At 42.5% G+C, this 121,896-nt stretch overlaps 2 protein-coding genes across 2 annotated transcripts; one reads left to right on the top strand and one right to left on the bottom strand.

Moving 5' to 3' along the window:
• Positions 1–5,689: 5,689 nt before the first annotated feature.
• DUSP23 (dual specificity phosphatase 23) lies at positions 5,690–7,247 on the bottom strand. Its single transcript, XM_004589063.2, has 2 exons — positions 6,867–7,247; positions 5,690–6,164 (listed from the first exon to the last, which is right to left on the bottom strand). Exons 1-2 carry the CDS (start codon positions 7,131–7,133, stop codon positions 5,979–5,981), a joined length of 453 nt encoding a protein of 150 aa, XP_004589120.1. The 5' UTR covers positions 7,134–7,247; the 3' UTR covers positions 5,690–5,978.
• Positions 7,248–7,363: 116 nt separating this feature from the next.
• On the top strand, positions 7,364–63,249 carry LOC101517164 (C-reactive protein). The gene is given in 6 exon segments (XM_036494290.2): positions 7,364–7,489; positions 11,740–11,926; positions 62,633–62,660; positions 62,662–62,851; positions 62,853–62,959; positions 62,961–63,249. Coding segments are annotated over 6 exon segments (927 nt in total).
• Positions 63,250–121,896: the final 58,647 nt, after the last annotated feature.

Below are 121,896 nucleotides of genomic sequence, written 5' to 3'. Positions count from 1 at the left end.
CTGAGAGTACCCTCCAAGACCCTGACAGTCTGCTTGAAGAGAGTGTGTACCTGAGACCCTGGCTAGGGCAGATATTTTATATGCCCACAGTTCATGGTTCTTGTTTTAACGTACCTAGATTGTTTACAGTTTGACTACTGTTGGGGTTGGAGGTTGAGCAGCCAAGGTCACTTATGCAAATATTGTGTGCCTATGTAAGCAACTCCTAAAACTCAGGACACCAAAGCTCAGGGGACTTTCCTTGTTTGGCAATGGTTTGTATGTGTTGTCACACATGATTTCCAGGAGAATCAGGTACTGTCCACATGATTCCACTCGGAGAGGATACCTGGAAATGTGGGCCTGGCTTCTTCTGCCCGCTTTGTTCTCCTGCCTCGCTAATTTTAACATGTATCCTTTCCCTACAGCGTCCTATCAGTCAGCTGTCCTATGAGCGGGTCAGTCTTCTTGAGTTCTGGGAGTGCTTTTGGAGGATGGTTTTGGGGATCCTCAACATAGGTGAAATGAAGAGAACAAAGGACAGAGGGGAACAGCTGAGGTGAGGGAGACGTGGCATTTCAGGTCCTTACAGGTCATGGTCAGGAACGGTGCTGGGGGCCGGTGTTGTGGTGCAGTGTGTTGCTGTGATACCAGCATCCCATCCCCATGTGAACATAAGTTCATGTCCCAGGTACTCTGAATCCAATCCAACTCCCTACTAATACCCTTGGGAAAACAGAGGGGGATGACCCTTGTGCTGTGTCCCTGTACCCATGTGGGAGACTTGGAAGAAGCTCCAGGTCTTGGCTTTGGCCTGGGCCAGTCCAGGGTTGTTGTCATTTGGGCAATGAATCAGCAGATGGAAGATCTCTCTCTGTGTCTTCCTATCTCTCTGGGATTCTGCCTTTCAAATTAATAAATCTTTTTTTTTTTTTTTAAATAATGGTTCTGCCTGTGGGTTTGATGCCAATGTGCCACTTTGTTTAATTCTATTCCATAGCTCTAGCCTGCACCAAGCCTTGGCTACATCATTGAAGAATGCCTGCAGAAAACATGGAAATCAATGTTGGCTAAGGTTGGGAGACCGTAAAGGCCCATGAAACCTAATTGAGCAGTGTGTGGTGTCACCGTGGGATGGCTTCACTGTTGGTCATTTTCAACGGTGTCACCATGTCTCTGGGGCAGAGTCACGGACTCAGTGTCTGTTGGTAAGGAAGATACCATGTTGTGTTTATTCTCAACCTGTGGGGGAAAAAAGTCCCCAAACTGCCACACAGAATGCCACATATTAAAAATTCAGAAGTGATGTCACCAACTTGTTTCAGAGGCACACATTCATGATGACAGAACAAGTGAAGGGAAAAATATTATGGCTAGAGAGAGAGAGACATACACACACAGACACACAGAGATTGGAGCTGTGTAAGCAATTTATAGCCACAAAAGACTCAGTTCTCAAGGTTGCAAGTAAGTTGTCAACTCTTAGGAATGGATGAGGCCCAAACATTTCTCAAATTTCCGCTTACTTGGCGCTTCTCTTGATCAGGCCTTTAAATGCACGGTTCTTGGAGGCCCTCCCTGAGGCAATGCAAGCAGGGCTTGGGAGCTCATTTCTAAGTCAACGGGGGCCATGGCATTGGAGCTGGAGGCAGAAGCCTGTGATGGATGGCGGCTGAGTTGGTGGCCAGCCCACTCCCAGGTCAGAGCCGTGCTGATGGATGCGTGGGATGAATTGAGGGAAGTCGAGCCAGCTCGGAGCTCTGCTGGCCGCCTTGTGAGCTTGAATGCCTGGCAGCTGCCAACACAAAAGGCTCTTACCTATTTTCTAATTGCAACAAACTGTCTCCTCTCTGATCTCAGGAGGGAAGTTTATAGACAGCTCCAAGTTTGAACTCCATTCTATCACGTGTCCCTCTGGGTCTCAGTTTGCTCACCTGTGTACTGGCTCTTGTAATGGACTTGGTCCACAGGATGGTTTTTTTTCTTTGACGGTTGAATGAGATAATGTCTGGAAAGAACTTGGCACAGTGCCTGACATGCATGAAAACCTCAGCCTACAATGAAGTCAATGTGGTCTTAGGATGTTTAGTAATTCATCAGGTTACAAATGGCATTTTCTAGCGCTTGGTGCTAGTCACGTGTGTCTCAAGAATGTCACGCCGGGAGGCGACATTCATGTTCTCTGAGTCAGGCTTTAGTACCCTGGTGCATTGGTTTAATCATATTTATATACAATTTAAATATTTGTTCATTTAAAGGTGGAGTTACAGAGAAGAAGCAACAGACAGGTATCTTCTATTTGCTGGTTCACTCTCCAAATGGCTGCAACAGCCATTTGGGCTGGGCTCAACTTGAAGCCAGGAGCCAGGAGCTTCTTCTGGGTCTCCCATGTGGTTGCAGGGTCTCAAGGACTTGGAACCTCCTTCGCTGCCTTCCCAGGCCATTAGCAGAGAGCTGTATGGGTAGTGGAGTTCTTGAGACTCAAACCAGTGCCCATATTGGATGCTTTTGCTACTGGTGGAGGTTTAGCCTGCAATGCAACAGTGGCTTGTCCAGGTTTCATTATTTTTCCCTTCAAGTCTCAGTCCACATTTTAAAGCAGAGCACGTTAAGTCAGGTGCAACTGAAGTCAGGTGTGACTAGGTGCAGTGTTGGTCTCTCATCTTGCAAGAGATAAAGAGGGTAGTCCTTTGAGGATATGCAGATGAAGACAGCCCATGAGACCAAGCTCCGACTGTGGGCACCCAGAGTTCCATGTCACTGGGGTCAGAGGCAGTATTGGCAGGCAGGATGTCTGCTATGAACTGACTGCTGAGAACGACTTGGATCTATTCCAGCTCCTTCAGTACAAATGTGCGGATCTGGGTATGGTGCTCATTTCTCTCTGTCTCAGTCTCTCACGCATGAAGAGGGGAAAATGCTTGCCTTGCAAAGTTGTAAGGATAAAATGATATAATGTATGTGAAACACCTGCTACATGGGAAGCAGTTCCTAAATGGTACAAATTATGATCATGTAGGTAAGCAATGTACAGTCAGGACAAAGTTGAAACACATTAGTGGTAATTGCCATTGTTTCATGACAAAAGTACTCCTTTGAGATCAAATTAGTTTCTTTCTCAGAAAGAATGGCAAAGGTACAGAGCAACAGCAGGTTTGCTTTGAAGCTTGGCAACTGGAGCAGCTCATTCTGGGAAATGGTGTATGGTTTGGATCAGATCCCTGCTCATCAATGTCCTGCAGAGACTGATAGTGATGATGGTGTGTGTGTGTGTGAGGAGGGTAGGGGGACAGATGGGAGCGTGTGAATGAGCAGGCCTCTGCCAGAGCAAGATGAGGAGAGATCCCCGTGTGGACAGCATCCTCACACACTATGAACAGCTGCAAGACCAGGCTGTCCAGGCAGCGATCACACCAGCTCCAAGGGAGGTGTGGGCAGCCTCGGTGCCATAGCAAATGTGGGCTCCTAGCCTCACATGGCAGGAAGTAGCGTGCTGGAGCCCAAGACCTGCCAGGCAGTCATGGGATCTGGAAGCACAAGGACCCCAAGATCTCCTGCAGGGTCAGTGAAGTTGGGAGAACCAGGCCAGAGTGTGGCTGGCGCCCCCGCCCTGTGGACTCCCAGTTGTTTTTGCATCCCAACAGGTTTCTGCAAGACAAAACCAAGAGTGATTGGAACACAGCCCAGGTGATAGGCAGAGATGGTTTCCAGAAAGAAAAGTCTGCTTTCAGCACACAACTCTGCTTACACTGAGAGAATAAAGCAGGCATGGAACCTCAAAAACACAAGGATGCGAGGAGGTGCAATTCATTAAGGACAGAACCCTCCCGAATACACAGTCAGTGGTGGCTCCCTCACTGTCGCTTGGGAAAAGGCTGACGAGTTGGGGTTGACTGCCATACTTTGCTTGGAAAGGCAGTGGAACTAGACAGGGTGTGTTCTCCCAGGCTAAGAATGCACGTCCCCACCCATGCAGTTCCCATGCCTACTCGCATGGACACCAATGCACACCAATGCACACCAATGACTGAATTTATGGCTTTTTGGTCTGATGCAGGTGTTCTCAACTAGGGCATGCTCTGTCCCCCGCCCCCCCCCCCCCCCCGGGGACATCTGGCAATGTCTAGACAGACTTTTGGTTGTCACACCTGGGGGCTGGGGTGTGCTTCTGGTGGGGAAGAGGCCAGGCAAGCTGCTGGATTCCCTGCAATGCACAGTACAGTCCCCTATGAGGGCTTACTTAGGGTTGAATGTCAACGGTGCTGAGGGTGAGATGTGCTGGTCTGGTGCAGTGACTGTCTTCTTTCTAGAGCGAGGCAGCCTGCTCCTCTCACCCAGCGCTCAGTGTAGGGTCGAGGGGGGAAGGCCATGCTTAGTCCGTTATCCTTCACTGGTGGACACATCCACATGAGGGCGGACGGGGGAAGGCAGAACACTTGGGAGTGGGAGCCCAAAGGTACCCTAGGCTAATTTCTCCAGGTAGATGGAAGGATAAAGGCAGAGTTTCTCATTTCAAGTCAACTCTCACTTATTTAAAAAGTGATTTCCTTAAGCACATAATTATATGTTTATTTCCCCAAGGAACTCTTGAAGCGGAGGAGACCTGCTTAAATTATGGGGATGGAGGCTGCACACAGGGCTTTAACGGGGTTAGAAAAATTTTCTGTCTCCTTCAAAAGAACCTTGGGGACTGAGACAAGGGCAGGTGCCTCTCCTGCAGCATGGAGGACGTGGGGTGGTGAAGCACAGTGGTCAGCAAGCAGGAAAGTGAGCTGTGAGGCCCCTGGAAGGTCAAGGCAGAGCACAGCATCCAGCCTCCCATCTGTCTCTCTCTCCATTGTCAGACCTCAGAAGAAGGGGAAGAGACGCAGGGGTGTACCCTTGCTTCCCATCCCCTCACATGAACACACACACACACATTCTCCCTCGGAAGGTGCTCTAGCTTCCATCAATAGGGCCATGCTATTGGGGGTGCCGGGCAGGGTGGAGAAATTTTCAAACGGCAAGGGTCCAACCTGTCTTTGCCCTTGTTTGTATCTCCCTGTTGTGGGCCAGATGCCTGGAATGGCACCTTTCTTCTCTTTGGGGGATGTCTTCCCCAGCGTAGACTCTGTGGGGACTGAAGGAATGAAATGAAGGAGCTGCTCTGTCTTATGCGACACAGGGGAAGGGCATCTCACAGTCTCTTACTCTCTGACGAGGGAGACTGGCTGACTTAGCCTTAGGGGAAGGGTGAGTTGGCTGGGGTTGTGTCGCGGCAGGTAGGCGGTGGTGAGAACAGCCAGGAGAGGGTGGGCTTATTCTGGATGCCAAGAGACGGGGGTCTGTGGCAGGGGGACACGTCCCCCTTTCTCTGGAATGCAGGTCTATCACAGAAGGCATTCTGTGTGGTTGGGCATCCTCCCCAGGAGGCTGTGAGCTGGAGAGCAGGAACCGCCCCACACCCCACGGGGAAACCATGGCATCTAACCGAGCCTGGTCCACACAGGCAATCGGGCTGTCTGTTATGACCTCTACCTTATCCAGCCCTTATCTGCTCTCGCACAAGGTGATAGGAAATTAGGGAAACAGGACAGCCAATAGCCCGTCTGGCTGGTACAGGCCATCTTCTCATCTCTTAGAGGTCCAACGTGTAAGTTGATGGCACATCGGGACTCAGCAAGATGAAGCAGATATGACATCTGAGAAGCATGGCTAAGACTCAGAGTCGGGGAGCTCTTCCTTTAATTATCAACTCTCGGAAACACATCCTTTGGCCTGACCCTTTGGGGCCAGCACAGTGGGCTAGAGGCTGGCAGGAGGGGCCCGTCCCCAGAGAGACAGACTTGGTGTTCACCTGTGAGCCTGCCATCCAGGCCCTCTCTGTACAGAGAGGGGACAGGGTGACACAGGTGGGCTTAGATTAAGGGGTTGAGTCCTTTAGTCACTTGCCTTCAGTCCCGGCCACACACCCCACACGGGGGCAGGGTGCCAGGGGCCTGGAGAAGGTGCCGAGGCTGTTATTTGGTTCGCTGGTAGAACTGGAAGACAGCTTTCTCTTGCTCATAGGTCTCGATGGAGCCAGGTCGCAAGCGTCGGATTTCAGCGATGGCGTCTCCTGCAGCCAAGCCCTGTTCCTTCACCAGGTAGCAGGCCAGCATGGTACCGGTGCGGCCAAAACCCAGCGCACAGTGCACGCCCACCGCCTGCAAGGAGGGAGGTGGACAGGGGTGGTGCCAGCGACCACCCAATCTGGTGTTGTTCATTGGGACCGGGACCCTCCCCTTACAGCTGCTTCTCTGGGGTCAGAGGCCAGGTGGGGAGAGTGTCCCTGCTGGAAGCCATTAAGGGGGCTGGTTCCAGAGGGAGGCCCCTGGTCTCCTTCCCCATGTTCTACCTGCACAGGGACCACTTGTGTGCATGGTTCCTGTGTAAAATGTGGCCAATTAAAAATCTGTTTTACATTTCATGTTGACGTGATACCATTTCTGATGTACTGTGTTAATATGCTCCAAATACATTTCACTCACAATTTTTTTTAACTCTTTAAAAAATGTGAGGGCTAGAACATTTAGAAGTCCATTTGAGGGTGCTTCAAAAAGCTGCTAGAAAACGAAGTGAAAAAGTAAAACCTATTGCGGTGCAAAACATTTTGAAATCTATACCAACGAGGGGCTGTCAAAAAAAAAAACCAACAAAACCCACATGGAAACCTATATACTAGGGAAATAAGCTGCACGGATTTCAACATTTTTTGCACTAAGTGCCATTCTCTGAGCTTTGGAAGTGTCCTGGTGTGGCGCCGGACCTCCCTTGCCCCTGCTCCCGAGTCATCCAGGGCTTTGGGTCGGTCCAGGGGCAGCACTAGCCGCCTGGGCCTCTCTGTCCCGCCCGTCCAGCCCGCTGACCTCGCCCCGGGCGTTGGCCTCGTCCACGATCTGCACGAAGCGGTCGATCTGGTCGGGGGCGGGCGGGCAGAAGTCGGGGATGCGCAGCCGGTGCAGCGTGAGGCCCGGGCAGCTGTCGCCGTGCGGGGGCCCGCGCTCCGTCAGGGACACCAGGTGCCGCACGCCCACCTCCAGCAGGAACTGGTAGTGGGCGGGAAGCCGCGGCAGCGCCAGGCCAGCCAGCCGGCCCGGGAGCACCCAGGAGAAGTTGGGGGGCTGCACTCCCATGGCTGGGGGGTGGCCGCAGGTCACCGGCTCGCTGAGGGGACGCCCTCTCGCCACCCCTGCCCGGGCGCGCCCACACCCGCGGTAGCGTCCTCACGTGGTCTGATGGGCACCGCCCCCGGTTCCGCTCCACCGCGAGCGATTGGCCGAGCCGCCTGGGGGCGTGGCAAAGTGGCCCCGCGATCCCGCCCAGGCCCTCTCGGGACACTCATTGATTGGTTGGATCATCAGTAATGGGCGGGGTTGTTGCCACGCTGCGTAACCCAAAGGGCCAAGAAAGCAAACCAGGAACAAATGAATTGTTCGCTGCGGTCGCGGCAACCCGGGGTCAGACTCTGCTGCTCCCTGGCGGCGCGTTGGTGTTACTGCAACGCTGGCTAGCTGCCCCTGCCTCCCAAAGGCCTGACCTTAACTTTATTATCTTCAGGGAGGGTGGGCGAGGAGGAAACCTCCTTTCGGGTGACTGACAAGTTGTTATCAGTATGGCTTTTTGAATGCTCTCAGTAGGAATCGCTACTGCACAGGCCTGTCCTCCTTTTCCCATTGTTGGAACTGTTAAGAATTCTGGGCTGCCTTCTGGCACCCTGAGATCTTGCCAAGGTACTAATTATAGTAATGATCATATAACAACCAGCGAATTAATGTATATTGAGCATTTACTATGCGCCAGATACTCTTTTGAGTATGTTGCATGCATTCATTCAATCAATCATAGTGATAACGAGGTAGATCTAATTAACCCCATTTTATAGATGAGAAAATTCAGGCATTAAGGAATTTGAACTGGGGATGCAGAGTAACTAATTATGGACATAGTTAACCCTTATTGAATTTGCTGGTGTGTCGGGCCCGAGCCGAGTGCTTTCTGGGAGGTGTTTTTGTGTTCATTTTGTCTGTGAGTAATCTGACACTGTGAGACGTTGGTTAACTTGGCTAGGGACACAGTGATCCAAGCCCGGGGTACTTGACCATGAAGACAAACTTCCCTCCCCCTACCCCACCCACTCCCACAGCACACACTGGGCCGTTTAAACCTGTGATTTCAGCAAAGTGGAAAGGCATTTCTTTTCCCTTAAAGCCTGCTCCCACCTTGTGGACAATGCGCTGGCCACTTTCCTGACAACAGCCCTCCCGGGTGCCGCCAGATCTGCCCTCTTCTCCCATTCCACACGATCACAGCCCTGACTAAGCGCTTCCTGCTGGCATGCTCGTTTCCCACAGGACTCCCTAGCCATGTTTCTAGCCCCTCTCAGTTCATTTCACCCTTCCTCTCCAGCCTTCCAGCCACCAGTCACCCTACCCGCACTCTTCCCTTTCTAATTGAGCCCCAGGATTGTTGGTTCTACTGTGCCTGGAGACGAGACGCCTGCTGCTGCTCCATGTGGGTTGGCCATCTTTTAGCCCCTCTTTCATCCCATCTACTCATCAGGGAAAGCTTCTCACCCTTCTTCCCACCCTCCCTGGCATCCAGCAAAGCCTGTCTGTAGGTAAGATGCTCGTGGGATGCAATGGCTAGGCTGTGTGGACATACTGCTGGGAGCCATGTGACGAGGACAAGGCGGCCCTTCATTTGTGGTTCTCTTTGAAGACGTGTGTGGAGCAACATTTTGAGCTGCTGCTCATGTGTCTGTACTTTAAAAAAAATGTATTTATTTACTTTTATTGGAAAGGCAGATTTTACAGAGAGGAGAGAGAGAGAGAGGAGAGAGATCTTCTATTTGCTGGTTCACCCCTTAAATGACTGCAGTGACTGGAGCCGATCCGAAGCCAGGAGTCAGGAGCTTCTTCTGGGTCTCCCACATGGGTGCAGGGTCTCAAAGCTGTAGGCCATCTTCTGCTACTTTCCCAGGCCATAAGCAGGGAGCTGGACAGGAAGCAGAGCAGCTGGGACATGAACTGGTCCTCATACAGGATTAGCCTGTTGAGCCACCACACAAGCCCAAATGTGTCTGTGCTTTTAAGGGAAGAATGACCATGTCAGCATGATCCCAGCCAAAAACTGGTTACTGTTTTTGTTAAAAGGGATAAAGAAGACTTCTTCTTTGTAGAGCGTTGGTCCTATGCTGTGTGTGTATGATAGTGTACGGATGAGTGTGTTGGGGACAGATTTCCTGGAGAACAATCTGTTGACACTGATGAAGGGATGACTCATAGCTGAAGTCATTCCCCTGACTTCAAGGAATTTGCATCATACTTGAGGGGATTTAGACGCGGTTGTAATTATTCTCAGAACATGTAATGAAGTATTAAGTTGCTCATCAAAGCGATCGGCATTATCTGACAATCAGAATATATACATTAGAGAGATAATTGTGCTGTAAAAAACAGTCAGTGGGGGGAGATAAACTTGAGCTGGAATCACAGGGAGAGAGTTAACAGACGGCGGGGACGGGGGTGGGGTTCCTGTTCTGTTCTCTGGGCACTGAAAAATTGAACCAAGTTTTTGGGCATCCTGCTCCCACCTGCCCTATCCGTTATTTTACGTATATATGGTTGTGTGTATGTATACATTTGATGTTAGTTCTTTGATAGGCTTGATGCAGTGAGAGGTAAATTCAGTTCAAAGAACTCCTTCCACCGGGAGTGACCCTGGTAGATGAAGGATTGCTTGGGTTTGGGTTTCCATAGATCTTGGACCTTAGACTACAGTTAGAATTCTCAGCAGTCTCAATGTTTTGAGTTTGCTGTGTCTGAACCTAATCTGACACCTGGAACCCAAGGATCTGTAAACCGAATCTGAAAGGAAGGGAGGTGTGCAGCTCAGCCTCTGAGATAGCTCACAGGAAGCCATCTCCTGCCTGCTACAACCACATCATCAGGATGGGATGGAAGTTATGGTGTGCGAGTTTCTCAATGGGTCACGAAAGGCCTGAGGCATGTGTGTGTGTGTGTTTGTGCACATATATGTATGTGTGCATCTATATATGTATATGTATGTGTGCATGTGTTCATGGATGTATGTATATGTGTGTATGTAGGTAGGTGCTTACATGTGCACATGTGTCCATGCGTGTATGTGTGTATGTGTGTATATGTGTGTGTGTTTCTCTCCTGGGAGGAAGTGAGCAGCGTGCAAGGGCGTGCACTGATCCTGCTGTGAGAAGCTGAAGCTCTTACCTGCAGCTGTGAAAGTGCATAGTCCATCCTGGAGATGGATCCTCCAACCTATCAAACAATATTTACTTGGTATCTTGGCCATAATCTTGTAGATTTCCTCAACCTAGCTCTGCCTCTCCTGTGTTCTTTTCTATAGAAACTCACAAAATAAATATTGCTTGAGGACCCGGAACGGTAACCTAACAGCTAAGCTCCTTGCCTTGCACGTGCCAGGATCCCATATGGGTGCCGGTTCTAATCCCGGCAGCCCCGCTTCCCATCCAGCTCCCTGCTTGTGGCCTGGGAAAGCAGTCGAGGACGGCCCAGAGCATTGGGACCCTGTACCCATGTGGGAGACCCGGAAGAGACTCGGGCTCCTGGCTTTGTATTGGCACAGTTGCAGCCCTTGTGGCCACTTGGGGAATGAATCATCGAACGGAAGATCTTCCTCTCTGTTTCTCCTCCTCTCTGTATATCTGCCTTTCCAATAAAAATGAACTAAATCTTAATAAGTAAATAAATATTGTTTAAAGTGATCCCATTTTGGAGCAATCTGTTATGTGGCAATGGTGAACTAAGGCTGATGGAAATACTCAGTTTGAAGGAGAGAAGAGAGGCCATTTCCAATGAACTCAACAAGTCGCAATCAAAACAAGGTTAATTTAGGGCCTGGCATGGTAGCCTAGTGGCTAAAGTCCTTGCAAGCACCAGGATCCCATATGGGTACCGGTTCATGTCCCAGCTGCTCCACTTCCCTTCCAGCTCCCTGCTTGTGTCCTGGGAAAGCACCAAGGCCTTGGGACCCTGAGCCCACATGGGAGACCCGGAAGAAGCTCTTGGCTTCGGATCAGCTCTGCTTCGGGCACCTGGGGAATGAACCAGCAGATGGAAGATCTTTCTGTTTCTCTTCTCTCTCTAAATATAACTTTCTAATAAAGATAATTATTTCTCTATAAAAATAAATAAATAAATAAATTTAAAAACAAGGTTAATTTAAAAAGAAAGAGGTCTATTGCAAGCAGTTGTGATGGTTCTGTGTGTTGTGATAAGTCCCATTTTGTATATTTGGAGAGCCACACTGTGCAAAGGAATCCGAGCAGTGAGGTGTGATGTACAGGGATTTATGCGGTATTTGTATGTGTAGAGATGAACACCGGGTTATGCCTCAGGAAGCGGCCAGTTAGCCTCTACCAATCAGAACAACTGCCTACAAGTAAGCCTGAAGCAGCCTGGTCTGTTGCTCATGCTGCCTTCTGCTGTGGAGGCTCTGACATGGTCTGGGTGTGGCCACGTCACCTCGGACGTTTAATACAGGTCCTTCCACAAGATGGTGCTGATAGCTTTCCCTTGGTTCTCTCTTTCTTTTTTTTTTTTTTGTTTTGTTGAAAAATTGGTGATTTGTGTACTGTTATAAAACATCGTGTAAGTGAAATCTCACAATTTCCTAGTTGATTTCTTGTTCCTTTGACAATTCTATTGCCTTTATGGCATCTAAATTTGTGTTTTCCTTTAGACTATTCCAGCAGCGCATGGGAACTTCCAAGTGGGGGATGTTGCTGTGGGCTGCTGCCTTCAGACTTGTGCTGTGGTTCTGGGAGTTGGCGATGGGGAAGAAGCTGGAGGCTTGGTTTTGGGATCTGAAAAGCTCTTCAATAAAGTGGCAGATGAGAGAAGAGTTAGGAAGAGTGGGCACTCAGTTGGTGAGAGCTACTTTCCCAGTTAAAACCAGTTGAATGGACTCACTCACTCCTGCATTCGTGCTGCCTTGAGCCTCAGCAGTGACCTAAGCCTGGCTGACACAATCAAGCCAGCCTAATGAGACCCTAAGTGGAGCACCCAGCTACCCTATATTGTATAGGGCTGTGACATAATAAACAGGTGTTTCTTTAACCAATAGGTTTGTGGCAGGTGGTTTTTTTTTGTGTGTGTGTGTAGCAGTAGAAAACGAAATCAGATCCTCCACTTTACTTACATTATTTTCTTATCTTTACTATGCTAGTTGTAATATTAGACCTTCTAGAACAGTTGTATTATTTCCTCCTGCTTTAAGGCTCTAACCTCCAACCATAGACTGGTTCATTTTCCAGTGCAGATGTAACACATTTAAAGAATCTAAGGAGCTCAGCAATTGTCAGCCGCTGGTTTCCTTTAAGCAACTGTCCAAGCTCCTGGACTCCGTCTCACCCACTTGCAGACCAGGGCTTCCTGAGGGGTGGGCACAGTCAGCCCTACAAGGCAGCCAGTGAGAACTGCAGAATCCTAGGTCCCAGCAGGACCTGTGGGAGCGTCAGGTGCGCAGGTACACCTCTGCCTGGCAAGCCCTGCTTCCACGGAAGTGTTGTTTTACCTTCTGCTTGGCGATCATCCGCAGCACTCAAACGCATGAACTGGTCATGGAGAGTGTGTTCCCAGGACCCCTTTGTGGGACTGAGCAGTGACTGGGGCTGAGGACCCCAACAACAGAGGGGAGGCCTCAAAGGGGCTTCATGGGCCTGCCTGAAAACCCAAGGCCAATTGGAAACAACAGCTCTTCCCCAATGAGAACAGTCTGTTGGCTTCATCTACGGGTTAGGAAATATACAAGAAAAATACATTTAAATTTGCATTTGCCCTTCCTGTTTTTTGTTCCAAGGAAGGGCTTGGTTCCCAGATTTCCTTTCTGGAGGAATGCTTGAAACATCATTCCCTCCTCTCCCCAAAACTACGTTCCAGGCATGGCAGAAACCGCCCCAGTTATTTTTCTGTTGCTCGAGCGCTTCCAGTGTCTTTGTAATTTTGGGACAAGGGGAAGGAGCCATGGCCAGCCTCCTGTCGCTCCACCTCTCTTACCCACATGCAGAACTCCTTGGGGACCTGGCTCTTCTGCAGAACCCTAGACTGATCTCTATTCCAGCTCGACAAATCTGTCCTCTGTGCAGCCACACTGACTTTCCTGGAACCCATTTGTTATTGTTATTATTATTATTTTAAGATTTATTTATTTTTTGGAAAGAAAGAAGAATCTTTCGTCTGTGGGTTCACTCCCAGATGACCTTCACTGCCAGTGCTGGGCCAGGCTAAAGCCAGAAGCCAGGAGTTTTGTCCACGTCTCCCGTGTGGGTGGGAGAAGCCCAAGAACTTGGGTCATCTCCCGTTGCTCTTGATGAGCTAGAGTAGAAGCAGAGCATCCAGGACACACGGACGCCGATTCAGGACGCAGGCACCAGAGGCAACAGCTTTACTCACTAAGTTGCAGGGCTGGTTTCCCTGAAGCCTCTTTACTTTTCTAAGTCTGTAGTACCTGTTATTATCTTTAAGAGAAAAATCCCTGGAATTTATAGACTGGCACAGAAAGCCTTCCAGAAGAGGCTTCTTGCTTCTCTCTTCAGCCTCATCTTAGCTCATCCCTCGCAAGTGTTCGTTGCTGTCACACTGAGCAGTGTTTGAGTTGTTGGAAAGGCAGAGCTGTCTCCTGCAGTGCCCTTCGCCTGTCCTGCTCGCCCCTTTAGCCTGCAGGAGCATCTTGCCTCCCTCAAGGTTCAGTTTGTGAACAAACCACTTTCTCTAGGAAGCTTTCCCTGGCACCTTGCAGTTCCCACAGTGTGTCCCTCTTCTGAGCTTTTATAGCATCTCTAACAATATTTGTTACATTATATATTTAAAACTTCTAAGGTTTTAATTGCTAGCACAAATAATGCTTACTGTAAAAGCATTAAAATGCATCTACACAAAAAAAAAATAATGATTAGCCATTGCCTTCTTGGATTTGTTGTTGTGCAATTAGCGCACAAGGAACCATTCTATGCTCTCAGGCGTGAAAGGAAGCAATAGAAGGATTCACAGTTTGCATGCCTGCTGAGTAGCTAGACTGTGTAGCAAAAGTCCCCAAAGGAGACACTCTCAGACACCTTGCCTGGAAGCTGTTCCACTGTAAATCTTAAGAACTTCTGGAAAATTCCTACCAATTATCTTAGTCTTCAGTACTAATATGGGGAGACTCAAGTTCACCTGGATATAATTTAAGCCTCTTCCTTACCTATGAGTTTGGAAAGTAATGTAAATATCAGTCTCTTTATCTTTTTCCAAATCTCACACAAATGCCTCTTAGGTGGCACTCAAGATCTATGAGGAGGGGGAATCTTTGAAGGTGTTCTGTGGTACAGAGACCTTAGAAATGAGTGGGACCGATGCAAGTTTACATGAGAAAATTCATCTAATGACAATCGTATTTTGATATGTTATTTTATATGTATCTGCATGTATAGCATATAGAATCTGTAAGTGACTAATGTGTGTATAAAACTCTTCTTTTAGTGCAATCACCCTCTCTATATATCTATGTGTATTTCTTCCCTGTGGCTCTGTGAATGTTTAATGAGCTTGCTTCTCTCCTTTTTAAAGCGAAGATTCCCAACACTGGTTTGATGACACCCTGGAGTGTCTTCATTTATCTCAGGGGGTGCCTTGAAATTCACAAAACAAGATTAATTTAAATTCATTTTCATTTAAAAAGTAAACAGACATTATATAGTAATTACAGGTACAAGTGTGTTTTGAAATCAAACTAATAAATGCTTGCTTAGAGGGAAATCAAGAGGATGGGGAGTGGGGTGGAAGGGACTTGTGGCTTCGTTGGCATCTTTTCTAAAATACCTTCTGTTAGATGATGACCACCGACCGCCCGCCCGCTGGTGGAACAATACTGGCAAGTTGTTCAGAGTTGTAATGGAAGCTTTATTGGAAAATCCGCTCCTGGGTCCCCTTCGCTCAGAGGGGAAGGAAGAGGGAGGTGAAAAGGGCAACTGAGATAAGTGTTGAGGAGTTTTATACTCCTATAGACATGTGGGAAGGCAAAGGGGCTGTCTGTGCCCCAACTATGTAAGGAATGTCCATTCAGGTGTGCCACTGGTCAACTGGAATCCGGTGACTGGCTCCTGTGGCCCCTCCTGTTCCAGGCTGAAGCCTGGGAGACATGCCGGGTCTGGAGCAGACCAACCCCTCGTCTCCAGTGCCCTGGGCAACTATCACCTTCTCCAATTACTTCCAAGTGGAGTTTCCCTAAATTGATTTTTTTTTTTTTTTTTCCCCTCAAATTGTAGGTCAAAGAAGTTGAGACTGAGAGCTCCCAGTATCAGATCTATCTCCTGTGACTAATAGGGAATTAGCAGGAGCTAATGTGAGCCCTGTGGGTAATATATTTTGGTTATGTGTTAGGGTTTTGGTGGTCAGAAAGACTGCATGACCCCCCAAGAGTTTCAGCTGGTGGGACTGGATATTAGGTGATCTCTATATGTTAGTGACTTGGCTAGTCATCTCATTTGAGTTCTAGAAGAATATGGATTCCTAGATAATCAATGAGAAAGGGACTTGGACTGGGATATCAATGGTCTTAGGTGACTATCAAGGGGCTTCATAATTGTGCTTCAGATCTTAGATACGTCAGCGAACATCAGAGTCTATGAATGTCAGGGGACTTCCTGCTGAAGATGAGTCCCCAAGGTGGCAGAGCTAGGAAGGAATTCTGAGTTTGGTGTGGAAACTCATCTCTGTGGAGCTACAGAGCTAGTGGTAGACTCAAATCCTGTTTCTGGCAATTAGTACTGTGCAGCCCTGCAGAAATGGCTTTCTACTTCCTGGCCTTCTCCACGAAGTGCAGGTGATAATAACGCTCCAGCGAGTTGTGAGGATTAAGTGGATTCATCTGCGGAAAGTGCTTTGCGCAATGCCTGACACAGTATGGGATCAATACATGCTATTGCTACCATCACCACCACCATTGTCACAGTAGGTACTGCGTGTTTCTCAGGACTAATGGTAGTAGATGTTTCACATAGAGTGTGCATTAGTGGTCCCGTACGATCCCAAAGAATAGGCTCATGAACTCCTTCTACTGTGCCTTAGGTTGAGGTAGGAACATCATTTGCTAGAATTGAAGCTCAGGTAGAGGGTTAATTGTATAACTAGAAAGCAAGCAAACAAAACAAAATTCACCACACACCAATTGAGCTCTCAGTGAATTCCTTGTTATGCCTGATGGGATATTCTACTTGACGGGGTAAAAGAAATAGTGAACACTTACTTGGATTCTTAGAACCACAATTGCTAGCAAGGGAAAATATGTCTTTTAGCACAGAGTTTTATGACTGATCAATCTTTAAAAGCAAGATATTATTAAGAGTTTTTTTTCCCCCAGAATGTATTCATCATTACTCACCACTATTGATGATAACCCCCAACCTCTTTTGGAGGAAATAGCTGATAGGAAGGGACACTTTAAAATGCATTCTCAATTCCCTTTGGTTTAATGAGAAAATGAATATACCTATATCATCAGATGGGAAAGACAAATCCAGTCTAAAGTCTCATCTTAGCAAAAATTCAAATACTGGGTATGAAATCCCAGTAATTCTATTTGATTCTTTTTCTCCTGTGCAAATACTAGAGTTTTCACTGTCTGATTGTTTGAACGTTCAAATACTTATTTAGGATGAGAAAATTTGCAAATTCATACAGAATCTGTTTCTAGAATTGCTATAACCATAACAGATATCAGGTTGATGAGTCAGAATCATTTATTTGAAATTCATGTTACCCTGAAGATCTTTGGGCAGAAAAGTTGTTTGATTTGTGACAACATGGGGGGATGGTGGGAAAAGGTATTTTCTTACGTTTAACTTTGCTTTTCCTTGTTTGGAGTTCTCTAAAGCCTATATGCTGCAGCTGTCTTAGCCTTTCTTGCTCTTATGTTTGTAGAACCCCATGCCTCATCAATTGAATTACACAAATATAAACCAGAGATGCCTAGGTGGAGAAGACATACCATATACCTCAATGAGGATATAGAGCAAAGCATGAAACTTACATTGTGGACCTATAGTAGATGTTGCAGCATTGACCGCAGAGGATTTTACCTCCTAGCATCTACATTCTTGTCCATCTTTGTATGCACTGATAATGAGACTTAAAGAATGCTTGCACACTAGGGCTTGTCCTCTTGGAATCCTAAGACCATCATGTTAAGAAGAAGCTGGAATTAAATGTCATGTGGTAGGTGAGGCCAGTTGCGCCCAGTCCCTGAGGTCTGACACAGGTTTGTGAGTGATCCCAGGAATGACTAGCAGAGGAGTGGCCTAACTACCTTACAAAATCATGGGAAACAATACATTGCTGTTACGCTGCTAAGTTTTGGGGTAGTTTATTGCACAGAAATGAAAATTGTCATAAAAATTGGTGCTTGGGAGTGGTGTGTTGCTGTAACAAGAACCTAACAAGCCAGGTAGCATTTGGCATTAAATGGCTGGCAAAGGCTGTAAGACAGATAAGTAGACTGTTAGTGGACCCCGATGACCCGAGAGGAAACTGGGGCTGGAGGCTGAAAGGACAAATCCTATTATGAAGTAATAGAATAACTGGCGGCATTGTCACCTCCAGAAAGCGAGCACATAGGAAACGTGCTTAATGAACTTTTGGTTTTGGCTTGAGGAAATTTCCATTTAAAATGCTGAAGGGGTCAATTAGGTTTAAAAAAGTTCTGTATGGTCTAGTGTTGGAAGAAGAGAGACGAATTAAAGAAAGAACTGCTCTGTTTGCAAGCAGAGTTTAGAGCAAACATGGAGTGTCCGGGAAAGTAAAACTGTTTTACATTTCTAGCTTCCCCAGCTGGCGAGAGTCTTGAAGTAAGAAATGGACTCCAGGTGAAAATTAAACCAAGGGTATGACTAACAGGACTGTGAGAACCAAAGAAAGTTATATTTTTATTTTTAAAATTATTCGTTTAGGAAGAAAGATTTAAAATGATGTTCGCTAGACTCTTGCATCTATACAAATAGGCTTCTAGGATTCTTAAGGCATTGCTTAAGAAGGCCTTGAAATGCTGACCAAGGCAGAGGCCTGTCTCAGTTATAGATACAGCTTTTATCTACTAAAATGGACTGTAACTTGGTGAGTATAAAGCCCAAAAAGTGTATTAGTGAGCTGGAGCAGTTGAATCTACATGGCATATAAGAAGCTCAAGACAGAGAGAAGTTAGCAGAGAGCATTCATTAGCCGTAAACACAGGCGATTTTATTTTGCTTGCTAGTTTTAAAGGGAGGCCACTTCCTATGGCACGGCTAGTTACTTCCAGAGAGCAGAAGCTGATTCTGTAGCTTAATCCTACCTCCAGATAACTTGCCAGCTGAAGGTAGCTGGATAATGTAAGAGCAGTGGAAGAATGGACCACATAAGCCATAGCATGATGAACTGGAATATTTTAAGCCACTAAATTGGGGATAATTTATTATGCAAATATAGTTTAATTTATTATACAGATGTCCAGCATCAAGCATACAGTCATAACTAGTAAGCGTCAGACAAGGGGCATGCTGTGCACTTGTTATCTGGATTTCTGAAGGTTGTTCATACACTTTTGACAGTTTTGTGTAAAAAATGGAGGAATTTTGGGGTCAAGACAATGTGTCAAATAGTCTTATTGTGTGTCTTTATGGAAAGATGCTGAATAACAGAGCAAGTCTTTCATGAACATGTGGCAGAATGGAAATGGAATATTTAACATGAAGATCTGGTAAAGATTCTGGTTCTACAAGGAACTTTTGCGAAAGTTGCCAAGCTTGCCAACACACTGGCTTCTGTGCCTGTGAAATGGGGATGACATTTGATGGGTTAGCTGAGGTGTCATGTTCAAACATATGCTGTGCAATGCCTGTCACTGAGTGGCACTCCCCACGTCATGATTTTTTTTTTCTGTTTTGGTTTGCTCTGCTAGCCATGTACCATTTTGTTAAGATGTTCTCCAGGACCTTGGAAATGATGGGGGAGGGGGTCTTTATCAACTTATTCTTTCCCAGATTTATTTTTTTCTTGTTCTGTTTATTGATTTTCAGAATCATCATGGGATGCAAATTTGGTTTCCCTCAATTGGGTTTGTTTTTGGATTTCTATTTGTGATGACTTTAGTGAATCAGGTACTATGCTAGGTATTTGAACTGGGTTTTTAAAATTTTTTGTTTAAAAATATTTGCTTTATTTGAAATGGAAGGGGAGAGAGAGAGAGAGAGAGAGAGAGAGAGAGAGAGAGAGAGAGAGAAACCACCAGCTAGTTGATTTCTCAAATCCTTGCAATACTGTGGCTGAGCCAGGCTGAAGCTAGGTGCCAGAGACCCCATCCTGGCCTCTGACCTCCTACATGAGTGTCAGAGATCTGAGTACTTGGAGCATTGTCTACTGTTTCCCAAGTACATTCCCGGGAAATTGAATCTAAAGAGGAGGTGGGACATGATCTCAGGCACTTTCATTTGGTATGCAGGTACTCCTGGTTGTGCCACAGTACCTACCTGCCAGCCTCCCCCTTAAGGACAACATGGCTCCACCTAATTATGGAGTCATTGTTTTGATGGACTTTTCATTTAATGCTTCTAAAAAATCATAGTTTTGGATCTTTTTCCTCAGTAACATTTTTGTTTAAAGACCAAATTGATTTATACACCATTTTTTTAGATTTATTTTATTGCAAAGTCAGATAAACAGAGAAGGGGAGAGATAGAAAGGAAGATCTTCCGTCCGATGATTCACTTTCCAAGTGACTGCAATGGCTGGTACTGCGCTGATCCGAAGCCAGGATCTGGGAACTTCTTCCAGGTCTCCCAAGTGGGTGCAGGGTCCCAAGACTTTGGGCTGTCCTCAACTGCTTTCCCAGGCCACAAGCAGGGAGCTGGATGGGAAGCGGGGCTGCTGGGATTAGAATCAGCTCCCACATGGGATCCTGGCACGTTCAAGGCAAGGACTTTAGCCACTAGGCCACCGCGCTGGGCTCCCCAAATGGTTTACTATTAACCATCTTATAATATTTAAAAATGAGTTGAAAATATCTTTCAGAAATAATTCCAATATTGCTTAAAAAATTTGTTGACTATTCTTTAGTCTTTACAAATAAAAGCAAACACTGAACTGATATTTCAATAAGACTTGTCTGGAAACAGTCCCTATAAACTGAATAACTCAAGAGAGTTTAGTGAAGGGAATTATGTACAAAAGAATAAACAGAATGAAGCAGAATTTGCAAGGAGCTGTATAGTGTATTGGGCTAACACGCAGTGAGCCACTGCAAGTCACAGATCTGAATGATCAGTGAAAGTTTGGAATTAGGAAAGCGTAACTATATGAAGAAATGTCCTGACATAAGCTACAGCTCTTGGTTACACAGTGAAGCCAACATCTGGTGGGCTGACATGGAGAGAGAGTTGGTGCCTTCCACTGATTAACGGCTTTAGAAAGGAGAGGGAAAGGGAACCTTTGGCGTATCCTGTAATTCATATAAGCCAGGCTCTCGGGGCACAGGGCTGGGTGGAAAAGGGTAGACTGGGGCAGAATGGGTGAAACGGAAGATGGGATGCAAGATCTGATAACTAGCGCTGACATGCGATCTGAGCTTTGAACCATGACAAGCGTTTCTGGGAAGGGTTTCCTAATGGATCAGATAATAATTTCAGTCTTTAAAAAAAAATGGAACTGTGTTCTCACTTTGCTTCCTTCAATTCTTCTTTTTAATTTGTGTCTTAATGATTTGAAACAATGTGTGGATGATCTAGCTTCATGTATCCCTGTTATAAAAAGTATAAAAATATTCCCTTTGTTCATAATGTAATTTTATTGTCACTAACTTGAAATGGCCTTTTGATCTTGATGGAAGATAGAGTGGCTTGAATTCAACTTTTTAAATGCAAAATTGTCATTCCTGGCAGATAGTATTTGTAAACCGATTGGCTTATATCTAGTGATTACATATAGCCAGCCAACTCTACTAACTCAGCTACTAAGGAGTTTCACTTTGTACTTTGGTTTCTTTTTTATTTCCCCCAACTGTGTTGAAGAAACAGATTTTAGGAAATTGCATGAAATGGACTCTCTTTTTTTTGGCTTTAGAAAAAAAATTATGATTGTTTTATTTTTTATAATGATTACATGGTTGATCAGGGTGGGAAGGATTGAGGTTCAGGGAAAAGTGGGTGAATTTATTGTTTCCAAATTTGCTATTTCTTCTTGTTGCTGGGAGAAGGGGAGAAATAAAGGGGGAAGCCACACCCAACTTTCCAAATGTCCCAGTAACCAGGGATGGGGAACCACCAGCTGATATTAACCCAGGGTCCCCATGTGTGCATATTCCAAGGGTTCTGCCCAAGTGGTTTGGATAGTTCTGAAATGCTGCCAATTTCATCAATCCAAGGATGACACAGCCCTTCCAATGTCCACTGACTGACATAGTCAACCTCAAGTCTCCATTCACTGAGGTTTTTTTGCTGTCATATTTTGGCTGGGGTAGTTGTCCAATTTGTTTTGTTCTTCTGCTATGGCACCAGATGAACTGCCATATTCTCCATTTGCATCAGGGTCTGTGTCCACTGTTTCACCCTTTTCACTGAGGGGGACATGTTATTGTAGGCAAGCCCAAAGACGTGGGCCAGGTCACCCGAGCCCTGCCAGATACCCTACCCCAAGGGCTCACGAACAAAGCACTCATCATGCAAGGGAATCCTAAGACCTGGGCCAAGATACCTGAGACCCTTCAGATCCCACACTCATGGGGATCATGAACCCAACCCTCACCTAGTAGGTGGTCTCCAGGACCTGGGCCAGGTGACCCAAGCCCTCCTGGATTTCCTGCCCTCTGGGTTCATGATCCCGGCACCCACTGACCCCAGGTTGGCATAGCTCGCCTCAACTCAACATCCACAATCATGTTGTGCAGCCTGGCTCAGTCTAGCCTGCCCCCTGTTCCAGCTCCTGCTGGTGGGTGCTGTAGCCTATCCAGCCCAGTCTGACCACTGCTGCTGCCCTAATATGAACTAGCTGGTGTTGCAGCCCAATCTGGCTCCTCCTGCCCCCCTGCCCTGGTTCTCAGATCTGCCACTGAATGTTATGAACTGACCCAGACTGGTGTGTCCCCAGACCTGACCCACATGTATAGTACCCACATGCTGGTAGGTACTATAACCTGGTATGGTCTGGGCTGCTCCTTGCTTGTTGCCTTGATTCTTATGCTCAGCCGTAGGGACTGTGTCCTGATGAAGGAGTTTTCCAAGCTCCTCTCTCAGGTCTTCTCCCAGTAGCAGATTTTGCACACACCAGTGGGTCCTTGGGCCAGGTTGGCTTTGTCTACCTCTTGTCCTGGCAGAAACAGTGGCCTTGCTCAACTGGCCCACACCAGAATGGAGCATCCTTTATTAGCAGCAGGGATTCTGTGAAATCAAAATTTTGACAAATCTGAAAATTTGGACAGTTTTACTGCCTAATGCCTACAAAAACACTTAATTAGAAGGGCTAGCAATTCTAATTGACAGTTGAAGGTTTTATAAATTTTCTTCATTATTCCAGATCAGAGTGCTGTCCACTAGAACCTTCTGTGGTGATGTTTTGTAATTGTGCTGTCTAGTACAGCAGGCAGTAATCATGTGTGGCTACACAGCAATTAGAATGTGGCTATTAAAGCAGCAGAATTCTATTTATGATTTTAAAATAAAATTCTAACTAATTTGAATTTAAATTGCTATTTATGCCAATGGCTACTGTTTTAGAAAGCATGACTCTAGATAGGCTATATTTTTCAAAAAAGTTTATTTGTTTGAAAAGCAGAGGTATATATATATACACACATATACATATATATACATATATACATATATACTATATATATATGAGAGAGAGAGAGGGAGAGACAAAGGGAAAACTTCCATCTACTTGTTCATTCCCCAAATGACCACAATAGCTGGGGTTGGGCCAGGCTTAAAGCCAGGAGTCTCCCGTGTGGGTGTAGAGGTCTAAGCACTTGGCCCATTTTTTTGTTGGTTTCCCCAGGCTCATTAGTAGGGAAGTGGATGGGACGTGGAGCTTCCAGGTCTTGAGCTGAGATCCATGTTCGATGCTTGTGTTGGCAGGAGACAGTTTCAACAGATATGCTACACTTCATTGCTAGGTCAAGCCAAGGTATTCCTTCTTTGGTTTTCTTGAGAACAGAATTTATTAAATTACAAATTTTATTTTGTCATTCCCTTTAGATTTATTTAATTTTATTATAAAGTCATATATATATATAGAGAGAGAGAGAGAGAGGAGGAGCGACAGAGAGGAAGATCTTCCGTTCGCTGATTTACTCCCCAAGCAGCTGCCATGGCCAGAAGCCAGGAGCCTGGAGCCTCTTCTGAGTCTCCCATGCAGGTGCAGGGTCCCAAGGCTTTGGGCTGTCCTTGACTGCTTTCCCAGGCCACAAGCAGGGAGCTGGATGGGAAGTGGAGCTGCCTGGATTAGAACTGGCAACCATATGGGTTCCTGGCACGTTCAAGACAAGGACTTTAGCTGCTAGGCCACCATGCTGGGCCCATTAATGGCTATTTTGAAACATTTTCTCGTATTCATATATCAAAACTTGGAGACCGTTTGCTCTTCCATTGAATACAGTTTGATCTAGTGACTTGTTGCTAGGAAGAAGAATGTATCAGAAGTGAGGTGGTATGGCTTTTGAGGTTAGCTTGTGATGCATCTTGCCCGGTTCTTTCATTGTCTCCCTGAACTTTTTCTTCTTCTTTTAAAAAAAGATTTATTTTTATTACAATGTCAGATATACAGAGAGGAGGATTGATAGAGAAGATCTTCCGTCCGATGATTCACACCCCAAATGAGCACAACGGCCGGTGCTGCACCAATCCGGAGCCAGGAGTCAGGAACTTCTTCCAGGTCTCCCACACGGGTGCAGAATCCCAAAGCATTGGGCCGTTCTTGACTGCTTTCCCAGGCCACGAGTAGGGAGCTGGATGGGAAGTGGAGCTGCCGGGATTAGAACCGGTGCCCACATGGGATCCCGGCGCGTTCAAGGTGAGGACTTTAGCCACTAGGCCATCACACCGGGTCCTCCCTGAACGTCCATATAAGGATTCCAGCTCCTCTAATGATGCCATACTGAGGCTCACAGGGAGGCATCACCTAGCGATATTTGAGGAAGAATAGATGTTCTTCCTCCAGCTGTTTGAGTCTTTCCCATGTGGGCATCAGGTTATTTTAGTACCAACTTCCATCTGACTGCAATTACACAAATATACAAAGAGCAGGAGAGACAGAGAGGAAGATCTTCGATTCCCTGATTCACTTCCCAAATGACTGCAATGGCCAGAGCTTAGCCAATCTGAAGTCAGGAGCCTAGAGCTTCATCTGGGTCTCCCAAGCAGGTGCAGGACCCCATTACTGTCTCCCAGGGAGATACAGGGTCCCAAGGCTTTGGGCCATCTTGGACTGCTTTCTTAGGCTGCAACCAGGGAGCTGAATGGGAAGTGAGGCCGCCGAGATTAGAACTGTCGCTCCTAGAGGATCCCGGTGCATGCAAGATGGGGACCCTAGCCACTAGGCTATCGGGCTGGGCCCCATCTGACTGCAATTCTAAGAGACACTAACTTGGGCTGGCATTTGATGCAGTGGCTAAGATGTCACTTGTAATTCCCAAATGCTATTAACAAGTGCCTAGGTTTGAGTTCTGCTTTTCTGATTCCTAGCTTTCGGCTAAATTGCAGGTGATGGATCAAACACTTGGGACTCCATCATCCTTATGGGAAACCCATTTTGAGTTGTGGACTCCTGGCTTTGGCCTGGCTCAATCCTGTCTGCTGTGGGCAGATAGAAGAGCTCTATTTGTAACTTTCTCTGTCTCTCTCTCTCTCTCTCTTTCCTTTAAAAATAAAATGAAAATAAGTAAGCAAAATTGGAAACCAAGGCCCTGCCTAGATGAGTTCTATCTTCCCTCAGTGAGATAACAACAAATAGTTGTTAGGACTGTTGCCATAGTATGGCAGTCTAAGCCTCTGCCTATGGTGCTGGCATCTCATGTGGGCACTGGTTCATGCCCATCTGTTTCACTTCCTTTCCAGTTTGCTGTTTATGGTTTGGGAAAGCAGCAGAAGATGGCTCAAGTCCTTGGACCCTTATACCTTGTGGGAGGGCTGGAGGAGAATCTTGGTTCCTGGCTTCAGACTGGCTAAACTCTAGCTATGGCTGCCATTTGGGGAGTGAACCAATGAATGGAAGATCTCTCTTTCTCTCTTTTATCTGTCACTGTCTCTCCTTTTCTCTCTGTAACTCTGTGTTTCAAATAAAAATAAATAAATCTTAAAAATAATGAACAGTTGTTAACATTTTAGGTGACTATTTTGTGATTGTTGTTCAGCAATCAACACTGGAATACTTTTTGTGGAAGGATGCTTCGAAAGTAAGCAGTACAGTGAAGCCCCCTGGTGTACTCATTGTTGAGTTGTTTTGAGGGCGAAGTCTACTATGTCAGTTTCACTGGGATCTTAACGTGGCCAGAAGCCGCACTTGAGCAACTGATACAATTTAGTCTTTTGCTCAAAGCTGAATTTGGCTCCACTTTTGCAAGTAAATAGGATCATAAAGAATGTATTTGGGGCCCGGCGGCGTGGCCTAGCGGCTAAAGTCCTCGCCTTGAAAGCCCCGGGATCCCATATGGGCCGGTTCTAAGCCCGGCAGCTCCACTTCCCGTCCAGCTCCCTGCTTGTGGCCTGGGAAAGCAGTTGAGGACGGCCCAATGCATTGGGACCCTGCACCCGCGTGGGAGACCCGGAAGAGGTTCCTGGTTCCCGGCATCGGATCGGCGCGCATCGGCCCGTTGCGGCTCACTTGGGGAGTGAATCATCGGACGGAAGACCTTCCTCTCTGTCTCTCCTCCTCTCTGTATATCTGGCTGTAATAAAATGAATAAATCTTTAAAAAAAAAAAAAGAATGTATTTGTTTGTGTTTATTTTCACCTGATTTTATTTTGGAAAATAAATTTCTGTTTATTTTGAAAAATCCGTCTTAAAAAAGAAAAAAACAACTCCACTGCAGTGTATGTATTGTCAGGTACTTTAGAAAATAAATGCAAGTAATTGTGTGCCTTTAGTGACCCAAGGTCAGCTCTAAGATTATCCAGTGGATTAGCATGGATGGCTAGGAGAGCCCTGGCATTTTATAACTCTCTAATGGCCTTGTTTTATAAGAATAAAATTGGGCCTTGAGAAGTGACGTGACTATTTACATGTAGATGAAGAATGATTAGCATAATCCTAACCCTGCTCTATCTTATCATCCATTTATCCACATGGCACCCATTGATCAGATACGGATCTTTTACTGAGTGCCAGCTCTGGGCTACCTGGTTGTTTGGGAGCAGGTGGTTAAGCAAAGATGAATAAGACCTGGCTGAGGAGTTGAAACTTCAGGTGATCATCTGATGGGGGATGGCTTAAATATTAAAGTAATAAACATTAGATAGTAATTAGGTCCAAATCTTTAGACATTAGATAATATACATTAAGTCATAAAAACCCTGTACAGAAAAGTTTCAGGGAAGAATGATAACAAGTTAGGCTAGAAAGGTGGAAGTGATGTATGTGTGCAGATTTTGGGAGAGAAGGTGAGGTGAAGGAAAGGGTAGCCGCAGTGAATTTAATATTAGGGACTTTGGGCACTGTGGCATTTGGGGGTGAAGATATTTTGAGCAGTGGGGATTGGGACATGTCTCAAGTTACACCACACAAGCAGTTGCTTACTGCTCTGTTTATGTGACCAGCTCTGTCCAAGGGCATACACCCTGCACTTGTGGATGGGAAGAGCTCAAAGAATCAGCGCCAGGTACTAATTAAAGCTTCTGTGAAGTGAGTGCTCTGAACAGCCAACGCGTGGCATGATATTCTGAAGTAACTGCTTAAGACCCTCTGTCAGTGTAGAGTTTGAAAAGCAGGAGAAAATTCCGGAAGAAATTCTATAACATTGCACAACACAGAAAGCAGGGTGTTTTCAGGCAATTTTGAGAACGCCAATGGCATGTCCAGCTTCTCTTTAGACCACCTTGTATTTCTTCAAGTCTCTTTGTGAGCAAAGATGCTTGATGTTCTGTGAAGCAAAGCTTAAGAGCTGAGCACTGTAGGAGTATATCCTTCCAGTGATTGATGGGTTTGTTACAATTAGTAATAGGAGGCACTCCCGAATTTCTGCAAGAGCCTCTTGAAATAGGAAAACCTCAGATCACATGGGTTGGATATTACTAATGGGGTGAAAACTCTGGGCCATTAAAACGAGTTTCTATCACTTGCTGGTAAGTGGGAATTTAAACAAACCTCTTTTGTAGGTTAGGAAAACCAAAATCAATATCCGATTACAGCAAAATTCAATCCCATTTGGCCAGATCCTTTTAGGCCCATAAAGTTCTCAGGTAGACAAGCCACAAGTGTCCTAACTTAGAATCAAACTACATGGACTGCTTTCCAGAGCATATTTCCAGTGGTGTAAATCACTAATAACCATGGTTGTGATATTAACATTCCACAATGCTGTAGAGACTATAAATCACTTTCATATACCTGTTTCATTTAATCCTCATAAAAACTCAATGAGGTGGATATTAACTCTCCTGCATTTGCAGAAGAGGAGACTGAAACACAGACAAGTGAAGGAAATTATTCCAGTTCTCAGAGACAGCATGAGTCAGTTGGCGGTGGGGTTTCCATCTGGTCTTACAGGGGCTAAGCTTTTTTATGTTCTCAAGCCAGTTCCAAAGATCAGAAGCAGAACTGGTAACTGTAGCTGGAAGGGTGAATGTAGATGCTTACCTTGAGGAAATAACTGGTCATCAAGAGCTAGCCAGACCCCAGACTTGAACAGCCTTTTACTGGCAGCGACTTGGTGGCAAACTCTCAAGAGTTATCACATGTCCTTTGTTTTTCCAATGAGGAAAATGAAGTTCAAAGAAGTTAGGACTCTTGCCAAGAGTCGCATAGCTGACGGGTGGTAAAACTAGAATTGCTGCTTATTCTTCTGCTTTTCAACTGGAATTTCTCCTGCTATACCTAGATGCTCTTTTTGCCACCAGGTTCTTCCTTTGATTAAGTTGTAATGTGTTTACAATGACATGACTGGATCTCTCTTGGACCAGTGAGCTAGTATTGACAATTGCTACCACTCACTCAACACCTATGATGAATCGTGTTGGATGCTAGGTACTTGGCATGTGTGACTTTTTATCTTCCTGAGTATTCGACGCAGTCTGTGTTCTTTTTGAGGAGAATGGGACCAGACGTGAGTAGAGCCCTTCCTGTTCCGGGTTCATGTTTCTCTCTGTGCAAGTGTAGCCTCACTGAAGCAACTTATCTCTTGTCCTAGAAAACAGAAATGTCTGAATTTTTTTTATAGTCAATTATCAAATTTTGGAAACCATTAAAATTCAAATTGTCTGTGTTTGTTCCTAGAACTATATCTGATTAAAAAAGGCAGATCAGAGAGATGAATCAGTTATCGCCTTTAAATGGAGTCCTTAGAAGTTGTAATTAATAAGTATTTTTATTGTGAGGCAAAGCCAATCATTATTTTAGAATAGTAATTTAAGTCATTTGCTTAATAATTTTTTTTAGAAGAGTGATAGTGTTTTTCTTTTCTTTCTCCTTCAGAGAGTGAGGATTGTAACCCTCATTCCCTTAGAGTGCTAGGGGCAGAGTTCTAGAAATATTTTTCTATTAATTAGTTCTCCCCTCCAAATTTAAATCTCTTCAGCTATGTGTGTTCATAATTTATACCTCAGTTACAGTTACTTTGATGCACTGCCTGCCTATTGGCATCTGTTACAAGCCTTCCAAATTGAAAAGAGAAGCAATTCTTTTTCTTCAGTTGGAAAACTTTGAGGAATGAGGAGGTTTAAGTGCTGTGTCTCCCAGAAAGGATTTGGACCACAGATGGGCAGCATGGAATCCCTGGGGTTTGCGAACTAGCGAGGAAAGGATGCCAGGAAGTGGGAAAATGACAGGTGGTAGCGAAGTGTCCAAGAATAAATTCTCAAGTTCCATGTTCTTCCAAAACCCTTAGTGGCTGTTTCTGAAGTGTGCCCTGAAATCCTGATGTAACATCACTGGATAGCCATTATCTTTGAGTTCTGGTGTATGTCAGGCACTGCACAGAGGGGTCATGATGTGTCCTTCAATACATTCTAAATCCTTTGACATTTGATTCCTGTTTTTGGATCCTTTGCTTGTGTCTGTGCAGGCTGGAATGGTCCCATTTTGTTCCCACAGAACTGGGATGGGCAAGTTCTTTCCCAGCTTAGCTGGTGCTCCAGGTTCAATGCCATGGTGTTCTTGATTTTTTACTTGGTTTCAGACTCTTTGACTTGCATGATTCTATAGTGTCTGCAGATTTTATGGTTTCTAACTGATGTATGGTTTTAACCTACAAACTTAATCTCAACGTGTGCCATGCATCTGATTTCCGATTTTCATTGACTTCTAAGTCCGGTTAATTTTTACTATTCCCTGACACCATCTGTAAATCTTAGACTTATTTTTTTTCCTGCCCATTTTTCAACCTTGGCTCAAAGATGTCTCCTCAGCAATAGTCCAGATTCAGTAGAGACCCAGCTTTATTAAGCAGCTGAATAAACAAGAGATTGCTGAAGGAATTGAAACCTCACATCTTCACCTACCATCTGGCACAATTTTCGTGGCCTTTCTGATCATAGAGTTGATTTTACATGTAATAAGATTTCAAAAGATGTTTGAACCAATGTCACAACCAATGCAATGTCACAACCAATGCAAAACAGTCATCATTCTTTCCAGTTCTTGAGCTAGTTATGTCTTTATAAATCATAACATGGTGCTTCAAATTTATATTGAGTTCCTACTGTGTCCTGAAATTGGGGTCAATCACCTCACCAAAGAAGAAGTCTAAGCATATTACTGTGGTGCAAGCTATTCTACATGGTGTGCATGGTTGATAATTGCTACTTTTTCTTCCTCATTCCAAAAGTGAACTGAAAATATCCCAATGGAGCCTAGGTGTTGTGTATTAACTTTGCCCATGTGAAATTCTGTTTTCAATAAGATATTATCAAAGGAGGAAAAGATCCGTATATAAGATACTTAACCCAAATCACGATCCTCAGTTGGTAAAACCAAACTTTAGGTTTGATCCCAGTCAAGCTCTGGCACTCTGGCTTATGGTCATGTGAAGCATATACAACCATTGATAACTTCTTGAGTAAACAAACTCAAACTGAATTTCTTGTCATTTTCCAAGAACATATCAATGTATCTGCAAAGATAATCTAGATTCTCTAGCTTCAATTCTTTCTGACCACTGCTCTTAAGAACTCAAGTTGAGTGTTTCTCTAGAGTTCTAATTAATTATGACAGTTAAACTCATGAGACAATAACATCACCTAGGAGCTCGTGATAATTTCAAGAGCATACTAATAATCAAATTTCAAGTCCAAATCAAGACATTTCAGGTGCGCCTCTGAAAACAGTTGCTTTCTGCAAAGTCCTATTGCACTGGAGCTGTTTTTTGACTCCAGGGTTTGGCGGAATTGAGAAAGCTGACCTCAGGAAAGGATTTAGAACAGTACTTGGCAATCACATGACACACCACCTGTTCCTTCCTATCATTAACTTGGCACTGGCAGGCTGAACAACAGATGAAATTTCCGGTTTAGGTTGGAATTCTCTGCTGTCTTTTGCAATCATTTAATGATTTCCTTCAATTGTGCAACTCGAGAGGGCTGATGAAACAATGCATTTGAGATTGTGTTTCTGGAAAGCTCCTCATACAGAGGCCACCTATAGGTGTTGTAGAGTTATTTGGAGGACAGTTAGTGTTAGATGATTCCACAGAGGCTACCAGCCAAGTTATGTGGCAATAAAACACATCCTATAGGAGCAGAGTCAGAGATAAGCAGAAGCAAATCTCAGAGGGAGGCAGCCACGACTCAAAGGATGTATTATTCAGACAACCAAGGTCATGGAAAGCAGAATGGAACACCAAGAAAACAGTTCCTGATAAACCAATGCAGTAATTGGAAGTGTTCGTGGTGATGTGAAGGAAGACTCTAGAGACCTCCAGGGTGAGATCAGGCAAGCAATCAACATGTCAAGATAATCTGTTAGCAGTTCTGGCTTTGGGTTGAGGTGTATAAACCTGCCTGCTGTGATGAATGAAGCCTGCTGACCTGGGGAAACTTGACCATAGGAGGACAACAGCAGGGTTGACCATCTGTTTGGAACTGGCAAGAGGAACCACGTGTAACTCTGAATGCAACATCTGCCCTGAGAAATGAGGACCCTGTCTTCGAGGCATGTGCACAGATGGAGGCTGGGCACAGCCTGCATAAGGGAGGAAGAGGATATTTCCCATATTTCCTGCTCTCGCTGTACAGCTATTACAAACTGATGATGTCAAACAGCTGCAAAGTGGGAATAAAGGTATTTTTTTTAAGCTAAGATTTTGTATTATCTGATCATCTTTGTTTCTTCAAGATTTATTTAGAGGAGAATCAAGATGGTGGAATAGAGTAAGGAAATGTTTAAACAGATGGGGAATCATTAGCCAGGATGAAGCAGAGAAGTCACATCCCAGGAAATAGGAGAGGATAGGCCAACAGCAGGGGGGTGCCTGGAGACTGATGTGCATGGGAAAGTAGCAGAGATAACAGTGTGGTGTTGCACTGATCAAATACCCCAGCAGCAGTCAGTGAACAGTGAATTGAGCTACACCTATGGCCAAAGCTCCAGCAGCAGTCAGCTAGAAAGGGGAGTTCACTGGGAGCTCAGGAGGTGAATCCAGACAAAGAACTGCCAAACCTGTTGAATTGATTCAACTAGGAGTGGAGACAAAACAGCAGATTCCAAATATACAGTGCAGGAATAGGGTAGATCTCACAGTCCAGACATCCGCCAGAGTCACATCAGGAGCCATTTTCTGAAGGAAGGCAAAGGCTGTGAGATACGACTACACATGTACTAAGCTGGGAGCAAACTAAGATCTGGCTCAATGCATTGCACTGACATGGCAAACTACAGGCTCCACCCAGAGTAAGTCCAGACCTAATGATCAGCAGATCCAGAACTCCACCACTGGCACATTAGGTGCCATTTTGTACAGTGTAGCAAAGGCTGTGTGGCTGGAGAGACAACAGTGAGCTGTGCATGTGCTAAACTGGGAATGAATTCACTTTTGGCTCAGTGCATTGCACTGGTCCCACAGGGAAAATAATACCATCATTGGCATCCTATGAGTCAAAATAGGTCCAGGTAGCCCTCAGACCTAACAGCCAGTTGGTTCTAGCAAGATCAGCACCACCAACAACCTAGTTATTTAGGACACCTAATATTTCCTTAATCTTGGTAACTGCTAGAACCAGAAGTGGGAGAAACGTTGTATAGAAAATGGTGCAGCCACAGCACTGGATCACAGGAGGTGGAGAATGGTGAATCAGGAGCTGGAGCTATGGACGCCATGGTGGAAATCTAACATAAGAATGCAGACCTGAAACTTGCTGGAGTGAGTGGCAGACGTGACTACAAAAATAGCAATAAGTAAAATTGAACTGTAGACCTACGGGTGACACAGCTTAGAAACCAACCCTAAGGAGAAGAATTTGCTAACTTTAAGTACAATGACCAAGAACAAAAGAAGACAGAGACAGAGCAAAAGCCTTTGCCAACCTCAGAGTTCACTGAGGAAGACATCGAGGAAATGGGGGATACAGAATTCAGAAAACTCATTATAAAGCACATACAGGAGTGCAAGGAATTTAAGGGAATATGTCACACAGGAAATAGCAACACTGAAACAAATTATATATTGGAAACAAAGGACATAATAGAACAAATTAAAAATTCAGTAGAAAATCTCTGTAATAGTATGAAAGAAGCAGAAGAAATAATCTCAGAATTGGAAGATATTTGTTGTCGCCATGGAAAAACAATCCAAAAGTTGGAAGCAGAGCTTAGTCAAGCAAAAAAAAAATATTCAAGAATTAAGAGACACTATTAAAAGACATCATTTTCTTCAAGAAGGTTCTTGATTTCCTTTTTCATTTCTTCAGCAACACATTACTCATTTGGGAGCATGTTATTTAACTTCATGCCATTTAAAATTTTTTTTCTGTTGATTTTGTTTTGTAGATTTTCATCTAAGGGGATGTATAATAACTGTGTAATGGAGACTATCATATCCAGATGTGAGGATACAATGTAATATGTGCATCTCTACTTCCAGATCAAAGATGGGTTCCCAATGAAACTGTTAATATGTTTTGATAATAGGATGCTGGACTCTCTGCCATTGTCCATGCCCACAATGATGGACATATGACTGTTTCTGAAGAATTATACTATTATACTACTTGAAGAGATGGTAAGGGAAAGTCCACTGACTATGGTACTGTATCATAAAATAATAGTAATAATAAAAATGCAAAAAAGATTTATTTATTTATTTATTTTTATTTGAAAGGTAGATCCACAGAGAGGAGAATCAGAGAATGATCTTCCATCTGCTGGCCCTTTCCCCAGGTGCCTGCAGCGGCAGGTATTGAAGCTGGGAGGCCAGAACCAGGAACCTCTTCCAACTCTTCCATATGGATGTAGGTCCCAAAAGCTTTGAGCCATCCTCCACTGCTTTTCCAGGCTTCAAGTAGGGTGTTGCATGGAAACAGAGCAGCTAGCATCTTATTGTCCAGATAAATTCAACGGTTTCTTGGGGGAGACCATCTCTGATCGAAGGTAGAGCCGGCAGAGTATCATCCTGATCAATTAAAAGCCCCGACATAACATCAGTAACAATTTATAACGTTATGGAATTAATTGACATGGTATTGAGTAACCAATATGTTAAAAGAAAAAAAAAAAGAATGCAAGTTCTGAACCACATCCTGTGACTTCTTCATTGACATTTCAATTATTAGTTTATGTACAACCGGGTTCTATACACCTTAAAATGGCTATAGATTACTATTCAGATGTCTCATGTCTATTTTAATTTTAATATTTAGCAGTTTATAGCATTGAAGCATGATTTTGCGGCACCTGACTGTTTTTTGTGTAGTCTAACAAGACATACGACATAAAGTTTTTAATGAAGATTCATCTCTCCAGAATAAACAGACGTGGACTGGCTCTCTGATTGTACACCAAGTGTGCACACTCCCCGCCCATTTTCCTGGACCACTCTGTACACCGTTCCCTCTTTCACTGATCCTGTAGGGTTTGTGCATTATGCTTTTGGATACCACTGAGGCAAGACTGTCCACATAGCCCTTACCACCTCATTGAACCTATAGGTTATACATCACATCGCTAATCCCACACTTGACTCTGTTTCTTAGGTCTTACTAAGCTCACTCCAACAGAACAGACCTGCCCCATCTCTGTGATTTCACATCTGGTTTATACTGAGTTGTGCTTAAAATGACACAGCCCAACTCACTGACTTCATTTTAGACTGCATAATGCTGTGGCAATAACTGTTCTATTCTCATTCAATATCTATATTTCCATTTTCTGTAGAAATAATTCCTGGTTTTTGTTCAAGGTGGTGATTAGGAACAGCTAAGAGACTACATTTTCTTGTCCTCCTTTCAGTTATATTTTTTTTATATGGCTAAATTCTGGCTTGTTAGGTTTGAATAGAAGTTGTTGGTGGGAGGTGAGAGGGCAAGGCAAGGACCTTAGACACTAGGCTGCTGCACCGGGATCCTATATGGGCGTCAGTTCCAACCCCAGCAACCCCATTTCCCATCCAGCTCCCTGCTTGTGGCCTGGGAAAGCAGCCATGGACAGTTCAAGGCCTTGGGACCCTGCACCTGTGTGGGAAACCCAGAAGAGGCTCTGGGCTCCTGGCTTTGGATCGATGCAGTTCTGGCCAATGTCGCTGCTAGGGGAGTGAATCAATGGACTGAAGATCTTCCTCTCTGTTTCTCTTCCTTTCTGTATATCTGACTTTGCAGTAAAAATAAAATAAATCTTAAAAATAAAGAAGTTGTTGGTAGGACATCTGGACTGTTACAGGAAAGGGGACAGTATGTGGGGGCTTAATCTTTTTCCCATAGTCTTCCAATTTATCCTCCTAATTTTGAAAATAGATATCATGGTCAGATCTCAACAGTCATTTTGTGACCTAGAAAACAGAAGACACCTAAAAAGAATGGTCAGCTCATATGGGATGTTGGTCTTTCACAACTTTGTGGATTTATATTGCTAACTCCTGGACCTTCCGTCTTTTTATTTCACATGAGAAAATGAGCCCTTTGTTTTGCTTAAGCCACTGCATTTATGTTTTTGTTACTGTGGGTGGGTGAAATGCTTTGGGGGCAAATCCCTTCCACTCTCCCATGCTCACACTGTGTCTGTCCTTGCCATTCCCCATCCTCGATGTGCACTCTGTATATTTTCATCTGGTCATGATGATGCATAAGTGAGATAACTGTCTTTAATGCTAAGATGAGCCTCTGCATTTCCCTTTTGACTTAACCAGCTGTATAAAGCAGCATGGAATAGACTTTCTGAGGTACATAAATCACATTCTGCAAATGTTAATGGGGAGAGGCTAAGCCAATGCAACAGATTGTGCAAAGGAACTGGTCGTCAGAGAGTGTATAGAGATGATAGGATCAATGGTGCTTTTCTCTCTGGGTCAGCACCGAGTCACGCCATTGTGATTATTTTTGCATTAAGGAGACTGGTATGGAGCCTTCAGTGGTAAATTTTGCCATTCCCTAATGTAAAGTTGAGTTACAATTACTATACTTCCCAGAGGTCTAGAGAGTTGTTATATTTATGAATTCAACTACTCATTCACCAAAAATATCTTAAAATTTTCATCTATCAGACATGTTAGACTTTTTTTCTTATTGTGACTCCCTTAACAATCCAATGAAACAACTATTTACATAGAATTAACATTACGTTAAGTGTTATAAATAATCTATAGATCTATAGATGACTTAGGATATGCAGGAAGGTGTATGTAAGTTATAAATGACTTGAGCATCTGTGGATTTGGGGATGACTCAGGGTTCCTGGAATCAATTGCCCATGGAAACTGGAGTGACACCTATATTTGAAAAAAACAATTTGCACATTTGCTTAGAACTTTTTCCTCTAAAAGTTGGAGGAAAGAGAACTCAAGGAGATTTAAAGTGGAAGGCAGCAAGTGCAAAGATGGGTTCACTTGAGTGTTGCCTGATACAAGGATATGGCGGCTCCCGGAGAGTGTAAAGAGTTGGCTATGATTTATTTCCGTCTCTGTCCATTCTCATCAGAGAAGACATGGGGGTATGGTCAAGGTGGAACTCTTGCTTTGGTTTCAATTCCCCCTTCTCCTTTCGGGAAAGACTCTTTCCCAGGATGGTGCTGGGGGAAAGTCTTACAGGAGGTGAGTGTTAAGGTAAATGGTTTCCCCACTGTGACCTCTTCAGGCAACAGGTAACACATGCTAGTTTTTGGTGATGGTTTAACACTGCCTGCTGCTGCTACAACCTTTGGATATTATCTTTCATACTGTCCATATTAATGCTACCCCTTGTAACACAGAAGCTACTTCCTCAGGTCTTTGCTTCTTGCAGTCTATCCTGTGATGCTGTCACTTTTGGTAGGGATATTTCACTTATTTCACCTGAGCTTTTGTTTCCTCATCTGTAAAATGAAGGTGAAACCAGGCCTTGGGACAGGTGACTCACTTAAGTCACAAGTTGGTGCCAATCCCCCTCCTCATATCATTTACTAGGACACCAACCACTCACAGGGTATTTGTGAAAATTGGATTAGGCAATATGTTGCTGAAAGGCATCCTATCCTCTGAAAAGTGATGGGGAAATCTTTGTGATTATTGCTAGGGATTTATGCTTCTCAATGATGTTAGTGACAAAGTCAGGCTTCTGCTCTTCGAGAAAATTACTTCACTGCTTTGTTTCTTCTGCAAACCTCAGGGAAATCGTTTTTAGGCTTTTAGGCTTTGTAAAGATTCAAGTAATATTTAGGAGGTATTAAACCACAGTTGAGGAAACTCCTTTGGTCTTTCCCAGCAGCACAGTCTTTTCTGATCCTGCCGTAAACTGAAGTTTGCTCTCTTTTGTTGCCAGGGACCACAGTAATGCTGGCATCAGTTTTACCTCTCATACCCATTCTCAGCAAGGACACAGAGATTCCAAGTTCTGCTTTGCAGCCATGTGACTCAGAGTCAGGCTCAGATATTTTAATTTTGTTGAGCAAAAGCCCATTCATGAGGAAGACCAGACCCTGAAGAATATTTAAACTATTTAAATATTTAAAATTATTTATTAATACTTAAAATAAATATTAAAATATTTATTTTACTTAAAATATAGAGTTACAGAGAGAGCAGGAGTTACAGGGAGGGAGGGAAGGAGGGAGGAAGAGGGAGAGAGAGAGAGAGAGAGACTGACTTCCATTCACTGGTTCACTTCTCCAATGGCTACAGTGGACAGAATTGGGGCAGTTCCTTGTGGGTACAGGATCCAAGCACTTGGGCCATCCTCCACTGCTTTTCTGCAGGCTTTAGTAGGGAGCTGGATTGGAAGTAGAACAGCTGGGACTCAAGCCAGTCCCCATAAGGGATGCTAGTGCCGCATGCAGAAGGTTTATTGGCTACACCACTGTGTCAGCCCCAAGAAAGAACATGTTTCATCAGTTGGGGCCATTAGTCCAATGTCCTGGACTGGCAGACATGGACATATGAAGGGGAATGGCCAAGTGTCCACCAAGTCCCAGTTGTGCTCCTGGAACCTGGGAGCCTTGGTGTATCCTGGATTCAATTCTTCCTGGTCATGTCATGTGCCATGCCACTGCTGCCCACAGTGAGGACTGGCTTTCCCTCCCTCTTTCTGACCCTAAAAGGCTTCAGAAGATCTAGGTGAATTCTAGTCAGGAAATAACTTCTCTAAGAGGATTTGGTGACCCAAAAGAACAGCACTTTGGGATTCCTAAAGCCTAGGAAGTCCAGGAAACTTCTGGCTCAAAGTTCTGGCTTTGTATATGAGGACAACTGAGGCCTGAGAGATTAATCAATTTGTTCAAACTTGCTGCAAAACAGTATCTGGGTTAGGATGATAACGCATGTTTCTTGATTTCTGATTAAATGCTTGCTTCTACTGAATTATTTTGTAATCAAGAGGAAGACAGGATTTTGGTGAATAACGGGGAGAGTTAGCTCAGATCCAAGAATTGCCTGATCTATTACCTGGCAGTAGTGGGCACTCTAAAACAGCTTTCAGATAGTTTTCAAAAACAATCAGAGTCCCCAAAATGGACTTACAAATTGCAATGTTTCTGTATGCATTCCCCAGTGCTCTTCTCTCTCTTCTATATTTATTCCACCTTCCAGTGTCTGCTGTCCTAATAAACACAAAAGCACAAGAGGATCCCCATAAGACCTGCCATCACATGTCAACCTTTTTTCTTCTTCTTTTCCTGTTCAGAAATATGTGTTCCTTTGAGAGTGCCTCCCCTGCTGGTGAATCTGCTCTGGGACTACTAGGAAATGTGGACCTGGGATTATCTCTATGTGTGGCCAAGAACTAACATGAAAACTTAACAGGTGTGCAATAATTTTCTTTTTAGAAAAGATTTATTTTTATTGGAAATGCAGAGTTACATAGAGAGAGAAGGAAGGATAGAGCACTCTTTCAGATGGATCACTTCCTAAATGGTCACATGGCTGGATCTGAGTTGATCCAAAGGCAGGAATTTCTGCCGGGTCTCCCACACAGGTGCGGGGTCCGCTGCTTTCCCAGGCCATAGGAGGGAGCTGGGTGGGAAACAGAGCAGGTGGAACTCAAACTAGTGCTCATATGGCATGCTGGCATTGCAGGATGCTTAGTGTGCTGTACCACCGCACTACTCCCAGTTTCATTTTTTTAAAAAATAATATTTACTTGAAAATAATATTTAAACAGACCCAATGTAAAATGATAAAGTTAGTGTGTCCATTTTCACTGAGCTGTGTATTTTGAATGACCCTTACTGGCTCACAAGAATGAATCACTATCCAGAAATGATTGCCAGCTTGCTAAATCACTGGCAGCTTTCATTCAGACGGTATGGAGCACTTATACCACGGGAACTGGTGATGACTGCAAGTCAGGCTTCATTTCTTGCTGCTATTTTTTTTTTTTTGTTGTTCCAGAGGGCTAATTTGCCGGCAGAGCAGCGTCTTTGGTAGATGGCAAGCTCCATTACCCAGAGGCAGTTGCTGTCAATTTTCATATGTAAACATCCACCAAAGTGACTATTCATATGCTATTGCATGTGCATACATTATTTTAATTTCTTTACAGAAATAAAATCATATTTTAGAATGTTTCTTGAGATTATCCACACATATCAATTCAGTTCACTGACATGACAAATTCATAGGTTCTTACATGGCTGTTTTACAGATTTTTAAGCAATATCTTCTTTCGAATACTCTTGTTGATGTTTTTCCAGCATCACACCCTGGGACCCTCTGGTGTGGCTTGAGTGTATTGTATTTTTTTTTTTTTTTTTTTTTTTTTTTTTTGGGCAGGTGAACCTGGGAAACACAGTGAGATGGTGAGCAAAGAGAGGCATTTGTTTATTTAAATCAGGATCCAAACAAGATTCCCATGTTTGATTGGCTTATTTGTCACCTAAATCTCCTTTGATGTGCCCCTGATTTGTTCTTTGTTTTCTTTGCAATTTACTGATGAAACGGAATCATTTTGCTGATTGCATGCCCCATGGCATTCTTAACACGCTTTTTGTATGCTGTACAAGCAGCCATTCCTCACCGTTTTTCTCCTCACTCCTCCATGTATGGTTTCATTTTATGTGGGTTTGGAAACCCATAGTCAGCTGTGGTCCAAAACCATTGAATGGGAGTTACAGAAATAACTTCTAAGTTTTAAATTGCATGCTGCTTTGCATATCATGACGAAATCTGGGGCTGTCCTGCTCAATCCATTCTGTGTATGATGTTCACTTGTTCCCTTAGTTACGTTTAGATGCTAAGATCAACTGTTGCGGTATCACAGAGCTTGTGTCCAAGTAACCCTTATTTTACTTAATAATAGCCCCACCGTGCAAGTATGGTGCTGCTGATTTGGATATGCTGAAGAGAAGCAGTGAAGTGCTTCCTGCAGGTGGAAATGTGGAAGTTCTCAACTATATCACAGGCAAGATCAGAGTTCACAGGCTTTGACCCTACATGCAGTTTTGGGCATTCCTGTGGTTCTTGAAATGTATCCCCTGAAGATAAGAGAGGAATATTGTATTTCCTATAAGTTATTGTTGCATCTAAAGGTAGAAATTTTCTCAGTTTAGCAATGATAATAAAATTATGCTGGCTATTGATTGTTATGCTCCATTTGTATTTATTATCTCTCTCTTATGTTTTTGGTAATAGACTTCACATTTTAGAAAAATCAAGAAGATAGTACAGAGCATTCCCACACAGACCTTCCATCCATCCTCCTGACAATTTCTTCTGTTATGAACCTTAGACTATAGTATGGCAAATTTGTTATAATTAGTGAATCAGTGATGAATGGGTACATTATTAACAACTAAAGTCTGTAGTTTTGCTTGTTTATTTAGTTATCATTTATAACCGAATGGCTATTTTTTTGGGTATTTTTTGGTGAATCAAGGTACTAGCTTAACTTTAACTGTAGACTCCTTTTGGCCATGACAGTTTGTCAGACTTTTGCCTTTGACGGTCTTGGCCCATTTGAAGAGTACTGCTCAGGTGTATTGTAGGATGCTCACCTATTTGGATTTGTCTCTTTTTCTCATGAGTAGCCAGGGGGTATGGGCTTTTTGTAGGAAGATTATAGAAGTAAGTATCATTTTTCATCATGTTATATCAAAGGTCCAAGCTACATCTGTGATTTGTATCTATTGACCTGGATCACCTAGTAGAGGCCATGATAGTTAGTTTTCTCCACCCTACCTTTGCTCTCCTTCCCACTCCTTTCTTTACTCTGGAAGATGTTAGTGTGTATCACAATTAAGGGGTAGGAAATTACATTATACTCCTTGATAGTTTCTCCCAGGGTGGTATATGTTACATGAACTTCATGGAGTTCTTCTGCAAAGAATGCTTGTTACTTCTTCCCATTTAGTTGCTCAATCATTTATTTGAATCAGTGTGGATCATGTATATTTATTTTATACTTTACGAGTGGACATTTGGTATAGACATGAAAAGACACTGCTTGAAACCGTCATGTCCCGTACTGGCCCTGGCTTCACTTGGGTTTCCAACTTCCAGCTAATGTGCAGCCTAGGAGGCAGTTAGTGATGGCTAAAGTGCTTGTGTCCCTGTCACTCTTGTAGGAGATCTGGACTAAGTTCTTTGTCCAGGAACTTATTCCAGCCCTATTGGTGCAAGTATGTGAAGGAGTGAGAACTAGTGAGTGGAAGACATGTAAGCTTTCTTAGGAACTTACTCACTCCAGCCCTATTGGTGCAAGCATGTGAGGGAATGGACTAGCAGGTAGAAGATATGTAAGCTTTCTATCAGTCTGACTCTTCCCTACCTGCCTTTCAAATGAATACAAAGTTGGCAATTTAGTGTTAAAATTAAGTTATTTTTCATATTTTCCATTACAACCCACTATTATTTTTATTTATCTTGTTACTCAGTTTTGACCGGTGGGAGTTTTTTCAGTTGGATTCTGAGATCCTTTGATAAACTCCCATTAGTGTAAATTTCTTTATTTTCTATTTTTGAACACTTTCTTAGTTTCTAGAATCTTTTAGTTTTTTTAAGGAATGGAAACTTACTATGAGGGGGAAGGGTTAAACATTTTTTAAAAAGGAAAGAAAAATAAATTTGCCACATTTACTGCAAGTAATTGGGAGAGGGGATTAAATTTGATGGAAAGAAATACATAAAGATTTACTCTTCCATGTTGGTGGCTGGCTATGTTTGACTTCTCAAACCCCTTGAGTCAACAACCTGCCATCTCCCTTTTAAAAGTTTCATTTGAGTTTTTAAATTGGGGTTTCTAGTTTGATTGTGCTCTGTTTTTTTTTTTTCTAACCAAGGTTGAATTTAAGAAGATATATGAAATGCTTTTTTTGATTCCATCACTTTTTGAGTGTGTATATAGCCTCATGATGGTCTTGGCCTTATGTGTATTTCTCTCTCTCTCTCTCTCTCTCTCTCTCTCTCTGTGTGTGTGTATGTGCATGGCAGAGTCTCAGTTTCCATTACATATTTCTGCTGCCCAAGGTTTCATCTCCCATCCCTGAGGCCAAGACTTGGATAAATAAGACAACCACACACCCTTATTATCTTTCACTGTAGCTTCTCTGATCCTTTTTATCTTGTCTCTTGGGGGTTTTCTTTGCTTTCTTGTAGTTCAACTGTGCATTTAAAAGTGTGTTTGTGTATTTTACCCAGAATTTCTAAATATTTTATGTTTTGAAGTGCTTCAGTCTGTTCCATTGAAAGAAATGGAAGTACTGATCTTTACTTCTCTTTTTAAATCAGATCTTCTATTTTAAGAAATTAAAAAGAAAACTGCAGAATATCATTTCAAGTATATTTTATGCTCCACCCAAAATTAAAAAATCTTTAATTTATTCCATGAATATTCATATGCCCATAGACTGTTCTAGAAATGTGGAATAAATCAGTGAACAAAATAAAAATTGCTCTTCCCCATGGAGTTTACATTCCAGAGGGAGATACAGAGAATGAGTAATAACATAATATATAATTATATTATGTGTATACAGAAGGGAATGAATGCTCAAGAGAAAAGAATAAAACCAAAACAGCCAGAGTAGATTTGGAAATCAAGAATGTAGGAAGTGAACTGTCTTTTTATTTTCACCTTTTACATTGAGGTGAGTGTTTTAATCCATTTTCTATTGCTGTAACAGAATGCCACAGCCTGTGTAACATATAAAGAATTTATTTTCTTGTGGTTCTACAGTCTGGGAAGTTCAAGATCAAAGAGCTGAATCTAGTAGGGCTTTCTTGATACACTATAATGTGGCAGGGGCATCCCACGGTGAGTCAGCACACGAGAAAGAGAGAGGGCAGCCGAAAGACAGTAGAAACCACAGTGGCAATTAAATGTCAACATGAGAGGCTGGTGTTTTGTCTAGTGGTTCAGACAATTTAACTCCACAATGAAGTATCTGAGTTGGGCGTTGTCTTCACTCCTGTTTCCAACTTCCTACTGATGCTCACACTGGGATGTGGCAGATGATGGCTCAAGGAGTTGGTTACGTACCATCTAGATGGGAGACCAGTACCAAATTCCCAGCTTCTTGCCTTGTTCTGGTCCAGCTTTGGTCACTGTAATTAAAAGAGTGAACCAGTGGATGGGAGAGTCCTTTTTGTCTCTGAGATAAACACATAAACAAGCAAACAAATAAATAAAATTTCAAAGGACATTCAAAGAGAGTAGTTCGTGTAGGCTGCATTGAGATGATGCTGTTTGTGTAAGAATTGAGGCAGAAAAAGATATTGGCCAGGTAGATTTCTGGAGAAAGAACTTTCCAGGTAAAGAGAGCAGCTAATGCAAAGACCCTAAGGTGGTACTATGCCTGATGATTTTCGAGAAAAACAAGAAGGAAGACCCTCATAGCTGGAGCAGAATGTGTAAGAGAGAAAATCCTGGGATGAGCTGTGAGAAACAAGGGGGAGGATGCCGGAGAGACTTGGCAGCCATTTTTAAAACATCCACTGTTTTCTTAGTGACCTGGGAGTCATTGAAGGCGATTCTCCTACATGGCTTCAAATTCCTAAAATGATACTAAAGAACTTTTTGAATCATTTCTGAATCATTTGAGAATCCATCGCCCAAACAACATCCTATTACCCGTATCTGGTTTGTGTGAATGCATTCTTCCCAAATTTATATGCAGAAATCTTAGACCCAAGACAACCCTATTAAGAGGTACAACCTTTAGCTATGATAGTTTATAAGGGCTCTACTCTCACCAGCTAGATCAGTGCCCTTAGAGCAGGGCTTGAGGGAAGCAGCTAGGCCTTTTTTCTCATTCCGACCTTCTTCCTATGAAGACAAAGTGGCCATGGTGTTTTGGAAGCAAAGATGGAGCCTTACCAGTTGCCAGGCCTGCTGGTGCTTTCATTTTGGTCTATCCAGTTTCCAGAGTCGTGAGAAATAAATTTCTATTATTTCTATGTTATCCAATTAGTACTATTTTGTTAGAACAGCTAGAATGGATCAAGATAACTCGCAAGTATGTTAGTGCATGATTTCTGCAAACAAGGAGCGCAGCACACTCACAGAACTTGAATATTAGTGCTGATTGGTTTCTGCTATGTTGTTTGCAGGTTGTATTAAAATTTCTCCAGTTGTTTTAATTATGCCCTGGTTACAGAAAAAAAGTACCCAAATCTAGGACATGTGCTGTGTTTTGTTGTTGCATCTGTTAGATTTTTGTGACTTTCATGGCATTGGCACTTTTGCAGGTTAAAGGCCAATTACTTACAGAGTTGCCTCCTATGATTAGAACCAAATTGTACATTTTTGGCTGTAAAATCACAGGATAGGTGCATTTTCTTCCTCATGGCATCTAGTCATGAATATATAATTTGAATTTATCCCATAGGTGGTGATACTAACTTTGATCATTCAGCTAATGTGATATCTGCCAAGTTTCTCACCATAAAATTTCTCATTTTCTCTTTATAATTAACAAGTATTTTGCGAGGAGATGCCTTAAGGCTCTATAAATATGCCTTCCTTTTCAAGCTTTCACTCGCTCGGTTTATTTGTTTCTAATTGGATTATACGTCTGTATATGAATATTACTTCTAACAATGATGGTCTGGGTTTAACAGTTCTATTTCTGTTCCTTCTCTTAGAAATGTAATCTATAGGAATTTTTCCTTGCAAATAAATATACGGGATCAGAAAAAAATCTTTTTGTTATCAATTTTGCTTAATCCTTTGAGGTCTCTTCAAATTAAATGCTCCAAATTGAAAATTCTACATCATGGAATTTATAGACAACACTCTGTCAGCTGCTTGTTCTTACTGTTGTTAAAAAAACAACCAAAGGAAATCACTTGGCTGGCAGAAGCATTTGTTTCCCAATATTCTTTTTTTTTTAATTTTTATTTTTTCATGACACAGTTCTATAGGCTCAGGGATTTTCATTTCTATCCTCTCTGCTCCTTCTTGTCTGAAATATGCTGAGAATATTTGATTAAAACTCATCAAGTGATGCTTAATTTTATCTATTACTTTTTAGAGGTACCTGTTTAATCTGATATATCTAGAAAGGTTTAGAAAAATGTGTTAATGTTAACCTAATTTTGCTAATTTATATTGATGACAAATATTTATTATGTACTTTTATTGAGAGATGGTCACAAATCTAGAAATATCACTCAGTCAATTTATAGAAATTACCCACCATATATCCTAATGGTGATGGGCTACTAATTATGCCTGGACAACAGGCGTAAACCTCAATTGCCATGGACAAACTGAGACATATGTTTACTTAATCTAATGAGCAAAGCTACTATTCATTGTCAAGCCAATCAGCCAAATCAAGCTCTTTTCTGTCAGAAAAATTCTGACTCTGACTTCATACTCAATCCAAATAAACATGCTATTATGCATCCCCATGACAACCATCTCTTTTCTGAATGCAGTTACTGGCTGGGCATCCGATGATCCTGTTTCCTCACAGATCCATTCGAAAAGATGCAAGTTGAACTCTTCCAGTTTCATAATGTTTACAGTTTAAGAATACTTTCTACAAGTCAGAGCTCTATTTATTGTAACCAGATGTTTGTTACTAATAAAATTGTGTTTTCAAGCTAAGGCCAGTTCTAAATCATGGAAAAAGAAATAAAATTCCATTTGTGTAGTCATTCTGATAATGAAAAAACAGATGACATAGTTTGTGGGGCCCCATGTAAAATGAAAATGTGAGAGCTCTTGTTCAAACATTAAGTATTTCAGGATGATGATATTTGAGTGTAACACTAGCAGGACTCCTCTGGGCGCAGGACTGTGTGACTACACAGCTTGACTGGGTACAGTTGTGTTGCTGGGGACTCTAATGTCTCATTCCTAGCATCAGATAAAGAAACTTCCTGAATTTTAAGAATAATAATAAAAAATAATGTAATGAGGGTGATGTTTGCCTATATTTTATTCCCTATGGAATTGGACACAATGTAACGGGGCCTGTGGATTTTCCTATCTGTGAAACATTGTCTATTACAATCTTTACCGTGGTCTGATGAGCAATTATCCTATGACTCAGTATCCTCATCTGTGAAACGAGGGTAATGTTGTACCTGCCCTTCGGTTAATATGAGAATACACTTGGATAGTATATGGCATATAGTTAGCAGCATAGTGATGGTTTCTAAGGAATGTCATTGTTGTCAATATTGGATCATTTCATTCACTATGCAATCACAGTAATGGCAGGGTAGAGAAAGTTTTAAAACTTTCTACCTATCAACCATGTACAGGTTTTATAATCTTTCTTACATTTATGCAATTTTTTCTTTTTTGCTTTTCACTAGAAAAATAGTCAAGTGAGTAAGGCTGATTCCTTTGACTCTCCAAGTCAACCCTGATAATTGAGTTTAAATGTTAATCTTACTGATAATTTTACCAGTGCCCTCAACTTCTCCCACAAAGAACTAATTGATTTAATTTTAAAATCTGGATGCTCTGTAAATAAATTACCGCATGTTGGATTTGAGGTTTTTCTCACACTGTCATTTGACTGTATTCTGTGATGAAGAACACGGAGCAGAATGGTTATTATTGGAGGGGAAAACATGCTATGTAAGGTTCATTGTGTTTAGTATTGGTGCTTTGCCTTCAATTCTACTTTGGAAGTCCTTGGAACTTTGGTTGAGAAATTTGAAATATATTTTATTAAAGTTGGAGAACCATATTTTATTACACTTGTTATAAACCATTTATTGTGTCCAAGGGAATCCTCACTTTTGCTGTCTTCAACACCCTGATTCTACCTTATTGAAATCTTAGCTGCTGGGTAGCAAATTAAAAAAATGATGTACAGGGTCGACTGCTTATACTGGAAAATGGTTGTACAATTCAAAACTGCCAACAGTTTTGTGTTAAAAGCGTTGGTATCAGTTTCCTAGTGTTGCTATAATTACCACAAACTAAAGGGATTAGATCAGTTGTTACTCTGTTATTTCTAGAGGTGACAACTGGAACTTTATTATTATTATTTTTAAAGATTTATTTATTTTTTTATCGCAAAGTCAGATATACAGAGAGGAGGAGGGACAGAGAGGAAGATCTTGGGCCCGATGATTCATTCCCCAAGTGACCTTGATGGCCAGAGCTGAGCCAAGCTGAAGCCAGGAGCCAGGAGCTCTCCAGGTCTCCCACGCGGGTGCAGAGACCCAAGACTTTGGGCCGTGCTCAACTGCTTTCCCAGGCCACAAACAAGAAGCTGGAGGGCAAGTGGGGCTGCCAGGATTAAAACCGGTGCCTTTATGGGATCTTGATGCATTCAAGGCAAGGACTTTAGCCGCTAGGCTACGCTGTTGGGCCGGACAATTGGAACTTTAAACTCCCTCTGACATTTGTTGAGAAAATTTTGATTGCCTCTTCATAGCTTTTGGTGGTTTGTTGGTGAAACTTGGCATTTCCATGTCACTCCAGTTGCTGTAGTGTGGTATTCTGCCTTTGAGTCTTCGTGTTTTGACATAACTGTTTTCTTAGGAGACTACCAATCACTCTGAATCAGGTCATGCATTATTTTGGTATGACTCCGTTTGAACTAATCCACAATAATGCTATTTTCAAGTAAGACATTAGAAGTTAGGACTTAAATATATGTTTATTGAGAGGTATAATTCAACCCATCAAAACGCCCAATTAATTTTTTTTAAAATCAAAAGGTGAAATTTTGCCACAGATTTTTAATAATATTTAATTATTCAGATACAGGAAATATTTGAACCACAATATATTTCATTATAACAAAATATGCATAAGAATTTTGTTGATGAATAATTGATTTTATATTTTCAAGGAGTATATTTTACCACTTAGATTTATAATTCTGAGGACTATTATAAAAACCACTAAGAAACAAATTATGGAAAGAAGCTTGTGATACAGGCTATTAAAATCAGCCAGGTCCAAATTAAAATGATGTATATGAACATAATGATCAATTTTTAACATTTAAAATATAAAATGTGATCTTTCTCATTAGTTAATTTGTTAATTCAATGTAATGTGAAGCTAAAATTTTATGAAGCAAGAAGCACAATAAAAGGCATGGTATTTCTTGAAAATGTGTGTGAACACATCTGTCTGACACTAGGATTTGGTTTGGGGAGGCATAGAAAGCAGAATCATGATTAATATAAAAAATAATGTCATTAGTTTCATCAGACATCACGCTTAAACTTGTTTTAATGATTAAACTTTATACATTTGAATGAAAGACATGTACTCAAAGACAGTCTGAAAGCCACTATGGGAGTGTGTGTTGCTGTCATAGAGTGGGAAAAGGGGTATCGTGAACCAGGAGGTGGGTAAGGACTGCATTTTGAGATGGTTTAAGAACAGATATGTGTTCAGATGGCTTCGTTTTAGCAATGAGTCGCTTGGAATTCAAGGATCTGTGTGTGTATGTGATGTGATGTGTGTGTGTGTGTGTGTGTGTGCATGCACATGACTATTATTTAATACTTTGTCAGTGTCCTGGAAGTTGCAGTAGCATGTTTGTAGGTGTATAAAGTAAGCCTTGTTCCCTGTGAAGAAACACTTGAGCCCTGTACCCAGAGATAATGAAACAACACTACTGGTGAGTGTGGGACTAAATCTCTACAAAAATGAGTAGAGAATGATACCTGCAAAGGACACAGCAAAGAATCCAGATGACTGTTCATCTGAGTTCATGCAGTTTCTCTTGTTGATTACGTCTATTTCCTTTTGTCTGTTTCATTGAAGTTTGTTGTAGAAAAACCCAAAAGAACAAGTGTATGAATTCTCTTGGAGGAGGGATAGGAAATAAGTGGAATGGAATTGATGAGACACATTGATTCTGTAGCTAATTGAGTGTGAAGCTAAAGAGACTTTGAAGAGGAGAGAGAAAGCCTGAATCCACAGCATCTGTAAGTAGAATGCAAGGTCTGCTGAGACTCGCCTGGGTTGTCAGTCACAACAGACGAGCAGTGGACAGGATGCTTGCCAAACAAAGGTGCTGCCAAGGCTGTAATTTATCACTGAGTACTCCAGAGCTCACCTCAGCATCATTGTACTCTACAGGTCTGTTAATCCCTGCTGTAACAAATACATTTAGAGCATCACTACCAGCCCTTTGTGTCTGAGAGCAGAGCTCCTATTGTATATCCAAGGATGATATCTGGCAGTTGGGTTTCTGTGATGTGCCCTCTAATTCCTGATTATAATTGATAAACTCTGTGGTGATCTACTGGCCCAATACACACTGTATGGATTATTCTTCTACTTATAATTTTTAAAAAAGATTTATGTAATCTTACTGGAAAGTCAGATTTACTGAGAGAAGGAGAGGCACAGAGGAAAAAGATCTTCCATCTGCTGGTTCTCTCCTCAAATAGCCACGATGGCCAAAGTTGAGCTGATCTGGAACCAAGAGCTTCTTCTGGGTCTCCCATGTGGTCCCAGGGCCCCAAGACTTTGGACTATCCTCTGTGGCTTTCCTAGGGCATAAACAGGGGAGCTAGATGGGAGGCGGATCAAATAGGACACAAGTCAGTGCCCATATGGGGTGTCAGTACATGCAAGCGTAGAATTAGCCAGCTGATCCATTGGGTAAGCTTCTCTAATTTTAATTTTTTATTAAAATTGTTTTTAAAAAATATTTATTTATTTATTTATTTATTTATTTATTTATTTATTTGAAAGGCAGAATTACAGAGAGAAAAGGAGAGAAAAACAGAGGGATCTTTCCTCTGCTTGTTCAGTCCCCAGTTGGACGCCAGTAGCCAGAGCTCGGCTAGTTTAAAGCCAGGAGCCAGAATCTTGATTCAAATCTTCTTCATGGATGCTCTTCTACTTTCCCAGGCTGTTAACAAAGAGCTGATCAGAAATGGAGCCACTGGGGCTTGAATTGAACTGGAGCTGGCACTATAGACAGAGAAGGCTTAGTCTGAGAAGCCATAATGCTGACCCCTCAAATTCTCTTGAAACATTTACTCACTAGTAAATAATTAGATGAAGAGGGAACATGGGAGGGAGGGAAACAGACACAAAGAGAATGAGATAGAGTGTATACTTCCATTCAGTCGTTGACTTCCCAAATTCCAACAATGATTAAAGCTGGGTCTGGGCTGAAGCTGGGAACACATCCAGGGATTCTCAATGGATGGGGGTAGCCTGAATACCTGAAGCATTACTCCTGTATCTCAGAGGACACTAGCAGGAAGCTGGAATCCAGTCAGTTGGGGATCAAAGGCAGGATCTCAAATGGGGGTCACAGGCATCCTTACCAGTATCTTAGCTGCTAAGTCAAATACGCACCCTTGTTGATAATTTTGTGTTAGAACTGGGGGTCATCCTTAAGTTGGCACTAAAAAGACAGGCACAATCGTTCGGATTCCACCCAAGCAGCAGTCTTTCAGATAGGTTGTGTGATGGAAGAAAGATTTACCGACATTATGTGATGTTTCTTCTGCCATGAGTGTTCTCCAGTAAGAGACTTAAATTAGTAGGTTTTAGATAAATAGTTGCTTGCTGTAGATTTCCAACCAGGTTTTTTTTTTCTGTATGTAGTCTCCATGCCAGAGTCTGAATAATTTAATTGGAGCATTTTCTGAAGCAAGCATGATCTCAATAGTGTTATCATGGATATTTAAAAAACAGTAATGAAATATCGATCTTTAGAAAGAATAAGCATGGGGTCTAGCATTGTATGGGAGTGGATTAAGCTACCGCTATAATGCCAACAGCCCGTAGAGGTGCTGGTGTGAGTCCTGACTACTCCACTTTCCATTCAGCTCCCTTGTAATGTGTCTGGCAAAGCAGCAAAGGAGGACCAAGCACTTGAACCTCTGTCACCTCTGTGGAAGACGGGATGGAATTCTCTGCTCCAGACTTGTATGACCCAACTCCTGCTGCTGCAGCTGTTTGGGGGCGTAAACCAGAGGATGGAAGATTTCTCTCTTTTTCCTGTCTCTCCTCTAACTCTGCTAACTAACTAACTAACTAACTAACTAACTAACTAACTCTTCTGTCTTAAAAAGAACAAGAAAATCTCACTTGATAAGGGGCATTTGAAGAAAGACTTGATGGAGGCAAAAGTCTGGAGGAACTAAGATGTGAGAGGTAACACAGAACTTACTGCTAAGATGAAACACATGGGCAGATGGGCTGGGATGCAAAATGCTTGACTCTGTCTTTCTCTAGTTTGCTCTACCTCCCTGTGTTAGTGTACTTTGTGATACCTGCCAGCACAAGTGGAGGAAAATCGAGAAAAACAACCATGACGACAGCATTGCACTGATACCATCTCCCGCTTACCAATCACAGCTGAACTCAGGTTAGCGAAAGAAGCACTCTGACCAGATAGAACAATAAAGGTGGCAATGGAATTTCTGTGAGCAAAGGGCTCAGGGGAGGTAGCCTGGTTGGGAAGGCATGTCAGGGTTCTTCTCTTAAGCACACATTTTAATCACAAGCATGGGCTGTTCTGTTACATTTGACTTTAATTGAGTTACCTCCTGCAAGGCTGATTCTGGCTTTATTAATTACATGGGGGAAATGGTATGGCCAGGATGAGGTGCGACTTGAAGAACTGGAACATGGTGATTGCTTAAGGAGAGGGTTTGGCTACATGAGGTTAAGTTTCAGAAGCATCGGTGGCAACCTCAGTTCAGAAAATCTTGGAGGAAGTATCAAGATGAGAATTGTGAGAGTGTGGGAGGGACCTTTTGCAAGCCTAGGTCCCGAGTCTGATGGCAGCTGTTGGGGTACAGAACCCAGTGAGAGCTCTCAGGAGTGTCAGAAATGAAGGCTTGTGGGAGGATGGAAGCACGGGTACTTGATGAGACAAAAAGGAGAATGATGACACGTCAGATACGATGCAAATGAGGTGACAGGTAGTGCTGACCATACAGATTTCTAATCTGGTTTGAGGTTAGCAGTGTCCCAAACACTGGAGGCACAGTGAGCTGAGGTTCCTTCCTCTGCTGGTTCGGTAAATCCATGGAACAATCCCGCAAGATATTCAATTAATCTCAGATTTCTCTCAAATGGGTTTACAGATACAGAGAAACTGACTTCCATGCCTTAGCCATTGGTGAAGCCCAAACCAAGATTTTCCTCAGCTATTTTAATTTCCTCAGACATTACAGGGTTTCTATCAGTTCCTTTGGCAACACTGAGTCTTAAGTTTGGGAAAAACAATGTTGTCTCGGATACTCTGTTGAGTAACTGTGGTACTAACTTTTCTTCTACATTTTGGTGTGTGTGGAGTCAATGCTGATATCATCATGTGTTTGAATAATCCATTTAAATTCTTTAAAGGAATTGCTTATTGAACTTCATATTGTATGAAAGAACCATGCCCAGCTAGTGGAAAAAGCCCAGACTTTACACTGTGACCTGATTCAGACAAACAAAACTAGAAATCAAGGAAGATGATTTTGCTGTCTAATTTCTTTGCACTTTTGATTCACAGAGTTGAGACAAGTTGATTTTACAGTTTCATTTATTTAGGTCTTACTTGCATGGGAATTTGATTTCTGGATTTTAATCTCTCCTTGGAAATCTAATCACGAAGAGGTTTTATATTTAGATCAGGGTATCTATATGTTGTTGGCAGTTATTGCTAAGTTATATTAATATTATAATTTACCTTTGATGCAGATCCCTTGATCAAACTATAATGAAAAATATGTTTGAAAATAATTTGGATGGGGGATAGAATGGAGAGGGAATTATAGAATTGGTGGTAGCATGCATGGCTTTATAGTTAATCTAATTAATCTATTGATTTGATCTGTATTATAGCTTCTGGAGCCGAATCAGCACTGATCACCCGTAGTCATGGGCCCATCTACAAGGGAGCACTGGAGATAGACACATGTTTGCTTGATCACAGGTTTATTGATGAACCCCATGGATGCACAGCACCCTCATTCCTGAAGTTTCCTTCTATATCCTGGAAAAGGTTAGTAAAATATCTCTGCCTTGTTTTCTCTTAAATTTGCTCCTCTCTATGAGAAGAGTCAAGGGTGCCCTGAACATCTGCAGTCAAGAATGTCACCTTGATATCTTAAAACAGGCCGTGCAGGGAGCATTCACAGCATGGACATCATGGAACACTAACATCACGGTCCTTTATTCTGTAGGGCTGTTTTACTGGCAGGCCACTGGAAGGTGTCACTTATTTTATTGGTGACTTTGGGATTATAAACTGAGATTGCTCCCTCTTTCTGTCTGTGTGTGAGGATATGCCTGGCTGTAGATACCATATGTTTGGATCTATGCTCACTGCTGCACCTGTGAGGGGACATCTGTCTTGTCTAGCACACCCTTGGTCTGAGTGAGTAAAGTGAGTAATGCTGTCTATGTCTAGGAATCAGTGTGAAGCTGTCTTCATCCACCTGCTGCTTTTCAGCTTTAGTGTTAATATTTTGACCTCCTGCTGTCTGACTTTATGGGTTTAGAACTCAGATGGCAAGGAAGAAAGTGTCACAACTGGTGAATCCTCAAACTTCAAAGTTGACCTGTTCCCCTTTGAATTGTTTGGAGACTGCATGCATTTTTACTGTCAAAATGGTTGCTTTTAGCTTTAAAATATCGCTATTTTTTCAAACTTCAAACTGCAATTTTTATTTTGATAAATTATCTGATCAAGAATTGGGGATTTGTATTATATATATGTGTGTGTATATATAATATATGATACAAAATAATTATAATATGCATTTAAATATATAATATAAATTATATATATATATACATATATACATATATACATATATATATATATATATTGGAAAGTCAGATACACAGAGAGGAAAATCTTCCATCCAATGATTCACTCCCCAAGTGGCTGCAATGAACAGAGCTGCACTGATCCGAAGTCATGAGCCAGGTGCCTTTTCTTGGTCTCCCATGTGGGTGCAGGGTTCTGAGGCTTTGGGCTGTCCTTGACTGCTTTCCCAGGCCACAAGCAGGGAGCTGGATGGGAAGAGAGGCTGCCAGGATTAGAATCAGTGCCCATATTTGATATTGGCATGTGCAAAGTGAGGATTTTAGCCACTAGGCTACTGCGCTGGGCCGTGAATATATATATTTAACCACAAATATTTCATAGTAAGCCTTATCTTTTGTCCCTGATACAAATGCTGTAGTGAAATTTTGTTGTGTTTTCCTTCATATTTTTTGAATAACGCTTTTCCCTTAACAAAAATTTTATTTTGGAATGGTTTAAGGTTTATAGGTAAGTAGCAAGCATGAGATGGAGGGGTCCCATATGTCTTTTCACTCAGTTTTCCTTGGTGTTAACGTCTTATATCACTACGATATTTTGTTTGAACTGAAAAAACAACAGTGTAGCCTTGCTACTGTTACTGGAATCACTGATGAAATTTCCATCCCTTTCCAGAGGCCTCCAGTTTTTAAGTTAATATTCTTTTCCTTTACCAAAGGACTCAGTAGAGGATGTCACATCACATCTAATCCTCTTGCCTTTTTGCTCTCCTCTGATCTGTGACAGCTTTTCAGTTTTTTCTTGTTTTTCATGATCTTGACATTTGCGAGAAGCAAGGATCAGGTATCTTGTGAAAAGTCTCTCAATTTGAGTTTATCTGATGCTTCTATCCTTATTAGATGATAGTTGTGGGTAGTAGGGGTTGATTTTTCATTGTTTTTAATACACATCAAAGGAAAAGATACATACCTACAGATATTGATACTATGTTATACAATATTGATTTGAATTTTAAAAGTCTAGTTAGATACCATTAAGTAGCTTTTTATAACTTACTTTTAAAATTCAATATTGTTTTGGGAGCTATCCTTTATGAAATATGTTTTGTGCTATAATGTGATATATGCATTGCTGAAAACCTTTATGTTCTGCATAATTGTGCACTAAAAATATCAGGGCTTAGGGAGTAATTAGATCCACAGATTATTAGATCCACAGGTAATTAGGGGCAGGCCACTGAAAACCTACGCACTAAGCAGAGGCTTGCAATGAGCAGTAACAATTCAACGGAATTATTAGGACAGCAAAGGCTTCTCAGGCATTGTTGTCCATCTCACAATTCGTCATGCTTTTGCAGACTCCAGCACAGGGCTCCACAAGCTGCCCTGAGATGTATGTCTTTGAGGGTTATCACTTTCTGTGAAGCTGGTTTCATCAAAATTTAAAATCTGATCATGAGTGTAGCATTAGTCATCAATAAAATTTTTCTAAGAGAGAAAAATAGCCCTTGCAGCATCACAATATAGCTTAGCACTGTGGAATGCATTGCAATTTTTAAGGCTCTAAACTGTCTGCTGCGTACACTCACAGCATTTAGGAAGCATTTTCAGTCTTTTCATTAAGCTTTTCTTACATTACTAAGAACTTCTCTTTGGTGGTGCATCAGTGTGGTTTTTATTTCTTCATTACATTAACCTGATAGAAAAGACAGCTTGTGAATGAATAAAACCTCTGTGTTATATTGGCATTATTATTTTATTTGCATAAATATTTTACTTACATATTTTAATCATACATATTATTTTTATCAAGATGTGTATATGATCAGAACAGGAGAGATGTGTATATATTTTTCATGTCTTTTAACTGAGGAATATTGTTACTTCTTATAAATATGTATTTCCTAACCGGTGGACATTGTATTCCTTCTATTTTTTTTTTCTTTTCACAATAACAGCAGTGCTGCAAAAAATGTCCTTCTATTTGCCCGAGAGAGGAGTTTTTTAGGTCATATTTGTAGAAGTAGAATTGCTGTACCAATGAGTATGGATGTATTTATTGGAGTATACATGGTAATTTGTGGGGTGTTGATACCATCATGACATGGGATCATTCAATGAAGGTAGTTTAGGGTTCCATTTATTTATTTTATGTGCTCCAATAATATTTTATAATTGAAAAAACAGCTGAGAGAGAGAGAGAGAGAGACTGTAGACCCCTTTTCTGCTTGTTCACTCCTCAAATGGCCACAATGGCTGGGGTGGGTCAGGTCCAGAGCCAAGATCCTAGACTGTCCCAACCTGCATGACACAACGTTCAAACCCTGAGGCTGAACTGGGAATGCTGGGCTGCTGGCCCCTGGCTGCTGGCCCAAGAAATACATGGACACACGTACTTGGTGGAAAAGAGTACCCCTTGCTCTTTATTTTACTCCTCACATATATACCTTCTCTAGCGGAGGAGGGGCAGGGGAGGGGGTTTCCTGGAAGTAATTATCTTCATTGAAGCAGGGAAGGAACTAATCATCTGAACAGGAACAAGGGTGGAGGTTCTAATCTGCTTGCTCTACACAGGATGTTCTGGCCTAATATCCTGCTTGCCATGGCCCTGCCTGCCCAAGGCAGGCTTTGCAATGCCACAGGTTGTCAGGCATGCCAAGTCTAAGGCCCATAAGTCTGTGGCTCCTAACACTAGACAAAGTCTAAATCTCACATGTGGGTGGCAGGAATCGAATTACTTCCCCCTTGCCTCCCAGGGTCCACATGAGCAGAAGGTGGAGCCAGGAGTGGAGTTGAGAATTGAACCCAGGTACTGAAATTGGGGATGTGGGGTTTTAACTTCTAGAATAAATGCTTCTCCTCTGTAATGCTTTTTTATACAAACATTGTTTCTTATACATCCTCCCAGGTACTCTATGGATTTTATTAATATTGTGAGTAGGATCTCTTATTTGTTATTTTGTTTTTTTCTTTTGTGGGAAAAGAACATTTTAAATGTGTTTTATGGCTGTCTAATATCAACAAATGTTGCACTTTCATTGATTTTAATAGTTTATTTGTAGATTTTCTAGTATTTTAAGTACAGACAGTTCTTTGCGTAAAATATGATACAGTTTTCTTCTTCTCTGATCAGCACACAACTTTGTTTCCTGTCTTACATACATTGAACTTGCTATACCCCTGACTCTAAAATTGTGTTTTTAAACTTTTAAGTGTGATATTTGCTGCAGATTTGGCTAAACAATAAATTTTCCAATTTTTTTGGTAGCTATTGCAATGACCTTAGATGTTGCAATTTATGTTGCCAAGGTGGTATAAATTAGGTTGATAGATTTTTCTAATTTAAAACTATTCCTAGATTTCTAAGCAAGGTCCTTGACAGGTAAGTGTTAATTATTTTATATCACCCAGAATAACCCTCTGTAGCTGGCTACTCAGAAGAGGTGCTGACCTACTCTAAATCCCCATGGAAACCACTCAGGAAATCAATCCTTGTCAATTGCAAGGTGTGGACACCTTCCTCTCAGTCACTTCAGGGGACTGCTGGCAAGACTCTTGCCATGAACGTTTATGGGCCTCCCCCGGCTTGCCCAATCATTTAACTGCAGCGGAAAGGCTTGGGGACCAGTCCTCACCCATGCGTACCCAGCCACATGTGTTAAGCTGTCATGCCTTGGTGCTGATGCACCACGGAGCCTGTTGCATCCTTATAACTCAGGGGTAGGGACTCTTCTCCAAGAGCTCTGGAGAGAACCTCCCTGTGTTCTGCTCTGCCACAGCTCTGAGCAGGGATGTAGAACAGGATGGTTTTGTAGGAGCCTCACACGGCTCCTCCTTCAGGTATTCCCAGAAAGGTCTGCTCCAGCAGGCAGGTGCATGGTAGCGACCCATTTGCACTTATTTGCTTAACATCCTTAGTTATGATGCTTAACTGTTCTTGTGTGTAGCTTGATTTGATTTGGTTATATTTTATGATACATTTTTTTTGTATTTATGTTCATGATGTAATCTTCCTGTACTATTCTTTGGATTTTGTACTGATTTGTCGTTAACTTGTTACAAGATTCTTAAAATGTCAGGTGGCTTTATTGCTTTCTCTTTGTAAGTTCTGTAATATTTTTCATAGTAATGTGCTTTTTTTAAAAAAGATTTATTTTATTTTCATTACAAAGTCAGATTTATAGAGAGGAAGAGAGACAGAGAGGAAGATCTTGCGTTCAATGGTTCTCTCCCCAAGTGAGTGCAACAGCTGGCGCTGTGCCAATCTGAAGCCAGGAGCCAGGAACCTCCTCTAGGTCTCCCACATGGGTGCAGGGTCCCAAGGCTTTTTGGGCTGTCTTCGACTGCCTTCCCAGGCCACAAGCAGGGAGCTGGATGGGAAATGGAGCTGCCGGGATTAGAACCGTTGCCCACACAGGATCCTGGTGGGTTCAAGGCGAGGACCTCAGCCACTAGGCCATGCTGCTGGGCCCCATAGTAACTTTCTAACATACATTGCTTTTTCATTTTGTTTTTAATTGACAAATGATACATTTATGTATTTGTCCAGAAAAATGTGATGTTTATTTACATGTATACACTATGGAATAATAAACTCTTTTAATTCCTGATTGGGAAGAATCATAGTAACAACTTCTCTATACATTATTTTATGAAGAAGTTTATATAAATAGTGGCAACAGAGACAGACATTAAAGATAAATATAAATGTAACTAATTCCTGGTAAAGCAGAACAGCATTTCTTTTTTAAAAAAGATTTATTTATTTTTATTGGAAAGGCAGATTTACAGAGAGGAGAGACAAAGATCTTCCATCCTCTGGTTCACTTCCCAAGTGGCCACAACGCCTGTAGCTGAGCCAATTTGAAGCCAGGTGCTTCTTCCGGATCTCCCATGGAGGCACAGGGTTCCGAAGCATTGAGAAATCTTTGACTACATTCCCAGGCCACAGGGAGAGAGCTGGGTGGGAAATGGAACAGCCAGGACATGAACCAGTGCCCACACGGGTTCTGGGTATACAAGGCAAGTGTTTGGCCACTGACCCATCACGCCTGGCCCAGAATAACATTTCAAATAGTGACTAGCAAACAAAGAATATGAAGTAGAAGGTGTGCTAATAAATTAATTAGGATAAATGATGAACAAAATCATTAGTTGATCCAATCTGTGGAGTAAGAATGACTTAGAGTTTTGTCTAGGAAACCAATCAGATTTTGGATTGGAAAATTGCAAATAAGCCAACATGGATAATCTAGATGTTAAAGCAGGCTATTTGGAATTTGTGCATGAACCAGAAGGAAATGAAATTAATTGGTGTCCACTGTTCATCTTCTGGTTTTACGTTTAAACCAGTTTAAACGTTCTGTAAAAGTCTGTGTTCATAAGAGGATTCCTATGGGAGGATGGCAGTGTATGCTTTATACCAAACCCAGTGCTGATCAGGTTGCCACTGTGTCTTAGTCTCAGTGCAGGAGTTATTTCTATTTATCAAAATTCATTGAACATGGAGGATCAATAATCATAAGTGAAAAGAAAGTTTGTGTACTAAAAGAACTAACAAGACCTGTGACAAACTGGTTTCAGAGACTCAAACTATGTCATCTGTCATCTCAACTCTACTTGGGAGTCAAACATGTGAAGAGATGGGACAGGGACACTTTGTTTCTAGGCGCAAGAAACTTTAAAGAATATTTATTTGAAACTCAGATTTATAGAGAGGGAGAAAGCGTAAGAGTAACTGAAAGAGAGAGAGAGAAAATCTTCCATCCGTTAGTTCACTCCCGGAATGGCCGCGATGACCACGGCTTTGCCAGGACAAAGCTAGGAGCTGGAATGCTATCAGAGTCCCCCACATGGGTGCAGGGACTCATTCACTCAATCCATCTTCTGTCATTTTCCCACGCAATGGCAGGGAGATGGATTGGAGCAACTAGAGCATGAACCAATACCTATCCGAAGCCAGGAGCCAGGAGTTTCTTCTGCGTTTCCCAAATGGGTGTTGGATCCTAAGGCTTTGGGCCATCCTCGACTGCTTTCCCAGGCCACAAGCAGGGAGCTGGATGGGAAGAGGGGCCACCAGGATTACAACCGATGCCCATATGGGATCCTAGCGCTTTCAAGGTGAGGACTTTAGCCCCTAGGCCACCGTGCCAGGCCCTACTATTTAGCTTTTTAAACTGTACAAATACTTAAGAGGAAGTATCAAATGTTGCTGAGTATTTGGGTGAGATAAGAATAGAAAACTTACTTTAAATTTAACATGAAAGAGTTTTCTGTATGTTTGTCTGAGTAGAATTGTTGAACCCAAATTCTAATTTTCAGGGATTGAAGTAGAAGCAGGGCGTGGAAAAATGGAGGCTGTAGGCATGCATAATCTTTTCCTTTTGTCTCTCCTTCTTTTCCTTTCTTTCCCCCTTCTTTCTCTAAAGCATGAAATTCAGTATAGTGTAGTTATTTGGGGGAAGTGACTGAGTAAAGTTGAAGAAATTAATGATGCAGAATTAGAGAGGATATCTAATTGGAGAAAAATTGCTTTAGTGATCCAGAGGGTCTGGAATCCATTGCAAGAAGGCATTGATTGCCCTTAGATATATGAGGAAATAGTTAATCCCCTGTAATAGCAGGGTTGCAGAAAGATTGGTAGATTTGGTGGTGGGAAGATGTATAAGATTGCGTTAGACATTTAATAATAGACAGGCCAAATTAATAGTGATTTACTGAGAATGAAGAATACTTCCCCTTTAAGTAAATGTTCAAGTAGGCAGCATAGGGCTGATGCAGTGGTTCCAGCATAAATTATCCAGGCTCCATCTATCTTGTTGCTGTGCCAACATCAACAGGCAGCTTCCACTTGCTGATCTAAAGGTGACTGCTGTCTCCTGCTATTGTGTGTGAATGCCAGCCAAAGGGAAAAGGGGAAGAAGCAGGAAGGGAAAACATGTGCCCTCTCTTTCTAAAGGGCAACACTTACCAATTGTTCCTGCTACTTATGTTGGCCAGAATTTAATCACATCGGCACTCTTAGCTGCAGGGAAGACTTGCAAATTTGGTGTTTGGCTGGGTGACCATGTGGCCAACTAAAAATATTTGTGCGCTTTGAGAATTAGAGAATTAATAATCGGTAATGACCAGTTGCCTCTGCTATGAAGGATAAGAGTTATTTTGTTCAGGTTTTTAAAATTCCCTTCTTTATTTTGGAGGCAGAGAGAAACACGGGGTGCTCCTCCTCATTGATTTACTTCCCAAATTCTTGGAACAGCTGAGGGTAAGCCAGGATGAAGCCAGGAACTCTATTCAAGTTTCATGTATGGATGCTAGAGATCAAACTATTTGGAACATCACCTCTGCCTTCCAGGTGTGCATTAGCAGGAAGCTGGAAACAGGACTGGGATCAGGTTTGAACCGAGGCACTTGGATATGAGCTGTGAACATCCCAAATGGTGACTTAACTACTGGGTCACACATCTACTCCACAACAGTTCTTGTCTGATTACTTCTAATTTATCAGTGAAGAGGTGAGTTAATCAGTTAAATGAAAGAATGGATGAGATTTTGGAAGTTTGATGAACAAGAGGCAGTAAGCTATTCATCTTGAACAGTGGGGTAGAAGGGGGCTGTAATGAGAATAACAAGCAATGTGGAGGGCTTACTTAAAATTTTGTGAACAATGAAGATAGAATAGGATTATCCAGACTTTATGTACTAAAAAATAATCAGTTTGAAGAAACCTGGACATAACTTAAGTTAGGACACACATTTCACTGGGCCAGAGATGTTTTAGCTAAGAAAAAGTTGCCGTTGGCTTATGGCATGGCATGGTTATTTGTTCATTTCCTAATCCCTAAGGAGCACCTTCTGAAATGGGTCAGTGACAATGTCCATCTCCATAAACTCTTGGCTTTGCACTGTCAGGCTCCATGGTAGGGCTGAAGCAGGTGCCCAAGACGTAGCTATCATGTGCTCACAGATGGCTACTCGCCTGTTAAGATTTTCTGTTATTTTTCAGGATAGATAGCCAACGTGAAACCTTGGGAAGTTTCTTCATTTTTCCTGTCACAAAGAATTGGTGATTCAGTAGTCACAGGAGTTTGTAATAAATAACCCACATTGATTTCTCTGTTCCAGAATGATTTTGCTTCTCCTCCTCCCAGAGTCCTGACACTTGCCCCAAGAGGCAGTGCTAGAAAATCATTTACCAAGTGGCACACAGTCCCCTTCTGTTGTGTGTATAAATCCAGGCCGGTCAGGTGACTCTGAGGCAAGGGGTCCAGCACTTCTAGGAACTGAATCTTCATCCGGAAGTGTCTTCTCCAAGGAGGTGGATTCAGAGCCTGGAAGCGTTGGCAGTAGGGAGTAACCATGGAGAAGCTGTGATGGTGCTTCCTACCTTGGCCCTCTTCTCTGGCAAGACAGGTAGGACCTACTCTTGGGATGCCAGAGAATTGAACTGAAGGATGGGAATAGAACTGAGATCATACAAACTGAAGTCAGAGAAACATCCAGCCTAGAGAGAACATGCCTGTGTGTTTGTGTGCATGAGTGTGCTTATTTGTGTGTAACTGGGTTAGTCTGTTTCTCAAGCTTCAAATCTGTGTGTGAGTGAGGGGGTAGATCTTAATGAACTGAGACATCACTACTTGGTTTTCTGTCTTACAGACATGTGCAAGAAGGCCTTTGCATTTCCTACAGTCAGATAATTCCTACGTATCTCTGACACCACTTTCAAAGGAGCCACTCAAAGCCTTTACCGTGTGCCTCTACACCTACACTGAACTGTTCAGGATTCGTTCATAGAATCTTTTCTCCTATGCTATCAAGAAACAAAATAATGACATCCTTCTATTTTGGACCAAGGACATAGGATATAGTTTTTTTAGTGGGTGGGTCTGAAATACCATTTGTGGTTTCCGAGGTGACTTAAGCTCCAAATCCCACTCACTTACATGTGAGCTGGGAATCCTCCTCAGACATTGCGGAGCTCTGGGGATGGGTCTTCCAGGGTGAGGAAGGGTCTGAAGAAGGGCTACTCTCCGGGGACAGAGGCAAGTATCGTCCTGGGGCAGGTGCAAGATTCGTTTGGTGGAGGCTTTGAGGGAAGTCAGTCTTTGGTGGGAGACATTGGAAATGTGGACATGTGGGATTTTGTGCTTTCTTCCAGTGATATTAATACCATTTACAGTGGTGGGACATTCAGTTCCAGCCTCCTGAATTGGCGGACACTTACGTATTGAGCATGTGGTGAAGTGTATACCAGGTCTCAGCTGTGGGCCTGAGTCCTTGCCATGGATGAGGCTCCTGGACCCCACGTTTCTGGCTATGAACCCTTCATTCTGACACATACTGTAACTTTGCTCCATGAACATGGTCTCCCAGCTTTGCCTCCTTCAGCATCAGAGAATACAACCTAAATGACTGACTGGGGAGCTTATAAACTAAATTGTGAAGCTTTATCCAGAAGAATCGTAATTGCAGATGTTTTGGCTTCTATTTTTATGTTGTAAATTGAAAAGATCTTTCAGATGATCCCTTACTTTTACTTAGACGAGAAAATTGATATCCAGAAAGGTGAAATGAGTTTTCAAAAAGTGACAAAGAAAGCGTATCTCTGAGCTGGGCAGGGGATGCTGCTCTTCTATTGAATTCCCTACCTAGCAGCCCCCGAGAGTAGCAGGGAGTTAGCGGCCCACTTTGATGGGGCTTCTCAGTCTCAGAGTTAGGACCTCAGCCAGATCTTTTGCACTCAGAATGGTGCTCATTCTAACATAGAAGCACTGGGCCTGAAATGGAAGATCCAGCAATACTGTGTTGTTCCTTCACTTTCCCAAAGTATCCTATAAAAGCAATCAAAAGTGCCTTAGAGAGAAGATGTTATTTTTCCTTTGAGCAGAAAGAGGCATAATAGTATAGTGACTTTAATTATAAACCTTATATGAAGTCTAACTTCTTATACAAAGACTATACAAAAGTTTTTTTTTGCTTATAATGCTTTCTTAACTTTTTTAGGAGAAACCTTTCTCTATCTCTAACTCCAAGTGTAGTATTGTGACTTTTCCCTCTATCACTACATTCCTAACATATAAAGGGCTCAAAAATCAGTGTGAGATCCAGATATCACCCACGGATTGCTCCATATTCCTAGCAGGAGCAATTACAGTCTTCCTAAGGTTTGGGTGTGGACTTTGGGGATAACACATCATCTTGCTGCTGAAATTGTGACCTGAGAATTCATGAACTTGGAGTACTCACAGCCATCTTGTTGACCACATGGAGAGAGACGGTGAGGGGGAGAACCAAGCCAGAAGTGCTCAGGGCTTGACACAGTGATGGTATTCTGAACCACAGTGAGATTCTGAGTCAATCTCTCATGAAACCAAACTGACACCTGGTCTTCCTGGGACCATGAATTAATAAATCCAGGCAGGGTCAGTGTGGTGGCTCATCAGGTTAATTCTCCACCCTGTGGTGCTGGCCAGCACATGTCCCAGCTGCTCCACTTCCCAACCAGTTCTCTGTTTATGGATTGGAAAAGCAGCAGAGGATGGACCAAGTTCTTTGGACCCAGAACCCACATGGGAAACCTGGACAAACTCCTGGCTCCTGATCACCTCAGCTCTGGCAGTTGTGACCATTGGGGTGGGGCAGGGGAGGGAACCAGCTTATGGGAGATCTTTCTCTGTCTTCTCTCTATAAAATCTTATAGTTAAAATAAATATATAAAAAAGCCTTGTTTACCTGGGTGAACTGGGGCTGCTTTCTGGCGACTCTTCACGGACACCCTGAAACCAAGAGCTTGTGAGGTCAGACTGACTGCTGATATTCTACAAGGGCATGTTTATGTCTCTCCCTCATCTCACCTACTGTGATTCTCATTGACAAGCACACTTTTTGAGTAGTTAGTCATTCAGTTGTGGGGGCTTTTAATTTTTTTACTCTATTATTCTTCCAGTTTGAGGAACAAAAAGTAAAACTCATTGAGAGCCTTGAACCTACTGTCATTGTTGCAGGGTGTGAGCAAGATCATACCAGACATGTCTAAGGCTTATTAAGGAGTCTTTATTAACCAAGCCTGGTGATAATAGAGCACAATAGCAAATCACAAGTCCATACGTCAACCCAACCGATCATAATCCAACCAATCATAATCCCAAAAGAAACAAATGGTCATCATCCTTAAGTCCATCCATTAAGCTGAAGACTTATGTCCCAGTTTCCCCAGCAATATGTTATTCTAAGAGACATGCAACGAATAACCGGGACACACTTACAAAGCTGCAGACATTCACCTTTCCCTGGCTTTTCTGCCCACATTCTACTACTGCTTGGCCTCACCCCTCTTGGAACTCCAGATAGTACACAAAGCAGACGCAACATTATTATAACCATTGCCTCTTCTAAGCAGTACACAGGGACCATGCTCAGGGGATTACCTGTCCTGGGTCAGCCAAGAGTCGATGTGCTAACGTAATGGAAGCACCTGGCCAGAAAGAGAGTGAGAGTCCCTGCGTCATGGGCCTTTTAAAGGGGCTTGTGAGGGGAGTGGTTACATGACAATGAAATACCGTCCCCTCTGAGTTGATAGGTGAGCCACAGGTGGGCAGGAACGAATACCTAAGTGTTGTGGGCTAAAGAGTTGATTAGTGCTCCTTGGGATGGCAGGAACAGGAACTGGGCTTGTAGCTAAAACATCTAGACTAATTGGACTTCCAATATCCTGGCTAATTTAGGATGTGGGGGAAGTGGTTGAGGATGGAATTAACATTCCATTGCTGTTAGGACTCATCTTCAGGACAGAGGGTAGAGAACACAGCCAAATTTCATTTGCCCACTGTCAATGGGTGCTGGCTATCCCTGGCTGCACCCCATAACATCATGTTCCATGACTAGACACTCACCCAATTGTCTTGGGTCCTTTGTGGAAAGATGAGGGCTTTGGCTTCCTCCAGGCATGCCTGTCAACAAAGACTTTTTTCTTTGTCTATAGACTTTTTTTAAAAGATTTATTTATTTTTATTACAATGTCAGATATACAGAGGAGGAGAGACAGATAGGAAGATCTTCCGTCCGATTATTCACTCCCCAAGTGACTGCAACAGCTGGTGCTGTGCTGATCCAAAGCCAGGAGCCAGGAACTTCCTCCAGGTCTCCCACATGGGTGCAGGAACCCAAGGCTTTGGCCTGTCCTCAACTACTTTCCCCAGGCCACAAGCAGGAAGCTGGATGGGAAGTGGAGCTGCCGGGATTAGAACTGGCACCCATATGGGATCCTGGCGCTTTCAAGGTGAGGACTTTAGCCACTAGGCCACGCCGCTGGGCCCCTCCATAGACTTTTGATACAAGGTGAACAATTAAAATTACTCATTGGAGACCACAGCCAGAAGTAAATATGGAACCCCAGTCTCTTAAATTATTCCTTTAAGGAAGACACGAGATGGACTAGCTAAGCCTAGAAATTCTGAGATGAAACTGCCTATGTCCAAACTCTGGCTCTGCAGTTGATTAGCTATATAACTCTAAGTTACATGATTTATTTATGTCTCAGCTTTCTTGCATGTAAAATGGGAGGTATAATATGAACTGATGCAATGTTGTGGTAATAATCAAGTGAGTTCATGCCACCAAGGCATTTAGTACATTATCCAACCCACAGTAAGTTATATAACATAGCGACTATAACAATTTTTTCTATTATTATTATTATTAGCCTGTCTTGTATTAGATTCCTAAACATAGGTGCATTATGTACCATGCAAGTTTGATTTAGTAGGATGCGCCTGGATTGACAGAATCCGAGGAGTCTGATTTGTTAAAAATTAAGAGCAAGACATTAGCAGGGAGAACAGCAAATCTTTGAAGCAGTTATTTATGAATATTGGTTTCCAAAATTGACTTTTACAAGATTTTTAGGGCCCGGCGGTGTGGCCTAGTGGCTAAAGTCCTCGCCTTGAAAGCCCCGGGATCCCATATGGGCTCCGGTTCTAATCCTGGCAGCTCCACTTCCCATCCAGCTCCCTGCTTGTTGCCTGGGAAAGCAGTCTAGGACGGCCCAAAGCTTTGGGACCCTGCACCCGCGTGGGAGACCCGGAAGAGGTTCCTGGTCCCGGCATCAGATCGGCGCGTACCGGCCCATTGCGGCTCACTTGGGGAGTGAAACATCGGATGGAAGATCTTCCTCTCTGTCTCTCCTCTCTGTATATCCAGCTTTCCAAAAAAAAAAAAAAAAAAGATTTTTAAAGAATTTATTGGAAGTCAGATATATACAGAGGAGGAGAGACAGAGAGGAAGATCTTCTGTCCTTTGATTTAATCCCCAAGTGGGCACAATGGCCAGAGCTGTGTCAATCTGAAGCCAGGAGCCCAGAGCCTCTTCCATGTGACTGCAGGGTCCCAAGGCTTTGGGTCATCCTTGACTGCTTTCCCAGGGAAGAGGGGCTGTTGGGATTAGAACCAGCACGCAAATGGGATCCTGGCATGTGCAAGGAGAGGACTTTAGCCACTAGGCTGCCACGGTCGGCCCATAATTGACTTTTGATAGCCATTTGGAAACAGGAAAGCTAAGGACAGATTCTAAAACAAAAATATGTGTGCAGATATTCTCTGTTGCCTAATTAGGGCAGGTCTATATATTCTGACATTAAGCTAAGCAGAAGAGAGGGTGACATTTTTTTCTAGTTAAAGAATCTAGTCAGGAGATATGTCTTAATTATAGAAGGCCATTCCAACTCCCCAAGGATGTGGACTGAGATAATATTTTCTTCAGAATTCAATTACTGTTACCTTACTACACATTGTCTAGTAGACAGCCGCCAGCCCTAACAATTGTAGCCAGGCAACTTATAACAGCTGATATTTGCATTCAGTGAACATTTTAAAAACTTAATAAAGCATCCCTAGAATGTTTAAATTTAAGCAATTTGGCATACTGGTGGATACTTTAATGTAATCTTGTTGGAAATGCATCCCTAGTTCATGAGTGAATAGTCATATCATAGGCCATTGTTAAATGTAATTCAAATAGATATTAGATGGCATTTTGCATGCTGGTCCCAAGAAATTATTATTATTTTTCTTTTTTCCCAAAATACAGCAGAGAGAGAATGAGACCAAGCCTCCACTGGGGCTACTTCTTGCTGGTGCTAATAAATCCACGTCATCAGCAATGATTTTCTGTTACAGTGAGAATCATGTGTCTGGCTTGATAATGAGGAGAATTAGACATTAAAAAATAAGGCAAGAAGACAGAGAGCCAAATGGTGTATGAAAGAAAGGTCATGGAAAATATATATTATGAAGAAGTATGCATGTATTTCAATTTTTGAATCAAAATAAACATCTTTAAATTATATTTGCTGTGAACTTTTGAAATGCTCTTCCATAAAACCTACAACAAATACTAGGTGAAGCAAGAAAAGTAGCCCAGTGCCTAAATATATATATATAATGCATTTGCAGGCCAAATAACGGGAGATATATAGGAGCCTGGATCAGAGATGCTGGAACCCAGTACTTGACAGGAAACTCCCCTTTTGGGGCTGAGAATAACTATATTGGTAGAAGGGTCAGATTTCATTCAGATGTGACCATCTTAACATAGGATATACAGTGGTGACGTCAGAGCAGGCACCTAAAATCTTCTTGTGATATCCAGCAGAAATACTGGATCTTTATGAAGCTACAAGCCTTATAAATTACCCAAACAGTGGTGGTCATGAAGAAGATACAGTTAAAATCAACCTGTGAATAGGACCAGATGAGTGGATGAGAATTCATCTCTAGGCTGAGACCTGGTCTATCCAGGGCCTGGAGGAGAGACTAAATGAATTTTGAAAATGGTATTGGAATCTGGTGTAAATGGATCTGGGGCACAAGCAGTGATAAATCTATGATTGTTCCTAATTCCCACACGGTGTTGTACTAGCCTCAAGTTTGGCACACCGCAGAGAAGCAAAGATTGACAAAGAAGAGTAGCTTCAGATCATTAAACAATAGCAAAACAACAACAGCACTTGAGTGCAAGATTTCTGATCCCTAGAATTCCACAGAGTGCAGAGATATGCTCTTTAAATTTCTAAGTAAATTTATCCTAAGAAAACCAGGCTCCAGTCTCATGCTGGTGTAACCTGCCTGGATTCTCAGCTCTTGTGGTTCTGTCTCACTCAAGAATCTTAATTTCTCTTATGCCAGAAAAGTGGATGAAGTGTGCCTGTTAGCATTCTCCTTCAGAAACTGCAGACTCCTAGCTCACATCTCCCGGATGGCTGGCTGCAGTGACACATTGTGGGCTGCTAATTAAAACATCATCATCATTTAGAGTCCTGATTACGAGGACAGGTGCATTAATCCCAAGTCTGGGTCATGGTCTCTGGAGCCCAAGAATAAGTGACGTCACGTCTATTGCCTTATGTGCTTTCAGAACCATCCCTTTAGGGTTTTCCTGGCAGAAGGATCCAGAGCATCTGGATTCAGAATATTTCTTGACCTGGCTCTGGTACATTCCCCACATATCCATTCAGTACAATATCCTCTAACTTGCATCCTGTCAGACACACAGATAAGCAATCTCAAGGTTCCATCACTGCCTCTGAGATGATAATGGCTTAACCACATAACTGTATCTTCAGAGAGGATCATATATAATCTTAAAATATACTTTATACTTATTGAGCTTTTATCATCAGCTGAGAGCTATTTTAAATCTCTTAAATATATTTACTTATTTGATGACAACTCTATGAGGTAAATGGTACTTTATAGTCCTTATTTTACAGACTACTGAAATCTGGAGAGGTTGATTAAGTTGATCAGAGCTAGGATTTGTACTGAAGCACTGCAGAGCCCAGTGCTTCTCACCACTATATTCTGCTGCTTGCAACAAAAGCTCATACCCTGCACTTGCACGTCTAGGGGAGGAGGGAGAGTAGGGGTTCAGTTTGTGTGTGTGTGTGTGCGCGTTTTCTCATGGATGTCTAGCCATCTATCTTGAGTGTTAATCACCATAGCTTGTGCATTGGCAATCTCCCTACCTTTCATTTTGTTCTGATGTCTTCAGAGTAACGGCTTATCTAAAAATCTTACTCGACTTCAGCATTCAACAGTGCTCCTCCAGCTCCACAGTCATGTGTGCTTTAGATGTAATCTCATATCATGGTTAGCATGTATCGAGGGCATGGAATCACAGAATTATTCAGGCTAGTGATACTGAAGGTCACGGGTATTGTCCCTGAGTGTTCATGTGATTCTGTCTGCCTCGTTTCCTCCTTCCTTCATGTTACAGTTAATTCAGTTTGGATTGAGGAAGAATATCAGGCTTTTTCTTTTAGCACTGTGGTTTAGAATTGTAGCGGCTCTAAGACCAACTAGGATGACAGTCTTCATTGGGTGTATTCATTATTCAAAAAATACACGCTACAACAATAAACATTTTGTTTGTGTTAGAGTGTTTTCCACTTTGGATGTCTTCAATTTGGGGTGTCTGACTCAGTGGGGCTGCAAATAAGGTTTGAACAGACCTGCCAAGAAGTCTAGAAAGGCTAAGAACCCTAAATATTTTTCCTGGAACATCATCATGCGTTGTAAGAGGAAGTGAGGCAAAGACTTCCAAGAAAACCCACTTGAAAGAAGGAAAAGGATGCACAGCAAGCCGATCTGTTACTCTTCTCTCCTGACAAAATTCACCTAATGCTCTGCGATGTGCTGTGAGCTACCCCAGTGCTTTATTGGCAGGGTGTAGGCTAGGGAAGGTGTGCCTATCTTTTGTTCTGTTTCTTCCTCTGTCTTTACCTTCCTCCTTGTTTTATTTCTCATTCCCCCTATGTCTCTCTCCATCTCCCTCTCTTTTTACCTCTCAGTTTTAAGGGTTGTTCACTGCATTTAATCTGGAAGTAGTCCTAATAATGTAGGTGGGTTCCATAAAATCAATAAAATATCCAACACCCATCATCATATTGGTAGGTGCATTTTGTATTTTCTTTATTATTATTTTATTTTATTTTGATGATCTTTACATAGTCGATTAGGGCACAAAGGGTCAAGGGCTACAGGAAAGTGGGTAAGACCATTGTTTCCACATTCTCTTTTTTCCTTCCTTAATCTGGGGTAAGGGAGGAGATAAAGGGAGAAAGCCCACCCAACCTTCCACTCCATCCCAGGTCCCTGACATGGGGCATGCTTTGAGGGTACTGCACAATTGGTTTCTATGGTTCAACACTATCCAACCCACACACATTCTGGTGGGTCCTGTTCTGTCTAGCCACCCCTGCCCCAGTCCTGGTTTTCATGCTCTCCAGTGGGAGTGGTAACCCAAGAGGGAGGTGCCCACTATTTCTCTATTGGGCCTCTCCCACTCCCGGATCATGCACTCTCCAGGTGGTTTTGCAGTCTAACTTGACAGAATTGGCCCCCAGTGCCAGCATATGCCAGCTGATGCTGAGGCAACCAACCCACAACCACTCTGACTTACGTTTATAGTAGGTGCATTTTTGTAAGAAACATGTTTACTTACCTGAAAGGCAGAATTATATATAGAGGGAAATACACACACACACACACACACACACACACACACACACACCCCTACTGGTTGACTTTCCAAATTAATGCAGTAGCAAAGATGGTCAACGCTGAAGCCCGGAATTAGGAACTTCTTCCAAGTCTCCCACATGGGTGACAATGGTCCAATCAATTGAACCATCTTCTGCTTCTTTTGCTGCTTTCTCAGGTGCCTCAATGGGGAGCTGGATTGGAATTGGAACAGCGGGGACACACACTGCCACACATATGGTTGCTGGCATGGTAGGCAGGCAGTGTCTAAACTGGCTGCTGAACAACACTGGCTTCAGCTGCATTATTTTGATGTTACCCAGGGTGCCCAGATATTAACAGAAAGGTGATTTGGGTATAAAGAAAACATTTTACTTTATGCTCCCGATCTTTTCATCTATAAGATATGTTCTGTTAAATTATGCATTTATTTTTCATGATGCAAATGTGGTGTGCTTGAGAGGACAACAGTTTTTGAAATAATTACATTAAGTCGATGCTATATTTTAAAATCAGGTGCGAGAAATTTAGTAAAGGATAATTTTGGAAAGAAGATTTAATTTTACATCACTAAAACGAACTATGCTGAAATTGTACAATGCCATTTGCAATCATTTGTATGTGTGCGTTTAGAATATTGCTACCCACATTTTAGCTGACTCTTCTAGTCGGTGGATAAATGACCTCTATTATCATTTCTCATTTAAATCAATGAGAAAACTCATGATGAGGCCACAACAAATTAGCTCAAGAATCTTTTTTACATGAAATTATTATGTTTTGTGTAGGAATTTACATATTGCAAAAACACTTTTGTACCAAAATATGCATCTCTTTCAGGATGTCCAATGGATATTGTTCCCTGTTTTAGGCATTCTGGGCATACAGCCAAATAGCCACAGTCAGACTGGGTGTCCTATTCATAAAACGGAACAGTAGCTCTGAGAACGTCAAGACTTACTGATCTTTATTCCTTCTTTATTTGTGTCTTAATTACACACACACTCACACACATACAGACACACACACTTCATTTTAGTAGCAATGCAATTACATTATGGAAATGTATTGGGGAGAAGACCCTCCATAATTCCACTATTATCATAAGAACATATTATTTGGTGGTGTTTTCTGTAGTTTCTCTCCCAGTGTAGTTACTTTTTAAAAAATAGTGCGCATACAAATCTATATTCTCTTCTCTTATCATAAGCATTTTGTAATGGTTCAGCACAAAATTTTACAACCAGCATTTTAAATGGCTGTTTATTCTGCTTAGTGGATGTAAATGTATTCCATTTACTTACATTTTCTAAGTTTTCTCCATCCTAAGTAATGTGACTTGTCTGTTTGACTAAGGGTTCTCACTCCCCTCCTCCTCACTATTTTTCCAGCATTTCCCTGGAGTGGATTCCGAAGATGGGACTGTCCTAATTCAAAAAGCATTGCCATGTGGAGCACCAGCAGACACCGTGGAGTCTTTAATAAATAACCCATATTGATCTCTTATTTTGTGATTTATCTTGCTCCCTTTACTCTTAGAGCTTTGATTCATGGCTCCAAGGGGGTAATTTTGAAAAACCATTTACCAACTGCGACATTCTGACTACTGTATTCTTAAGGTCAAGGTGGAGCAGATCTGAGACAAGAGGATGTCCAATGTCCACATCTATAATCTCAGCCACAAGCTGAGAATAATCCAAAGTCTGTGCACATCAACAACAGAGAGGGAACCTGGGGTTTGCTGGTCTTCTTCAGCCTCTCAGGACCTTTTGCTCTGCAGGTAGGTGCAGCTGCAGATGGTGACTGAGAGTTTGTCCTGGGATTGTGATGGTGCCAAGCTCATTGAAAAGGGCTTTCTTAGGAAGGGGCTATGCTTTCTAAGTTCAGTCTGTCTGTGTATGGAGAGTCCATCTTTGTGGCTGACAAGCTTAACAGAAGAACTTTTCCCACTCTGTTTTTCTATCCTCTAGATATGGTCAAGAAAAAGCCTTTGTGTTCTCCAGAGTTAGAGAATTCCTTTCTGACTGATTGTAGAGCTGAGGAAGCCACACAAAGCACCTGCTGTCTGTGCTTCCATGGCTCTTCCTACCATGCTTGGGAAGACTGCTTTTGTTCAAGAACACATGGTAGTGAGATCCTCTTCAAGTGAAAACTGGAAGTCGTGGCATATCTATGTGGGAGGCTGAGATAGTTTCCAAGCCTCATGAACCGTCTTCTGTACCACTGCATCTCTGTGTAAGCTGGAAGTCCTCTCTGGGAACTGTAGAGCTCCAGGTGGACCAGATGCTTGTAGCAAGAGAACGTCTGCAGAAGGGATGATTTTTGAAGACACAGGCAAGCAGTGTGCTGGAACATGAGAAGGGTGCATTGGGTGGGGGCTTTGATGGAAACAAGTCTTTAATGTGGGGCTTTGTGTTGTCACCAGTTGAGATGAACTGCTGACTGATAATGGGTGAGGAGCACAGTGAAGTGTTCACTCAGCATGAGCTGTGAACCTGAGGCCCCACTGTTGTCCCGAACATTCTTCCTGGGGTTCATACCTCATATAACTTAGACTTCTTGGCTCTGGCTCTGGTGTTTTTTCTGGCTCATATCCATGACTCTCATGCTCCAGCCACTTGTGTTTCCTCTCTTCTTTATCCACCGTTTTGGGGCTGGTGTAGACCAGGGGGTCCCCCCCACAGCTGCACCTTAGCTCACCAGGTCACATCTCCAGCCAGTTAAATCTGATTTTCTCAAGATGGAATCCGAGCATTTCCCCTTTTACTTTTTTTTTTAAAAGATTTTATTATTATTGGAAAGCCGGATATACAGAGAGGAGGAGAGACAGAGAGGAAGATCTTCCATCCGATGATTCACTCCCCAAGTGAGCCGCAACAGGCTGGTGCGCGCCGATCTGATGCTGGGAACCAGGAACCTCTTCCAGGTCTCCCACGCGGGTGCAGGGTCCCAAAGCTTTGGGCCGTCCTCGACTGCTTTCCCAGGCCACAAGCAGGGAGCTGGATGGGAAGTGGAGCTGCCAGGATTAGAACCGGCGCCCATATGGGATCCCAGGGCGCGAGGACTTTAGCCGCTAGGCCACGCCGCTGGGCCCCACTTGCCTCCTTATTTTCATGAAGGTTATGTTCCAGAATACTCACAGTGTTTCCTAAAGTATGCTCCCTTGACTTCTTGGGTCCGATGATTCACTCCTAAAGTGACTGCAATGACCAGTACTGCGTCGATCCAAAGCTGGAGTTAGGAGTTCTTCCAGGTCTCCCACGTGGGTGCAGGGTCCCAAGGCTTTGGGCCATCCTTGACTTCTTTCTCAGGCCACAAGCAGGGAGCTGGATGGGAAGTGGAGTTGCCGGGATTAGAACCGGCACCCAGATGGGATCCAGGGGCGTTCAAGGTGAGGACTTTAGCCACTAGGCCACGCTGCCGGGCCCTCCCCCTTCTACTTTTTTAAAGCTTTGTGAGTCATTGCAATGTTTAGTGACCGATGAGGGCAATTGCTGTTGTGTCTGCCTAACAGTATTCAGGATTGAATGAAACTATGGTGCTGCCAACATTATCATTTACCTCTACAGACACACCCACTTTACTGCATCAGCTGAAGAAACAGGCATAGAATTTCCCCAGTGTGTGACCCTCCACCCCAGTGTCTGTCCCTGTCATCAGGATGAGGTCCCTATAAATCAAAATGATTAAAAAAATTTTAATCCTCTCAGTGTGAAGTTTCAAAAAATGAAGAAATATTTTACTGCTGTTTCTGTTTCAGTTGTTTATTTTTTTTCCTTCAGGATGACCAATTTCCATGATATGAATTTCCCATTTTCTGCTCATTTATCACTACTCGGATCACTTTCTTCTGGAGCCTGTGTTCTTCGCCTAGTCTGAGCTTTTATTTTTCAGATCTCTCCATATTACTCACTTGTTTCCTGCTCAGCATGTTGTGATCTGTGCAATTTTTACTGCCTTTTAGAATTCTGCAATGCCCTTTGAGTTGCCTTAAATACTTTAGATTTAACATGTTTTTATCAACTCTATTTTCTTCAGTTTACTTGAGAGTTTCATGTTGTTGCTATCTCAAGCTTTCTGAATTTTCCTGTAATTAATCTTTTTTGAAGTATATCTTTTGCTTGGTTCAAGTGCCATCCTTTTGTAGCCTAGCGCTTTTTAGTCCCTTTGTTTGGATGTAGTGTGAGTGATGAGTTCTCTTTGAGCCCCTTTGCAGCTAACTTGACAATTGAGTTGTCTGGGAAACATCACCAGGTGGCTGAAGGATGTTAGGTTAGCAGCCTCAGGTGCTTCAGCCCTGTGGCTGACCCATGAATGAACTACAGAAACTCCCCTTCTAAGTCACTGCTTCACCCCTATTGCTAATTTCTGCAACTTGTCCCAGCTGCGCCGTGGATTTGTGTCTTTGTGTTAGGGTTGACCCACAGAGCTTGGGGGAATGCAATTAATCACAGCAATATAATCAGGCAAAATCAGCCTTTGCATTATTTAAAAAATTTATCATATTTTTAATAGTATATATATAGTTGAGACGGATGCATGCCCATGTGGGCCTCTGATTAAGCTAGTGAGGGTCAAGGTTTGCAGCAAGATGGTGAGATAAACATTCTAGTTTTTTTTTGTTTTGTTTTGTTTTTTTCTCTTCCTTCTGAGTCTGCACAGCAGGAGAAAGAGGGCTCATGCCTTCCTGTCAAACTACGTTAGCTCGTGGTGGTGGAGATTGTCATTTGGTGATGCCTTAGAGACCCCAATGTGGAAAAGAATGCTCCAAGTGTACTGCTTGAATAGTCTTGATAGTTTTGAGACGTTGCTGGCTTCGTTGCACCAAAGAGTTGAGAAAATCTTTGTAAGGTCTATTGGCTGACCAGGTCTACTTCAATGTATCCACAGACCTAGACATTTTGTGCAAGCATGCTCGGCAGAGTTGTTTAACCTGTTCTGTTTTCCATCTTTTGATGAAGTGTTTGATGTCCTCTGTTGGCTTAGATGAACTGGCTGTCGTGCACCCCATGTGTATGTTCTCTATTGTATGGGTATCAGCAACTGAGGAGGCCCCGTCCCCATAAATGCACTCCAAAGTGGGATCATGTATCTTGTGACTTTTCCCCGAGGCTAGGGTTTGAGTCCAATAGTCTTGTTGAGGAATGCCCCAAGAAATCTCATGTGTAGTGTCCACAGACTTTATGTTTGTGTGTGCCAGCTAAAGCAGGGCCAGATTTGGTTTGTCACTTGAACCAGTGAGCACACATATCAGTGGATACAGTTGCCTGGGCAGTTCCACTCCAGCCCGGACTCTCATGAGAACTGGCAGGTGCAGTAGCCTTGGCAGGCTCAGCAGCCTAGTCTGGCCCCTCCTGTTTTGGCTCTTGTGTGTGCCAGGGGGTGCTGCAACCTTGCTTGGTCTGGCCTGTCCCTAGTCCCATTAGCTGTATGCTAATCCTGCTCAATCTGCTCCCATCCCCGGCTCTCATGTTAACTAGCAGGAATGACAGCCTAGCCCATTGTGGTCCCTATCACATCCTGGCTCCTTCACATGCCTATGGGTGATATGACTTGGCCAAGCCCAGCCTGTCCCCAGATCCAGCCCACATGCATGTCAGCAATTGCTGCAGCTTTGCTTGACCTGGCTTGCTCCTAGCCCCAGCTCTTGTGCTGTCAGGAGCTATGACCTAACGGAAGAGTTCCCTAAGTTGTCCTACCAGGCCCGCTTCCAGCCCCATATCTTGTGTGTGCGGGCAGGTGCTATGGCCCAATCCAGCATGGTCTGCCCTCTGTCCCAGCCTTTGCATGTACCTGCTCATGCTGTTACATAGCCCAACTTTGACTCCTCCCAATCTTGACTTACATGTGTCAGTGAGTTCCATGGTCTTGCTTGGCTTGGCCTGCCACAGCCTCCTGCTCTCATGCAAACCAATGGGTGTTGAAGTCCTACTGGGGTGAGCCCACAAATTCTCTACAGAATCCTCCCGCAGCCCTGGTTTCTTCACTTTCTGGTAGGTGCTACAACCTAGTCCGATGTGGCTGACACCCTGCCTCAACAATTTCCAGTGGGTTCTACAGCCTAGCCTTGCCAGATTTGCCCCCGAGTCCCAGCTTTTGAGTGGGCTGGCAGGTGGCAGTGGATGCTACTTAGTCCAGCCCAGGTTTTCCATGTGGGTAAGTACCTTGGCCTCACCCAGACATGCCCTCCAGATTCCCATTTTTATACCACCCCATCTTAACTCCCTTGCTTACTTGTGAGTGTAACTGTCAGGTCTCTGGAAGCCCCCAAGAGTCATTCCACATGTATCAAACAACCTTTTGGTGACCCCCAATCCAATATGTCCCCATGCCCCCTTCCCTGGGCAATCTTCAGCCCCACCCTCCCTGCTGCAACCTTCCTACCCCTTTGCCATGTGGTCCATTGTAGTTCCAGGGTTGAGGAAGAGCGTTCCAGTCTGGTGATACTGGCTCCCTGACAGGCAGGCCTGGCTGCTCTCTCATTCTTTTCAAAGATTTTTAAAATTTATTTTGAAGGTAATGAGTGGGTAGATATCTCACATGCTTCACTTCACTGGTGTCCACAGTGGCTAGAGCTGAGAGCTCCTCAGTAGGTCGGGCATACTTCAGGTTTGTAAGAGTGGCAGCAGCCATGTGGACAAATGTCCACAGTGAATGTAAAGGGTCTGCTGTCTTCTGGGAAGGGAGCCAGAGCTGGAGCTCCAACTGCAGAAGTTGGGATGTTCTGCAGGGGGTAGGGAAGGCTTATCCTGAGACAAGATCTAATGTGTGGGATCTGTGGCCTTTGTATTGTGGGAACCAGGGACTGAAAGACAGTATATTTCTTGCATATTCCAGCTCAAAGAGGGCCTTACTGTGTGTGGTTCATTTTTAGTATGTGTTTTTACTTTAAAGATTTTATTTATTTATTCGAAGGGCATAATCACAGAGAAGTAGAGAAAGAGGAAGAGAGAGAGGTTTTGACTGCTGGTTCACTGCCTAAATGGCCACAATGGCCGGAACTAGGCCAGGCTGCAGCCAGGATACTGAAGCTGCCTATGTCTCCAGCGCAGGGACCCCGGCACTTCGATTGTCATTTAGGGCTTTCCCAGGCATATTGACAGAGCAGCTGGTACTCAAACCAGAGCCCTTGTGGGATCCTGCCCAGGTAGGTGGCCAGTGCTGGTCCCAGTCCGCAGCTTCAAAAAGATCACCTTTGTCTACCATCCCAGGGGTTAAGGTTATCAGACATCCTGAGCTCAGCCCTAGTTCTATCTCTTAATGGCATTGTGACTTGGAGAAATTACCTAAATGCTGTATGTATTCCTCAGATTTCTGCATATTTTAAATGAGGATGCTATAGGGTCCACCTCACTGGCATATAGCTATCAGTGTGTGTGTGCATGTGTGTTGATTATGATTTACTAATAGTATTACTGTTAGTGTGATTGTTGATTTCAAAGATGAAGGAGTGATTAGGTAAAGGAGAAGGGACACCCTGGCTCTGGCAAGCATGTCAGTTTGTGAAGAAGAAAAATAAAATCATAAAAGGTATCACAAACTTAAGGTATAAGGGGAGAAACTTTGAAAGGCTTGTGATCAGAGCGCTGTGGCCACAGACAACAGGTTTGCTCAGAGGCAGGGGGAAGATCGCAGTGAGAGGGTCAAAAAGAATTTGGCCCCAGGGAGAGAAAGTACTCACTTGGGTCCTTAGGAGAACATCAGACATTCAGGGAGGATGCAATTCAGTTAAGACAACTTTCACTCTGCAGTCAAGATATCAGGTCAGAATAGGGCATGGAGCCCTGTGATCAACTCTCCTGGGCACTCCCCGGGAAGGGGCGCAGGATCCAAAGGGCTGCTGGCTGCACCTTTCACAGCTCGGCAGCAGCAGGGGCTCTTTCAAGAGAACAGAGAAGCCACAGAGAAAAAGAAGTGGGACATCGGGACAGCAGCAGACTAGACTTCTAAGGAAAAGAAGGGGACAGGATGGTGTCCTACCCTTGAGTAGCCCAGAGTTGAATCAGGGAAATCTCATGATGATGAAAAGTGATGATAACTGGGGAAAAGCTGCGGGGAGGACATGGTGCTGGCCCCTGATCTGTGATATCACAGACTTCAGAAGTGCTCCACATAGAGAGGGAGTTCAGAGTCGGCTGACCCTTTGTTAGGAAGGCAGGCTGAAAGGGCAGCATTTCCAGGGGGGCCCCGCACTGGATTTCCAAGAAGCCTGGGGAATGATCTTTTCAAATGTTAATATGATCAAGGCTTCTTCTGATGTAGAACCAGGGGAAGTTTCCAGGGCAGGTGTGTAGGACAGATTCCAAACCCTCCACCTGGCCCTCAAGACCCTTTGTTTCTGACCTGTGTCCCTCAGTCGCTGCCTCACCTCACATCCCTCTCCCTGAAGCCCAACCCCTCCAACCATGTTGTTTGACAACTTCCACAAATATGAGGGTGCTTCAAAATGTCCATGGAATACAAGTTTATTTTGGTGTAGAAAGTGGAAGTTTACTCTTTTTAAATGTGTTTTTCATGAGTTTTTTGAAGATCCCTTATGCATGGATTTCAAAGACTCATGCACCAAAATAACCTTAAATTTTAGTTCCATTTTTTACAGATTTTCTGTATCTATTGAATGCTTGTGATATGACAGGCACTAGCTTTACGTGTTTGGGACAAGCAGTAAAATCACAGAAACAACAGCTCAGCTAGCCTCCTCCCCATGCACACATATCAAATAGAATCAGGGTTACCTGAAAGTTTTATGACAGTAATGTTAAATGTTCTTGATGTGTTTCCACCTCAAGGCCTTTGTACTTGTTTTGTTGTATGTCTGCTATGCCCTCTCTCAGATCCTCACTGATGGGCTTGTTTCCCCATCATTTCTCATCTGATCAGATTCCTCTCCTTTGAAAAGGACTTCTCTAGCCATTTCCATCACCTGTTAGTGTTTGCTAAGCAAATATTATTATCTGAAGAAAAGGCTTTTGTTGTTCCTTTATAATTTGCCTCCTCCACTAGACTGTAAATTCCTGGAGAGCAGAAGCATGACTTCCTATTGGATTCAGTTTCTAGAATAGTAGGGGCTCATAGTATGTCTCTATAAATATTTGATAAGCCAATTAATCTATGAAAGGCAGCAGTATCTATGCAATGCTTTGGACCCTGCTGAGGACGGAAAAATACTTAAAGAGCAGGCGGCTGTTAGGGCGTTAATTCTGTTCACAGAATGACTGTCACAAATATGAGATGCCTTACTCTTTGCAAAAAAATATGGAGTGTCCAGAGGCAGCATGCAGGATTGAGTCAGCATTTTGCATCTGGGAATAAAATAGGCAGGGGAATGGGAATAAAAGGGTTATTAAAGGAGCTGGCATTGTGGCACAGTGGGTTAAGTCATTGATTATGACACTGGCATCCCATATGGGAGCACAGAGCCCCGGTTGCCCTGCTTTTGATGCAGCCTCTGGATAATGCACCTGTGAAGACACTGCAAGGCAGCCCGAGTGCTTGGTAGATCTGCATGGAGATTCTGGCTCCTGGTCTCAGTCTGTCCCAGTTCTAGGAACCAGCAAGGGAAGATCTCTTTGTCTCTTCCTTATTCTCTATCACTCTGCCTTTTAAGGAAAGAAAGAGAAAGAAAGGAAACAAGAAACCTTTCACAAAACATTAATACTTACACATTAAATTTTTTATTGAAAAGACAAATTACAGAGAGGAGGAGAGATGGAGAGAGGTTCGTCCATCTGTTGGTTCACTCCACAGGGAGGAGGAGAGACGGAGAGAGGTTCGTCCATCTGCTGGTTCACTCCCCAAGTGGTCACAATGGGTTGAGGTGAGCTGATCTGAAGACAGGAGCCAGGAGCACCCATGAGGTTGCAGGGTCCCAAGACTTTGGGCCATCTCCTACTGCATTCCCAGGCTAGAAGCATGGGGCTAGATGGGAAATGGGGCAGCTGGGACATGAACCAATGCCCATATAGGATCCTGGCAGATGCAAGCAGATGATCTAGCACTAGACTATCACAACTGCCCCAATACTCGTACCTTAGTAGACTGTAGGGCTCAGGTACCTTTAGGAGGGTGCTGTCAGTTACAGAACACTACACATTTCTACATTTTTTCAAAGAAAGAAGTTTCCAAATGCTAGTTTCCATCTTAAAGAGGCAGTGTATGCATTTTCTTCAGGGATGTGACAAATATTACAGTAGGATGAACTTGATAGGAGGCAAGATCCATTCTGTGTATGTGATATGTGTTGATGTTGATGGTCAACTTTTGCTAAGGTCTCTTTAAATGTAAAATGCAAAGATTTCTCTCTTATACACCCACACATACACATACATACACACAAACGCACACAGAAGTGTTCCCAAGGCAAAAACATTTGTGAAGTCATCATCTAGATCTGACAATTCTATAAGTCCTCCAAGTTCCCCCAAGATAATTTCCTCAGCCAAATATAATCATTATTTTGACTTCTAAGTTCCTAGATTAGCTGTGGCTGCTTTAAAACTTCATGTGAAAGAACTTTTATGAAGCACTGAAGAGAAAGTTGTTGCCATATTTCATTACCCTGTTAATACCTTAGTGTGCAATTCATGCAAACAAATACTTTCTCCCATAATACAACTGTCAAAGTCAGGAAACGAACACTGACACAATTTCACTATCCCTTGTTCAGGTCATGTTCCGTTTTGACCAGCTTTCCTAACAGGGTTATTTGGAGCCAATAGCTGCCCCACCCAGATCACCTGTTGTATTGAGTTTTCCTGTTTCTTTAGTCTTCTTCAATAGCTGGAGTCTTTCCTCACTTTAGAGTCTTTCCTTAATACTCATAACCTTAAGGGTTGAAGGCTACAGGCTGTACTATTCCTCAGTTCAGGCTTATTTGAATCAGGTTATTAACCTTTTGGCAGAAATATCACAGATTGGAGGCTGCCTTGTTCTCATTGCTCCCTATCAAAAGGCACACAATTTTGATTTGTCTCACTATTTGATTGTTCGATTAAAGTGGTTTTGCTTATTTTTCTCTGTTTATATTTGCTCTTTTCTTCTGACAATTAGTAATTATGTTGTGAGGGGATTTTTGAAGGCTCTGTAAGTTCTCTATTCTCCATCAAACTTTCATTCACTTGTTTAACATTCATCAAGGTTTCTCAGATGAATTATTACCAGGAAAATATATCAAATGATGATTCTCTAATTCCATTATCCATTCTACTTATTAATGGCATCCTACTGTAAAGGAAAAGCCTTCCCTCCTCATTTGGCTACTAATTTGTATCAGAGTTTACTCATTAATTATTTTTGGCTTCATTCTGCTGCCTAGCACTTTCACTTGAAGGAAAATCATCATTGTGTAATCCATTTCTCATTCCTATTCTCAGGGGGGATGTTGTTAACATTCAGTGATTAAGTATGAGTTTTGGTCAAAGTGAATGTTCAGTCTTGTAAGCAGGTGCTTCTAGGGCTGGCAGTCTCAGGCACACTGTCTTAATTCCTTTCTGTGCCTGCACATATTTCCTTTGAAACTATCAACTACCTTGACAGATCCTATGTACCTTCCTGGGGATAAGAGCTCCTTTCCGTTGATGTGTTCTACTCCAGGTGGGCTTGGGGCTGAGAATGGGAACATATCTCAGCATGGAGAGCGCCTGGTGTTGGAAAATGGCTTCAAGACATATTTACAGAAAGAAAGATCTTCCATCCGCTGCTTCACTCCCCAGTCCGAAGCCAGAAGCCAAGAGCTTCTTCCTGGTTTTCCATGTGGGTACAGAGTCTCAGGCCCTGGGCCATCCTTTACTGCTTTCCCAGGTCAAAAGCAGGAGCTGGATGGAAAGTGGAGCAGCTGGTATATGAATCAGTGCTCATATGGAATCCTGGAACATGCAAGGTGAGGAGTTTAGCCACTAGCCTACTGCACCAGGCCCCAGCTTCAATCATTTTCTGTTTACTTCATCCCTTCCCCAACCACTCTGACCCAAAAAACCTATTTTTCCTTACCCTGCAACTGCCTAATCCCTTTGCCCCAAGTATTTCTGTTTCCAGAGAATGTCTTCCTGATTCCTTCAGAATGAGATTAAGAAGAAGAGAGTGGAGACGAGGAAGCTCTATAATTGGCCAGCCTGAATGTTTTGTTGTCAGCAGTACTCCCCTGAGCTGCTTGGATGTGAGTCAGGATGGTTCTGGGCTGACAATTCTGTCTTCTTACCACACTGCTGTGCTGGCATGGCCAGCAGTGTGAGGAAGACAGTGAAATAGAAACCCATACATGGAAAAATTGTTTCCACATAGGAAATTGTTTTCCAATAATTTTTCCAGTCATGGGTTCTGGTAGCATTCTTCATTACAACATTGGGGTTCAATCCTGCCTGATCTTCAGAAGAATCTCTGTCTCTGTTCTAGGATGCCAGGAACCTCTTTCGCTTTCATGGTGTCTCCAGAGTTTGGCTCGTGAGAGAGAACTATGAGCTCTCTCATAGCTACCTTGTTATATTCTATAGAACTGTCAATCTACAGGAAGAAACAATTCAGGAGTCATAAGATGTATATGAAAGAAAAAGTCTGTTATTGAAAAACAGGCTTTGAATAAATTTGAGGAACAATCCACCTTCCTGGTTGGGAGGTTTCATATTATAAAATCTCAACCATTCTAAGATGCCAATCATTCCTAAATTAATATATAACTTCAATATAATTTGAATAAAATTTATAGCTTATTTTAATCAAGGATAATAAATGTGCAATTGACCTGGAGGAATAAATATATGATAAACATCAATAATTTTGAAAAGAAAAAATAGTATCGGGAATTTGTTTTTAATAGATAGCAGAACTTAATATCTATGTCACCCTTAAAATAAAAGTGATATCGTATGTGAATGGGAATTGAGAAAGGACAAGTGAAGCACAAATAAAAATTCAGAGACAGACCCTGGTACACATGGGAAATAGTAATTCATCCTGGGGCAGGCAGGAGGAGGGGGAGGAATGAATCAGACAGTGTTGAAACTTGCCCATACATTTGAAATAAAATTAAATCTTAATTTTGTCCAATATATGAAAATAATAACTTGATGAGTTAGATCTTTATTGAGTTATAACAAAAAAGAAAGCAAAAGCATGTAAGCATTTAGGAAAATATTTGTAAAATATCAAAGTCATGGAGACGTTGCTAAACAGGAAAGCTCTGATTATATGAAAATTTAATATAAATACGGCAAATACAGCTGTGAAACTGGGAGAAGATACCCGCTTCTCTCTTAATGTGCATATCAGACAAAGGGCTAATCTTTTTAATATACTGAAGGTTTACAATAAAGAGATGAAGGAAAGGAATGGGAGTACATGTAAAAGGATGATCCCAGCTGTGAAATTGCAGCTGGCTAGCAAACACTGGAAATGACAATCTTACTGAGATATTCAAGGACAGTAATGATAAGCTACTCTGTGCTAGTAAATTGGCAAACAAGTTTCTAATATCCAGTTATCACAATGTTATGGGGAAATAAAGTTTCATGCATTTGTGCTGGGAATGTGAATTTGTCAACGCTTGTTGGAATTTAATTTGACAGTATCTATTAACATTTTGAAATGCTCATATTCTTTGACCCAGTAATTCTGATTATAGAAATCTATCCTGCAGCAATAAAATCAAAATCTATAAGAAGATTTACAAAAAGTTATTCATTATTATGTTCTAACTGCAAACATTTGAAGAAACACACATACTCATTGATAGGGAAATTCTGGAATATGGTTGAATAAATTATACTACAGTCATACTGTGGAATGTTGTGCACTTATTAAGAAATAATGGGATGGGTCTACATGTATCATTCAGGAAGCATGCTCAAGGAAAAAAGCCAATCACAGACCACTATGTGCTAAATAATTCTATTCTGCAGTACAAGAGCACTTTCATGAGTATAGAGTTGGTAGATAGAAAAGCAGATAAGCCAAGATACATTGGAAAATGCTTTGCATTACAACAAACAGGTATGTAAACTATTGTTGCTTTATTGTAAATTAAAAAAAAAGATGTACTTGTTTGGAAGAGTTAGAGAGAGTGAGAGACAGGGGAAAAAAGAGACGGAGAGAGACCTTTCACCTGCTGGTTCACTTTCCAAGTGGCTGTAACAACCAGGACAAGGCTCGGACAGAGCCGGAAGTTTTTTCCTGATCTGCCGTGTGATTAACAGAGTCACAAACACTTGGGCCATCATTCTCTGCTTTTCCCAGGTCATTAGCAGGGAACTGGATTGGAAAGCATGCCTATGGGATGCTGGTGTCACAAATGGTAGCTTTACCCTCCACGACACAACACCAACACTTACCATAACAATTTTTAAAAAACATTCATTTATTGGAAAGTCAAATTTACAGAGAGGACAGGCAGAGAGAAATACCCTCCATCTGTTGGCTCACTCCTCAAGAGGCTGCCACAATGGCCAGATTGGCAGAACCAATCCAAAGCCAGGAGCCAGGAGCCCCCTCAGGTTCTCCCACATGGGCCCCCAAGGCCTTGGGTCATCTTCCACTTGTTCCTCTCCCAGGCAAAAAGTAGCAAGCTGGATGAAAAGTAGAGCAGCCAGCCAGGATATGAACCAGCACTCATATGGGATCCTGGTGGATACAAGGCGAGGACCCCAGTCACTAGGCTATCATACCGAGCCCTACTGTAACAATTTTTAAGTAATTTGTTTGAGTCAGACAGTGTTCTGGGAAAGAAATTAAACATTTGAGAAAATTAGCAGAAGCACTATCTGCTCTCCCACATTTGACTCCTAGAAAAATCAAGAAGTGACAGAAACATAGGGCATGTGTTTGGCCTAGTGATTAAGACACTGCTTAAAATGCCCACATCCTATACCAAAGCTCTTGGGTTCAATAGCTGATTCCATTCCTGACTCTAGCTTCTTACTAATGCAGACCCTGGGAGGCAGTGGTGATGGCTCAAAGTAATTGAGTCCCTGCCATCCATGTGGGAGTCCTGGATTAAGTTCCTGGGTCCTGGATTACATGTTGTATTTGGAGAGTGAAATAGGAGGTAGGTGTTTTTAATCTGTTTCTCAGTGTTTTTGTCACTCTGCCTGTCAAATAAATAAGACTTAAAAAAGGAGAGGTGACACACTGGAGTTTCCTTTAGGATCACCTGCAGAAACTAGAGCTTTAGGTTCAGGAACACAAACCTGGGTGTGCCTTGTATGCGATGAACTAACATGCCCACATCCCATAGCAGAGTGTCTGTGTTTGATTCCCAGCTTGGGGAGGCTTATAAACATACTAAGGAGTATCAAAATAGTAACAGTGGTTTCTTGGAGAGGAAGAGATTAAAACTCATTGACATTTTTTGTAATAAACAAAAAATAAAATAAAGAAGACATAGAATAGGTATTGGATTTCTGGATCAGAAGAGGCCTTTGTGTCAGTGCTGCACTTTTTTTTTTTTTATAAAATAATAAGCTTTGTTTTTAAGGGCAGTTTTTGTTTATAAGAATGTTCAATAGGGGCTGGCACATTGGCACAGCTGGCTAATCCTTCACCTCCCTCCAAGCCTGGCATTGGATCAGCCTAGCCCTGGCCGTTTTTTCCATTTGGGAGCAAACCAATGGATGGAAAAATCTTTCTGTCTCTGCTTCTCTCTGTAAATATGCTTTTCCAATGAAAAAAAATATTTAAAAATAATGTTGAACGGAAAGCATGGAACATTCTATTTTTTAAAAAAGGATTTATTTGTATTTTTATTTTTTAAACATTTATTTATTGTTGTTGGAAAGTGAGTTAAACAGAGAGCAGGAAAGACAGACAGGAAGATTTTCCATCCATTGATTCACTTCGCAAATGACCGCAATGGTCAGAGCTGAGCTGATCTGAAGCCAGGAGCCAGGAGCCAGGAGCCAGGAGCCAGGAGCCAGAAGCCAGGAACCTCTTCCGGGTCTCCCACGCTGGTGCAAGGTTCCAAGGCTTTGGGCTGTCCTTGACTGCTTTCCCAGGCCACAAGCAGGGATCTGGATGGGGAGCAGAGCTGCCGGAACACGAACTGGTGCCCACACAGGATCCTGGTGGGTTCAAGGCAAGGACTTTAGCCGCTAGACTACCGCACTAGGCCCAAGATTTATTTATGTTTATTGAAAGGCAGTTTAGATTTATGGAGGAAGGCGAGACAGAAAGATTTTCCATCTGTTGGTTCACTCCACAAGAGGTTACAACAGCTGGAATTAAACCAAAGCCAGGAACCAGGAGTGTTTCCTCGGTCTCCACCACACCACATGGGTGTGCACTGTCCCAAGGACTTTAGCAATCCTGTACTGCTTTCCCAGGCCACAAGCAGGGAGCTGGATGGGAAGTGGAGCAGCCGGGACACGAACTGTCATCCATATGGGATCCTGGCACTTGGAAGGTGAGGATTTAGCCATTGAGCCATAGTGCCAGGTCCACAGAGCATCCTTTCATACCCATCCTCACACAAACAAACCCAACTGGCTGTGGAAATACTGTACTGTGCTGTAACATTCACTACGGTTCATGACTACACTGGCACAGCATCATCACTCAAAGTCTGGAGTTTTCATGCGGGCCTGCTCTTGGTGTTGTTCACTTTATGAGTTTGCACAAATGCACACTGTCATGCACCAACCAATGTAGAATAATGCGGAGTAGCTTCTAAAAATGCTCTGTGCTCTATCCATCCATCTACCCTCCACAGTCACCTCTGGCAGCTGCTGCTGTTTTCACTGGAATGCTGTCTTTTCTAGAATGGCTTCTTTTACTTTTTAATATGCATTCATTCTTTTTACAAATGGGATAAATATTAAACATCAAAAAAAAAAAAAAGACAACAGAATAGGGGGGCGGTGTGATGGTGTAACAGAGTAAAGCTCTGCCTGTGGCACCGGCATCCCATATGCTTGTCAAGAGAGTCCTGGTTGCTCCGCATCCAATCTAGCTTCCTGCTCATGGCCTGGGAAAACAACACAGGATGGTCTAAGACCTTATGATCCTGCACCCACGTGGGAGACCTGGAGGAAGCTATCAGCTCCCAGCGTTAGACTGGACGAGCTCTTGCTGTTACTGCCGTTTGGGGAGTGAACCAGTGGATGGAAGATCTCTCTCTGTCACTGTAACTCTGACTTTCAAGTAAAATAAAAAAGACAAAGAATAAGCATTGGATGTCCTGATCAGAAACGTTTGAGCCAGTGCTATATGTTGACCTGTTGCGTGTACTCTTGTGGGTGACATCATAAAGGCAAGCCTTGTGTCACTGCTTCCAGATGGATGCATTGATTGTAGAGAAGAGCAGTGGGCAGAACAGCCCTGACACAACTTTATCTTCTTTGGGCAGAACAGGCTTGGCTTTAAAGTATGCATGGAGCCTATTCGGTCCAACATGTGGGCAGAAATAATTCAAGGAGGATAAGCAGACTCTTTAATAGTCTAGTATCTTGCTTCCTGTCCCAGTAATGAATTTTAAGCATATTCTACCAAAATCTATGTATTTATGTATTAATTATCTATATGAATATATATGTTAAAATATGTACATCATAAGACATTCATAGAAATAGAAGTTAGGCAAGGATGAGATAAAAATAAATACAAAGTAGTTCCAGTATTTTCTTCCCGTTTGAATTCAGGGCTGACTCTATGAGCGTGTGGCCTGTGTTGCTGTGAACAGAAGGGCATCGTGTCTGGCTTAATGCTCTGCTGTTCTAAAACAAAATTTTAAAATACTTGAGACAAGTGGCCTTGGAGTTTCATTGTGCACTGAATACTACCAGTGATATTGCTAGTTTTGTTTGAATGCATTGCTTTGTCCTCCACAATCACTCCTTTTTGGAGATTCCTGGCCTGGAAGATCTATCAGTCCAGCGTTTTCTTCGAAGTTTTTGCTTATCTATTTATTCATGCTTCCCACTTCCTTACACTTTAAGCCTCAGAAGTACAGAGCTGTTTGCACTTCCTAAACTTGTCACGCAGCCTCAAAATTCTGCCCCATGCGTGAAATAGTCCTTAATTGTATACTGAATGCATGTCCTTATCTTATACGACTGGAAAACTTCTTATCCTGAGAACCAACTCAAATGTCACTGCTGCAGGATTACTTGCTAGATTATAAGTGCTTTGAGAGCAGAGCACCCTGAATCTAATTAGATTAATCCATAAATGAGATGATCTCTTTCAAAATACAGAAACTGGTAGCTTGTGTGAAAAACGTGCTCATTAAGTATTTGCCAAATTCAATAGCTGTTAATTAGATGAACTAGGCAGAGCTGTTCTACTGTGTTGGGTTTGTCTGCATTGCTAGGCAGAAGCCTACTACCTTTTGTAAGATAAATAGATGCTTCTGATTCAGACAGCAAAATTACTGAGAAGGCCTCCAAGGATGACTGGAACTCAACTGGAATGCTGCCAGGGCACTTTCATCTTTGCTTGCTTTTCTTACTCTCATGGCATCCATTTCTTCTATATAGCTGGAAAGTGGTCACTGGCGGCTTTTTCATATTTTTGTTCTAGAAAGTTCAAGTGATCAGTGGGATTCAGGTTGGACCAGATGCTCATCACTAAACCAGCCTCTGACTGCCGGGGTTCCCCACCTCGCTGGGTTGTGTAGCTGTGTGCAAGAGAGCTGGAGCCCAAAGGGGGAGTTTCACAGCGTCTGGGATATGTAGTTAGGTTTCTGGGTAGCTGCTATTTCTTATTCTCCTTATTTTTCTCTGTCACACAATTTATCTCAAATTCCTGCCACAGTTGCATTTAATCAGATATTTATCCACCCCTAATGTTTATGTCATTTTAATATTGTAAAACCACATTTCAAAATGTGGCTCTCATTATTTACTCCTCTTTTAAAATTATGAGTGTTTGAAAATTGTGTTTTCAAGTGAGAATATGGGTCTGTTTTAGCTCTAAGTCACTGAAAACAAGTCGGATTGTCAGGGAAGTTTGGGAAATCAGTTGTCAGTGAGGAGTGTGGCAGTCTTGCATGAACCAGACAGGAAAGACAAACCCACCTCCTCTCACAGCTAATTGTCACAGCAGCAGTCACCATTCATACGCTGTAGGTTATTTTTAGAAGGCTATCCAAATATAGGTTTCCTTCAGTATAAATGTGAATGGGAGTAACATGTGTTTTTTTCTCTTGTGAAAAATTCATCACACTTAGCCTCGCTCTAACTTTTGGAGAGGCTCCATTCTAAATATTGGGAAGCATAAATTCTCATGTACCCACCTCTCTAACTAAAAGTAGTTAACACTGACCTTTACTTTTTTTTGGCACCATCTTTTTCTTTGAACCTGAGAAACTTGAAAGAAATTTTTCTCAGATTAAGAAAAAAAAATCACATGAAGTTTTCAGGTTTTTATGCTAGTATTTTCTCAGAGAAATATATTATGAAGATCAAAGTTATTTTGAACATTGCTGTTTTATTTTCTGCTCATCATAAATATTCATCCTGAATTTGTCAGAGGTGTTGGTCAGAGTTCACAAATTAAAAGCTGGTTCCCAGTTAGCTGTGAAGGGTGTGTTTTCACAAAGGGTAAGTATCTAATTAGGGTAAATCGATTAAATTCTTAACTTAATTAACTCAGAAGGGGGGGGGCACAAAATTGACCTATTTGGCGATTTGTGGACATCTTGAGCACTCTCAATAAATAATTACAAAGCAAAGCTATGAAAGCATTCACGGAGTGTCACAGACATATTGAAATGAAGATGATGATGTTTCAGAATTGATTGAAAAAGTTGATTGTGAAGGCTCTGACTCATTTGAAATTCTTTATTCATGTGGATGTGATGACTATTATAACTTTCATGGTAAAGAACAGCATCTTTTTTTTTTTTTTTTGCTGAAAATGAAATCCTGTCAGCAAGTACTTTCCCAAAGAGTAAAATAAACTGCCCAGCGGATGACAAGTATTTTAGCCTAACAAATGACAGGAACTACATGACTCCTCAAGAACACATGTTGATCAAGCTGGAAACAATGGCCCTCAGTGGCAATATTCTGGCTTCTTACCCAAGTGATTATCCTGACAGGAAAATACAAGCGAACACACAAGCAACAAGCATCCTCTTTCCCTAGGAAACAGAGCTGCCACCATCCCAAGCTGATCCTATTTCTATCTACATGCGTGAGCCCAGGCTTGCAATGTTACGATCCTGAGATAGACAAGAACAATTGCCTGTTGTAGAATGTGATTTATCAAGTGTCAGTTCAGTTCGCTTCAGTCCAGATCTTGAAAGTGACATGCTTTGTACATCAGCTTCAGCTTCTCACCTGCAGGGTGTAAGACAGGTAGGACATAGCTGGAATATTTAATGCAATTCTGAGTAATTTTAAACAAAAATTGAGCATAAACAAGGTCAACATGAAATGAGGAAGGCATTTCATGCGTGTGGCAAGTTTGTTTCATGAAATAACTCATGGTCTCCTAAGGGATATATTGTCCCATCTTTTTTATTTTTGGGTGGGTACATATGTGTGTGTGTGCACTGGGTTGGATGCCCTGAAGTCAAAGTTAAGAAGACAGGTCTGCAGTGTATGGAAAGGTAGAGGACAAGGTAGCCAATAGGAAGTGAATTTATGACTGAAAGAAGGTAAATAGATTGTGAGAGAAGCTGCTATGGAGTAGCAGGGCACAAGAGTTTATATGGTAAGGCAAAAACTCTCCCTACCTGTTCTCTTTGTTTCCATTGACATATTCTCTTCTGTCTTATGGCGGGGCTATTAAGGTGAGTTTGAGCTCATAGGCAAACTGCACACAAAGGCAGAGCTTTGATTTTCAGACAAAGCGTCTAGGTTTTCTTAGAATTGATCGTCCTGGAAAAACAATGAAATTAACTCACAGGAAGGTGGACTTAGAAGGCAGAGCTCAGCAAAAAGAGAGGGAACTCATCTCTGTGTGTAGCCCTTGCTCACATGGTTCTTATGTGGGAGAAGAGGACAGAAATGTTTCAAGGTATTCCTTTTCTCTTGTCTCTGGGAAGTCCTTGAGTTGGGAAAGAAGGAGCTGCAGTCATGAGAAGACTAAGCCAGAATCTGTGGGCTCCTTGAATGCGTGTCATGTCCAGGAACTAAAGCTAATTTTCTTACTGGATTATTTTATCATTATTTTTTAAGAATTTAGTAATGTCTTAGTAAATGTTATGTGTTGGAAAATCAAGGGAATGTTAATGTCTAATTAAGGGGCTTAATTAAAACAGAAAGAGAATCACTGGACATTTTTTCAAGACTGAATCTAAGGAGTCCAGAATTGGAGCAACTGTGTTGAGCTATTCTTTCATACATAGAAATTTCTTGGGTAAAAGTCCTTTATTTTAAGGGATTGTGAAGATGAGAAGCGTTATGGGCTGGCAGAACCACTTGATGCGTCACGAAAGAAATATCACGCAGGATCAGCTGAAGCATAGAAGGTTATGTTTAGGGAGATCTGGACAAGTATTTATTTCCAAATGTTACTTGCATAGGCATACTTGGTCATTTATTGTCTCTAGATAAACAGAGAGTAAAATAGTGGCTGGCTCATAGTGAAAGTAGACATGGAAATTAACAAACCAATGAAGATGAACCACTTCAGTGCTTGTGATTCATATGGAGCCAAGAAATATATAGGCAGTTAAATTTCAATGAGCAGTTCAGCTGTGGGGTTGGGGCAAAAGGAGCCTTCTGCAGCATGGTGGCTGCTTGGGGTGGGGTGCCCAAGCCAGGCCGAACCCAAAGCATGGGGCTCAGACCATGGTCACTGCTGCCACACCGTGAGTGAGTCCTAGGCTTTGGGAGGCCAGTGCACTAAGTGAGTACCAGGCTCTACCTGCTGGCCACCTGGGGGCGAGCTCTAGGGTTTTAAGGGTATGCAATTGCTGCCTAGGGACATCCATGGATAAGGCCAATGTGAGTGTAGGTGAGGGATGAATCCTGTGTGACTCCCAGCAACAGGGTCACAAAACTTTCTGGCAAGTGTGGGGACTGAGACCTGGTGGTTTGGTGGGGAGAGTCCATAAGATCTATATGGGCCAGACTGATTCACCAGCCCACATGGGAGTCCTGCGATAGGCTGTTAATGTGGAGCATCGCTGACTGCCACATGCCAGTCCACACAAAAGCTATGACTGGGATCTTGTCTGGCAGGGCTAGGTACCAGTACCTGACTGAGTATCAGAACAGGCGACAGGTCACATTAGGCAAGGCCATGACACTAACCAGCAGATGAGAGAATCAGGTCCGGGGGTAGATTCTGTAGGGGATGTGTGGGCCTGTGGGCCAAACCCAGTGGAAATACAAGTCCCACTGGTTAGTTCAAGAGTTGGGGTGCACCTAGATGGGCTGCTAGGTGTGAACAGATAAACTGCCATCACTCATGGGAAAAGGAACCGACAACCATCTGGGCAGGTCAAAGCAGCAACACCTGAATGTGCATCCTAAAGCAGGGTGTGAGGTGGGCAGGGCAGCAATGTTCACCAACTCATACAAGGTCAAAATGGAAGCGTAGACTATGCCGGGTACTAGCTTAACACCCACTGGCATGTATGACATCTGGATCTGGAGTGGGTCAACTGGGGGAACTTGGGAAACTCCCCTAGTGGGTCATAACTCTCATTGCTGATCATATGGTCCAGGCCTGGGGGTTGGGCAAGCTGGACAGAGTAGCTGTAACTGTTGGCTAATGTGTGGGTTGGTTATGGAAAGGGGCAGACTGGGCAGGGCCGAGCAAATCTTAGCTCACAAGCAAGAACAGAAATCGGGCTGGAGCACAGGTTATGTTGAGGTAGGTTCTACACCTGCTGATTTGTAGGAGCCAGGCATTTCAAGCTACACCATCTAAGGCAAAGGCCAAGACAGGTGAGGGGCTATGTCAAGCTGGGTCATAGCAAAAATTGGCATGTGCATGATAGCTGGGAATAGGCCTGGTTGGGGAGCTAAGAGGATACCCTAGCTGGGTTGGGGTTCCCACTGGTGAGTGTGGGGGCCGGAGAGGGGCTGCATTTTGGTCTGGATATGGCTGCAGTGTCCCTTGGCACAAGTGTGGACTGGGGCTGGGTGCACAGATCCAGGCTAGACTCCAGCACTATCTGGAGCTCTGGAGGACCAGGGTAGATGTAGGACAGACTAGGCTAGGTCTCTGCCCCTACTGAGCCATGTGCGAGCTGTGGCTGGGTATGGACGAGCCTTGGCTGGGCTGAAACACTGAACAATAAGAACCAGAATGTGTTGAAGACCAGTCAGGAAAGGCCACTTTTCATGCCAGGACAAGTGGTAGACTACGTAGAGCTGGCCCATGAACCCCCCCAGTTTGTGCAAGATCTGGCTTTGGGAGAGGTTCTGGTAGAGGAGCTTGGGAAACTCCTCTGTCAAAACAGTCCCTGCAGGTGAGCACAAGAACCACAATAGGGAACAGCCCAGACCAGACCAGGGAAAGGTACCCACCAGCATACATTTGGCTTAGGTCGGGGGTGGACCAGGCTGAGCCAGTTCACATCATCCACTGGCGAATCCAAGCACCAGAACAGAGTGTGAGTCATGCCAGGTTTGGTTGCAACACATACCAGTACACATTATGACTGGAACAGGGTGCCGGCTGGTCTGGGCTAGGCTGTAATGCCCACCAGTGGGAGCTGGAGTTGGGGGTGGGCCAGGCCAAGTTATTGCACCCACTTGCAAATGCCAAGGCAAGGTAGGCCATGCCAGACTGGGCCGCAGCACCCAACCAGCACATGTGAGAACCAGTGGAGCAAAGGGCAAAGCTGGTAGGGGGAATGTGGAGGGCTCCTGTGCTGGATATACACTCCCACTGGAGAGCGTGAGTTGGGATGGGGGCAGACCAGACCAGTCAGGGCTACAACACCTGTGGGATCTCATGTGAGCTATATCAGGGAAAAGCAAGACTGGGCTGACTGTTTCTACCAGTGCAAGCATAAATCAGAGTTGGTGAGGATTGGTTGGCCTTTGCCAGAGCATCAGCTGGCATATGCTGGCACTGGGGGCCAATTCTGTCAAGTTAAACTGCAGAACAACTTGGAGAGTGCATGATCTGGGAGTGAGAGAGGCCCAATAGGGAAATAGTGGGCACCTCCCTCTGGGTTACCACTCTCACTGGAGAGTATGAAAACCAGGACTGGGGCAGGGGTGGCTAGACAGAGAGTGGTACCCACCAGCATGCGTGTGGGCTGGAAAGTAGGACTGATTGGGTTGAACTAAGCTTCAATGCCCATTAACATGTATGAGAGCTGAATGGAATGTGGGACACCCTGGACCAGTCTGCACTACATACTGGAAAGCACAGGAACCAGGGTAGAGGGTAGGCCTGGTGGAGGTTATGTGGAGTCGCCCCGACTAGGCTGCAGCTCCCACTGGTTTGCATGAGGGCTGAGTGTGTGCTTGCCAGAATCAGGATTGACTGCAACACCCATTGGTTCATGTGGAAGACAGGGCTGGAGGCAGAACTGACTTAGCAATTGCAACCACCAGCATGTGCATAAGCTGATTGGGATGACAGACTGTGCCAGACCCTGTACTGGTATTCACACACGAGAATCAGGTCTAGGATCACCTCAAATGAAGTTTTTTTGGAGATCCCTCCAACTGAAATACTGATCTCAGAACCCCAATCATGAAGAGAATTGCAGGTTCCATGGTCTGACCATGGAGTGCATGTGTCAAATCTGAACCTCCTCAGAGGCTCAGACAGAACAATAGACAACATATCCAAGTGCAAATAGAGGAAATGGTGGTCCAGTGGAGCCTGCAGAAGACACCTGGTACAACAACAGAGCATGGAGGACAGAACAAATCAATCATCTGACTCAGACAAGTGTTGGCAGTGAAGATCTGGGCAAACAGAGACTCTAAGGTGGACTATGTCAGCCAGTGGATTCTGGAGAGATTTCACTGTGCTAGGAATAGCAAGAATGGCAGCAATTTAGAACTGTTGAACTATCGAAGCCCTCATGTCAGGGACCCTGGGATGGAGTGGGAGGTTTCGTAGGGCTTCTCCCTTTATCTCCATCTGTACCTTAAATATGCACACTAAAAATGTGGACAGAGAATCAAGATGGCGGAATAGGGTAAGGACACGTTTAAACGGGCAGAAAAACATTTAATCAGGATGAAGCAGAGAGGACACATTCCAGGAAGTAGGAGGGGACAGAACAACAGCAGAGGGCTACCTGGAGACTGACAGACACAGGAAAGCAGTGGACACAGCAGGGTGGTGTTGCAGTGACTGATGCTCCAGCAGCATTCAGCGAACAGCAATCTGAACTCCACCAGCAGCCGGAACTCCACCAGCAACCAGGTGGGAAGAGACTTTCACTGGGAGCTTGGGAGGTGAACCCAGACAAAGAACTGTCCATCCTGCTGGTCTGTTTGATTTGACCAGGAGCAGAGACAGAGCGGCAGATCACAGACAGGCATTGCCAGAACAGCGTGGATTTCACAGCACATTTAGCCCCCTTGAGCTGAACTGGGAGCCATTTTGCGTAAGGAGGCAAAGGCAAGGGAAAGGAATGAGCATACTCTGAGCTGGGAGCGAACTCGTTTCTAACTCAGTGAACTGCAGCAACGTGGCATTCTATAGGTTCCACCCAAGACAGGTCTGGGTAGCCCTAAGACCTGATGGCCAGCAGATCAAGAACTCTAGTAGTGGTATGTCAGGTGCCATTTTGTACACTGTGGCAAAAGCTTTAGGACTGCAGGGAATAACAGTGACCTGCGCATGTGCTGAGCTCAGGAGAACTCACTGAGGTCCATGGATTGCACTGGTCCCACAGGAAAATAATACCAACTATGGCATCGTACGGGTCAAAATAGGTCCGTGTGGCACCCAGACCTAACATCCAACAGATTCTGGCAAGATCAGTGCCACCAACAACATAACTATATAGGACACCTGGTGTCTCTCTAATCCTGGGACCTGCTCTATCTGAAAGTGGGAAAAAGGTTGTACAGACAACGGTGCAGCCTCAATACGGTATCACAGGAGATGGAGAGTGGTAAGCCTGGATCTGGGGCTGTGGAGACCATGGTGGAAATCTAACATAAGAACCCAGGCCTGCAACTCGCTGGAGGTTGTAGCACAAGTGGCTGCAAGCAAAAAGTTGTGTATCAACTTCAATAAGTAAAATCACATTGTAGACCTGTGGGTGACACAGCTTAGAAACCTGCCCCAAGGAGAAGACTCTGCTAACCAGAACTACAATGACCAAGAGCAAAAGAAGAGACAAAAGCACAATGAATATTACTGAAAACTCCCCTGCAAAGGAGCAAAACCCTATGCCAACAGGAAGACATCGAGAAAATGGGGCATACAGAATTCATAAAACTCATTTTAAAGCTTCTGATCAACAATGAGAAAAACAAGAGTAAAAAGAATTTAAGGAAGCAATAAAGCAAATCAAGGCCGGTATATCAGAAATTAAGAACACAGTAGAGCAAATTAAAAGTACAATGGACAGTCTCCAAAATAGAATGAAGCAAGCAGAAGAAAGAATCTCAGAATTGGAAGATATTTCCTGTCATCAGGGGGAAACAAACAAAAAACTGGAAGCAGAACTGGATCAGGCCAAACAAAGTATTCAAGAATTGAAAGACACTATTAAGAGGCCAAATACAAGAGTTATGGGAGTCCCAGAAGGTGCAGAGAGAGAAGCTGAGTTTGCACATGTCTTTAATGAAATAATAAAGGAAAATTTCCCTAATCTAGAGAAAGAATTGGGAAACAAGATCCAGGAGGGGCACAGAACTCTCAACAGGCTTGATCAAAAGCGATCTTCACCAAGACATATGATCATCAAGCTCTCTTCAATTGAACATAAGGAAAAGATCCTTAAATGTGCACGTGAAAAAAAAATCCGTTGACATATAAAGGAATGCCAATTAAGCTCACAGGAGATCTCTCACAGGAAGCTCTACAGGCAAGAAGAGAATGGAGTGACATATTCTAGATTCTAAAAGAAAAAAAGTGTCGGCCTAGGATAACATATCCAGCAAAGCTTTCTTTTGTCTTTGAAAATGAAATAAAATTCTTCCACAGTAAAGAACTAAAAGAATTTGCCTCTTCCAAACCTGCCCTACAAAGGATACTTCAAGATGTTCTCTTCACAGAGAAGAGGAATAGCACCAAACAAAACCAAAGACAAACGGAAAGAACATCCCAGTAAAATGACAACAGAAGACTAAACCAATCAACAACTCATTTCTAAAATGACAGGAACAAAGTACCATCCATACATATTAACCCTGAATGTAAATGACTTAAGCTCAATCAAACATCATAGATTAGTAGACTGGATTAAAAAACAAAACCCATCTATTTATTGTCTAGAAAAACACACTTCACCAACAAAAATCAGTGGAAACTATATTGCATGGGTTTTGTTGTTTTCTGTTAGTTTCATCTCTTCAAAACACTTTCTTCTGACTAAATCATTCAGTGACTCGTAGATCATGCAGTAGCACCATTTTCTGCAAGAAGGTTCTTGATTTTCATTTCTTCAGCTACACATTAGTCATTTAGTAACATGTTATTTAACTTCATGGTGTTGTTAATTTCTTTTTTCTCCCTGATGTTGATTTTGTTTTGTGGTTTTTCATTTAAGGGGATGTACAGTAGCTGTGAAATGGAGACTAACATATCCAGAAGTGAGGATACAACGTAGTATGCATTTCTACTTCCAGACAAAGATGGACTTACAATGAAACTGTTCACTCTATCTTGACAATTGGATGCTGGACTCTCTGCCATTGTCCATGCCCGCAATGATGGACATATGACTGTGTATGAAGAACTATATTTTAGTAATGATATAGAGGAACTCGGTGGTGGTGTTGGGGAATTTGGGCTGGGATAAGGGAAATGCCAGGAGCCTATGGAACTGTATCATAAAGTGATAATAATAATAAAATATAAACAAAAAATGTGGAAACAATGGTCTTACCCACGTTCCTGGAACCCTTGACCCTTTATTCCCTATTCAACTATGTAAAGATTATAAAAACAAAACAATAATAAAATTTCCATGAGCTATGTGTTGTAACAGATTAGTGAGCAATGAGCTAGACTCCAGAATTGAAAGTGAACAGAGTGAATTCTTTTGAAGTGAGGGAGGGAAGATTGTAGATAGAATAGAGATCATAGGTGATTCAAGGATCATGAGAATTTTTCTTACCATATTGTATTTTATTTTTTTTTGTTTATTTTTTTTTTAAGATTTATTCATTTTATTACAGCCAGGTATAAACAGAGGAGGAGAGACAGAGAGGAAGATCTTCCATCCGATGTTTCACTCCCCAAGTGAGCCGCAATGGGCCGATGCGCGCCGATCTGATGCCGGGAACCAGGAACCTCTTCCGGGTCTCCCACACGGGTGCAGGGTCCCAGTGCACTGGGCCTTCCTCCACTGCTTTCCCAGGCCACAAGCAGGGAGCTGGATGGAAAGTGGAGCTGCCGGGATTAGAACCGGCGCCCATATGGGATCCCAGGGCTTTCAAGGCGAGGACTTTAGCCACTAGGCCACGTCGCCGGGCCCACCATATTGTATTTTAAATCTTATTTAAATTTAGTATATAATTTACTACATTTCAAGACTGACATAAGTAAAATTAATTATTGTAATGGCTACATAGCATTGGTTGACTGGATCACTGTGGATTATTTCAGAATTCCTTATTGGAATATGGTAGACATTTAAGGGATTCCAATCTTTTGTTGAAATGAATGTTCTTTTTATTTTTGTAAGATTTATTAAAAAGTGAGAAAGTAATAGAAAATATTCAGGGATAGAATTGTCACAGAGGGGAAAGGTAGGAGAGAGTTGTTTTAACTTTCATCTTGTGCCCATGGGGAGACAGTGAGCCTTCATCTACCTGTTGCCTGGATTCTGATGGGCCCGGGAAAGGGATTGGTTACATGAAGCCAGTTCTAGCTTGTGGGGAGTACAACCTGGGGGTTAGGTCATTTGATTGACATGTAGGCAGACTCTACTTGTCAATCGCTTCCGATTCTTGAGTCTGAGCTTGCTACCTGTCTGTCTCATTTCATTCCCTCAAGAGATTTCCAACCCCTATTCTTAAGGGATATTGAAGAATGTAATTTCATCTCATGTTCTGTAACTACTTCCTGCTGATTAGGGGTGTAGATGTTATGTATCTTGGATTTGGAAATTTTTCCCTGTTTCACCAAATGGATCCGTATCATGGATCACAGAAAAAGTGTTGCTGTGTAAATGGCAGGATCCCCAACATCATCATTGCCACTTTGAGAAGTCACTAGTGTTTTTCCCTTTTATTATATTTTTAAAATTTATTTTATTCTTATTTGAAAGGCAATTGCAGAGAGAAGGAGAGACACAGAAAAAAAGATGTGCCATTTTGCTGGCTAACTCCCCAAATAGCTGCAATGGATGAAGCTGGGCTGATCTCAAGCCAGGATACCAGGGGCATCCCTCTGTTCTCCTACATGTAGTTCATGGGCCCAAGGATTTGAGCCATTCTTTGCTGTCCTTCTAGACCATAACATAAGCAAGGAGCTGAATTGGAAGTGGAGCAGCTGGGACATGAGCCTAAGTCTATATGGAATGCTGGCACTATAATGGAAGCTGAGCCTACTACACCAAAGTGCTGGACCCCTTGTATTTTGAAGGATCTTACTGGTTTACAGGAGCAGGCCAACTCATTCTATATATACACCTGGACATGATTGTCTTCCCTGCACAGGAGTCAGCACAGGAATTGACACAAAGATTCACTGTGTGTTCTGATGCCATGGATACAAATCCTTGTCTCCGGTCTCTAAGAACAGAGATCCCATTTTATGTGGGACTCATAGGACAGGGAAGCCTGGGTTTCTTGGTGATGCTGAAGGTCATCAGTGCCTTCCTTCTTGCTCCCATCCCAAGTCCCCAGCCTCAGGTTCCTGACCTAGTGTGGTTGCAACTGCCTAGAAACTATTGCTCTGATACTTCCAGACCAACATAGTGACATGCAGTAGACACAACCTGCTCAGGGTATGTCAGGTAACTGGTCTGTCAATGGTCATCAGTGTCTCTACTCACCAGAACCCTGGCCTCAAACCCATGGCCAAGCTCAGTGGTGCACTGTGGGTCTGGCCTGCATAGGACTCCAGCATCTACCCCCTGATCTTCCTCTCACTGTTAATTATTCTCTAAGGCTGTAGATTGTCCATGACTACTTTTAGACAAAGTGCCCACAGATCTGGGGACTTGCAATAGAAGCTGGCCTGAAATGTGGGCCAATAGCCACTTCCAGAGAGGATCAGGAGGAGAGGTCAGTAAAACATACCTGCCTTGAAGTGTCACAGCCTTAAATGGATAAAGTAAAGGCTATACCTGTCTTTTGGCCTTTTGAAGAGGTGTTTGGGGACTTTGGATTTCTGGAGTAGGCAAGATTATGTCTTTGGCACACTTAAGCTTGTGGGGCATAACTCAAGCCCCAGGTCCCATCCTTGTTGGTCTGGGCAATGATCTTGGCTTACATGGCTCTGGCATTGAGCCTTCTCTAGGGACCCTGGCCTGTATCGTGTGGTTGTAGCCCCAAGTCACCTGCCTTCTCAACCAGACTGGGCAACCATCCTGCCTCATGGCTCCGGCCTTGGGACCCACCAGGAACCTCAATCTGCACAATGTTGTTCACTCTAGCCTGTTTGTCAAGAAAAGGAACTGAAAGAATAGGAAAGGAAAGGAAAAGAACAAAGAAGATGTAATGAGCTTTTGGATGAAATGGAAAATTTGTTTTTTTGAGGAACATTTCAGAAAATTTTAAATGAGGAGGACATGGCTTCTTTCTTTTTCTTTTATTATTATTATTTAATTAGATAGGTGGACACACAGAGAAGATATACAGATAGAAAGATCTCCCATCTGCTGGTTCACCCACAAGTGGCTGTAACGGCTGGAACTGAGCTCGAAGCCAGGGACCAGGGACTTCTTCTGGGTCTCCCATGTGGGTTAAGAGTCCCAAAGCCTTGGGCCATCCTCTACTGCCTTCCCACATCGTAAGTACGGAGCTGGATAGGAAATGGAACTGCCAGGATACAAACCGGCACCCAACTGGCGTCCTGGAGGATACAATGTGAGGACTTAGCCATTAGGCTATTGGTAAGGGCCTTTTTTTTTCTTTTTAAAAGGATCTATTTATTTATTTATTTGAAAAGCAGTTACAGAGAGTGAGGTAGAGACAGAGAGATCTTCTATCCTGCTGGCTCACTCCCCAAATTGCCTTAACAGTCTGGAGCAAGGAGCCAGGGACTTCTTCCAGGTCGCCCACATGAGTTCAAGGGGCTCAAGCCCTTGGTCCACTCTTGGATACTTTTGCAGCGACATCAGCAGGAGCTGAATAGGAATGGAGCAGCTGGGACTTGAATTGGTGGATTTATGGAGTGGTGGGACAATGCTACACCGCAGTACTGACTCCAAAGACCCCCAAAGACGTGGTTTCTTAAAGTGAGTAAATACGTTGTGATTAACTTATGAGGAAAGTTGCTGGACAGTCATAATTTTAGATCATTCTACTCTGTTCTTTGTGTATGGAGGATAACATAAGGGAAAGACTCATTTAGTCACTCACAAGGATATTTCAAAAAGATTACAGAAGAATGGAATTGGAAGATAATGCACATGTTCCACAAATGTTTTGAAGTACTCTCATACACAATTTCACATTTTTCTATAGGATGGATAGAAGATAGAAAGGCACAAATCTGCAGATCTCATTGAGTAAATGTCAGGGCATCTTGACTATAAGAAAAAACATTTTGCATTTGCATTTGTAGGCTAGCCATGGACAGGGATATTTGGTTGAGGTGAGCAAAATAAAACTAAATAATCTACTATAACGTTAAAGCCTGTTTTAGCCTTCCATACAAAGCAGAGACCACAAGACAAAATCAGGACATGGTTGATAAAATATAATCAGAACCAGGAGAAATCAATTTGCCTAAGGACTTTCTATCCTAAAGGAAGAGACGAGATTTATTGGGAACAGTTGGAGAAAAGCTGGAGCTGGGAGGCTAGTTCAATGTCTACTTTCCATTTTTTTTTTTTTTTTTTTGTATGACTAGGCCCAATGGAGCCTTCCTTGGACTATGGGAAATGCAAGGTCACAAGACACCAATTAAGGTGTATTTTAAAAGAATTCGGCTATATGGAGCAGATAGGCAGTGCATATTTTATGAGTGGGTGTGAAAACACTTTCCTCAGCTTTGTGGGGAAAGACATGATGCCGCAGCACGTGAGATTTGCAGCCAGAATCACCCAACATTGGCACTTGGAGATGGTGGCTTTGGGAGCCCTGGAGTACACTCTAGTCTTCACATAGGAGGCAGTAGTGTCACTGTCTGGATGAGGAGCTGCCCAAGAGAACTCTTATGAACTCTAAAAGTGCACAGCAAGAAAAACCTAAAAATAAGAACTGCTCAGATAGCTGCTCGTAACTCTGGAGTAAGGGATGGGCTGTGAAGGATCTCAGTGTGTTTCCATTTCCCCTACTGGGGTGCTGAGGCCAAGTCAGATGCAGCTGAAGAATTAGTAGGGACTGTTATGGTTTGGACTTGAACATTAAAACACAAATTTAATCCCCAGTGACAGATGAGACATTGAGAGATGATCGGGTTGCCAGGGATTTGCCTACCATATGGACTGACCAAGTCTGTTATCATGAGAGTGAGTTTCTGACAGAAGAGTGAGTGTGTGTCCATGTTTTTGTCTGTGTTCTCTTGTCCTTCTAACTTCTGTCATGAAATGTCACAGCAAGAAGGTACTCATCAGCTGTGGGCTATTCAACCTTGGGCTTCCTAGTTTCTAGAACTGTAATAAACGAATATCTACTCCTTAAAAATTACTGAGTCTGTGGTATCCTGATGTAAGAACACAATGTGGGCTGGTATAGAGATTGAAAACCACAAAACTTCGTTTTGAAATCATATATAAGCCATATCTGAGGATCCTGAGGCTGAATAATTAGGTCACTAAAGCAAAATGGTTCAAAATTATGAAATTTTGAAATACCAGGAAGTTGAGAAATTGCATGTAGATATGATCAGACAGACACTAACCCGTTTATTTTAGAAGGGGTTAAAGGGCTAAGCCTTCTCTCTTTTTCAGGAAGCATGAAGAGATGTTACAAATCATCACACATGGTCCAAAGTGAAAGGCCACGTAATTATAAGTGCATAGGTTACAATGAACGTGTTGTTCACATCACAGGATGTTAGTCTAGCCATTCTCAGTGGACCTATTTGCTATTTTTATGAAGTTTTTTGATAAGTATATCTCATATTAAGAGATCTTGATGACATGAATCCAGGTTTTCAGGTTAAAATCAGGGTGTCTAGAGAGAATAAAATCAGTTAATAAGCACCATTTGTGGAACCTCGTCCTTGCAAGGGTTATTTCTCTCTGGATATGCCACTGTTAGTTTGAATGACTGCTTATTATTTCATCCATCACTTGGAAGTAACATAAATCACTAACTCATCAATTTAGGTAGTGAATATAAATCTTATTCAGTAAACTCAGGTGAGTAAGAAATGTCACATCTCTATTTGCTTTAAATCAAATTAAATAAGTCTCTGGGATTCGGTCCCACAGAGTTTTTGAAAAATTCTAACTTAGCCATCATTTGGGATTCCTATCCATTGCCCCAAAGGTCATGTTAAAGGTTCCAGGAGTCTTCAATTAACACTCAAATGTCAGGGAGGCCCCTGGGTGATGCTGGTGTGTGTCCAAACTCATGTGAACCCTTGAAATCAACTCTGTTGATTTTGCCAAACAGACTGTAGGTTTTGAGTCCTAAGGATCTCAAGGTACACAATGCACTTGACCTCTCAGGGCCTCTGTCGCCTCTTCAGAAGCCCGGCAGAAAATGGAGGTGTGGTCCCTGTTACCCATCAGGCCAGCTAGCTTCTGTCTCTGCTATCCTGGAGGGTTCTCCTTGTTTCTGTATGCATCTATATTCATAACCTCTACAAGAGCTCAGGGTTTTAGAGAATTAAAATTCAATTGGGGATGCTCTCCAATAGTTTTAGTTCCTTGCTGTTACAAACTTTGCTGAAGCAAGGTCAATGTTACTTGCTTTGGGTAGGATATATTCAGGAACAGAAATTTTACATTACTATCTCACTGAGAATCCCTGTCTCATTATTCAACAAGTGGTGATTACTTTTAACTGTGCAACGACTTCAGGACCTTGCACTGAGAACCTAGTAGTGGATATGACTGGTCCTGATGACAACTTTTAAGGACTTGTCATGGTGGATAATATGCACATGTCACAGCCAATGACAGCATTATTGAGAAATTATCTAATTTTGAATTGAAGGAGTATAGCAACCATTCCTCAGGGATGATTCATGTAAGATGAGAATGGAGTAAGAGTGAGAATTAGCTGGTCAAATGAGGATGTGTATCACAATAAATAGTGCATGCAGACTGATCTTTGCACTAAGAGAGACACAAGCATGCCTGAAGACCGAGAAAATCATTTCTAGTGTGACCTTGAGGTTTGCGATGTGGTGTGGAGAGCAATGAAGCATTAAACATGGCCTGGGTTATCAACAGCTTGTAATGCACTGAAAGATCATTGACGTTAAAGGGATGGCTCATCAAATTCTAATCTCAGTTTTTCTTGTCACTTTTCCATGGTGATGGCAAGTTAACTCCCTTGGAGTTAGGTGGCACCATGTGGCCCTCTCCTAGTCAATTGCTAGCCAGTGGAAGTCTGCAATTGCTGTTGCTTTTACTTTTTTCATTTTATAATGATTAGTTGTAAGAATGGTACAATGGCTCAATGGCTAACTCCTCACTTTCCATGTGCCAGAATCCCATACGGGCATTGGTTTGTGTCCCTGGTGCTCTACTTCCCATTCAGCTTCCTGCTTATGGCCTGGGAAAGCAGTCGGAGATGGCCCAAAGCCTTGGGACTCTGCACCCATGTGGGAGACCCGGAAAAAGCTCCAGGCTCCTAGCTTTGGATCGGCTCAGCTCTGGCCATTGTGGCCACTTGGGAAGTCAACCAGTCGATGGAAGACATTTTTCTCTGTCTCTCCTTCACTCTGTACATCTACCTTTCCAAAAAAAAAAAAAAAAAAAAAAAGTAAACAAATCATTTTTTTAAAATAAAAGAATGATTAGTTGCTTTGTGAAAACCAGTATGGAAGACAAAGTGGCTGTGAACATTACAAGCACTGGTTTGTTGAAAAACCCATGCGAGAGATAGACCAAGGCTGAGAAAACAGTGTTGGAGGGTCATGGGTAGATTTGAGAAGCATTTGCAGTGGAACAGTTAACTGAAAGTTAAGAAAAAAAGACAGTTGAGAAATTTTTGGCTTGGATAATTATTGGGTTACTTTTGTTTACTTTTTTGAAAAATACTGGGTTTAAAAAAAGCTTTTTGTACTTTTTAAAATATGTATTTTATTTTTATTAGAAAGTCAGATATACAGAGAAGAGGAGAGACAGAGAAGAAGATCTTCCGTCTGTTGATTCACTCCCCAAGTGGTCACAACAACAGGAGCTGCTCTGATCTGAAGGCAGCAGCCAAGAGCCTCTTTCGGGTCTCCTGCACAGGTACAGGGTTCCAAGGCTTTGGTCTGTCCTCGACTGCTTTCCCAGGCCACAAGTAGGGAACTGAATGGGAAGCAGGGCCACTGGGGACACAAACCAAAACCCGTATGGGATTCTGGCGCATGCAAGGTGAAAACTTTAGCCACTACGCTAACTCACTGGGCCCAGCTTTTTCATATTTTGAGTAACTTTTTAATTTGGTAGAAGGAATGCATTTTTAATCACGAGTATTATAGCTTGGGAATATCTTGAATCTCTAATAAATAACTTATCAGTTTCCCAAATTAGGACTGATCCTACCCCTTTTCATTCCCCAAAGCCTTTAAAGTCATTTTTGGAAAACGATTCATAAATCAGTATCTGGAATCAACTTGGCCACTAACAACCTCCTCAGGAGAATAGCAGCAGGGACAATGAAATTGGCAAAGCTCTTGCAGCTTCCTGGTTTTCATAGTCCACCTGGGTCTGAGCCTGACGGTGAGTCTGTGACTCTAGGCTGTGCCAGAGAGCTGATTAAACATGGCCTGGCTTTGAAGGTTTGGGGACGAATGCAATGGGAAACAGTCAGAATAGTGGGCTGAAGAACAGAAATACAGATTCCCATATTGCTCTTTAAAAATGTAAGAGAATTCAAATTTTTTGAAGATTCATTTATCTGCTTGAAAGTCAAAATTTCACACACACACACAGAGTAAGAGAGAAAGAAAGAGACAGAGAGAAAGAGAGATCTTCCATCTGTTTGTTCACTTCCCAAATTGCTATAATGGCTGGGGCTAGTTCAGGTTGAAGCCAGGAGCCAGGAGTTTCACCTGGGTTTTGCAAGTGGGTAACAAGAGACCCAAACACTTAGACCCTTTTCTACTGATGTTCTCAGCCTGTCAACAGGGAGCTGGATTGGCAATGGAGCAGTAAAGACATGAATCAACACCCATGTGTGATGCCAGTGTCACAGGCTACGGGCCTATTGCTGTGCCACAATAGTGAGCTTTCCTCTAATTTATTGCACATTTGTCTATGGTCACAGTCTCTCTGTGATGCATGAATCTAGCATGCATCACATGAAACAGTCTTATGAGGAGAATTGTGCCTGATTCATACCACATAGCGCTCATTGCTTGAAGTGACCGCCTTTTCACAGAATTGGGCCATCTTGCTTTCTTCTACCTCCTGCACAAGCTGGGATCCTTTTCTAGAACTGCAAAGCTCCGGATGGCCAGGAGACTCATGGTGAGGAATCTGGAGGAGCAACACTCACAGGGGCAGAGACAGGCATCTCCTGGGGCCGGAGCAGCAGCAGGAGCAGGATTCACTTCCATGGGATGATAAGAACCACTCCTGGTGGGAGACACTGGGAATGTGAGTGTGTGGGGCTTTGTGTTGAGAGTCTTGGATCAGATGATGCGGGGTCAGAGGTGTGCAGCCCCTGAGATATCTCCTCAGTAGTTCCACATCTCGGACTTGGGTATCGGGATTTGTCTTGACACTCTGGAGTATTGGACTTCTCTTCCCTGCTCAGTCTTCATCGACACAAAAGAATCCTGTTTCTTCTTCTTTTTCTTCTTCTTTTTTTTTTAGTAAGCTACTCATATTTTATTCACTTAAAGAAGTTACATTTTTTGACATTATTTAACATATTTTATTATTATACCTCAAATACCAAAAATAATAGAAGCAACATACAAAGTAAAATTATAAAGCAGCTTAACACATAAATAAAGATAGAAAGATTCTTGACAAAATGTTGTTAAGCCTTGCCCGGCAAAACTTAAAATGATAATACATCAAGACAATATATTTTATATCCCTTAAATGGAAGGTTAGTTCATCTTCTAATACCTAGCTAATCAACAAAAATATTATCATAACAATTTTTAAAAAAGAAAATACTCCTATTAACGGGACATAATATGATTAAACCATCAAAGAAAATTACTTTTTTTGTTGTTACTATTTTTCGGATTGACATCATTTCATAACAGCCACATCGATCACAGCAACAATGACAACAACAACATCAACAACAAATTGTAGCACCCTGATAAAATAATGTGCCACTGAGTAAGCAACACATGCTTAACTAAAAGGAAACACAGAAGTCTCTTAGGAAATATGATGCCATCATATACTTCTTGGGCCCTTTTTGAATTCTATTAGAGAAAAGAGATTCCTTGGAAGCAAGCAAACTGATATAAAAACATCAAAACATATGAGATACAGCCAAAAGAGCAGACACTCATAAAACAGTATAGATTGGACTGTTGGAGTTACCCTTTCCATGTTGGCTTCCTTATATGAGAGAGAACATATGGTATTTGTTCTTTTGTGATTGACTCATTTCACTGAGCATAATGGTTTCTAGTTGGGACCACCTGGTTTTAAATAGAATAATATCATTCTTCTTAATAGCTGAATAATATTCCATTGAGTAGATGTACCACCGTTTCTTTAACCACTCTTCCTTGGACGCACATCTGGTTTGTTTCCATGTCATTGCTATTGTAGATTGTGCTGCTGTAAATACAGGATTACAGATCCCCTTCTCATATGCAGATTTCACTTCTGTTGGGTATATTCCTAAGAGCGGGATTACTGGGTCATATGGCAGGTTTATTTGCAATTTTCCAAGCACTCTCCATATGGATTTCCACAATGATTGTACTAGCCTACACTCCCACCAGCAGTGAAGGAGGGTGCCTTTCTCCCCACATCCACGCCAGCAGGTGTTGTTTTTCGAGTTCTGAATGTAGGCCAGTCTCACAGGAGTTAGGTGGTACCTCAAGGTGGTTTTCATTTGTATCTCTCTGATGACTAGAGAGCCTGAGCATCTTTTCATATGTCTGTTAGCCATCTGAATCTGTTCTTTTGAGAAATGTCTGTTCATTTCCTTTGCCCATTTTGCTACAGGGTTTATTTTTTCACTGTCCCTGGGTTTCTGAAGCTCTTTGTAGATCCTAGATATTAGTCCCCTATCACTTGTGTAAAATGCAAAAATTTTCTCCCATTCTGTTGGTTGCTTCTTTACTTTGTTAATTGTTTCCTTTGCTGTACAGCTTTTTAGTTTGATGTAGTCCCATTTGTTCATTTTGGATTTGATTGCTGTTGCTTTAGGCATCTTTTCTAAGAAGTCTTTCCCTGTTCCTATATCTTGGAATGTGTTTCCTATGTTTTCCTTTAATAGTTTGATGGTTTCTGGGTGTAGGTTTAGGTCCTTGAGCCAGTTAGAGCTGATTTTTGTATAGTGCGACAGGTGCGGGTCTTGCTTCTTTATTCTGCAAGCTGCTATCCAGTTGTTACAACAGCTTTTATTGAATAGACCAGGTTTTTACCTGGATTGTTTTCTGTTTTCTTGTCAAAGATTAGTTGACTATACATGTGTGGATTCCCTTCTGGCGTTTCTATTCTGTTCCACTGTTCTTCTCTGTTTCTGTACCAGTACCAGACTGTTTTGATAACCACTGCTCTATAGTATGTCTTGAGGTCTGGAATTGTGACTCCTCCAGTTTGATTTCTATGTTTCAAGACAGCTTTAGCTATTCGTGGTCTTTTGTGGTTCCAGATGAACTTCTGTATCACCTTTTCTATTTCTGAGAAGAATGTTGCTGGGATTTTGATTGGGATTGTGTTGAATCTGTATATTGCTTTTGGTAATATGGCCATTTTGATAATGTTGGTCCTGCCAATCCAAGAACATGGTAAGGTTCTCCATTTTTCAAGGTCTTCTTCTATTTCTTTTTTAAATGATTTATAGTTTTCATCATAGAGGTCTTTCACATCTTTAGTTAACTTAATTCCTAGGTATTTAAGATTCCTTTCCTCTATTTTAAAGGGAACTGTAGTTACAATTTCTTTCTCAGTGGTGGAATTATTTGTCTCAGCGGTGGAATTATTTGTGTACACTAGTGCCATCGATTTGTGTTCATTAATTTTGTATCCTGCTACTCTGCCAAAGTCTCTTATGAGTTCCAATAGTCTTTTGGTTCTCCTATGTAGAGAATCATGTCATCTGCGAATAGCGATAATTTCAATTCCTCATTTCCAATTTGTATTCCTTTAATTGCTTTTTCTTGTCTGATAGCTCTGTCTAATAGGCACGCCACCAAGTCCGCCCAGGGTGGCCCCAGGAGGTACTTAGACTTGTTGGCCAGCAGGGGGCTACAAGTTCCGTGTTGCCTACAAAATCAGTGCCGTGGACAAAGCAATTATTCAGGACAGCTGTGTTTCCCAAACCCAGGGCACTGATTGAACATTTTTTTAAAATTTATTTTTAATTAATATTTAGCATTATGTGACAGTTTCATAGGCTTTGGGAATCCCCCTCCCCCTCCCCCTCCCCTATGTTTGACGACCATAGAAATGTCGTCAAACAGATTGGCAACTACAAAAGGTAAAAGACAAGACAAAAGCACTATGAATGTTACTGAAGTCTCTCCAACAAAGGAGCAAAAGCTTCGCCCAGTCTCAGAGTTAACTGTTTCTTCTTAAGTAAAAAGTAAGCTGTATGCTGTTTTCCCACCAGGAATCAAAACCATAGAATTTATTTCTTAAATTGAAAGGATTTTAGACATAATCTAATATACCACTGTGTTAGTTTTCTATCTATGCTGCAACAAAATCACCAGTGTTGTGATTTCCAGTAGCATCAAGGTGACTCTTTTGTCTTATAGATATGGAGGTCAGAGTTCCTGGATGGGAGGTATTTCTTCTATAGTTAGACCCCGGGGGGAATCCCTCTCTCTCTGCTGAAAGCCACTTCTTGGAAGCCACTTACATTTCTCCACTTGCTGTTTTTTCCTTCATTTTCAGAGCCAGCAGTATGGTGTTTTCTCCTCTCTCTGGTCTTATTGTCTCTCTCGTTTGAGGATCTTTGTCGTTCTGTAGAATTCACCCGTCTAATATAGAATAGTCTCTCTGGTTCAGATTCTTAATTACTTATGCCTTTTTGGCAGATAAGGTGTCATTTTTGCCATTTTCAGGGGTTAGTACGTACATTGCTACTTATGCTACTGCATTTATTATAGAGAACATATAACTGAAACTATTAATAAAGAAAATTAAAAAAAACTTAAGACTTAGTATGGGCTATTGCTTGCCCCTACATAGCTTTTACTTGAATGGATGGGTTAACTGCACCAGGATGCATGAGGGAGACAGCAGTCCCACATATTTCCTCAGTTGATTTCCTGCTAAACTTCTGCAGTCTTTTCCCCACTCTACTCTTTCGCTGCCGAATCCAGGAATCATCTTTACAAAGCTGACTCAGGAAATTCAGAACATGTGCTAACGACACGTGCTAACAATAAAGCAATCTGGACATGCTGCCTTTCAACACTGCCTTTTGTGTAGCTGCCATTCAGTGTGTGTGTGTGTGTGTGTGTGTATAATAGATTTTCCCTTTTTCTTTTATCAGTGATATTTCCATAATCTCCTTCCTGTTCCGGCTCACCAGTGTCTATAAACACCTACATTCCTATCTAATTCCTATTTTTCATATTTGAAATGTTTGGCCTTTACTTTGCAGCGCTGAGAGTTTTAGCCACATTTTAAAGGGCAAGGTATTTGGCTGGGTTTTATAAATCCTCTGTGGCAATGTTACCCTTTTATGCCATAATTACAAAGTGACTTCAATCAGCCCAAACTGAAGTGGAAACTTCCCACTTCGGCTCTCTGCAGAGCTGTAAATATTGAAAGTGGTTCTTGTCAGTTTTGCCCTTGCTGGCAGCTGTGAGACAGATGTGGCTATCTGCCACTTGAAAAGTGGTCCAGGACAGTGGCTCAGTGGCTCAGTGGCTAAATCCTTACCTGTACATGCCTGTTTCCCATATAATAGGTGCTGGCTCGTGTCCTGGCTGCTCCACTTCCCATCCAGCTCCCTGCTGCTGGACTGGGAAAGCAGTCGAGGATGGCTCCAAAAGCCTTGGGTCCCTGCAGCCGCATGGGAGACCCAAAAGAAGCTCTATTTATTTTCATAGCAAGGGCAGATATACAGAGAGGGGGAGAGACAGAGAGGAAGATCTTCCATTCATCGATTCACTTCTCAAGTAGTTTAACAGCCAGAGCTGGGCTGATCCAAAGCCAGGAGCCAGAAGCTTCCTTTGGTCTTCCATGTGGGTGCAGAATTCCAAAGCTTTGGGCCGTCCTCCACTGCTTTCCCAGGCCACAAGCAGGGAGCTGGATGGGAAGTGTTGCTACCGGAATATGAACTGGTGTCCATATGGATCCCAGTGTATGCAAGGCGAGGACTTTAGCCACTAGGCTATTGTGACTAAAAAGTAAATAAATCTGTAAGAAAAAAGTTGGCTTCCCTCAACCTGGGAGCCCAACTCTGTCCTGTTTCCATCAGACAACAAAGAAGTTGTTAACAAATTTTTTTTATATTATTGTAGGGACAATCTTAAGAAGCCACTTATTCTTATATGTGCTAGTTTTCTTAGGACTTAGTTTTTTCCTATCTTTATTTCTCTTTTTCTTTCTCTGAAGTAAATTTACCCATGCCTGTTATTTAGTTAAAAAAAAAATACAGACATGCCTACAACAAATGTTGACTGTGTCATTGCGTTTAAAACGAAGTCTACACGATTGTCCTTCTCTTGCTATTGTAAGCCTAGCACACTAAGCTTACTCCAGGAGTATTGGCTTTATTGTGGCATTTAGTGTTGCTGGTTCAAAATTGTGTAGGATGGCTTCTGTTTTAAGCATTTGAGGTAGAAAAAGAGAAAATGTAGCTTTGGGAGAACGCATTGGGATGTAGTTCCAAGGTGTTTACCAATATGAAACATGTGGTAGGCCCGGTGCCGTGACTTAGCAGCCAAAGTCCTATCCTTGAACGTGCCAGGATCCATTATGGTCACAGGTTCTAATCCCGGCAGCTCTACTTCCCATCTAGTTTCCTGCTTGTGACCTGGGAAAGAAGTCAAGGATGGCCCAAGGCCTTGGGACCCTACACCTGCGTGGGAGACCCGGAGGAGCTTCCGGCTCCCGGCTTCGGATTGGCGCAGCACTGGCTATTGCAGTCACTTGGGGAGTGACTCACCGAACGGAAGATCTTCCTCTCTGTCTCTCTTCCTCTCTGTATATCTCACTTTGCAATAAAATACATAATTTTTTTTAAAAATAAGAAACATGTGGTTTCCTTATCACAAAGTTCAATGTGTCTTTCACTGCCAGGTGCAGAGTTTTCTGTGGCCCAGATCAGATAGCTGTGCTCAGAAGGTAGAAGGAAGCCGAGCTATTGAGGAGGTTCTGGAACCAAGAAAAGGAACCTGTGATGCAGTAGCGAAACGGAGTCTCAGAGCCTGGAAGCCAAAGGCAACAGTCATCCTCCTAAGTTTTGGTGGTAGGGAGTATGGAACAACACATATTTTCTACCAGAAGTGTACCTGAAGCCTGAGCATCCATGCAGTGGGACCACGCTTCAGGGAGCAATGGAAGTGTTAGAGAAGGAACCTTCAGGTATAAAGAAAGACAATGAAGGGCATTGAATATCAATGCAGCTAATGCTGAATGTCATTTTGGCTCCATCCAGCATGAAAGACATCAGGGCACTGCAAAGAGGGCAAAAGAAAGGAAGTAGTTCCTTGAGGCATCAGTACAAGACATGAGGGGTTGCCGACAATGGAAGTTTTCTCTGACATTTGTAATACGGAGGAGATAAGCAGCTGCCTACAAGATTACCGCAGTGGGAATCCCCATTGTAAATGTGTCCTGAGATGCGTTAGTGTAGTCCTGCCGACTCAATACAAAAAAGGCTTTGTAAAGTACAGATAAGTAGAAGAATATACGTGTTTGAGGAAATATTAAGAATGAGAGCAATGAAAATTGGAATATTCTGTCAATTCTTCATGAAAATTTTCATTCCTTTTAAATATATATATATAACCTTTTTTGACACTTTTTTTTATGATACAGGATTTCCCCTCCCACTCTCCCCTAGTACCCCTCCCCTCACTGATTTCCCCCATATTATTACAATAGTACAGTCCTTCAATAATAGTTACAAGTGTATCATTCTGCTATTTTTTTAACATTTACTTATTTTTATTGCAAAGTCAGATATACAGAGAGGAGGAGAGACAGAGAGGAAGATCTTCCATTCGGTGAGTCACTCCCCAAGTGACCGCAACGGCTAGTGCTGCGCCAATCCAGAAGCCAGGAGCTAGGAACTTCTTCCGGGTCTCCCATGCAGGTACAGGAACCCAAGATTTTGGGCTGTCCTTGACTGCTTTCCCAGGTCACAAGCAGGGAGCTGGATGGGAAGCGGGGCCGCCGGGATTAGAACCGGTGCTCATATGAGATCCTGGCGCATTCAAAGCGAGGATTTTAGCCGCTAGGCCATGGCGCCGGGTCCTCATTCTGCTATTTAAGTGTATCCTGACATTGTAGGTATAGGTGATGGTGGAAAGTCCACCATCCTATTGTCAAGATATGTTTAAATATTTCATTGGAAGTCGTTCTTTTATTTGAGAGTAGAGATGCATAGTGCAATGTATCTTCACTTCTCAGTGTGACTATATTATGCAGTTCCTCTAGTTGACTATATGACTGTATACATGCTTACCTATGTGTGTGTGCATACATACACTGATCATTATAATATATACAGTGTATATATGTATATACAAACATTGATTGTTTACTTACCTACTGATTTAGTGTGTAGCTAAGGAGACTCTCCTACTGGACAAAACCCGATGGAAAAAGTCTCTTGCCCTTAAGTAACTCTCAGTCTAGCAGGATAGGAAAGTTGTATATACAATTAGTGTGATTTTAAGGGCCACTTATTCTTCCTATAATATAGGGAAGAAATACAGCAAGACAAGAGCTATCCAAGGGTGTCTTTACAGGAGTGGTAACATTTTGATAAAGTTTAAAAGTCACATAGAATTTTGCCTGGTGCAAAATTTTGAAAAGAAAATTTTGGGTAGGAGGTATTGAGGTCAATGAACTACACGTTGGCTGTGTAACATCAGATATTCAGTGACAAATCAGCAATGGTCATAGGGAGGTGGGGAGATGTCTAATCCATCTGGTATTACTGATGCTTAAGGGGATGCCTCGGATGTCTCAGTCAAATACATCCACTGAGTCTGATTTCCACACAAGGAGAGACAGGAGAGAGATAGCAACCAATGGTCTAGTCCATCACAATACTTACTAAATATAAAGGGATTACCAAAGAACATTGAACATCAATATGGTTATAGTTCATGATTGATCTCTGTCATCAGAGGTCTAGAGTGTGCCTTATTTCATGAGTAAGAGAAGCACGTTTCAAGACAGTTGAATTCTTGGAAAGAGTTTTAGAATCTGGGTAACCAATAGTTTTCAGTCTTGTCATATCCAATTATTATAGACATGAAATTTTATGTAAAGTTATAGCATCCCTCTGGAAATGAAACCTGTAGATAACATAATGATACCAATTACAGAAGGTGAATATAGCAATAGATTAGTTATGTTATAAAATAAGTGAAAGGAAACAATTTTTGGAAGATAATTTAATTTGAACTGTTCCATAAGATACTTATCAGTTCTTTCCACATTTCCCACATCTATCTGACATCCTAGTGTTTAAGACTCCCAAAATATGGGAAGTAAAGTTTCCTTTAAATTAATGCATAATAAAATATCATGTGCCTCATGGAGATGCTTAGGGGTGGCTTCAATAAAGGATGTAATAAAATGGTATGTTTGTGTCTGTGAGTAGAAACCCTAGGAGAGCAACAGCCACCAATGTGACCTGATAAGTATAGGGGGGAATTTGTTAACTCAGAGATCACAACAGTTTTTATTTTAATCTCACAATTTCTCTGAACTGATAAACAACTCCTTGTAATATTTGGAAGCAAACAAAATAAAATCTCATGATTTATGTGGTAGCTGTCTTATTGGAAACTGCAGCTCAAGTTATATATTCAATGTTTACATGGCAAAACAAACTACAGGAAGTACTAGGCTTAGGGAATTATGAATATATTATGTTTTAAGACCGTGCGCAAGTTCTGGTGGACATTTGAACAACACAAGAGATCATTTAGCTGTTTAGGACTATTTCAAGGAATGGAAGATTTAGAGACCTTCGGCCCCTGTCATCTCATGACAGTGCATTCTCTAATCTTGATAATCAAAAAAGTATTCCTGTGGGTGTTTACAGAGGACTTTGGGGTATAGTATACTTTCTTTGAGATACACTGGTTTACAAGGACATTCTCACTTTGCCAAAGCAATTCCTATGATTCAGACAGGTCTGGCTTCCAAAAGTCCTGTGGCAAGTGGTTCAGACTTGGAACTTAAACTCAGGTCTGGGGGCCGGTGCTATGGGACAGTAGGCTAATCCTCTACCTGTGGCACTGACATCCTAAATTGGCACTGTTTTGTGTCCTGGTTGCTCCACTTTTGACTCTACTCCCTCCTTATGTCCTGGGAAAGCAGTATAGGATGGCCCAAGTCTTTGGACCCTTCCATCAACATGGCAGACCTGGAATAAGCTCCTGGCTCCTGGTTTCAGATTGGCCCAACTTTGGCCATTGCAAACATTTGGGGAGTGAACCAGCAAATGGAAGACCTATCTATCATCCTCTCTCTGTAATTCTAACTTTCAAGTATTTATTTTAATTTCAAGTAAAATAAATAAATTTTAAAATTCCAGGTTTCAAATCCTACTCAGTGTGTGTGTGTGTGTGTGTGAATGTTTGCCTGTATGCATTTTAATATTAACCGTATATTTTGAAAGTTGAAAGAACAGCTTTACTTCCATGATAATTCTTTTCTCAAACACGTAATGATTTTTGGTTACAACTCCTGTTCAAAAGCAAAACTCCAGGAACCATTCCTAGTAGATATGGATGTCTATTGATTGAATAGTGAACGGGTTTGTGGGGAAACTGACTTTATCCTGAGGACTAACAGGCTCTGGAAAGCTCTGGAAATTTTACACTATCATTAGTCCACTTGTCTTTTTTCTTTTTGGTGAATTTTCTTAGAAAAGTGTTCTTGCTTATGTGCTTAATTTTGCTTTCATGTAAGACACTGGTCTTGTGAAAATGTCACGGTCGGGATGGCTGGAAATGGTGTTGTTAATCACGTTCAGGTTCTGGTTCCTTAGGTTCTCCTGTGTAGATTTTTTCTCTCCTTGGCTGTAACTACTTCCTCCCCATGTGTAATAAGTTACGCTTTCGTTTGCCCAGATTCCATCCACTTTTTCTTACAGAAAATTTTCAAAATATTTCACTTGCTGATAGTATCCCTCTTATTCTCTTCATTGTTGTGGTTTTACATCATTTTTATTATTTTAACATCTTTTTAATACGGCCTTAGAGAGGGAAGATGAATATTTTTTGCATAGTTTACTATTCTAAACTGAAAAATATTCTGTACTTTTTCTTGCCCACTAAGTATTTTCACATTTTTTTTATATAGAGAAAACATGTGAGTACTAGAAAATTCAAGAAGTTCCAAAGTGAAATTTAAGTCTCTCGTCTCTGTTCCCTAAGCAGTGTTACTTGTGTTTCCTTCCAGAAATATTTTAGCAAGCCTATATCCTTTTTAATTTTTTAAATGCAAGTAGAAGACTGCAAATACATTTCACACCTTTCATTTTGTGCTTATGGGTTTCTTGGAGATTGTTCCGTATTGGTACTGGGCCGGCATAGTGGGTTAAGTATTCACCTGTGCTGCTGGAATCCCATGCAAGCGCTGGTTCTTGGCTGCTCTAACTCCAGTCCAGTTCCCCACTGCTGCACCTGGGAAACAGTGGGAGATTGTTCCAGGGAATGGGTCCCTGTGACTCACATGGGAGACCCAGATAAAGTGCCTTTGGCCTGGTCTAGTCCTGGCTGTTGGGGAGTAAACCAGCACAGGAAAGATCTTTCTGTCTCTGTAACTCTACCTTATAAACAAACAAACACATCTTTGTTTGAGGGGATCAATGTAATGATAGGTAACAAATATTGTCACAACTCAGGTACTTCCAAATCTTTGCTTTTGCTGAAAGTTAAGATTTTGTGCAGTTGTCAGTGGATAGATTATATTTTTGCTTCATATGTAACTTGTTAAAAATCAAGAGAAAATGAAGGACATTGCTATAATGGTGTTGGTTGCTTTTATATACATATCCACATATATATAATATACACATATACACACATATTATCTCAGTTCTTTCATTATAAAACTAACGACTAATGATAAATCTTGTATAATACTAGTAAAGAAGAATGTTCGTCCGTGCATACTTAAGCTATTTCTTAAGAGCCACCTCCATCTCATTAAAATTATATTTCTGAGAAAACATAGCTTTATCTTTCAATTTACTTATCGAAATCACGTAGAAATAAAAATTAGAATGAAAACTTAATCTAAAAGATGTTCTTTAGTACTTAGATCTTTATGGCTACTGTAAATTAGATAAAATATGTTTTAATTTACACATTTATTTTTGTTTCAGAGAAATATGATAGCATAATAAATAATAAAATTTATCAAGCATAACATTAAAAAATTCTAAGGGAGAAATGGAATGGAAATATGAGTTCAAGTAGAAAAAGCAATGATATAAGATTGTTACTTAAAAAAGCTTGATTATGTATTTTTAGATTTATGAAATCTCTATATTCTATGGATATCTTTAACATATAATATTTGATCTTAAAATGTTAGTGTTTTTATACATCATACCTTGTGTTCTTTGCAGCTGTTTAAGATTGTGGCGAAGTTGTTAGTCGCCAAAATAAAAATGTATGAGACAATCCATAAATTTTCGAACAATTCTTTCAGGTGATTTGCGAATATTGACATAAAAATAAAAGAAAAAAGGAAAACAAAATCTCAAAACCCAAAAAGCAGAACTTGTGACCATATCCTTAAACTTTCATTGTGGGAAAATGTTCAGTTTAATCTCTCAGATTCAATAGGAGCAGAGTGGGAGACAGATCTCCTCCATCTGTTGACTTTCTCTGCAGATGGGCGTTGTGGTCTGGGTGGGCCAGGTTAAAACCCAGAGCCAGGAACTCCACGCAGGTCTCTTACATGGGAGGCAGGAGCCAAGTACCTGAGCATTCCTAGACGCATCAGTAAGGAGCTGGATTTGAAGAATAGCTGGGGGGTCCAACGTGGTAGCCTATCCTTAAAAATCCTTGCTTTGCACACGCCAGAATCCCGAATGGGATCCAGCTCCCTGCCTGTGGCCTGGGAAAGCAGTCGAGGACGGCCCAAAGCACTGCGACCCTGCACCTGCGTGGCAGACCTGGAGGAAGTTTCTGGCTCCTGACTTTGGATTGGCGCAGCATCAGCCGTTGTAGTCACTTGGGAAATGACTCACCGAACGGAAGATCTTCCTCTGTGTCTCTCCTCCTCATTCTGTATATCTGACTTTGCAATAAAAATAAATAAATCTTTGAAAAAAAAAGAAGAGCTGGGGCATGAACTAGTGCTCCAATATGGGATGCTAGTGTCACAGGTAGGAGCTTCATGCAGTGTGGCACGATGTTCTCAGATTTTGAGAAAAAGAAAATCAACTAATGGATATTCAGGGATGGTAAATAGATGACAGATAAATATGGCTGTAGAATCCATGGGCGCACACTGTTGGATACAGGTTCACTGTCAGATTGGCCCGAGTTATTTTACTGTATAAAGGCTCCTGAGCACACGGTTAAAGGAAATCCCCACTCCTTTTCAGCTTCAGTGGGGACCTTTGAGTTTCACCTTTATTTCAAGTCTCAAATTCTAGGTTCTAGACGCACAGGGATATGGAACAGTGGCTTTCCTCAGGTGAAGACCTAGTCTAGCTGTGTGTGAAAGCTTGCCCACTTATCGGGATAAGTGTGACGGCTCTTTTCCTGGGGGAAGCTGAAATCCCCTTCGATTTAGCAACACATAGGCTTTACCTACTTTGCAGAGGAAACGGAACCGGGTAAGGAGCTGCCAGCACCTTTGACACCGTCTGACTTTGTCTTACATAACCTCAGCTGAGACTGTAACAGGGAACAAATCTTTTTCACACTTTCTTTCTCAGTGGCAAAATGTTGAGTCTTTTCTAGTCATCTTACCAGTCTCCTCTGTGGGTAAGAACTTGAATGATAACTCAGTTCTTTCAAGACTGAGCAGCAAACTCACAGGAAAGATAAATTTACCTATCGGAATACAGTCTGCAGGGGTACAAACATGTTAAATGGCAAATACCATTTATATCACCTACAAAACAAAGCTAGCTTAGCTGAAACATTTTTTTTCCTTTGATTATTTCTATATCCTTGTCAGGTTCAATGGGAACTTAAAATGTGTACATCAGAAAAGGAAAAGACCTTTAGAATGACTTCTGCCCTAGGGAAAAATGGTGGCCTTTTCCCAAAAGTTTGGTTGCTTCCTGCAACTCCTCATCGACTACCTTCTAAGCTACTAAAGGCTTATCTCATTTAGCAGCCTTTCATAGTCAGGGCATTCCTACCCACCTATCCTCCCCGTTTACCAAACTAGAGAACAGAAGTTTCTCCTTTTAGTTTCTCCAAGAGTTGCTACAGATTGTGTTCCACAAGGACAGGTTCTTGTAAGAACCTGGTCAACAAAGAGTCTTCGCTCTGTTGCTCACTTGTGTTGAGGGTCTGCCAAGTGAGGATGTGACGCTGCAAAGCCTGTGAACAAGGTTGTACAAAATGTTACCTTTTCACTGTAAACAATGAATAGTTTACAGAGGAAACTAAAATGTAACAAGAACAAAATTCCTGAAATACCCCACTACTACCATTTACCACTCAGGAGGCATATTATCTTCCTGGGTTTCCATATTTCCTTACAGAATTTTTCCTCCGTCACTCCTTGACTGAGTCACT

Source organism: Ochotona princeps, chromosome 2 (genome assembly GCF_030435755.1).
Source record: "Ochotona princeps isolate mOchPri1 chromosome 2, mOchPri1.hap1, whole genome shotgun sequence".
NCBI classification, from domain to species: Eukaryota; Metazoa; Chordata; class Mammalia; order Lagomorpha; family Ochotonidae; genus Ochotona; species Ochotona princeps.
The sequence above is the reverse complement of the archived record's forward strand: the minus strand, read 5'-3'. Positions and strand labels throughout refer to the sequence as shown.

What these genes read in the sequence shown, in the direction of transcription:
- DUSP23 (XM_004589063.2), bottom strand. Translation starts at nt 7,133, where the DNA reads ATGGGAGTGCAGCCCCCCAACTTCTCCTGGGTGCTCCCGGGCCGGCTG. An exon ending in AGGCCAACGCCCGGGGCGAG is followed by an intron (nt 6,165 to 6,866) that starts GTCAGCGGGCTG and finishes CCCTCCTTGCAG; the next exon opens with GCGGTGGGCGTGCACTGTGC.